The 142,626-nt window shown below is 46.3% G+C and overlaps 2 protein-coding genes and 1 long non-coding RNA gene across 7 annotated transcripts; 2 read left to right on the forward strand and 1 right to left on the reverse strand.

Moving 5' to 3' along the window:
* Positions 1-8,841: 8,841 nt before the first annotated feature.
* On the reverse strand, positions 8,842-18,668 carry LOC113919736. 3 transcript variants are annotated; one of them, XR_003519100.2, is made up of 9 exons: positions 18,531-18,668; positions 18,254-18,399; positions 16,963-17,089; positions 16,650-16,857; positions 12,899-12,984; positions 12,226-12,799; positions 10,204-10,273; positions 9,615-9,711; positions 8,842-9,289 (listed from the first exon to the last, which is right to left on the reverse strand). It is a non-coding gene; the product is annotated as an uncharacterized LOC113919736 (long non-coding RNA). The 3 variants fall into 3 exon arrangements; XR_003519099.2 differs by having other exon boundaries at positions 18,254-18,416; positions 18,470-18,606; XR_003519101.2 differs by lacking the exon at positions 18,254-18,399 and having other exon boundaries at positions 18,470-18,605.
* Positions 18,532-75,605, forward strand: SMARCAL1 (SWI/SNF related, matrix associated, actin dependent regulator of chromatin, subfamily a like 1). Of its 3 annotated transcripts, none has more exons than XM_027589365.2 (18): positions 18,533-18,799; positions 19,932-19,966; positions 20,360-21,246; positions 21,989-22,039; positions 25,831-26,064; positions 28,028-28,078; positions 32,621-32,807; positions 36,230-36,380; positions 37,993-38,151; positions 41,939-42,004; positions 50,229-50,369; positions 54,295-54,513; positions 60,421-60,491; positions 63,788-63,890; positions 68,085-68,267; positions 70,768-70,868; positions 71,814-71,910; positions 74,380-75,605. In XM_027589365.2, the coding sequence occupies exons 3-18, from the start codon at positions 20,418-20,420 to the stop codon at positions 74,617-74,619; spliced, it is 2,883 nt and encodes a 960-aa protein (XP_027445166.2). In that variant the 5' UTR covers positions 18,533-18,799; positions 19,932-19,966; positions 20,360-20,417; the 3' UTR covers positions 74,620-75,605. The 3 variants fall into 3 exon arrangements, with proteins under 3 accessions (XP_027445169.2, XP_027445166.2, XP_027445167.2); XM_027589366.2 differs by lacking the exon at positions 18,533-18,799 and adding an exon at positions 18,915-19,215; XM_027589368.2 differs by lacking the exon at positions 19,932-19,966 and having other exon boundaries at positions 18,532-18,799.
* Positions 75,606-84,121: 8,516 nt separating this feature from the next.
* RPL37A (ribosomal protein L37a) lies at positions 84,122-86,682 on the forward strand. Its single transcript, XM_027591183.1, has 4 exons — positions 84,122-84,194; positions 84,595-84,723; positions 85,172-85,254; positions 86,556-86,682. Exons 1-4 carry the CDS (start codon positions 84,192-84,194, stop codon positions 86,617-86,619), a joined length of 279 nt encoding a protein of 92 aa, XP_027446984.1. The 5' UTR covers positions 84,122-84,191; the 3' UTR covers positions 86,620-86,682.
* Positions 86,683-142,626: the final 55,944 nt, after the last annotated feature.

Here is a 142,626-nt window from a genome sequence, read left to right on the forward strand (position 1 = left end):
TCAGCAATACTGACATGTTGAACCAGATAGTTCTTTGTTATGAGGGCTGTGTCCTGTGCACTGTAGGGATGTAGCATCATCCCTATCCTCTACCTACTAGACGCCCACTACATGCCCAAAAGTGTCTTTGGATATTGTCTCTGTGAGACAACATCTTCCCTGGTTGAAAACCATTGGTCTAAGCTAACATGATAATTATATCCCACTTGTCAGTGGTTGGTTGAAAAACGGGCAAGTAGAATAATTCTGTCCCATAAGATATGAGAAGTCTTCTAGGAGATTCTGGGAATATTTCCTTTTTCTGAAGAAAAAGCTGGTGGAAGAGGTAGTTTTACTTCTTTTGCTGTGCATTGCAATGTCTGGATATGACACTTGGAATTCCAACAGCCATTGTGTGACCATGTGGGGGGCCATTCTGAGAGAAAAATTGATACTGCAAATAAAGGAGTAGACAAACTTGGCTCCTCAATGACATTATCAAGGCACTTAATTAAACAATCTGGATCTCGCCACATCTTTGGATTTCTTGTTGTGTAAGGGGAAGATTTTCCTCATTGATTAAGCTAACTTGAATCATATTTTCTGTTGTTTGCAGCTCAAATTATCCCAGCCAACAAAGCCAACATTCATATGGATGTATGTGACCCTGAGAGTTTCTAGATGTTCTCTTGTGATCACAAAGGGAGATCCTACCTAAGACATGAGAAAATACAGACGATGCAGAGCTGAGAGGAGAGAAGAAATGTATTTTAGTGACAATGGGGTTCAGACATGTGAGACAATACATTTTCCTTGCTTGGTTTAGTCCATTTGAGTTGGGTTTTCTGACCCTTACAATAAAAAAATGATCTAACTGATACAGATGGAAGAAGAACAGAGCCTCTAACATCAGAAAGTCACCTCAGAGTAAACAAGAGACATGGGTACTTAAGATATCAGTCCACCCAAATTAATCTGAACCTTTCGGCTATGTATATACCAGGAAGTAAAGTGGAATAAGGTACTTCCCAACCTCCTTAGCCCACCTTCCTAAGTCTAAAAAATACTCCTGCCCAAAATATTAATAAAATTAAGCAAAGTATGGCCCTCAAATATGGACAACTTCTCCCAATTTCAAATTCCACTGACTCATTCTAGATTTTGCCTAGATGCTCCGTGTAGCTATTTGATCAAATTGAGTGATGCTGGATCCATAAAAGGAAAGAGTTAAAAGTAAACTTAGATACATCCTGACTTTTTCACTTTTGCACAGGAGGAAACTGAGGGTCAGGGAGGGGAAATGATGACCAAGGTCACACAGTTCCCGAGTGGCAGAGCCAGGACCAGAAGCCACATGTCCTGACTCTTCCTACCCCTATTCATTCTCCCTCACTTCACCTACCAGATATTGGGTCTCATTTTCTGGAACAGTCCCTGCAGAGACTGGGGACCTGGCTGGGCTTTCCTGAAGTGCTAGAAGCCACTCTCCCAGCATCCAAATATTCTCAGTCAGCGGCACCTGTGAGAACACGTGCTCTAGTATCTGGAGCAGCTGTGTCAGCAGCCCTGGGAAGCCCTAGGACGGCCGGGATGCTCATCCTCAGCTGGGATAGAAGGCCCGTCTGGTGAAGCTGGTCCAACTGCCTGCCCTCCTTCAGGCTGAGCCAGAGCCAGATGGATGCTGGAAGGGGGGGAATAACTAGAGAGAGCAGAGTGGGAGAATGGGCCCTCCCAGTGGCAGGAGGCACAGCATCTTTTGTGCCACCAAAAATTCAATCCAAGTTTAAAGCTGACACAGGTGGAGTGGGCGGGCCTCTGTGATTTGATGGGTTCTCCGAGGTTCTGGCTGCCTAAAAATATCTCCTCTACCCACCTGCCTATGACACCCTCCCTTCTTATCGGGCCCGCAATTCCTGCCATTAGAGTCTCGAAGGTTGTAGATGACAAAGGATGGAGCATGTTTCCCAGCAGGTCGCCGTTAAAGCAGGTTTCCTGGGAGTGGAAGGGAGGTCCTTGTGTCTGCTCCTTTTAGCACAAAGAGCTAATACTGCCAGGAGCTCAGAGAAGACGAGACTGGCCTACTTTACAATTTTGGCTCTTACTGAGACACCAGTCACTCAATTCATTCATGCCATATGACCGGGGCTTTGAAGAAATTAGGCAGCAGGCTTTAACAAAAATAAGGTAAAGATGCTGACAAGCAAAGTATCATATTCTGCCTCTCCTTTGCATTCCTATTTAGGTTTCTTCCCCCATGGGAACCTGGGTCCAAGTTGGAGAACTTTCCCATGGGCCTGCGGCAGCCGGCTATCAGAATCCTTCCAGAGCTCGGCAGGGTGCTCCAGTTATTGCTGTTCTTGTTTTCCCCTAAATCCTTTCCCATTTTCTCTTGTCATCACATCCCTTGGGCCAATCCCAGAAGGAAATTTAAAATCCTGGCATGCTCCTGAGACACAGAGGGATGAAATGATGGAGGGCAGGGAGGCGCAGTGGGAGAGATTCATAACCCTGTTGATTGATTTTGTCCACTCCATTCCGACAGGTGTGAGCCTCTACTCTGCTCTATCAGAGGCTGGGGTGAGGGAAGAGAGATGGACATGGAGGGTCAGAGGGAACGGTTGCTGACAGAAAGGGCCTGGCAGGCAGCAGAGTGATTAATTGTCTTGGGCTTGGGGAACAGACAATGGCCAGAGGAGCGGAGGGTAGTGTTGACAGGGTTGGGAGTTGTGCAAAGAATTTATAAGCTCTGGTGTGAAGGGGAAGCTCTCTGAATACTTACAAAGATGCTTGGTGTAGGGCTAATGGGCTGGAATCAGGGTGGATACCTTGGGTTTGGTCAGATAATTCATGCATTCATTTGCAAGGTGCACATGGATAAGACTAGAGAACCCAGTTGAAGGAATGGATCAATGTCAGACCGTTCTGTGATTGTCTTATCTGGGCCAGACACACCCTGGTAGCAGGGGGTGGGGGAGATGGGGGTGGGTGGGGGATGGCTTGCCCTTGAGGTGGGGGATCCTCCCCGTTGTCAGTCATCCTGGCAAGACTTTAATCAGTTGTTTGCTCTAAGAATATAAGGAGGAGGGACTTCCATTGGGAAGAAAAAAAGCGTATCTGTTCTGCTCAGGGTACCCCTTCAGCTGGTGCCTCAAGGCCAAGAACGGCCCCAGGATATTCCTGGTGTGAGTACATGTTCAGGCATGTTCAGGCCCCACAAGGGGCCAAGCAAGGAAACAGATTTAAAGGATGAGCCCGATATGGGGCAAGGGTTTTTGACCATTCTCAGTTTTTACAATTTCCTTTCATTAATCCTGGACTTAGAGAAAGTTCTTAAGATACATAATGTGGTTTCAGTGATGCTGTTGAAGCTGAGGGAAGCAGCTAGCACCTGTCTGGGACCCAGCAGCGGAGCAGTGGCTGGAGAAGTAGAAACAGTGGCAGCCACAGGGCCCCTGTACCCAGTAGGAATGTCATGGAAGTCAGTGGCTGAAGCAGTGGCTCATGGACTTGTTCCTGAGCAATGGGTAAGGCAGGATTCTGGGAAGCCCTCAGAATGGTCTGAGAAGGCTAGGGTCTCAGCTCAGGCCACTGTAATTTGAGGCACTTTCTTTTGTAGTCTCAAACACATCCTGAGGGACCCGGCATTTTGTTAGGCTCTAGGGATATAGGGATGAATTGGACATGATCCCTCCCCTGAGGGCCCGTCCTGCCTAAGTGACTTTACCACATCCCTCCAGGTGTCTGGAAACAGAGGTCCCTGGGTAGGAAAAGGCACTCTGAATCCTGGGCACAGAGGGAGCGCACCACTCGATTCCCTTTGCATTGTCCACGTTGCCAGGCCCGTGGCTTGATTTTAGGAACCACCGGTTTGTAAGATCTGGAAAAAAGGTTGGGGAATATCTGATTCAACCCTCTGATTTTGCAGACTTAGGAACATCTATATGGTAGGATCCGGTGGGGAGGAGGATCTGATAGGATCTGGTGTCCAGATCTGTCCCTTAGCAAAGGGGCATTTTCTGTAAGTTGATATCAGAGCCTCACCCTGGAAATGAGGTTAGCCCTGTGGCCAAGTGTGCAGGTTCACACAGAAGGATTCAAATCCTAGTTGCAGCTCTGTGACCATAGGCACATTACTGAAACTATCGAAGGCTCATTTCCTCGTCTATAAAATGGGGACAATAACAGCAGCTACTCACAGGGTGAGTCCACCGGGGAGTAAATGAAAAAAAATCTGTGTCAAGAACTTAGCACTGTGTATGATACATTAAAAATGCTCCATGGATTTTAATTATTTAAGAAAAACTTTTTTCTCAAAATATGCTCGAGTTGGGATTGATTTGCCTTTTTTTTTGTGCCTCAAAGTACGTGTCAGCTATAAACCTTGCTACTTTTGATATCATCAGTCATTACCAATGGATGAAAATACCCTTGCTGAAGCTCTTGATTCTCATTTCCCTGCAACTCTAGTGCTTTTTCCTGCATCTCACAGCCTCTGTAACACTACTGCTGGTTAAGAGGTAATGTTCCAGTTACCTACTCTTGCGTAACAAACTACCCTACAATGCAGTGGCTTAAAACAGAAACTGTCTGTGTTCTATCTCATGGGTTTATGGGTCCAGAACTTGGGCAGGGCTTGGCTGGGTGGTTCTTTTGCTCCATTTAGTGTTGACAGAGGTTATGCAGTGATAATGAGTTTGCCCTGGTGCAAATGGCTAGAATTCTGGGCTCAGCTGGGATGGTCAAGTGCTTACACATAACCTCTCCAGCAAGGTGGCTTTTAAGGTAGTCAGACTTCTTACATGGAGACTGGGGATTTTATAAGCCAGTGCAACAAGGGTATAACCTTGCTTCAGAATTTCCAGGACATTAGTTCTACCATATTCTGTTGGTCAGTCAAGTCACTAAAGCCAGATTCAAGAGAAGAAGAGTTAGACTCCACTTCTCAGCGATAAGAGTAATGAAGGATTTGCAGCCATATTCAATCTACCAGAGGTAATGAGAGCATACAGATCAACACTGTTAATGTAAAAATAGAAACCACTGGGGGGGAAAAAATAAAAGGAAATATACATGATTGTCGGTTCCCCACCCCCACGACCATGGATAGGGAAATTCTAAGCATGAGGATTGAAAGAAACCAGTGACACAAATTTTGATAGAGTTCAACCTTTTGTATTTCAAAAGCATTATAAACAAGACCAAAAATAAAATGCAAGCCATTAAAAAAAAATTGCTACAACATAGAATAGGCTAATGTTTCTAAGGTAGAAAATTAATACAAATAAATAAGAATAAATAAAGTCAATAGAAAAGTAGGGAAAGTAAATGAACAGACAATTTCCCCAAACAAGAAATGCACATGATCAATAAATACATGGAAACACTTCAATCTCAGTCCAAAAAATAGAAATTAAAACCATTATAAGATATTTTATAATCTCGACTTTGGCTGACCAAAAATACTCATCTGGATACTGGCTAAGATGATGGGGAGACAGACATTCTCAACAAACTTCCTGGAAACCAACTTGATAAAATATATCAAAAGCTTTTAAAATGTCATATTCTTTGAACCACTAATTCTGTTTCCAGCAATTTATCCAAAGGAAATAATTGTCGGTGTGCACAAAGACTTAGAGACAAAGATATTCACTGCAGTATTGTACAGACTAAGAAAAATGGGAAGAAATCTAACAATAAGAGTTTGCTTAAATAAATTATGATATGTTTGTATAGTGTAATCCAATGCCACCACTGAAAACAAGGTAAAATATGCTACTGACACGAGGACATTTTCAAAATCCACTGTTAAAGGAAAAACATGCAGTATCATTCCATTTTTGCAAGATATATTTACATAGAAAACAACTTTGGTACCAGACAAATGTCATTGCTTCCGCTACAGCCACTTGAAGGTACAAATCTACTCTTTCAATATGACGGTCATGAGTTGAGCTGTGTTTCCTCAAAAATATTGAAATCCTAGCCTCCAGTATCTGTGAATGTGACCTTATTTGGAAATAGAACCTTTGTAGATGACCAAGTTAAGTTGAGGTCATTAAGGTAGATCCTAATCCAATATGACTGTGTCCTTACGGAAAGGGGAAAGTTGGGTACAAACATATACCCACAAGGGGAGCACCATGAGAGAATGAAGTGGAGATTGTGGTGATACAGCAGAAGCCAAGGAATGCCAAAGATCCCAGCAAACCATGAGACGTTAGGGAAGAGGCATGGTACACATCCTCCATCCAAGCCCCCAGAAGGAACCAACCCTACTGTCATCTTGATCTTGGACTTCGGGCCTGCAGAACTATGAGACTAGGAATTTCTGTTGATTACGCCCCTAGTGTAGTGGTACTTTGTTATGACTGCCTTCACAAACGAATACAGATTTATGACCTGGTTTACTGGATGAAGCTTCCTGGCCTAAGCTGGCGGTCTTCCTGGACTTGGAATTAGGACAATGAAAGATGGAGCCAGTGAGACTGAAAAATCATAGAAGCCCCAGAGCAGGCATGAGGACCACATGTGAACTAATGAGTGAGCAAAGAAGAGTGATCTTCTTTGAGACAGAAGACTGAAGCAGGTGGACCAATGAAGCAGAGATGCCCTGGGAGGGAGGTCGTCAGGCCCCTCGGAGACAGAGTGGGCAACTTTGGTGTCTGTTGGAGTTTAGTTCCCTTGAGGCCCAGGGACACTTTGTGCCCTGTAGATTTCTCTGGAGTCCATGGCCGCCTTTGATCAATAGTCCTATGTTGGGGCCAGCTGAAGTGGATTTCCACTGCTTACAACTCAAAGAGCATGGAAGACAACAGTCAGCATGGATCCATAATGTCAGAAATGTCAGCACTGGGTATTTCCAGATGATGGTTCTTATTTCATTCTGAAGGCTTATCATAGTTTCTGATTTTTCTATGAGGAACCCATATAATGTGTTTCATTTTTAAATTAACTAGATTAATTCATTTATTCATTCACTTAATATAGTTACTGAAAAGCTTCTAGACCCTAAGGATGCAATGAACAAACCCACAAAAATCCTTATCCTTATGGAGCTAAAGATAAGGAAGATGGAGAAGTAAAATATAAATGGTGATAAGGGTTATGGAAAAAATAACGCAGGGGAGAAGGAGGGCATTGCCAGATGAGGGAAAGACTTTTAATTTTAAATAGAGTGATCAGGGAAGGTTTCACTGAGAAGGTGAGTTTTTGAACCAAACCTTGAAAGAGGTGAGAGAAGAGGTCACGGCGTGTCTGCAAAGTGCCTGAGGCAGCCACCTGCCAGGAGGCTGCTCAGCACAGAGACCTCTTCAGACTGGCCTCCCACCTCCGCAACCCCAGGGAATGACCCAAGACAGACAAGGTGACAGCCTCAGTGTCTTCTGTGACCTGGCCTAAGAAGTCCCATTCCACACCCAGTATTTGCAATACAGTACTGGGGACACAGATCGGCCCTATTTAATAAGGGAGGAGACTCAAACAAGAATGTGAATACCAAGCAGCCCTTTTGGAGGCTGGCTACCACAGCTCTTCTCTTTAAATGATCATTTCAAACATATGCAAAGATAGACGATTTGCCAAGTTCAACCCAATACCCTTTACAGGGGTTATCTAAACATAACTAAATTGAAGAAGCTAGTAATTCTGCAAGTTGTAACTTCCGAGGGACCTAATCTACGGTAGTTGATCTTCAATCTGCTGATCTCCTCCTGATGGTCATTGTCCCCAGAATGAAAGAATCTTCAACAGACATCAACATTAGCTGACTTGAGCACAAAGAAGTGGAATTTGGGGGAAGGATATGACTTTTCACGAGGAGTCGCTTTTAATGTAATTCATCTCCCACACCCAAGACTCCCCATCTCTCAGTTCAAAATGCCAAGTTCCTGGGAAAGGGGATCTGATGGGCTTGAACTGGGTCAGGTGGGCCCCACCCTCACCTAGACCAATCACCTGTTGGGGTGGAGGGGTGGAGGCAAATGATACAAGGTCCACAACTGAGGGCTTAGCTTTGTGTTGTATGGAGGAAGTTCCCAGAGAAACGTGACACCCCAAGAAATTTCTATAAGGCTCATAGACATACTGTACACCAGTGGTCACTATTGAGATTTTAACCTGGGAATGGTTTGCTTTTTTGTATTATTGCATGCACATTTGTCTGTATTCTGACATGAAATTATTTCATTTTTCAATATTTCAATATTCAATTTCATATTTCATTATTCAATAATGAGTAATTATTTCATTATTATACTGAGCAAAATGAACAGCGATTCTTTCATATCATCCTAGTATCCAGTTCAAAATTTCTTGATTGTCTCAAGGTGTTCTTTTTACATTTAAAACGTCTCTGTCTTCGTTCCATTTTTTTTTACCTTTTATTTACCTTGATTCACATTTTGCATTTAATTAATTTGACTCACACTCTAATTTTTAGTCTAGCTCACTTGGAAGAGTGTGGCATGTTTGGGGCTGGCCCAGTGCTGGGTAGGGGTCTCACTCCTGGCACGGAGGGGACGGGTGTAGATAGGTGGGTGCAGCCTGAACTTTTGCAATCTGTGAGACAATCCTGCACATGCCGGACCCCATGCTCCACACCACTTCCCCATGTCCCACCAACACATTTATAGAGCTGGAAATTTATAATCATCTGATCTTCATTTTTTAAAAAGATTTTATTTATCTATTTGACAGAAAAAGAGTCAGCGAGAGAGGGAACACAAGCAGGGGGAGTGGGAGAGGGAGAAGCAGGCTTCCCGCGGAGCAGGGAGCCCGATGCGGGGCTCGATCCCAGGACCCTGGGACCATGACCTGAGCCGATTAACCCACTGAGCCACCCAGGTGCCCCTCATCTGAGCTTTTAAAATGTGATGTTTTACATGTGAACGGAAGGACTTTTTAAAATGGTTTTTCATATATGCTCGGTATACACTAAGAATGGGGCTGCTAGGCAAATTACAGAAGGATTGGACTTCCCTGTGCTCCGTGCTTTCCCAGGAGTTGTCCAGCGTTTTGCAAAGTCATATCACTGACGGCCATGCTGCTTGTGGCAACTGAGTCTCCAAACATGCCCACCTGCGTCAGCCTCCATTCATAGCTGTCCCACTGCGGTGATTTTACCTTTCGTGTCTGTTTCATCGTCTTCCGGGGCTGGCCTCTCTGTCAGTGTCTGTCAGCTCCTCGTTACGCCCAAACCAGACACAGAAGTGTCCAGCTTCATTCCCCTTAGGGTGACGTCCTGACATCCGGGTTTGGAAGGGGTCAGGACAAGAGGTGAGCATGCATTTCCCGAGCTCCCTGACGTCCCCTGAGGAGGGCAAGGAATGCCCCTGTGGGTCACACCAGAAGGAGCTTACGTGGGAAGAAACACTCTGTTGTCGCCCTCTTGCCCCCCCTGCCACCACCACAGCTGCCCCCCCATCATCACTGCCCACCTTCAGAACAAAACTCCTACCGCACTCGCTCTACAGTCAACTTACGCCTCCCTAGGCGCCTCCACCCTGCCGGTCATTGGGCCAGGCATCTCACGAGCATCGACACAGGCATTACTGTCCCCATTTTACGGGTGAGGAAACTGACCCGGTTTCCACAGTGCGGGAGAAGACCCCGAGAAATCCTCCAAGAACCCTCACCTGCTTTCAGGAAGGGCTGGGTGGTCCTTTCCAAATTCAGGCAGAGATGGGCCTTCTCTCTGTTCATTCCCGCTGTCTCTTCTTATGCCTGTGCAGGCTTGGAGGAAAAGAGGGGCTGGGAGGAGTTCTGGCCAGATGGCAGGGTAAAAAATGTCTGATTTAATAATCTGTTGCTCTCCTCTTAATTAAAAGGCTTTCCCCTAAATGACTTGCTGATCACCCGAGAGCATACAGAGCTTGGGTGAGGTCTGGGGGCCAGAGGAAATTTAGACCGAGGAGGACCTGGAGAAAGAGGTGCCAAATGGGCCGAAGAAACCCACCCTACACATGCGGGGGGGCCAGCTTCGGGGCCTCCCTGCCTCGTCAGGTCTCAAACATATTCCATCTAATCACAGAGCCGTGAGGAATGGATTCTTCTTTGGGGTCTGGACTGTCCTGGAAGCTGACTTAGCCATAGGGTTTTTGAATTTCTAGGGTCAAGAATTCTATCTAACACACACCTCGGCACTCAGGTTCCCCAAAGCCCTATCTGGCCTTGGGAGGTGGTGGGATGACCCACGGACCATATTGCGTACATAGTGTTACTTACGCCCTTGCTATCCAGGGGCAGCAGCAGGAGGAGTGTTGGGGGTGCCCATCGTTCCAGACACTGTCAAGATCTGCAGTTGCAATCAGATGACACTGTTTAATAAGCCCCCTATTTCATCTGTGCAATTATTCTGTACAAGTCCCAGTGACTAAAATCTGCTTTACAGCAATTATCATTCAGCAGCATGCTTTCAAAGCCTCATATGGAATTAGAACATGGTATTGATAAAGTGTTAGCTAAAGATTTAGACTTTGAGTTTGTTCATGAGGGATCGGATTAGTTAATATTGATACTAACTTCCCCGAACTTAAATTGTAGTGGAGAGACTGATATGTCAAATTAAATCAAAGCCCACTGGGCACCTGGGTGGCTCAGTTGGTTAAGCGACTGCCTTCGGCTCAGGTCATGATCCTGGAGTCCTGGGATCAAGTCCCGCATGGGGGGGGGGGGGTCCCTGCTCAGCGGGGAGTCTGCTTCTCCGACCCTCCCCCCTCTGACGCTCTCTCTCTCTCTCTCTCATTCTCTCTCTCAAATAAACAAATAAAATCTTTAAAAAAAAAAAAAAAGCCCACATAACACCCCCAACCAAGGGACTCCTGGCCCTCCCTTACTGCTTCAGATTTGTTCAAAGGACCCCCAAAGATTATGTCTGTCATTCCAGAAACTAGCCTGTCACACTGGGGCTCTTTTAAACATATTTCATTTAATTAACCACATTTTCCTCAGCATTTGTGATTTTGTCAGATTGGATCATCCTTGTAGCTAGCATCTTTTCCCCTTTATCTTTGGAGGTCAAACCCCTACTTATTCTTCGAAGGCCAGTTCAGATAGCACTGCACCTGCTTCGCCTTGTTGGTCCTGCCCTGGCTCTGTGGCCCCCAGATGCTCTGTATTTTAATTAGTAACAGTGGAATAATAACTTAGCTCCATTGATCATTTACTATGTTCCAGGCGATGGGCTACGGGCTTTACATTATCTCATTTAACAGGGACAGGAAGTCTCCAGGATAAGTACAGTGATTTCACAGAGGAGGAAATGGAACTACAAAGAAATTAACTCACTTCAAAGCAATGCAACAAGCAAATGCACACCCGGGTGTAGAGCCTGTTACCACTTATATAAAAGGAAGGAGGGATAAATATGTTTTTACTTAAATGTGCACAAAATATACTCAGAAAAATATGAAAGAAACTGCTGACATTGGTTGCTGGTTGGGAAGGGAATAGGGTGGTTAAGAGACAGGGATGGGGGCAGAGGCAGAGTCAAGTTTTGGAGGCACCGAAGTGCATACAATTTGGGGGGCAAGGGAAGATTTTAAAGAAAAAATAATGCAAGATCATGAATACAGAATTAGGTGCAGCCCTCAGAAGGGGCCTATGCTAACAAGGGTCCCTGAAGCCAAAGCTTCTATAGCTTCAGGTTAAATCTGCCTCCAGCCAGAAGAAAACATTCCCTGTATGGACTTTTGCATGTGTCTGGAGTTTGAATCCTGTGACTGTATTGCCTATCCAAAAAGTATATAGTTATTTTAATTAATATTTAAAAATGCCATCTCTCCAACTGACAGCGTGAAACGGGCCTTTTAAAAATTTTTCAAAAAGCAAATAACTGCTTCGTTTATTTCCAAGCAGAGAAGGATGTACTTGCAGCAAGCTGGAGGGGGCGCTGAGAAGGAGTTCTGGAGCTGTCTGTGGACTGCAAGCCAGGTAGCAGAAGACAGGGATTTACTTTAAGGGTTAGAAGTAGAAGCTTGTGCTGGAAGTCTAAAAGCCTTGAGTGTGTAACACACTTGCTGTACAAGTCGGGTTAAGGAGAGAGTCCCTGATCTTTCAGAAGCTGACAAGGGAAAAATAAAATAAAAACTAGAATAATATTGAACTGATGGCTGAGAGAGAACTGATTTCCCGAAAACCAGTGCTGGAGGACCAGCGTGAGTGGACTAGATGCTAATGCTCTTTCCCAAATGGATCTGATGGCCCCGTGGTTTTCTATTACTGCATCCAGGAGTAGGAGGTCCTTACCGTAAACTACCTAGAAAGCACTCATCTTCTTGACCACTCAATTAGGATAATTCACCTTCATGATGAATGGCACTGCTCCTTCTCTCTGATTTAGTCTGTGCGGGTCCCCATCGAGAGCAAATATAGATGGTTCTGTCTGCAGCAGAGAGCCAACCCTGCATCCTCACCACCCTGATGCCCAAACTTGCAGCACTGCACTTTCCATCCATGTGGAAGGAAAAGGGTAGCAAGCCCCTCAGGTCAACAGAACATAACATAGCTAGCAGTTCCTTCCATTTATCTTTCTCCTGTAGGCAGAACAAATCTGAACTCGCAGAGAATTTGGAGTGGATACACAGGAGAGTCTTCTGACTGTAAGAACTGAAATACTGGGATAAAGGAAGGCTTTCCCCCCAGTCCACAGGAACTCCATACTGTGGGTGGTTATTTAGATGCCTTCTTGTTTACTGTGGAGACAGGTTGCAGCCACCGAGGCCTCTCAAATTTTCCCCTGCTCTTGAACTTCCTCAACGGTCACATGACCTTTTATTTTGTGATGTTTTATTTGGGTCAGGAGTGGGTCTCCTTTCTTTTTCTATCGAAACAGAGGAGAATAGATATGACCATATAAGTAAAACAAACAAATGAGAGCGGGGGAAAGCTAGGGGAAAGGAGTATAAAGTGTTTTACTTACACTCTCTGAGAACTGAAAACCGGGAAGCAATTCAACACATACACCAAACTACTGAAAATAAGCTTTTCCTCCACGCTGTGGGCAGACTGGATACGCAGTGAGAGGAGCAGAAATAAAAAGAGAAGAATAAGAAGTAAATAAATATAACATAAAATGAAAAAGAAAGACATAGGAAGAGACAAACATACACCAGGAGAAGCAAGATATAAAAAGGGACCCAGACAGAGGGACTGGTGCCCAGAGGGACAGGTAACCATGACCGGGCTGACCAGCTTTCATGGACTCTTACTCGCCCCCTTGTGGCCATCAGGGATATTGCACCAAGCCAATGACAATCCAATCTTAAATTTCCACCTCCGTAGAAACAAATGGGGTGTCATCACAGGAGCATTTTCCCATGGGAATGGGAAATTGAGTAGAAACTGAGCAAAGTCTGGTGGCTATCCCCTCCTTGTAGGACCCATGGAGGAGCATAGTGAATGAGGAGTAGGAAGGAGCACATTTCAGCGGGTGCTTGCCTCAGTGTTACTTGTATCCTTGAAGAAGCTACTTAGCTCCTCTTTGCCCCCATTTTCCATGAATAATAATGAAAAAATGTAACTGTTCCAATTCCCACAAGGAAGCTGCAGAAAAAAACAACAGTCCCTAAGAGAGTTCCATGTATCACCCTGATTTTCTAAGCCAATTTCACGTCTGCCAGTGGGAGGTGAGCCATGGAGCCCTGAGTGTGGGTGAGTGTGTGCTAGCCTCAGACATTCAGGCTCCTCAAGGAGAGATGGTGCTGGAGTCTCCCTCCAGGCAGCTTTCCAAAATGAGCATCCAGCCAGGCCAGCCTCATCTCTCCCCTGGACCCCTGCCATGCCTTCCTCCAGGGCACGCTCCGCTTAGAGGCAGCAGCAATCTTCTCAAGACACACATCGGATCACACCATTGCAGCGTGAATCCTTCAGTGGCTTCCTACTGTTATCAGAACAAAATCAAAACTTCTCAGCCTGGCCTGCAGGACCCTGAAGTTATCTGTCCTGCTTGCTTCTCCAGCCGTCTACGCTCACACTGTCCTGCAGCCACACTGGCCTTCATTCTGCTCTGCAAACATACCCAGCTCTCTCTTGTCTGGGTGCAGTGGCACTGCCTTTGCCTCTGGTTCAGAGCCCTCCTTGCTCCAATATCTGCAGAGCTGTTCCTCTCCTCCTTCAGGTCTCAAGGTTAATGCCTGCCCCCCAACCCCCAGGAGGCCTTTTCGAACCACTTTGAAATGGTTCCCTCTTTAGTCTCTACTTACACCCTCTGTTTAGGTCCTTCAGGCCCTTATCATTTTATCTCTTTTCTTTCTTTCTTTCTTTTTCTTTCTTTTATTTTCTTTTCTCTTTCTCTCTCTCTCTTCTTTCTTCCTTCTTCTTTCTTTCTCTTTCTTTCTTTCTTTCTTTCTTTCTTTCTTTCTTTCTTTCTCTCTCTCTCTCTCTCTCTCTCTCTCTCTCCCTTCCTTCCTTCCTTCCTTCCTTCCTTTCTTCCTTCCTTCCTTCCTCCCTTCCTCCTTCCCTCCCTCCCTCCCTCCCCAAATAGACTGTAAACTTTATGGAGAAAGAGTGACATATTCTGGTTCTTATTTACTGTTGGCAACCCCAGTGCCTTTGCACTGTATGTGGCCCCTAGTATGTCCTTGAATTGTTGTTAAATTAATATATGAATGGATGGACAAAGTGGAATTTGGGATTTTGAAGGAACAGAAAAAGTGAAATTTTACAGGTCTAAGAAAACTGGATGAGGGTTTTGAGGGGGATGCTTTTGGCAAAGGATATACAAAGCCATCCTGGGCAGAAAATGTGCCAGATTTGAGAGAGAAGCTGGTGAAGTAATCACAGACACCAAGACCAGTTAGAGAAATTAAGATGCTTGGAGAATACTCACACCAAAATACGGAATGCACAGCCTAGAAATCATCCCGGAGTTTCTGTCTTTATCATAATTTAAAGTTTTGGGGGAGAGGAGAGCTAGGGAAAGGCAGACCCACGAGGGAGAAAAACTGAACTGTCAGACTCAGAGCAATTAAGTCCATCAGAACGTAACAACCGCTAAGGAAGGTGAATTTCTTGGCTTATAAACCTTCACATTGCTCCTCTGTGCTTTGGATATGTAAATGTCTTTGCCGACTGCCAGCACAGGAGGAGGGAACAGCCTCCTTATCCACCCAAAGTCTTGCATCTGCTCCAGAATCTTATCACAGCACTCTAGGTGTAATTAACTTGAGCGATGACATGCCCTTGAGGAGGCTGTCAAAAGCTCTCTCCCCCAAGAGCTGTCAAGCCCTCTCTGGGGGATCAGAAACAGAGGGAAGTGGGAAGCCCATCACCTATATCACTAGCATGTAAGCTCCAGGGAAAGGGACTTTAATCTGTTGTAGGTTCCCACACATACTATCAGGTAAGGGCAAGCATGCAACAGCTATGTAACTAGTGTCTAGAAAGAGCTCCACACTGGTACTGAGGTTCCCCTTTCTATCCTGGTCTCTGCCTGGTCTGTGACATCATGCAAGCTAACTTCTCTGGGTGCATTTTTACAACACACAAAGGCTGACCTGACCTCTATTTCCTCCCCTAGGAAACTCTATAGGCTCTGAAGTCCCTTCTAGCTTTAAAATTTGACATATCAATATATCTGTAAGTCATCTATGCATCAATGTATATTTGTTTGCAGCTCAGCGAAGCCTAACTGATAACACGAGTGGACTATTTTTATGGTTGTCAGATAAAATATAAGACACCCAGTTAAATCTGAATTTCAGATAAACAATAAATACTTTTTTAGTATAAGGAGTCCCATGCAATATTTGAGACAAATATTTAGGACCTTGGCTAAATCTGACAGTTTTAACTATTTGTCTTCTATCCTCCAGACTTTGTAAACTTTTGGAGACAGTAATAGATCTTACTCATCTTTGGAATCCCTTACAATTGTGTTTGCCAGATTTTTGGATTTCACAGATGAAACATGATTGGATTTTCTTTCAGGGGTAAACAGTTTTTTTATTTTGGTAAATAAAAGTATTTATAACCATCATCGCTTTACTAAAGAAAACCAGGTAAACATGAAAAACTCTGACACAAACTCTCAAATCATTTTATATAATTATGTACAATCATGTAATTATATTAATCATTAAAAAAAATTTTACCTTTACAAAATACTCATTACACTGTCCTTGTGTGTGCGTGTGCGTGTGCGCGTGTGCGCGTTTCTAAGGCAACCAGGCAACGCTTCCAAGCAGTGTGGCACTGCCCAGCTGCCCCGTGTTTGGGAGCTTCAGCGGTGTGGTGTTTGCTCAAAGGCCTGGCACAGCTTTTTGACTTTTTTGTTTTAGTTGCCCGGGAGGGTGAATTCAATTAGAGCTCAACTGCCTCATCTATCCTCTCTTCTCCCTCCATCCCTTGGCTCATGTGCTCTCCTCCAGGCTTTTAAAACCTTCTAAGGGGTGAATTTTCACTCTAAGTTGCCTCAAGAACCTCAGAAGTATAGGGAAAAACAAAAACAAAAACAAAAGCCTTGCCTATCTCAAGGCCTCAACAGATGATGCTGTTGGCAAAGCAGATGTGAATATTAAGTGGGACCTGATTATATTTCTTTCTGAAGACAATTTTTCTTTTTCTTTCTTTTTCTTTTTACTGAATTCTTATTTTAAGTTCCCCTTCCTAGAATTTTAGAAAGTTAGAGCTAGAAAGGTAATCGCAACTTCTAGTGCCAATGCCAGACCTACCGAATTGGGACTTTGAGGGGTAAGATCCATAAACTCTAGGATCCGAGTTCCATTGGTCCACATGCCCTCTTAGTAGGTATCAAAGGGCAATCTGTCGTTTTCCAGGAGAGGTGATGGAGCACCACAGAGTGAAGTCACTATTATATAAATAGGTGGCAGACACAGGTGAAGAGCACAGCACTCAACTTTCTTAGCAAATTAATGGACTCTGTTGGGGAACAGGAAGGGCAGGGAAAGGTGTTCATTAATTTCTGTTCATCTGTATAGTAGAAAGTTCATGCTGGGTGTAGAGAAATGAAAGACCAAGATTTACCTCGAGCAATAGCAACATCCATCTGGCATCTGTTCTGGGATTTCACGGTTCACTAAACAGTTCTCTTGTCTTGCTTTGATCCCCAGCACAACAAGATTTAGCAAGGTGGTGGTGTTTTCTACCTTAACTTTGCAGAGGAGAAAATGGAGACACAGTCACCGTGCTTACTTGGCCATAAAAGAGGTGGAGTGAGATTGGCCCACTTTCTAGTACTTAATGTCACTCAGGTGTGCTAAGACAGGCCAAAGTCTTTGTAGTTAAAAATTTACATGTTTCAGGGCACCTGGGTGGCTCAGTTGGTTGGGCATCTGTCTTTGGCTTGGGTCCTGATCTCAGGGTCCTGGGATCAAGCCCCACATCGGGCTCCCTGTTCGGAGGGGAGCCTGCTTCTCCCTCTCCCTCTGCAGCTCCCCCTGCTTGTGCTCTCTCTCTCTGTGAAATAAACAATTAAAATCTTAAAAAAAATTTACATGCTTCAAAAATGATTTTGTGTTTCAAAAGTCACACAAGTTCTATATAAGTATTATAAGAAAATCCAAATCATTCAGAAAAATATAGATTAAAAAGAAGAGTGAGTTTTGATGTTTCCTTTCCAGACCTTTTTCTATGAGGTTACACGCATTTATAGTTAAGCCTGCCTTCTTTCCTTCCCTCGTTCCTTCCTTTCCTTCCTTCCTTCCTTCCTTCCTTCCTTCCTTCCTTCCTTCCTTCCTTCCTTCCTTCCATCCATCCATCCATCCTTTTTAATGGCTCAATCTATACACATTGCTGTGCTTTGTTTTTCTCAACATTATGTCTTGGCCATTTTTCCAAATTCTTAAACAGAGATCTACCTTTGTTTTTAAGTGAACCATGTTTGAAAACTGAATAGCAACATTTGTGTACACTGATGATAAAGAAATATTATATCTAACACCAATATGTAATAACTGACTTGATGGTGTGAGGAAAGGGGTACTGATGCTCAGAAATGGGGTAAGCTGACTCTGATAATGTCAGTTTAGTAATTTTCCCTAAAGAGCAGGGACTTCAGAATCAGAATCACAAATAGCCTAACAAAGCCTTGAAAAAAGTTAGCAAAGAGCTGTCTTAGTTTTCCCATCTATAAAATGGGGATACGAATAACACATGTCCATAAAGTTATCGTGAGGATTAAAAAAGAAAATTTACATGAAATGGTCAGCACAACAACCAAGGAAGACAATGATGATGGGGCCAAACCTCCTGGTCCGGAAAGGTCAGGTCGGAGTTGGGACAGCGGGTGGGGCTTAAATTGCGAGGTAATCAATACCTAGAACTGATGCTCCAGGAGATATTTTTTATTAAGAGCTACGAAATCAATGTCTGGGTTGTCCCCTGGAGACCGTTGAGACCATGAGACTCCAGCTTTGGAAACCTCAACGTTCCGGGCTTTCGAGCTGTGGTGTTTGGCTAAACCTGTGTGGGAACAAAGACTACAATTCCCAGGCTGCATCACTCCAGCCCCGCCCCGCCCCGCCCCGCTCACGTTGTTGCGTATCGCCTAATTCTCGCCAGGCTCCCGGCCGGAACTACGAATCCCGGAAGACCTTGCAGCACTGGTCCGTCTCCCGGCTCATCACTCCCACTTTGTCAAGCGTATCTGTGGCCGCGTTGCCCTTTGGGAGGCGTAGTTCTGCGGTGACCAGGCCCCTCCCCTTCCAGGCCCAGGCGCGGCAGTAAGGCGGGCGAACTGACGGCGGTGGAATACTCGTTCCTGATCGCCCACCCGGAAGGGTAACCTGGCTGGGCAGGACTCTGGAGACGCTCTTGGGGTCGGGGTGGCCGCGAACGTGGCTCGAGTTCTACGCCTGTACGGGTGAGAAGGCGGACGAGACCAAATGCCAGCTTGAAAGAGGGAGTGGGCCAAGGGGACGGGTGAATCCAAGTGGAGATAATAGGGGTGGGAGTGGGGCGTGGCGTTTAGTGCCTGGCCGGCTGGAGGCGCCGGCGCGAATCCGGTGGAGCAGGGCTCCCGGCAAAGAGAGGCAGCGGGGAGTCTGGGTGGTGGGATGTCTTTAGGGTTTGGGGCTGATCAGTGAGACTTCATTCCCTGGCCTGTCCTCCCCTGGCTCGTGGAGGCGGCGGACCCGGCCGTGGGCCTGGAGAGTTTGGGGGCGTAGGGGAGCCCTGGTTGGAAAGTTAGGAGTGTGTTACCCAGGGAGCCTGAGGGCTTCAGCTCTGCTCCGGGAACAAAGCCTTTCCCAAATCCTTCCTAACTGGTGGTTGGAGGAGGTGAGAAGTCTCTGGGGATTACCATGGAAACCCTTATGTTTTGGAGCTCTGCCCAAAGGGAGTCTTCAGCAGCAAGGAAAGCTTTGAACCCTTTCCGTCTCAGCAGTGCTGCTGTAGTCATCCCCATTGTCATTGTTGTAAACATTACATGTCAGTGGGTTGGATGGAGGCTTAGTCTGAACCAAGCCAGAGAAATTGGGGTCCAGCTCCTTGGTTCTAGAATATTGTAAAAGATTGTATTGTTCATAGAGAAATGTCCTGAGTAAATTAATTGAAAAAAATCAGGATACAAAACAATGTATATAAAGATCCTTTTTTGTAATAAATACACGTATCTCCTAAATATGTGGCATGTAACTATGGATATGAGTAGAAAAAAAAAAAAAACTAAACTACATTAAACCACCAACAGTGCTTATTGATGGGTGGTGAGATTACAGATTAATTTTACTCTTTTATGTACATCTTTTTGTAGCATCTGAGTTTGTACAATGAGCATGCATTACTTTTTTTTTTTTTTTTTTGCTTATTTTTCCAAAAAGTCACAGTTGCTCCACGGTGGTGCATTTTGGAAGGCAGGCATTAGGGTTCACTGCTTTGTGGCTTGCACCTGGCCACCTGCAGTTTGGTTTGCCAGGAATGATAACAGGATTGAATTAAAGGGGTGAATTTAGCATGCAGTCTATGTGAAGCTAATGTTTCTTCCCTTCTTCCAGTTTGGCAGGAGTCTGTTAGCAAGTGTCACACCATGGTATGTGGCTGTTTTGATCTATGTCAGTTTAATCCGTTATTCTGGTTTGAAATGTCATCTTATTATCTGATAGATTGGGATGCACTGCATAACTTCCTTAGGATCTGCTAACTCACATTGGCTGGGGATGAGAGGGAGAATAATACTGCTGCTAACATACCTTTTTAGTTTTGGATTCCATCTCACCTTGCTCTTTGCTTTTTTGTCAGGGTCTTTGTTTTCGTATATGCTACCTACTATCCCTGTGTGTGTGTTTAATAATAAAAGAAACCTTTAACATATCCCTTGATTGTGCAAATTGTGCATTTCCTGGAGGAAAGCTTGTTAAAATCAAGGTAGGAGTATGAAAAATAAATATATTTAATGTTTATTTCAATATTTTTTCTTCCTCAGCTTCTGCCAAGTTTCTGATTAAAGATTGACATCCCTGCATAAGCATTTCCCTGTTAAAATGCCCTTGCGTCTTACAGAGGAGCAGAGGAAAAAAATTGAAGAGAACCGGCAAAAGGCTCTGGCCCGTAGAGCTGAGAAATTATTAGCAATACAGCATCAGAGCACAGGCTCTAGCTCCTCCATTATTGCCACCAACTCTTCCCAGTCCAAGCAGGGCCCTCCCCCAAACCTCCCCAGGGATCCTTCTAAGCCAGTGAACCATGATGTTGTTTTCATGCAACAGAATCTCAATAGTTCATCTAGTGATGACCAAAGACCTCATTCCCACAGTTTTCATCTAAGCACTCCAGAGCAGGCAAAGGGGATCTGGAAGAGGCAAGGAGATGTGCCCACAGCCTGCCGGGACCAGAGCCCATTAAGTCAAATGACTTTCACTGGCATCTCTCCTCTCTTGGCACAAAGTCCTCCAGAGGTCCCCAGCCAACAGCTGTTGGGTGGTACGTTAGGTCAGGGTCATCCTCAGGCTTCACACGAAATCAGATCCACACCCTTCGCTAACAGAACTCATGAGCCTTTGGCCAAAGCCAAGAGTCTCCAGAAGGCACCAGCTTCTTTCTTTGGACAGCCACCCAGGGATCCTGGAGTAGGGGCCAAGGCAGTGAGGCCCTCCACCTTGGGGCAGGACATTTCTGACACAAACTGTGGCTCAGGGAGCGTGGCACCTGGGACAGAAGGAAGATGCCCACAGAAATTGGGGGCCTCACTCCACAAAGCAGGAAGCTCCCAGAAGGGAACGTGCATAAGGAGTGGGGATCGTTTCCAGGTGAAGATCGGGTACAATGCAGAGCTCATTGCGGTTTTTAAGCATCTACCCAGCAGAAGTTACGGTAATGAGGCTTCGGTCTTGTTCTTCACGTGTTTTGTTTTGGTTTTTTTTTCTATTGTTAAAGTCTCTTTTAATCTAACAGTTTCTCATAAATATGGAGAGAGTGCATTGGCACATTCTGTCCGTCCAGTTGTTGAAATTTTCTGTTTTAGCTCATGTTTCCTTTTGTAATAGACGTTCCTTCCAACAGCGGCCAAACTTGGGGGCTGCCACGGGGCCAAATGGAGAATGGATGAATATTTACTGAGAGGCCAGTTCCCCTGCAGGGTGCTTTGTTTGTGTTGTAACACTAAAGCGTAACAACAGTTTTTTGAGCTAAGTAAATGTTATTTCCATTTTAAAGGCAATAGGACTGGCTCAGTAAGGTGAAGTAAGACACTCTTGTTGGTTCCTCTTGAAGGGCAGAGCCAGGATGTGCTAGCTCAGCATCAGCCCAGAGGGCCTGCTCCTTATTCTGTTTGCCTGACTGGTCCCATCTCTGTCCTCAGGCCTCTTAGGCGAGGCCATAACGTTCCAGGGCCTGATGAGTTCCACCATATGGAGTAAAAGCACTCTCCTCATTTGTATTTGCTGTTTGTCCCCCACAGGGATTTTGTACATCCATAGGGGCTCTCAGTCAACTGTTTTTCGAACTGAGCACTCATTCATTCATTAAACAAGCTTTTACTGAATGACTCAGTACGACTCAGAACGATAGTCATCACTCTTGTTATGGCAAAGCAAGTACTTCTGTTTCATTTCAGATCCTGCCACCAAGACGTGGAACTTCAGCATGACCGACTACAGTGCCCTAAGTAAGTAGGCATGGCATTGCCCTGCATGCAGGGAAGTCCTGGTATTGAGAAGCTCCTAGAGCAGCAGATGGGGTCTAGCTTATGGTTTAGATGGCATTTAGGGCGCTACCCCAGTGTCCTTCTCCCTTCTCACTCATGGCCAGCCTATTGAGGCAACTCCTTGGATGAAGGTCACTATATTAACAAAAGCTAGCACTTACTGGATCTGCTCTGCCGGGTTGTTCTAAGCCCCTTTATACAGGCATACCTCGGAAATATTGCGGGTTTAGTTCCAGACCCCGGCAACAAAGCAGATAGCACAATAAAGTGACTCGGATGATTTTTTTGGTTACCCAGTGCATATAAAAGTTATGTTTACAACTATGTTGGAGTCTTTTAAGTGTGCAATAGCATTATGCCTGAAAAAAGAATGTACAGGCCTTAATTTAGAAATACTTGATTGCTGAAACATTACAACCATCACCTGAGCTTTTGGCAAGTTGTAATCACTGATCACAGATCACCAAAACAAACGTAATAATAATGAAAGAGTTTGAAATATCGCAAGAATTAACAAAATGTGACACAGAGACAAGAAGTGAGCAAGTGCTTTTAGGCAAATGGCACCAATAGACTTGGTCCATGCAGGGTTGCCACAGACCTTCACCTTGTAAAAACAACTCCATATCTGCGAAGTGCAGTACAGTGAAGAGCAGTAAAATGAGGTATGCCTACAGACGCTAACTCTTCTACTTCTCACAACAACCGTTTTTACAGATGGGAAAACTGAGGCCCAGGGAGGATAAGTAACTAAAATTGGGTCGCACAGCCAATGAGTTGTACGCCTGGGATTCAGACTCAGACAGCCTGACTTCAGAGCCCATGTTCCCACGGGGCAGCTGGCTCCAGCCATGACAGGCAGCCGGGCTGCCCTGACAGGAACGGCTCAGCCGACAGCCCTGTCCTTACAGCTCTCCATGTGTTCAGTTCCCTTGAGGGTGCAGGGAAAAGGCGTTGCCCCATCAGGCTCCAGTGGACCCCATTAACCCAGTGTGGTCTGTTGTCAGAGCCCTCGAGGGCACCCCTCTGTCTTCTCAGATTTTGTTGACTCTTATATGAAGGTTTTCGTCACCTCTTGGTGCCCGGAGCCTCTACCTCTGCCAGCACATCAACCCTGGATGTTCTGGCCTTCCATTTTCCTCCTCTCTTCCCGAGGCCATTTCGAATGCTCTCTCTTTCCCCACCCAGTTCAAAAAGGGGAAAGGCGGCGGGCACTTGGGTGGCTCAGTTGGTTGAGCGACTGCCTTCGGCTCAGGTCATGATCCTGGAGTCCCGGGATCGAGTCCCGTATCGGGCTCCCTGCTCAGCGGGGAGTCTGCTTCTCCCTCTGACCCTCCTCCCTCTCATGCTCTCTGTCTCTCATTATCTCTCTCTCAAATAAATAAATAAAAAATCTTTAAAATAAAGGGGGAAAGGCGAAGATGCATGACGAGGAGGTCACTTTGCAGGTGTGGGGCCTGGGGTAGAATTCTCCGGAGTCACCAGCACAGTTTTGGGGGAGGGGGATGGGACAGCCCACTGCACAATCTTCCGTGTCTTTCCTTGGCGTCCACCTCTTTAAATGTATGGCATTGGGTGGTTCTTTGGTAGTTGCTGGTGACCTTTTGTGGGGGCTGGCGGGAGGGGGGGCGGCACTCACTTTTACTATTATTTTAATCTCTGTGTTAGGTGTTGGGAGGGGGAGAGCCCATACTCTGGATTAAGACTGCAGATTTCAACACCTGGGTTTCTCATATTTGCTCATTTTAAACTAGTGATTTCCACGACCATAGTTTTGTTTGTATTACCGTTTTCTTCCTCCCGCGCTCATAATGCATGGTGACTTGGGTAACTTCTGCTTTTGCAGAATGATTTTGGTTTTCTGTGTGGTATGGTTGCTTTTGGTAATGCCCCACATCTTTTTTAAAAACTGGTTATTGGGCACAAAATTCTCTATATAACTTTTGGATGAATTTTACTGATTATGAATTTTTTAAAGATTTTTTTTTTTTTAATTTATTTGACAGAGAGAGTGAGAGACACAGCGAGAGAGGGAACACAAGCGGGGGGAGTGGGAGAGGGAGAAGCAGGCTTCCCTCCGGGCAGGGAGCCCGATGCGGGGCTCGATCCCAGGACCCTGGGATCGTGACCTGAGCCGACGGCAGCCGCTTAACCGACTGAGCCACCCAGGTGCCCCCTGATTATGAATTATTTAGCTCATCTTTGGCCTTACCAGCATTTCATACACTTGACTTGCTGTTTACTGCGATGTCCCTTGAACACTTGTTCTTTTCCCCTCTGTGGCAGTACAGTTGACACACAGTGTTACATTTGTTGCAGGTGTACCACGTGGGGATGGGACGACACAATGTTAGGTTGTGCTCTTAATTTTCAGATAGTTTTTATGATGTGCCTTCCTAGTAGGTTACCCTTTTCATCAATGTAACGTGTAAAGACTGTCAGTCTGTCATTTTGCTTTAGGCATACCTGTGGATTTTGCCGTTTTAACCCTCCCACGCATACATTGTAGAACATTAGTTAACCACTGTTGGCATTTGGTTTTGCTCCTTCCAGCCTTTTTTCTGTGCATTAAAATACACACATTTTATCTACATAATATAATTTTTATCTTGCTTTTTTTACTTAGTGTTCCAGCAGAAGTATTTTTATTTTAATGGTGAATGTTAGCCACTAATTCTGAGCAATGACAATACAGGTATCCCTTATTGTACACTTTGAGCCCTAAGAAAATGATTTCATACTGTCGAACTTAATATTGGTTTTTGTATTTTTGTCTTTTCCAAAACTTCTCCCTAAAAAAAAAAATTAATGGCTGTATAACATTCCATGGTATAATTGTGTCATAAATGGCTTAAATCATCTCCTTTTTGTTTCACTTGTCTGCTCCCAGTTTGCCCAGGATTAAAGCTGTAGGAATACCTTTCTCCATAACTCTGTATTTTCGATTGTTAGTTTGGGCAGATTTCCTGGAAGTGGTATCATGATCACTGTTTAGGACTCTTGTTCTAGATTGCCAAATTGTTCTTCAAAAGGTTTATTCCCAGCTAGCAATGCAGACACCTGGTTGGTTTTTTTTTTTTTAATCTTACAAATTTGATGAGTAAAAATGGCTTTTAATTTCTCTGATTACTTGTGAAGTTGAACATTTTTCCAGAAGTTTGTTACATTCTGCCCCGCCCCCCAAGTTCATGATATCTCTGTCTTCTTACATTTTATGGTCTTAGTATTTTCTCAAGTGCCAGCTCTACTCCGATTTCTTGCAAAAATCTTTATTTGGTAGTTTTGCCTTTCAATTCCGTTTGGTTTTTTTTTTTTTTTGACAGTTTATAGTTTTATGTAGTCAAATCTGTTAATCTCTACAGTGCATCCATAACAGATAAAATCAGGCTCAAAACTGCATTTGTGGGCTGACGGTTCTGTCTCTTTCCCTGGCTCTCCAAGTAGGAGCAGCGGGGGCCTGGGGATCAGGTTAGGGGGGCGATTCCTGGGCTGTTGGCTTCAGTGGCTGACACAGCAGCAGCAATTATCCATTAAGTTCGCGCATCTTGGTGAGATCCCTCCTTCCCCTGTTCATTTCTGAGTTGCAGGTTTTGTAGCTTGAATGCTTAAGGAGCAGAAGTTACATTCAGTGAAGACCGGACTTCCCCATGCCCCAGTGAAAGCACACTTGCAAGCCGTCTGATCGAACCATGCTTCTTTCCTCCCTGTGTGGAAGTCAGCCACCTTACCACATCTCTCCTTTTCTTCCATAGTGAAAGCAGCCCAGAGCCTCCCCACGGTAACCCTGCAGCCTTTGGAAGGGGCGGAGGACAGCAGGGAGTCACCCTCCACTGCTGGCGTGGCCCAGACCTGCCTGCCTGCAGCTCCCTCCCTGGCCTTTGTCAAAGGGCAATGTGTGCTCATCTCCCGGGTCCGCTTCGAGGCAGACATTGGCTACTCCGAAGACCTGATTGCACTGTTCAAGCAGATGGAGTCCAGAAATTATGGCAAGTAATTGGCTCTTGCCTGATTCCTGGGATGCAGAGTGGTCTGTGATCTCCGAGCAGGGTTATTTTCCTCTCCGTTTGAATGTTCAGAAATGACTTGTGTCCTTAGGAGAGCTTGAAACACAGACATACGCCGTAAAAGTAAATGCCCTTGGGTAGACTGAGTCCGTGGTTGTCAGACAGGAGCACACATCCAAACTGCCTGGAGGACTTGTTAAAGCAGATTGCCAAGCCCCACTTCCAGAGCTATCCCTGATGCCTGGTGCCCACCCAGAGATGCTGATTTAATTCGTTGTAGGTGGCCAGAATTGGAAACCACTGGCCCAAGCAGAGCAGTTCTGCTTTACTTTTTGTGAGGCTCTTCAGAATCAGGCGCAGAAGTTGTATTAGAATTTGGAACTGCTGGGTTTCATTCTCAGCCTGGGCCATGTTGCTTTACAAAACCACGTGGCTTTTATGGATCCCTTTTCTTCTACCCTTGAAATGGTTTTAGTCTTTTCCTTAGGTAAGTAGGAAGCAGACCCGTAGCACCTCATGTTTCTGAAACCTTGTGCTCGGGCGATGTCATGGAGGTAGCCTCTCCAGAAATACTTGCTCCGTGAGCTTTCCTCGGGGTTTGGGGCTCCTTCAGGAGGAGGGTGATGCCGGCTATTACATTTGTATTCCTTGGATAGAGTTTTAACTCACAAGGGCAGCCTGCTGATAGGACTTAAGGGAGACTGGCCGGGCCTGGCCTGAGTCATGAGATGGGCCAGATGCATGAGAGCCAGCGTTCTTGGCCTCCTCTGCTCCCTTGGATTTTCAGCTTCAGTTGTGGGGTCACCCTTACAGGCCAGTGCACATGGCCTGTGTGCATTCCGCCAAGTGGGAGAATACCCCACCCCTGACGTGATCTGTCAGATTATACCTGGGCTCCTTTGCTTTTCCCCGGACACCGACTCACTGTGTTTATGCTGCTCATTCCCTCAACACCTGGCTTTCTCAGTGATGATGCAGAGAAGACTTAACGTCTGCTGTCCAGAAGGCATTTATCTAGCAGAAGCTGTCGTGATTTTCTCAGAAGTAGATCGATAGGGAAACTCTAAGAACTTAGCTGGTGTTGGGTACTGAGATGCTCGCCCTTCTTCGTCGGTATTGTATGTGGTGTGGGCTGCACCGTACTAATCAGCAGATGGTGTCATACTACTAACAACAATAATAATTTATAATTGCCAGCTTGCTTTTGAGCGCTCATTGTTTGCCAGACGCATGTTCATAAGCATTTTATTTTTTATTTATTTATTTGGGGGAGGACGAGGTGAGGGAGAGAGAGAATCTTAACTGACTGAGCCACCCAGGTGCCCCACTGTAAACATTTTGCGGCAGGGGCTGCAGTGTCCTAATTTTTCAGGTGTGGGCACTGAGGCACAGAGAAGTTACATAATTTGCCCAAGGTCACATAGGAAGTGCCAGAACCGGGATTTGAACGTAGGCTGTTTGACCACTGACCACATGCAGCTTGTTTCCCGTGTATGAAAGAGAGCTAATAACAGTGCCCGGCTCTTAGGAGTCGTGAGGAGCAGAGGAATGGCGCATGTGAGTCTCTTGGCACCATGCCTGGCTTCAAGTAAGTACTGATTAAATGTGAGCTACTATTGTTACCGCTGTCTTGGAAATGGAGGGCATTTCTGACCTTGCGGGGCATCCCTGGTCACGGATGCCCGTAGGTCCCCGTAGGACCCTTCGTCACCCCCTTAACGGCGTAGTATCATTGCTGTGTCTGCTTGTCCTTTCTCCCTGAATTCTGGGACAGCCTCGAGGGCAGGTACCCTCCGTTTCTGTATCCCCAGTGCCAGGCCCAGGCCTAGCCACAGTGTCCTAGCTTACTGGAGATTTCTGGAACCAGGGAATGAATGAGTAATGTAGTGACCCAGCAGGAGGGCGCAGGGTGTCACGCTTGCTTGTTTGTTTCTTGTCATTGCAGATGTCAAGACCAGGAAGTGGAACTTTCTCTTGGAAGAACACAGTAAACTAAGTGAGATGCCTACCTTGCTTGTTTTATATCATGCTAGTGTTAAGCTTTCATTGTCTGTCTTAAATTTAACATATTTTAAAGGAAGACGACTTCCCCACCGCCCCCGACTCCCCGCGTGTGGTAATTTTACGTGCTCGTGCACAGGACAAGTGAGGGCGAAGATGTTCCCAGGCAGCTGAGATGGTGGCTTTCCAGCCACCCAGCAGACGCAGGACGTCTTCCATCAGAGTATGGCGGTGCTTGTCAAATTCCTAAGGCCTGTGAGAGAAGTGTTAGATGGGGACTTTGGGCATCGGACGTGAACTAGGTCAGCTTAGCATAGATGGGAGCCACTGTAGATTCCCTCTAGGAACAGGCTCTCGGTTTACTTCTAGAACCAGATGATCAGTGAGAGTCAGAGGGTCTGAGTGGTTATGGGCTTCGTAATAGGCCTGGATGCACACTCATTTAATAAGCACTTTGGAGACTGACCAAGGGAAGGGATGTGTGTACGGGTGTAAGAATAGGAAGGAGAAGCCTGTTTGGGCTCACCATTCGTCTCTGTGCTCTGCATGGACAGGGCAGTAAATTCTAGTGTGCCTGAGAAAGGGGGACGTGGGCATGGCTCAGCCTGCCCTGGTACACCCGTCTGTCACCCATCTACCGAGCTGTCACACACCCGCAGTGGGTCTGCAGCTGGTACAACTTAGGTTCCTCCAGCTTGGCCCTCTGAGGATGCATTGGGCCTCGAAGCCAGTCTGGTCCCAGTCAGGCCAGGAGAGACAAGCTCCAGCCGAGGAGCTCCGAGTCGTTGCCCATCTTGCCGAGCAGGCCAGGGCTGTCAGCAAGAGGGAAGAGCTGGGTTTCTTCCCTCAGTCTCCTCCTTGTGTGACTTAGGAGGTGACATCGGGCAGGGGCTATCTAACATTTGGGTCCCCCGGTCCTTTCAGTGAAAGAAGGGGTCTTCAATCCGTATCTGCCCTACTGCCAGAAATTCAGTATAAGGGAAGTGCCTTTGATTCCTTGCAGAGAGACTTGCTGCAAACTCAACGTTAGGTTTGAATGTGATGAGGTCCTTATTTAGTATCAGCAAATGCCTGACGAGCCGAGACCCCGTGGTCACTGCTGTTGGGAACTTGTGATTCACAGCGAACTATTTGGCGAGAGCTGAATTATTGATGAGCAGTGGGAGTGTTTCCTTCTCGCCCCCTTGTTTTTCAACCACAGAAAGATACATAAAAATGTTAGCCATAAAGACTGACTTTTGTGGACCAACGTGTGAAAGCAGGATCTGGACAGAGTTAGCAGAGGAATGTAACAAAAAACCATGACTTGCGACTCATGTGACATTATATAATGGGTTCAAATCTTGTGTAGGCCATAGACTTTGAGATGTCTGAGGAAAACGACGGATTCTTCACCCAGAAAAAATGCACAGTAATGGCCACATGTAAAATTTTGCATTTGATATTAAGAACTCCATGGATCTGGAGTTAAGAATTCTAGAGTTAGGGATCAGATTGCTGTTTTAAGTGCTGGCTTGTCAATACATTGTCTTTATGGAGGAGAAGACGGAGTCTCCCCACTTCGTAGATAGTGAAAAGCTTGAACCCAGAGAAAGGAACCCGTTGTTTTCCCTTCCTGGAGCATTACAGGGTCACAATAAAGACCGTGATGGAGATCAGGCCACACAGGTGATCTTGACTTTGTAACGTGACCCATTTGGAAACGTAGAAGCCAGACTCATGAACAAGAAGCTGAGGAGACGAGGCTCTGCCCAGTGACCCAGCTTAGTCCTGATTCCACTGTTGACCGACTGTAAGCCCAGCGACCCTGCACCTCTCCCCACACCCCAGGTCTTGTTCCTCATGGGCGAAGCTAGCTTACTGACCCTGAGCTAGTGAACGTGTGCATACGAGACTCATTAAGAAATGACAATAAGACCACCCGAGTATATGAATGCTCACTGATGACGTGGTGACGATTATTTGCTCCAAAGAAGAGGGATCTGAGAGCTTCCCTCTCCCTCTTTTCTCAGTGACTTGAGGCCTTTTGCCCACAGTGAAATTGGCAAAAGGCCTTTTGTTTTCCCCGGGATGTCACAGTCCAGAAGGGTTCTGCATCCCCCTCACTGATCTTGTCTTGTCAGCTGCTATTTGAAAACATTAACATCTCTCTGCTGTGTGGCTCGCTAGCATTCTGCCAAAGAGCTATTTTACAGAAATGATTTCTAGATGACTCATGAAGCCAGACAGCACACTCCTGTCATCTTCCAGCCCCTGGAAAAGACATCTGCAAACTGGGGGGCTTTCTCAGAAACACAGCCACTTGGCTGAACTAGCAGCACAGGATTATGGAGGCAGTAGTTTGGTGGGGGACAGGGTGGAGGTTGCTTTTTCTTCTTGAACGGCTGGAGGAACATAATGCTTAGAAAGCACCACATTTCACACCAGCCGGATCATCGGGCCTTTTCTTAGCTTCCATCAGGTATTCGAGTGCTAGCGATCACCAGGATTAAAATGAAAATGGTTTCTGAAAGCACATGGGGTGCTCAGTCTCCTGAAGTGTGCAGAAATCATGTTCAGATTTAATTTGGAGGCATAAAATGTATTTCTCCATCAATATGGGAAGTCTCTTTTATATTATAGCTGCCAACCTTACCTAATTTCTTACTGTGGTGATTCTGTTCACACAAGGCATTTCCAGAAATAACTGGTATATACATTTAGCGAAAAATGGAAATGGATTTAAATATATTGAGAACACAAAGCGACTTAAGGTAGCAGTAGATGGCTCAGCCCTCCATATTCAGATCAGTATTTGCAATGGTAGCCAATTGATGGTGTGGCAATGAACTTGGAATGCCTTGTGAGGATATTAGGAAAACATACAACTGTATGGAATACAGATCCAATAACCTTAGAATTTCAAATAATATTGGGGAGAAATGAAATATACCCAGTTTTTTATTTGGGTCCTTCTACCAGGTTCCTGTAAACAGCCCCTTGGAAGGTTACAGTGACACCTGGGGTGTCCATGCAAGGTAAGGGATAAAGAGCAGTCGAAGATCTGCAAACAGTAGTACTCTTCAGTTAGGTTTTTCAAAGGACATCTCAAAAGCTACAACGCATAGGACAGTGGGCTGTGATTAATAGGTAGATGATAATTCTCCCACCAGGGATGTCTAGGCCTATCATCTTTAATTTTTAACTTGTCTTTCTCCTACCCCCAGAATTATCTGTTTTATTTGTATCTCTGGTTTATTCTTTTTCTGTTTCTCTACTAAATAAAGGGGCTTTTTTAACCCCCTTCTTAATTTTAAAGTCAGGTGAGGCTAAATTCCTTCAAAAAGCAAAAATCATTGAAATTAATTTGCTTTCATTTCATGTAGATCCCAAGTAATTTTTCCCACTTGAGGTAATGGGTCTGACTGGAAGGGGAGATTTCCCCATCCATTATATAAGGGGATCTGGAACCTGGAAGGCAAGTAAAGACCCCTAAAGACAAGCTTTAATTGAAGGAGTCAGAGCAGTGGTCATTCTTGGTAATAGTTTAGACTCTGAGCATAGCAGAAGTGGGTAAATTATTTTTGTAAAGGGCCAGATAATAGAGACTTTAGGCTTTGTGGGTTGTGTGGTCTCCCGTCTGCTCCATTCTGCTGTTGTGGCAAGCCCACAGCCATGGGTAGTCCATAAGCAAGTGGTCATGGCTGTGTTCCATCACATTTTCTTTACAAAAGCAGGCAGTAGGCCGGTTTAGCTTGCCAACACCTGCTTTCGAGGCTAGGTGGGGTGCTGTCCAGTCGCTTACAGACCAAGGGACTTGCCACCCACTTCACCGCTGACGTCACGCTCGGACTCCCCTCTTGCACGGGGAGATCAGTGTTCTCTTAGCGGAAGGCAACAAGGGTGCAGGACCACTTGTATTTTTATCACTTGGTGGCCTTAGCATGGACCCTGCCCTTTGTCATTGCTGTTGTAGTTTGTAAATAGCCCTCCAGTCCTCCTGATCTTCCTTGGAAACACCTAACCGCTGCTCTGAACAGAGCACAGCGCTTCCTTGCCTATCGGCAGCAGATAATGTCAAGTTCTCGACTTCTCGAACATCAAAACCCAAAGAAAAAGAGAATGAAAGCACAACAAGATTTATTCATTCTGCATCTTGCTTTTTTTATGAGTCTTTCGGGACTGGTTTTTAAGAATATGGGTCCTTATTTGAATGGGAATAGTAAGATAATTTTTTTTAAGTTACTTTGGGGTAAAAAAGAATCACAGAAACATCTGCAATTCTTCCCAGGGTCCGTGTAGTGTAGAAAATAAATTTGGCGTTCGTGATTGCCCTCTTATTTGCAGAAACCAGGAGTAGAGGGGGAGCGTTAGCTCTCTAGGTTTATGTACTTGCTCAAGATACGATTGTCAGCCCTTGTTTTCTCTCCAGTTACGTTTTTGAGAAGGTGGCACACAGCAGAATTCCAGTCACTGAGCTCTGTATTTCAAAGCCCCTTCACTGTCCTTAGCTCTCATGGGCATTTCCCTCCAAGTCATACACCTCTGTCCTTTCTAGTCCAGAGCGTGCGCTGCCTTCCGCAAGTTCAGCTGGATCCTCTGCCCAAGACACTCACCCTGGCATTCGCGTCACAGCTAGAGAAGACGTCTCCCTGTCTCACAGAACCCATCCCCGAGGCAGATCTTTCTGGAGTGGACCCCAAGCTTGTGTCCAATCTGCTGCCCTTCCAGAGAGCCGGAGTCAAGTAGGTTCTTGGGTCTTCCTCTCACCTGGGCTTCATGACTCATACAAACTGGGTTCAGATGCTCTCTTTTAAGAAAACTCATCTTTCATGGACGTCTACAAGCATCTAGGCATTACACAGCCAGGTGTGCTGTAAGCAAAGCCTGATTATAACCATTGCTTTCAAATTCCATGAGTTAATCAGGGCTCTGGATCGCAGGTGTGCAGAAACCCAGCTCAGACTGGTTCAAGAAAAGAGATTTCTCAGTGTAGGTAGTAGAAAACTAAGGTCTCCAAAGATCTCATCAGAACTCTCTGTCCCACCCTCAGTTTGCTTTGTTCTCAGCCAGGTGCTCCTCAGGTGTGGTGGCTAGAGCTCAGCAACCCAGCTTAAGCACCTCTTTCCTGGTGGGCCCGACACTGACGGGCATGAAATCAGGCCTGGTGGGCCTGAAATCTGGTGCCGATGCCAGGACCAGTCGCTGTGGCCTGGGGGCTGGGGAGTCTTACTGGTGAGACTGGATGACAGGCCCATCCCTGGAGCCAGCTGGTAGCTCCCCCTGTCCCCGAGTTACTGGGACTGAGAGTGGAAGGTGGTGGTTTTCCAAAAGAAAGTCAGGGTATTCTTATTACAGACAGAGAAGAAGATAAGCCCACATCATGACCTGTCCTGTTTTCCAGAGCTTCTTGGGAGAAGCGAAATGACAGGTTTGAACTTGCCTTCTAGTGAGAATACTAGGGGTCAGGGAGAGGAAAGAGATGGTAGGAGCTTCATCTGTCATTCAATGGTGTGGCTGGGGATATAGCCCTGGATAAGGGAAGAAAGTAAATCACCATGGACCTGGTGAATGAAGACAGCCTGCCCACAGGCAGCCTGCTCGTGAGGTTTTGGTAAAAGCTTGGCCACTGTCTTGGACAGGATTTTGTTCTTCGATTTGGGCACAGTCACCCTCCCTGCATTGCCGTGGTCCCAGCTCTGCTCACACCCTTTCCCTTGTTTTCTCTCCCAGCTCCATCTGTCTCAGATAACACTCTTTGCACAACTTCATCTTGCTTGAGAGGTTACCCACCCCCGCCCCCGGACAGCCTCTGTCTTCGGTGCCCAAGCTCCCCTGGGCTCCATTAGAGATCCTGGGCCCGTGTGATACGTGCTGCCTTGCCAGTCAGGCCGTCCTGTCGAATGGCTCTGTGTGGAGGCCCCCCAGGCCTGATGCGAGCCAGAACCAGAGCCTGGCCAGCAGCTTCCATCTTTTTCCCTGTGGTTCTGAAACCACTAATGGTACTTATAGCCTTTTTTCAAAACTGTATAGTTAAATCCAGGTTTTAACTTTCATTCTCTGAAGAGGATTTTGGTGTTGAGGCAAAAGGGCTGGCAGTTCCATGTTGGTTTTGTAAGACCTACAAGGAAAACACCCTTAAATTTATGGAGCAAAGTCTCTTAGATATATATCAGGTTTTCCAACATCTAAAAGGTTCCTTTTAACGGATGAGTGAGGTGAGACCCAGCATGACAGTCATCTGCCCAAAGTCACTCAGCTTCCAAGAGTGGAAATTGGAGCTGAAATCCACGTTTTGTGTTGATGAGCGCAGTACTTGTGTTCTATCAACTGCCCTGTCGAAAATGGCGTTCAGCTGTGTGCTTGTTTCTCTGTTAGGCAGGCATTTCCTTTGTTCTCATTTTTGGCCACTTTGTTCCTTAGTTGGGCTACTTCAAGGCAGGGGAAAAAGGAAAGACCACCACTTTCAAGGGTCTCTTCTGCTTTGAGAATGACCAGATGGACAAACCATAGGGACGTTGCAAATGGCCGAAGCAGAGGGTCCTTCATGGTGTGTTGCTTAGGTGCCCCCATCCGCCCTGGCCGTCAGTTTTGTAAACTAAAAAGTGAGGTAGAAAATGAATCTTTTTCACACCTGCCTCCCCCATCCATCTGTGTGGAGGGTTGATCCTGGAAATAGTCTAGAAGATTTAACTGGGGCAGATGTGCCGAGAAGAGGCTGGGCCTGTCGGAGAGGTGAGGTGGCACCGTGCCGGGCTCCCTTCCTTGCCATGGAAGGCATATGGTGGTCACGGCCCCGGGGTTGCAGAGGGGGTGCTGCCTCCCCTGGTGGGCCGCCGTGGCCGCTGAGGGGACAGAGCAGTGCTGTGACGTGATGTGTGTCGTCCACCGAGCCCGGGCGAGCCGGCTCCTACCACCCACAGACGCACTGCTCACTTTGCCGCCTTTGCTGAGTGCTAGCTTTCGAAGGGCAGGCAATTCAGAGCGGCCCCCCGCAGCCTGCAACTCCTGTCAGCCGTACCCCCTGCTGATCAGAAAGGGCTACACTCGCTGCGTTGGCTGTGTGAGAAGGGAAGAAAAAGAGCTCGTCAACAGGCTTATTCTCAGGCTTCCGAGCGAATGATCAGTTTTTCAGGAATTGAGATGAAAGAGGGCCAGTGTTTGGAGCAGGAGACCAGACATCTGGCACTTGGGATCCTTTTTGCTTTTCACTGATTCATTTGTGAGTCAAGCAAGTCCTTCTTAGCGTTCATCTTGATTATTTTTCTCTTTTTTGTGGAATAGTGGTTAGAAGAGAAACACTTGGCCAGCACGTATGTGGTGCCAGGCACTGCAGTCAGTACCCTAGACATTAGCTCTGTTAAACCCTGATGAGGGTCTCTGGGGCTGAGGCACGAGGAGGTGAGTTACTTGTGGGAAGGTACCCCGCTGCGAAGCGGTGGAACTGGGATGGCCTGTAGGCCAGTCGGGCTCCCGGAGAGTGGAAGAGCATGCCCTTCTTCACAAAATGTCAGCAGGAGTTGTAGCGCTGGAGGGCTGCGGGGTCCCAGCGGCTACTGGTGGAGGAGACGCTGCTGAGGCTGGTGCTCCCGGTAGACAGACACCCTGGCGCTGTCCTCCCTCGGCCTGTGCTCTTCTGCAGCGTCCTCTGTCTTTGCCGCTCCTTCCCTTTGCCCCTGTGCGTAAATGTCCTCTCTGACCTTGAGAAAGCCTGATGTTGATGCCACCATCTCTTCCTTCTTCCCTTCCCTTCTAGGCAGACTTCTCACGTGAGCAAGGCCGCCCCTCCTGGCCCCTATTTAGGGGCTGTTTCCCAGTCTCCCCCCCTCACTCCCCCAGGTCTCTCCTGCACTGGGCTGAGGGGGCTGCCTCTCTTGGAAGCTTCCTCCCTTGGCTTCCGTGACCCAGTTGTCTTCTAGAGCCTCTCTCTACCTTTTGACCACCATTCCACGTTGTCCCTATTTTGACTCTTTAGTACTATTATTGCTATCATGCTGTCCCATATTGGCTCCTGTCTTCCCTCTCTGGGGGAGCAGGGCCCATGCTGCGTACTGCGGTGGCCCACACTGAGTGGCCCATACTGAGTATTGCTTTACCTGGTGGCATGATGGTGGATTAACCCCTGACAGACCTGCCACGCCCCTGTCCTTCCCTCGTCTGCTTTCAGTTTTGCCATAGCGAAGAGAGGCCGCCTGCTGCTGGCTGATGACATGGGCCTGGGGAAGACCATCCAAGCCATCTGTATCGCGGCCTTTTACCGGAAGGAGTGGCCGCTCCTGGTGGTGGTCCCGTCATCTGTGCGCTTCACCTGGGAGCAGGTCAGTTCTCCCTGTGTTGTGATTTTTACCAGGAAGTGTCCTCATTGTTGAAGCAATCAAATAACAATTTGGGGACAGGGCCTGGGGAGCTTTAGAAGATCCTGTGTCAGCTGAAGGAGGAAGGGAGAGGAGGTGGTGGCCTTCGGAGGCCAGGCTCATGGTTTTCTGAACTAGAATCAGGTTATACCTTTAGGGAAGAAAGCCGAGGGGTTACGGGCTCAGACTTGCCGCTCTCTGGCAGCAGACACTTCCTGAGCACCTCCTGTGCCCCTGCTGCTCACCCCGCCCGCCTGTACCACACGGAAGTTTCAAAATGGCTACCTCCTCTATTTCCCTGAATCCCATAGCAGCTGTGTGTGAGTGGACGCAGTTGGTATTAACCCCGTTTACAGATGACAAAACTGAATCTCAGCGAGGTGAAGCAGCAGGCTCACTGGTAGTTGGAAGCATTGTTGGACCTCGAAGGGGCATCTCCTGAGTTGTAGGATCAGGGTTTGTGCACCCTGCAGAAGGTGGTGTGGGCAGGATGTTCACTGTCAGCCGGGTGCCATTATAGCTGAAGAACCTGACCTGGACATTGCCTTAGCGCTCGGCTGTGAGCTTTGTCTGCCATATATCCAGGGATCAGAGTGCTTCCGTGAAATGAATAAACACCCATAGGAGCAAACTTGCTGGAGAAAGGAGACCTAATTCATCGTCTGTAGCTTTTCCCAGCTCTCTGCTACTCATGGCAGCTGCTTCCTCACACGTTGGCTTCTTACTAAGCACCCCCGCCCCCCGCCATGAGCCACTTGTGGAGAAGAGGCAGCTCTGCCTGTCACTGGTCAGCCTGAGGCCCAGACATGCCCTTCCAACTGAACGTGCATCACAACAATACTTCATGTTTCCCCCCGTCCTTGTGACCTGAATTCCACCACTGCCTCTAGAAACGAATAATTCAACATATATTTATTTGCTGTGGTTAGGTTCCCACAGCACCCTCAAAAATTCCCCAAAGAAAAAGAATCAGGCGGTCACTTAGTTATGAGCAGGGCCAAAATTGGAGAAAGAACCAGCCATCGACATCACTGTAGTGTCAACTCAGGGACCCAGCCCCTGACCTGCAGGTACCTGGTGGCCTTCCGTTGGCTCCAGGCACTGGCTTGGGCTAGGGATGGCAAGATTTCTGGAGAGAGCAGGTGGTATTTTTGTCATTATCAGTGTCTTTGGTATATACTAGTATCTGCTAAAAATTCCTTTATAAAATTCCTCCTAAAAAGAGTCACATTCTTGCCCTGCAGAAACTTGCCATCTAGTTAGAGATTCGAGGCCTGAAATCTGCAGACACCGCAGTGCTTGCTAACAAGCACTTGCTTACGAAGGTGGGCAGTGTTGTGTCAGTGGAAAGAGAAGGAGCAGATGGGTAGGAAGGAGGGCAGTGAAGGCAATTGCTGTTTCATGGGCCCAAGGGCACCAGCAAATACAGGGGGGTATGGAGAGAAAGGCGCTGAGGCCGTTTTTCGGGGAGCATTAACATTGTCCACTGAGAGAGTGCCATTGATGGGTGGGCTGGGGTCTCAGTGGGCGGCTGCCGGCTGGATCCCCAGGTGTCCTTCTCTGCTGTCATCCCCAGGCCTTCCTTCGGTGGCTGCCGTCTCTGAGCCCGGACCGCATCAATGTCGTGGTGACCAGCAGGGACCGCCTGATGGCTGGCTTGGTCAACATTGTCAGTTTTGACCTCCTGAGCAAGTTAGAAAAACAGCTAAAAACACCCTTTAAAGTTGTTATCATCGTAAGTGCCTCGGCAGAGTCTTCAAGTACTTCACCTCTGGGGAAACTTTCTTCTTGAAAGCTCCGAGAACTTTCATGTCTCTGCTCTCCTGGAGCCTCCCTCTGTTTCTGGGAGAATAGAAATTACTGTCTTTAGTTTGTGGGAAACTGACATTTTACTCATCTCAAATTGCAGTTCTCAGCCCTGGCTACATGTTAGAATCTCCTGGGGAGTGCTTTGAAAAGTGTCATTTACTAGGCCTGAGCTGAGGGTTTGCAGCCCATCTCCCCAACGTGAGGTCATGGATGGAGGCTGGCTTGCGGGCCCTGGGCCCCCGGGGGGACAGCAAGGGCGTATGCCTTCATCTGATGGCCTCTCTTGTCCAAATGGCTCAGATCAAACAGTAAGGTTTTCCCAGCCAATGTAAAGGCCCCCCCCCCCCCCCGACCACGCAAGAAGAAGTATAGCTGACCCTGGAACAAGATGGGTTTGAACTGCATGGGTCCACTCATAGGCAAATGTTTTTCAACAGATACAGCAAAGTACGGTAAATGTGTTTTTTCTTCTTTTTGGTTTTCTTAATATTTTTTTCTCTAGCTTACTTTATGGGAAGAATACAGTAAATAACCATATACCATACAAAATACGTACTGAATGTACGTGTTATCAGTAAGCCTTCTGGATGAGTAGTTAAATTTTGGGAGAGTCAAAAGTACATGCTGACTTTTGACTGCAGGAGGCCGGGGGGGTAGCACCCCTAACCTCTGCGCTATTCAAGGGCTAGCTGTACCTTTCACCGGTTTTTGGTTTGTTTTTTTCTTAAGTAGGCTTTACTCAAGTTCTACTCCTAGATGGGACCATGCATCTTTCAATTAACTGGCTTTTCTTCTTTTCGTTCCTCAAGTCCTCCATAAGGAAAGTCTAGAGAGGCCCTGTGCCAACCATCTGGCAGAACTCAGTGTATTCATGTGGCTCACAAATAAAGATTAGGAAAAGGCATGCAGCTCCCACCCCCCAGTGCAGGTACCCACTAACAGGCATTCAGGGCCACAGAGCACAGTGGATGATTTTCAGCAGAAGTTTACCCTTGTTTCTCCTCTTGGCAAAGAAGGGGAAGCCAGTGCCTCCGGACTGATATGAAAGGTTCTTCTTTATTCAAACGTGTGAATTTTAAAAGCCCGTGGTGTTTTCCTTCTCTTAAAAATAGAATTCTCTGCTGACGGTGGCTTCCCAAATCCTGATGCTCAGAATGTATAGTGCATATCTTATCTAGGGGGAAGGAAAGGAATGAGTTTTTAGGGGGCCCAGAAAAGTCAACAAGATTGCAGTAGAGCCTGTGGGTTTCTCAGCACGGGTCTGGCTGTCAGGGGAGACTCGTTCATCCGTGTGTTCAGCCAACATTGAGCACCAGCACCACACCCTGCACAGTGCTACACACTGAAGGTGTGGAGGGAGGAAGGTCAGCCCCATTCTCCAAAATACCACAGTCCAGTAGGACAGACACACACACACACACACACAGATCATTAGAATACATTTTAGTGCCCAAGTATCGTACACACACACAGATCATTAGAATACATTTTAGTGCCCAAGTGTCGTGGGAGCTCAGAGAAGGGAAGAAGGCATAGTTCCTGGTCTCAGGGATCTATTATGATTTGGACGTGAGAACCATACTATATTCCTAGCTTAAGCAAACTTAAATGTTTATATGTTTTCACAGCTGTAAGGGTAATGAGTCTTTGGGGAAGTCATTTCTGGTTTGGCACAAATTCAGGTGTGGCTTTGAAAAAATGTTAGCATACACGTGAAATGCAAACATTAAAAGAAGTATCCCAGGATGATGGTGATGGTTCTTTAGTAAGTAGGAAGAATAATGCCTCCATTTCTTGGGTGTTCTCCTGTGTCAGGTACTTTACACATAATTGCCAATCTTCCCCGTGGCCCCTGACGCAGACATTATGTCCATTTCACCACTGATGGAACTGACAGTGAGAGCAATTTGCCCACAGGCATGAAGCCAGAAAGATGGGACATCATTGATCAAAGCTGGACTGCATCATGTGTCTCTGTTTCTGACTCAACACTTCAACCTGCCATATGATTTTTGACAAGCCACTTACCACCTGCTTCAGTTATTTAAGAGCCCTGTCTTCTGATTTCAGAGAATTGTTACAGGAAGGAATAAAGTGTTAGCTCTAAGATGTCACGCTTCTTAGAAGAGAATTCAGGTGTAAGCCATTCCTTGTGGTTAGTTATAATAGTGGAACATTTTAGCCCATTGGTTAAAAGGGTCCATTCCCTTCCCCATCCTCTGTACTTCCTGCTGTTTCTCACTATAGACCCCTTCCTTCTTGGCTGTCATATGGGCTCATCATCAGACAGGAGTACGAATGTCTCTAGGACAGGTTTCTAGGAACAGATGCTCGGACATTTGCGGTTCATCTTGCACTCCTCTCTGTTGCGCTTTTGAGGACCACTTTGGTTCATCATAGCTGAAACGGAACAGGATTTTTCTTACAGCTCACCTCTTGAGATAGAGTCGGGATCCCCTTGGTGTCCCTATCACAGGGTGGCCGATACCACTGAGTGCTTACTGAGTTCAGTGGCAGGACTGTTCTAAGGGCTTTATGTGTGTTAGTCCATTAATTAAAGTAACTTGGTAAGTTAGGTAGCGGTGTCTTACCCATCTTACCCATGGAGAAACTGGCACCATAGAGAGGTACATATGTACCTGTATGTATGCTGTGTATGCCCAGGTCCAAGGCACGTAATTTGTGTACCAAAATAGAAATTTCTTCTCCAAATGGTAAGAATATGTTAGTTACTCATTTGGCTTTAGAAAAATATGACAAGGGTGCCTGATTGGCTCAGTCGGTAGAGCATGTGACTCTTACCTCAGGATTGTGAGTTCGTGCCCCAGGTTGGGTGTAGAGATGACTTAAAAGTAAAATCTTTGGGGAATCTGGGTGACGCAGTTGGTTAAAGCACCTGACTCTTGGTTTTGGCTCAGGTCTGCTCCAAGGCTTGCAAGATTGCGCCCCATATCGGGCTCCACACTCAGCGTGGAGTCTGCTTGAGATTCTCTGTCTCTCTCCCTCTCCCTCTGCCCCCCTCCACTTGTGCACTCTCTCTTTCCCAAATAAATAAATTAATTAAAAAAATAAAATCTTTAAAAAAGAAAGAAAAGAGAATATGCCATATTCTAGTTTGCTCATGCATAGAATGTAGAGCTATATAATCAGACTCCATGTTGTAAACCTGACAGTGTCTTGAGGACGGGAATTGGGTCTTCTTCCCCTCCTCGAGTTTCCACGGTACTCTGTCACACTTCGTCAGTGACAGCACTTATAACGTTGTCTGCCCAGTTGTGGTGTGGCTGACATCCTTCCTGTCTGGTGAGCTCCAGGGGGCAGGAGCTGGGCACCATGCTGCACACCAGGGCAAGGCACACAGTGGACCCGCGCTGGCGTCATGCTGTGCAGACGTGAGGCACGTCGTACTAAGCAGCAAACCACCTCGCAGCAGGTTGTTCAGCGCCGCCTGGGAGGTGGGATGGCCAGAGAGTCACTAACCCCACTTCACAGTTGGCAAACTGTCCCGGAGAATTGAAGCGACTTGCCCAGAATAAAGTGGGAAAGCGGCAGCAGAACCTGGGTCCTTCCCTAGGCGCACAACTGTTTCCTTGAACAGAAACTAAGGGAGGCGTCCCCAATGTGACGCCGTGCCAGGGTCAAGCTTAACGTGGGCTCTGGCTCCATCCACTCAGGATTTGGCCTTGTTCACCTATGTGACCCTTTCTTTTCAGGATGAATCTCACTTCCTCAAGAACATTAAGACTGCCCGCTGTCGTGCAGCTATGCCCCTCCTCAAGGTGAGTCCTTCTGTGTCTTGCTCAGGCTGGCAGGGGGGCCAGGGAGAACAAGGGCTTCTGTCCAGGGCAAGGGGCTGCGGGCCATGGACGTGACTTAGCCTTGACTCCGGCCATCAGCGCCAGACTCATTTTTCTTCCTAACTTCCTGCTAAGGAACTGGCAGTCGGTGCAGTCGTTTCTTTCTCTCAAAGATGAAGGCCTCGAAGGTCGCAGGCTCGATGGGGACTGCACTGTAGGTCCTCCTTGGGCTCCCAGACAAGGCAGAGGGGGGCCACCAGCAGCATGCCCTCTGAACAGCTCAGGAGAAACTTCTAAGTCACTTTGGGGACAGAGCTGTCGTGGTGCTGAGAACCAAGGGAAGAGGAGTCATGCAGACTCGGAACCGGGCCATCGGGTATCAGCAAGAAGCCCTGCAAAGCTGAGGTGTGCCTCATAAGCCGACTCCCTTTCCCGAGGCCCCCCTAAGCCTGTGTGGTTATCGAGAGGATCAGCCATCCACAGCCCTCACTGTGGTGGTCTAAACTGAGCCCTGAGTGCTTCGGTGGGACGAGTCTGCAGGGCAGGCGTCGGTGTGGATCTAGCACAGCTTTACATCTGTATCTAAAAGTGTGCTATTCTGACATCCCACCCCAGACGGTGGGAAGGCCCCCAAACTTCCTTCCATCTTTTTGTGGTGAGCTTTTTCTTAATATTGGGGAACACTAGTACAATTAGGAAAGTTGCTTTTTCTCTTAGAACCAGATAGAAACCTCTCGCAGATGACTTTGGGAGACTCTACTTTGGTTTATGTACACTGAGCAAACTAAAGTCTGTGTTTATCTTGTGCTTCCTTAAAGCAGCCTTTGTGTTGTGCCAGCAGTCTCAACTGCAGTTTTCATTGCTTAAGTGAAGCTCGACGTTGTACATAAACTAGGGAAGACAAATACGCTAAATGTTGGTGAAGCTTATTAACATTGGGAAATTAACTTAATTTTTCCAACTCCCCGTAAAGCACAACTGTCTACTCGTTTCAAGTTTTGTTTTGTTTTCTTTTGTTTTAGGAATAACTAGTAACATGATACGTCTTCCAAAGCAGCATTACATCCTGTGCTCTAGACTCCTTTACTTAAAAACCCTGATTCTCTGCTCGCATTACCTATAAATATTTACGGACACACTTAAATGAAATGTTTTTCCCAAAGTGGTGACCCTTCTTTTGGGGGGAGACTTCAGTAGGTTTTCTTTTGAGAAATGTTACCAGATCTTCACACCGTGGTTCCAGTATTGCAGCCGCTCCTGGAATTAAATCTGTGCCCTGATTGCTTAGAAGCTGTGCAGTAGGTAGGTATCACTGCAGGTGCAGAAGGAAGCTCCTTTTTCTTTTTTAGATGATGTCATCTATTTGAGAGAGAGAGCAAGCAAGAGAGAGCATGAGCAGGGGGCAGAGGGAGAAGCAGAATCCCCGCTGAGCAGGGAGCCTGATACGGGGCTCGCTCCCAGGACCCTGGGATCATGGCCTGAGCCGAAGGCAGACGCTTAACCGACTGAGCCACCCAGGCGCCCCAGTAGGAAAGCTGAGCAACCATCTTGTTCATGCGGTCATCGCCTGGCCAGGCAAACTGGACTACATACTTGTTTCTGAAACATATGCTTCTGGGTCAGACCTTTTAAAGCAGCATTTACATCTTTAATGTTGTGGGTATATTTCAGATTGATGCATTTAGGACAAATCTTTTAGCTGTTAACTAGTATAGATTACTCTGCATTTGCTATAGAACTTGGATGAGTTAAACTTTAAGATAGGACCCATGAACGCAGCCTGCTGTTTATGGAAGTGTCTTGAAGCCCCTCTTGTTTGTAAGGTTGACTTCACAGGAATCCAGGCTGCTGATGGGATTGAATGGAAGTGCAGCTGAGGCATTATGTGCTGTTCTGCTAACCAGACCTTTCATCTCTCTGCTGTATTTTCATCTAGGTCAGAGTTTCTCAGTCTTGGCACTGTGGACACTTTGGGTTGGATCGTTCTTTCCTGTGCAGAGCTGTCCTGCGCACCGTAGGATGTTTATTGGCATCCCTGGCCTCTGTGCACTAATTGTCAGTAGTTCCCCCACTCCCCCACACACACACCAGTGGTGACAACCAAAATTGTCTCCAGATATTGCCAAACATGCCCTGGGAGAGACAGATCACTCCTCTCCATCTCTGTTGAGAATTACTGATCTAGATACTCTAAGAAAATGGATCTAAATATTTTGGGAACAAGAGGAGAATTCGGAGAAGTAAAATATGCCTTTATAGAGGCACAAAAGGGCCTAATTTAGTACCACTTGATTGTTCCTCTAACTTGTGCATCTCCTAGAACTGTATTCTCATAATTAATATTTCAAGACATGTTCAGCAAATGTGCACAATGAGGTAATTAGGTGATATCCTGCAGTCTGTGAGCTAGCCAGGCCGGATCATGTCCTGGAAATGTGGGTCTTGTAAATGGTGACAGCAGGTGCACGCAGGGCACACGTGGCTTAGGTTGTAGAAAATTGGAGTTGTAGTCCCCTGGGAAATGTGACATCTTTCTTCCCCCACAGCACTATTTGCTTGGGTTACCAAGCAAGGTAGTTCTATTTTTTTTTCTTTAAATTTTTTATTGTTATGTTAATCACCATACATTACATCATTAGTTTTTGATGTAGTGTTCCATGATTCATTGTTTGTGCATAACACCCAGTGGTCCATGCAGAACATGCCCTCTAATACCCATCACCAGGCTAACCCATCCCCCCACCCCCCGAACCCTCAGTTTGTTTTTCAGAGTCCATCGTCTCTCGTGGTTCGTCTCCCCCTCCAGTTTCCCCCTTCATTCTTCCCCTCCTGGTATCTTCTTCTTTTTTTTTTTTTCTTAACATATATTGCATTATTTGTTTCAGAGGTACAGATCTGTGATTCAGCTGTCTTGCACAATTCACAGCATTCGCCATAGCACATACCCTCCCCAGTAGTTCTATTTTTTATGTACACGTGTGTAAAAGTAGGCAAGACAGAAAGCTATGAAGAACAAAATTCCAATTACCTTAATTCCCTCCAACAGAGAAAAACCACCATTAACACGTCCGTTGTAGGGCAAGGTTATCATTTTTAATGGCTCTAGAGCCTTCTGTTGGATGGATGCATCCCATAATTTAGCCCTTAGTTGGACATTGTTTTGCTGTTATCAATAATTCTGCAAGTGAACGTCATCGATGTACTGGTAGCTTGCAAACTTTGACCTATTAGGACAAATTCCTATGCACAGAATTGCTGGGTCAAAATTTCACTTTTTGATAGATGCCTCTGAAGTCTAGTGTGGCCAGGCATAACCATCTTTACTCCCACTCAACCCAGATCACACAGTCTTCTCCATATGACTCCAACCTGAAAGTTGTCAGTCGCTTGCTTTTGTGCAGTGAGGTATGTGTTTGAGTTTTTCTTTGATTTATAGCCCTTTTTATTGTCAGACTAGTGTTCGATTATTTCTCTAGAGGTAAAAAGCCCTCAAAATCCCACCATCCTTTCCTACTAAATAGCTATTTCTCTTTTTGTGAGTGGAGTCCTTTTTACATCTCTAGTGACTGGTTAGATGAAACAAGAGTAGAGACCTAAAATGTATGAGGTTTTTCTTTTTTCCTTTCTCATTAAAGGAGTTTAAGTAGATGATATATTCAGAAGGGTGTACAGTGAAAAATAACTCTTTCTTCCTCTTCTGGGGCCCTCATCCCTTGATTTCTGTCTCCAAAGGCAGCCAGAGTTACCAGATTCTCACATTTACTTCTAAAACTTAGTCTGTTCCCAGCTAAGTCTGTGTGTGTGTTCCCTTCCTCCCTCCTTAGAGTGTTCCTCAACCGCTGTTTTGCTCCTGCCTTTTTTCTCTGAGTAGTGTATCTTGGGAATCATCCTACCCCATTTCAGATGACTGGGCCTCATTCTTACAGATAGTATTGTATTGTATAAATCTATCGTAATACATATCATCTGCTCCCTTTTGATGGATTTATAGCCAGGCTTTGGCCATTACATACAGTATTACGGTGACTGTCTTTTCATATGCTATACAAGAAGCAGGTGGTAGAAAACCCAGTCCCTCCTCGTCCGGAAGAGATGGCTCTTTGCCCCTCTCAGCCCAAAGGGAGAGTGGTATCATTTGGAAGGTCTGTTCTCCCAGTGTGATTCCTGCGGGAGGAGTCCCTTGTGGTCCTGCTGTTCTGGCAAATTTCCTCCACTTTATCACAGAATCAGGAAATTGTTGGAGTCTAACACTTAAGGTAAAATAGACTATTTTTTTCTAGAGGAAAATAACATACTTATTGTTTAATTTGAGCCTGTGTGTTATATTAATAACATCTATGCCCATGCATGCCTTGAAGGTCAAAACAATGTAACTTTAATTAGCTGTTATTATGCCATTCGATGTATTCTCATACATTTTGGTGTTTGTGAACCAGAACACGTGTAGACCCATCCTTCCTTCTTTTTTTTTTTAAAGATTTATTTATTTATTTATTTATTTGACAGAGAGAGACACAGCGAGAGAGGGAACACAAGCAGGGGGAATGGGAGAGGGAGAAGCAGTCTTCCTGCGGAGCAGGGAGCCCGATGTGGGGCTCGGTCCCAGGACCCTGGGATCATGACCTGAGCTGAAAGCGGACGCGTAACGACTGAGCCACCAGGCGCCCCCTTCCTTCTTCTGTTCTTCCCACAGAACTAGTAGTCACCTTTTACATGGCATCAGTATTTTATTAATACCAGGGCAGTGATGCTTGCTTAGCTCTGGTTCTCATGCAAATCAGTTTGGTGTTGGCAGGAGCTCTCAGACTTGTGACTGGAACTTTCTCTCTTTTGGGAAAAGGCTAGATCCTAGAAGGAACTGTTTTGTATGAGATATGCTGACCCAGCCAGAGACTCAGAAAGGCCATCTGACGTATCACTGGGTGGTAGGTGGCCCTCTGCTGATCCCTGGGGTGGCCTCTGGTCAACAGGGGTCATAATGATGCCGTTTGTCTTGGTTTGGTCTTGCATATCATGGAGAGCAGAGGGAAGAACAGAGCCTCGATCTTTTTCCCGATTCCGGTCACTGGGTTTCTCCTGAAGAGTGGGTTTCCCCTCTTGTTCTCAGGGTTTAGACTTAACCACAGGTGTTGACTCTTCTGTTGCTTCTTGGCTCATGACGGTGATCCTGCCTTTGTTCTTGATCTCTGTACTTTTGGTCACATGCCCTCAGACTGTGTTTGCCACTCTCCTTGTTTTTGAAGATTCTGTAATGACTTCTGAACTCATGACAGTGTAGCTCCGGTGTCCCTGCCTCGTGGGGCCAGTGTGTATCAGGACACTTGGGTGGCATGGGCGTGACCTTCTCTTTGATGTCACCAACTTTCTCAAGTAGTACTTCTAAATCACAGGGGACTCAGCCTATAGACTGAACTTTATTTAGAATACCGTTAGGAATAACATGGGACAAGAATGGGGCTCAGCTTTGGGGAGCATGACTTTTTCCCCAGTCCAGAGTCTTGGTGAAGTGTGTTATACCCAGTCAGAATTATTCGGTAAAGCAAGTTATTGGCTCAGTTGGAAAAAAGGAGGTAACAACAGAAAGTGATGAAGAATTCCCAGGCTGCTGCTTGTATGAACTTACAACAGTTTCGGCTCTTCCCTGCAACAGAGCCTTCTCTTGGCTCATATTTAAAAATCTATGTGTAGTTTATTTACTCTGAGTTGGATTCGATTCTCCTTGGCAAATTATATATACTAACTTGTCCTGCTAGCATCCTGTTCCCCAGGGCTGAACTGATGACCTTAATCCCTTAGGAAACTGAACCTGTCTTTGAAGGTCACCTGCCCCCAACAGTGTCTGCTCCTGTGAATCACGTCATTTCTCTCGGACATCACACAGAAATGATTTTTTTCCATTGCTCCATAATGGATTTCCTGGGGGCCGCTCTCTTTTGTTAGCCAGAGGAGCTGACTATAAACCGTTCTGTTTAGTGTTGATTTACGTAGTTTTATACATTTCTATTTTCCGAAATTGGAGGTTCTCCGAGGTGGAGGGTGACCCATAAATCATGGGCAGCTGGGCAGGTGGGCAGGATTAAAGGCCGTTTGGGTGACAGTGATGACAGTACCAGCATGTTGGGGCTGAGCAGGGAGCAGGCTAAATCATTCCAGAACAGAAAAGACGCTGTTCTGGTTTCTTTTCAAAGCTGGCCTTTTTCTTTTTCCATAATGCTGCCTCTGCTTTTTAAACACCCACAAACACCCATTTTCAATGGTCTCATCACCCCTGGTCCAGGCAGTGTATGGGAGAACGGGCTCAGAATTGACTCTGACCCTTATCCTGAGAATAAGGGAGACACTCCTCACTGTATTAGAGGACATGGAATGGCCAAAAATTCCTGGAGGTAAAATCCATTTCAGCCCTAGAAGGAAGCCTACCACGGAGCTCATTGTCTAGAAACACCTTATTAACCACTGTAACCTTGAGTTAACGAGGGAAGTATAATACCCACCTGAGAACCTGGGAGTTATTTTCCATCACCTGATCTGTGAGCTGTCTCCGCCCAGGCTCCATCCCCAGGCAGCAGCAGAACAGCGACGTGGGGAATCGGTTTGGGATGACACGCCGATTTTCTCTCATTGATAAGACTTCTCATTGTCCCCGTTTCATTGAAGTGGTCTTGAGCCAAGGCAAGCGATGCTACAGACGTCATTCAAGAAGCTCATTGTTATTTTAATGAGTCTGCATTAAACTGTGCAGGAAATTAGAAGCCTGGGTAATTGAACTGTAGAAAATTATAGCTGGAGAAATTCATACCTCTCCTGTCATAATGGAATTGGGTATTGGCAGTCATGGAGAGGGCAAAAGTGCATCTTGAGAGTTATATATATTGTATATGTATAAAGAGTCCTTTTTCTTCCCTCTGTTGCACCTTTATTTATTTATTTTTATGAGGCAGCATATCCATTTGAAAACCTAATTTCCTCCCCTAGGTGATTTACTGCATGCCATTGCCTTATACTTCCCTCGTTAACTCAAGGTTACAGTGGTTAACAAGGTGTTTCTAGACAATGAGCTCCCTGGTAAGGCTTCCTTCTAGGGCCGAAATGGATTTTACCTCCAGGAATTTTTGGCCATTCCATGTCCTCTAATACAGTGAAGAGTGTCTCCCTTATTCTTATCCTCTTTCCCATCTTAGTAAGAGGTGGGATATTTCTGTCTGATCTCCTCAGGTTCAGGTTGGGGTCAGGCTAGTGAGCAACCTGGAGTTCATCACTGGAATCGACCATTTATTTCTGTTCTACCTACTGCTGAGCAGGCTGCTGCAGACCTGGGCTGAGTTTAGGGTAAATGGATCTGGGTCCCACTTTTTAAAGTCCTTATTAACTGCAAAATGAGCTAAGTCAGGGAGCTCCTGGGGCTCAAAGCGTTGTGCAGCTGAGTTAGCGACAGCCTCTTTGTCCTCAGAAGAAAATCAGATAGAGGCTTGTGCACAGGCCACCCCTGACTTTTCCTCCTGGCAGTGAGAAAGGGCTGGTCCTCAGTGTCATTTTCTGACCAGAAGTTCAGCTCAGATGTCAGAGATCCCCTCTGGAAGCAGGTCAGACCTGTTGCTCTCTGTCCCCCACTTCCACTTCCTCTTCCAATGCTGGATTCGTTGAGTTTTTCCCATCTTCCCGGGGACACTGGTTAGCTGAATATTTCTCAGCATACAGCGAACATTTGTTGGTTGCTTACTTTGTGCCAGGCTCTGTGCTACAGAAGATAAAGGTGAACACAGCCCTGATCCCAAGACGCTCACAGTCTAGTGAGGGAGACAGAGAAGGTGGAATTCAGTATCATGTGCTGAGTCCTGATGTAGGGACTTATGACAAAGGCAGCCTAGGAGGTGGCATCCCGCTGCTTACGTGGGTCACACCATGAGGCTCTCGGAACGTGTGTGCTCCTCTACCTTTGCTTAGAGTTCCCAGGTATGGGCCACACCAGGATCTGGAGTGAGGCCAGCCTCTGGTGTCATTGGGATCTAGATCTCCCTGGGTCAAGAGGAGTAAACTGGCGAACTGCCAGCAGTCAGGGCGCCCAGGAAGGGAGAGGTGCTCTGGCTGCCTTTCAAGGCATTTTGCTCTTCCTGGGGCATCCAGCTCCAATCCCATTGGGGCATTTGGGATAGTCCCTAGGTCCTCCTCTGTGCGCTCTCAGCACCTTTGGCTGTTTGTCTTCTAGGTTGCAAAGAGGGTGATCCTGTTGTCCGGCACGCCAGCCATGTCCCGGCCCGCAGAGCTCTACACCCAGATCATCGGGGTCAGGCCAACTTTCTTCCCTCAGTTTCATGCTTTTGGACTTCGCTACTGTGATGCCAAGCGGGTATTTATTCTTTCCTCCCCTCCCCCTCCCCCCAACCCACCGCCCGATCCCTCTCCCCGATTTTGATACTTACCTTTTGTTCCTTCTCTTTGGCCATGGTATGATCAGAAGCACACTGGCCAGGGAACCAGACCCAGATTTTCATCCTGCTTTGCCCCTAACTCTGACCTTCAAGTGTCCTCAAGAAAAAGAACAGTCCCTCCTAGTTTTAATGCTTGTGATTCTAGGGTGGGGTTTCCCAATAAGGCGACCAGTGGCTGATGTGTAGGTGCCCGGAGCTCTGAGAAGGGCACGGAGGCAAGCTGGGGTGCGGCTGGGGCCCGTATCCTCTGCATGGAAGAAACAGCAGAGGCCTCGAAGCAGGAAGAGGGGGAGTGTGATCTGGAGCTGCCTCGGTGGGCTCTCATCAGCCAAAACGTCGACTCATTACAGTGAAGTGTGCCTGCTCAATAGGCCAGAAGCCTCTGACCTACAGATTATCTGTAGGTGCCAGCAGGGCAGGTGCCTCTGGGACTCGAGTCTGCGCAGCTTCAGTCTCCAAGGATGGCAGAGGGAGCTTGTAACTGCAAATGCCATTGCAATCAAAATCTTGATTTCTAAAACCTCGATTTCTTTTAACTGAAAAAAGTATTTATTTAATGACTTGGGGAAATAAAAGAGTAGGAAAAAAGTAGGATGCGAAATTTTCCCCATCATTCAGTCATTCATTCCTTCTCTCTTCCTCTCCCTTCCCCATCCCCTCCCTTTCTCCCCCCCCACCTGTCTTCCATTTATGATTGGAAGATAATGTACACCAAAATGGATTACTTTGGTAAGCCAGAAAATCAACATTTTTTTAAGTGTTTAAATGACATTATTCACCGATCCTCCATTCCTCCTGATGGGCCATTGAATCCATCAGTGTTCATCAATCGGATCCAGCCCGCTGAGCGTGGGACACTGTCCTCCTCAGTAGAGGAGGCTCCTCACCAGAGCCTCCAGGATTTCCTCTCTCTCCTTGTCTACGGCCATGCCTCCCTCCACGTCAGCAGCATGTTTGTGGCGGACTCAGCATGTTTCCTGAGCTAGGGGTGCCTCTCAGTGTCAGGCAGCCATAACCAGCTTGGCCAAAGCCTGTGCACGTTTCCAGTATTCTTCCCCAAAAATAACTCGAGAAAGGATGACATGGAGAATCAGCTCCTTGTTTGCTGAGGTGTTCGTTTTTTTCCTTACTCAGCTGAGCTGTCTTCTTCTGGGATTGAGCTGCTTTCTCTTCGGAAAGGGACTCCTCCTTCTTGGCCTCTAGTGCCTTCTGCACTCTCTCCAGACCCGCCAGTGGGATACAACTCATCTGTTTGCTGGGGTGCCAGGCTCTGGATTGGCCATGGGGGATGGAAGCATAGGTCCTGGTTGGCGACCTTGCAGATGCTCACGGGATATGGACGGGGCTGGCTGGCATCTTCTTCCTGTGCCCCTGGTAGCTCTCTCTGACCCAGGCTCTGGAACTTCCACAATCAGAAAACCAGAGGGAAGATTCGCTAATTTTTCTTTCTCACTTCCATTTTTGAAAGTGGCCAGGGCAGTGAATTGATCCTTCAGCGACAGATCTTCGTCTCGCAAGGTCAGACTTCTCAAACTCCCAAACGCTGTTCCCATGGGGGTCCACATGGCCCTGAATTAGAGAACGGCAGACTCTGGTCCCTCTCAAGTGTAGATCACTTCTCCTTTTCCCCAGTTGTTCTGCTGTAACTTCGTAAACCTCGATGCCACAACCCGCACTATGCCTGACTTCTTTCTTGTGGATGGCGCCCTGGCTGCAGAGGCTCCAACCCAACTCTAAGACCCCATTAGTTCAGACCTTCAGGGTTCCTGTTTTGTGATCAAATGACAAATATACTGCGCTGCTATTTGCATCGAAGATGCTGACACTTTGGAGAAATGGCTGTTTGCTTACCCATGACACATGCCATCTTGAGGAAAAAGCCTTGCTATGCAAGTTTGTGATGTAAATAAGATTGTCTGCCTTATTTTTTAAATACTTTTTTCGAAAAACTTTTCAAGTACTTTAAAAATATCCACTTAACATTCAAACAAAGTACTTATAATGTAAATTGTAGTGCTTTGCAAAGTTAATTGCAAACCATTTTTAGCTGCTTATTGAGGCAGGAAATTTCTGTTATTAAATGTATTTAAAGCTATACACTTCTTTAACAAAATCTGTAATGACTTTCCCCGTGGATCAATCCAGATTAGATTCTACCTGGTTGTCATGGTCCCTCAAAACTCTTCATGAGTGATTTGTACCTCTGTCCTATTTGTAAATGACTCACTTTCTGAAAAGGATCGTCTCTTCCTCGACTATCTGGGCTCACAGTATGGTGCTTAGCTAGTGATGGTAGGGGCTGAAGACAGAATTCGTTGCCTTAACCCCCAGACTGCCCCTTCCCATGTCCCCAGTCTCTGTCCACCATCTCCCCAGTCTTCATGCCATCCTTATTAAATTCATCCTTCCTCTCCTCACTGTGTCCCCTCCCCCACGAACAACCAAGAAAACGAACATAGACAGTGCCTTACCCCTTCCCCTCCTTCCACCTAGCCCAGTGCCTGCTACATGGTAAATTTTCAATAAAAGCTTGTTGGATTGTGAATATTCCAAATTTTAAATCTTTGGTATTACTGGGTTTTAACCTACAAGATTAAAAGCTGACATAGGAGCATGCTACCCAAATTAATTATGGTATCCACTCGTTCCCAGCATGATTTTTATTTAATACAGCCCGTAGGGCAGGGCTGCCTTTTTTTTTTTTTTTTTTTTTTTACTGTGGCCAACTTCTTGCATTGAGAAAAGCCACTGAAGAGACTGCCCCTTGCTGAGCTCATTTTTGACCCCATTGCATGAAGGCATTTGCTGAGAACTTCCAGGTGATTTCAGAGAATTTTTTTAAAGAAGAAGCAGTTTTTGATCATTTTACTTCTCCACCTTTGACCATCTCTTTCTATCCTCTATTTAGCAAAGGATACCCGCCATGTCTTCACAATTAGAGGCTAGGTTCACTGGCCCTCGGAAATGAACAAGCCTAGCTTCTGCCTACGGTGGTTTATGGTCCAGGGGAGGTTAAGACAGAAAGAGAAACAAGCAGCTGGAAACATAAGGCAGCAGACACCTTGGTTCCCTCATTTCTACGGGACTGGAGATGTCAGTTCTATTTCGAGTAAGATTGGCAGTGAAAGATACTGGTTTTCATTTTAACATCTTCTCTAGCTATGTCACCGGGAATAGATATTCTTGCTCATTGCCTCCCATGAGCTACTAAGTGAAGAAACCATTTTTATGAAGGACTGCCTGCGTACCCTAAAACCCACCTCTGGTCTCAGCCAGACTGGCAAAAGCCTGTGTTCTTGGTTCCTCCCTCCAATCCCCGCCAACAGCAGCAACACACTGTGTGCATGTCATTGCACTTGGTTGTGCTGGGATAGCCTGTACTAAGGAACAACAGCATCTTAAATCTCAATACATCTCATTAAATAAAGATATTACTGAAGAAACGTGATTTGTTTCATCGTGCAGTGGACTTTAGGATAAGCCCTGGGGAAGATGATTCTTTATTGAGAATACAGGAATAGTCTGACAAGCCAAACGTCTTATTTGTTTTCAATGTAATGGACACCAGACCTCTCAGCGTCTTGCATTTCCTGCTAGGAAGTTCAGTGTGTAGAACACCAAGGTAGATGTTTTTAGTTCGCTTTATTCCTGACTTTCTTTTTCTCTTTTCCTTCCTTGCTCCCACCTGTATTATATGAGGTTACATTCATCCTTTAGAGCCCCTTGAAGTTGTCTGAACAAAGCCACAGGAAGAGAAGGTCGTGAGCCAGTTGAGGTCGCAGCCCGGTTAACTTGGCCCTAGGAGAAGCTAACTGGCTGCGTGTCTTGGTTCTTCCTCCACAGCAGCCCTGGGGATGGGATTATTCGGGCTCCTCCAACCTCGGCGAGCTGAAGCTCCTGCTGGAGGAAGCGGTCATGCTGCGACGCCTCAAGTGTGACGTCCTGGCGCAGCTCCCGCCCAAGCAGCGCAAGATAGTAGCCCTTGTCCCTGGCCAGATCAGCACCAAGGCCAGAGCCGCCCTGGACGCCGCGGCCAAGGAAATGACCACCATGAACAAAACTGTGAGTCTGGGGCTTGAGATGGGGACTTGGAAGTCGATGTGTCTACAGCTGGTCCTTCCCGGGAGGGGGTCCACCAGGGTCACCCAGAGTTCTCGGAGCTTGCCGTTCCAGGACCTCTTCCCACGCCCCTGGGCAAGGACCGTGAGCCCATGTCCTCTCTCAACCTACCTAGTCTCCTTCCAAAATCTCTTCCTAGTTTGCGGTTTTGTACATGTGTAGATCACTGTTGACAGATGGTAGTAAAGATAAATGCCGTGGCAACAGCAGAATGGTGACGTACATTCAGAATCTCTCAGAATCGGAATTTCTGTTTAGTGTATTTTGAGAATGCCTTAAAGTCTAGTAACTGTTACTCAGTCTAGTAACAGTTAGAAGTTAGTTCTAGGTGTATTTGTTATATATGTTAACCCTCTTTTAGTCAAAATAATATAGAACAAAAGTAGGGTCTTCAAACCCTCTTAGCACTTAATACTTAATTCAGTCATTTATGGTTGGTAAGAAGTTGGCATCCCCATTTTATAGAAAGGGAAACTAAGGCCCACAGAGAATGTGATTTACTCAGTCTTACGGCTGCTCCAAGGCAGAGCTGAGGCTGTAACCAAGCCTGTTACCCCTGTATTTTAAGGTCTTAACACTATGGTGGTTTTATCTTTTCAAAACACTTTTATATCTGTCTTTAGTGTCACACTGTGCCAAGTGTGGTAAAGTAATTTACACCAGCTCCATTTCTGTCCTTCTGGGATAAAACCTTGCCGTTTTCATCGTCAAGAAAATAACAGTCATTGACATTTTTTTGACATTATCATAAAGCATTTTCTGGGCTTGTTTTTACCCTGTGTAAAGAAAGTTAGATCAAGATGAGATCCCAGCCTTGTGGGAGAGCACAAAATAAATAAGAATGACAAGAGCAGAATGCATAGGGTTTTTATGTTATTTTACCATGTTATGAGCAAGACCAATGGGTAACTTTTAAGAAACAAGAGTATAGGGTAAAAGATGCGCTGGTAAGTTGTCAAGCTGTATGTAATTTATGCTGTATTACATAAAATAATCTGGATAGTCTGGAGGAAGTGAGCAGGTGTAATCTCTTCACTGTGGGGTTTTCCAGCAAAATTCCCCAACACCGGTGTGGAGATACAGACCAGTGGTTCTCAAACTATATTTCATGGACCATGAGCAGAAGCAGGTATTCTGTTGCTAAAATCACTGATGGTGGTCTTTTTCTGATTTCTAGAGATAAAAATTCAATGAATGGAAATTCTTTTTTTTTTTTTTTTTTAGATTTATTTATTTTTCAGAGAGAGAGAGAGAGAGCGAAGGCTGTGGGGAGGGACAGAGGGAGCCAGAGAATGAGAATCCCAAACAGATGCTCTGCTGAGGGCAGAGCCCAACGTGGGACTCGATCTCATGACTCTGAGATCAGGACCTGAGCCGAAATCAGGGGTCATCCGCTCAACCAGCTGAGCCACCTAGCCACCCCTGAATGGAAATTCTTTTTCTCAGTTTTAAGCTTTTTCTTATAATTCTCTTAAATCTTTTATGTCTCCTAACTGTTGCCCATGAGTGACCTCTGCCATCAAGAAAACCAATGAACAAGTATAGCAAATACAATATTAATGGGAAAAATTCAGATGTGGGGTATTTTTAGGTGCAAAGATCTGAATGTTTATAAATATTCTACATTTTAGTTCCTTGTGTGTGTGGTGGAAGTAAGCCTATCGGTATTTTGTGGAATTCCCCAGAGAATCCCCTCACCGGTCCCTGGTACCCCTCCCAAACCAGGCAGAGACCAGCAATGTAGACAACAGAAAAAGCAGGCAGTGGGCATTAGAACTGAAGAGGAACAGCATATCGAGTGGCCAAGAGGCAGCTGTAAATTGTGCAATATGGCTCAAAAGAAGTATGGGAATTTTTAACTTAGTGCAACAAGGTTTGAAAGCATTTTTAAAATTTTTTGCCAATTAATATAGTTCCTCGCCTTAGGTTATGGGGCTCTTTCTAAAGATTATTTCAGATGCGACCTGGAGGTTTGACTTCTGAGTTTACAGGCAATAATGGGCGCTAGGGGCGCCTGGGTGGCTGATTGGTTAAGCGTCTGCCTTCGGCTCAGGTCATGATCCCAGGGTCCTGGGATCGAGCCCCGCATAGGGTTCCCTGCTCAGCGGGGAGCCTGCTTCTCCCTCTCTCTCTTCCGCTCCCCCTGCTTGTGGTCTCTCTCTCTTTCTTTGTCAAATAAATAAATAGAATCTTAAAAAAAAAAAAAAGAAAGAAATTTACTAGGCTAAACCATGGAAATCAGGAATGTTTGGTATTTTTATAACTTCCAGTAGCTGTGTAAATCCCCCGAATTCTTTGGGATATTTTGATATTTTCTTTCAAACCTAAAAAGGGGAGCCATGACGTGCCTTGTAGGCCTAGTGCTGGAAAAGTCCCTAAGGACAGTGTCAGTCGCTCTGAGCCCCTCCTGTTGGGTGACTGTTCTCTCTGCTTCTTCATCCCAGAGTCGTAACACTGTTGTGCAGATTATGAAAAACCTTGATTGCAGTGGAATTCGAGGATTCAGCAGAGAAAGAGCCTAGAGCTCTTCTCAGTCCAGTGCTTGGGACTTGCTGTTTTGTTGGCATCTTAGGAAAATTAGGAGCTTGTTCCTAAAAGAGAGAAATTGAGTTGGTACAGATGACCTGCAGGATGATGCTGAAGCCGGATACTAGATTCTTTCTGATAACAAGATAAATCCTTGATAAATTGGTTCCCTTTTGTGGTCTTTAATGTAAATTCATTTTTATGATGGAACGTCCAAGTAGAAAATGAATTTAGGAGCTTTGCCCTTGAGACTGCCAGAACCTTTCTTACTCCAAAGCCACTGATGTGGTGCATCTGTCAACTGTGGATCCGATCGGAGGCAACACCCTCCCTTAGCTCAGGAAGGGGAACCCGTGTCAGCCAGGGGTTGGACCAGCTGGCCCTTGACATCCCGTGCAATCCCTGACTGGCTGTGAAATCCTGAGTTGAAAAAGTTAAAATGGGGTTTAGTGGTTTTATGGTTTGGGGCAAGTAAGGAAGGCCTGTGAATCTATAGAAAGTTGCCCCTACCACTTTTAAGTTACTTAGTAGCCCCAAGTTTCCCGGTGGGTTTCCATCAAAGGGCTCCTGCCCTGTCAAGAAGCAATTCTTTGCTCCCTCACACCTTCCTATCTGAAGGAAGACTTTTTTTTTAAAAAAAAAAGCTTTAAATCACAGAAGCCAAGGTGAAGTGGCCCTATTATAAAACATAATGTACAATGAAAGCTCTTTCTTATTTTTGGCTGAAATAATAGCTGTCTCTTCACAGGCTAAGAAAAGCTGACTCTAATCCTCCTTTGTCTATAGTAATTTTTTGATCAGCAAGACCAGGAACAGAAAAATAGAACAAGTCTGCACAGACTTCCTGGTGACAGCATCAGTTCACCCTTCTGCCGTTTGACAATACATTCAAATTCCAACAGAAAAAATAAAATCAAAACCCCAGTGGATCGAAGAACAAAGAACGTAGGTTATTTAAAATTTCCTGGCCTGTGGCTGGCAAAAGAAGTGAGATCATTAATGCACTAGTATTGTGTCTACTCAGTTTGGGGGAGGTTTGGGTTTTTTGTTTTTTTTTTTTTAAGATAATACTATTGATCTCTCCTACATTAAAATAGCTGTCTATTGCATAAAATCTGAAAGATAAAGAAAAGGACTTGAAAGTAACATCAATCGAGTGGTTCTTATTACTGTACTATGAACAAGAGTCACCCATCTTTTTTATCATACAATTTTGGCATATATCATTTGGGTAGTTTTTCTATAAAATTATGTATATTTGGCTTTCAAATACGCATTATTTACACATACACTTATACATAGATATAGATATAATTTATGTATATAATAAGTAACATATTTTTTTAAAAGCAGACTTGGTACCCTATAAACATCTATCAGGTGGAGGAAAACAGGTTACAAAACTTCATCCTGAACACTTCTCTGTGTTGTTAAATGTTCTTTTAAAGCACAATACGTGTTTTCTCCCGTGGCCATATTAGAATTTTGCCAGGAATTGTGAGTTGACATTTGGGTTATTTCAGTTCCCTATTCTAAGTAACCAGACACCAAGAAAGCAGCTTCCATAGGAATTTATGAACGTGGACTATATGGTGAAGGTAGGCATGAAGGAGTGAGTCGCTGCAACATGGGGCTGGGTGCACTTGGAAGTCATTCCCGCCGGTACCCTGTGGGCTGACCCCACAACTGAGTGTGATGAAGGGATTTGCTCCCCACACCTCCTCAGTGCTTGGTGGTAAATCTCAGACAGGCGAGGTTTTTCAGAGTGCTTTCTGCCACTTGCCTATCTGTTTGTTCTGCCCTCCCCCTCTCTGCTTAGCCGGTGTGCAGGGAGCAAGCGTGGGTGAGAGGGAAGGACCTGACAGGAGCAGGGGTGGCCTCTGAAGGGCACGGCAGTCAATGTGAAGACGGGACGACTGGGGTGTGCTCTGCTTGAGGCATGCCCACTGCGGGTGAGGTCAGCACTTGGAAGCCTGGCTCTGTCCCTTTGCGGGGTATCCTACCAGGGACCGCATTATGTTAGAGGGCCTCGCCTGCTGCAAGGGACCCTTTGGGGGACATGAATGCACCTCAGGACGTCTGTGAGCTCCTTGTCCAGAAGGGAAAAGTGTGTGTCCAGAGCTTCATCAGAGTCTACATTGGATCTATAGCTGAGAAAGAGTTTAAGACACACTGTCACAGAGTCGTATCTCCAACAAGAGTTCTCAGAAAGTTTGTTCAGTTGTACCTCTGTCACAAGACAGGAGGGACGGTGGCCACCACTGCCACAAGAATGACATGGCCCCATTAACCCGTCAGTGGCCCCCGGGCTTCCTGTGGTTCCGGGTTATCTTCCTTCTTTCTCATCAAGTCCTCGAGGAAAGACACCGTTGGGAGGCAGTGAGCTGTTTGGACCAGGCAGCTTGTCCCACCACCTGTGGTGTCCGTTGTTTAAGGTACAGCCTGGCTTCAGGGCCATGGATGTTATTACTGTGGGCTCACTTCTTTGTTACATGAAGAAGATGTTGTGTCAGTCACTGGCCTCACAGGCCTCCAGGGGCGTCTGTAATCCACGCTTGCTAGTGGAAGGAGAGGGCCACCCTAGCAGTGATGGTAAGGGTGTCTGTCATCTCTGGGGAACCCAGAGTGATGATAAATGCTTTCTCATAATATTGTGAAACTGTCTGTGCACCTCCTGTGCTAGCATCCTTGATGAGTATTTATTTAGATGCCAACTATAAAGAAAACCAGGTTTCTTCTCCTGGGAGGTCAATGACCTTATGTGGGAGCCAGGCCAGAAGACAACGTGAATAATGGTTTTGAGATGATTCTACAAGATACTAGTTGGCGTCCACTGGAATTGATTCAGTAAGTCTTGGACAGAAGAAAGCTTTATCAGTTTGGTGCGGACACAACATGGCAGAAGAAAAAGGGGAGGCAAAAAGCAGCTTGGGCCAATGTCATGTGTAAGTCGTCAGCAGGCTATAGGAAGTGGTTCACATAGCTTAACAAGGGCTGCATTTCAGCTGATCACGTGAGCCTGTGTGGATGGTGGAGCGTGGCCGAGACGCCTTTCCTGAGGGCTCTCGTGTTCCTGGTCTCACCACTGGCTGTTCACAACAGTTCCTGGGATATGACAGAGTACCTGTAATGGCACATCTCCGATGACAAACTAGAATCTCTACGGTTCCCATGGCTTGACTAAATTGAGTGGATGAGTCAGGGTCTCCCAGCTCCGATAACTGGCATTAGGACCTGTAAAGCTCAGAGCGGTGATAATTATGTTAGCTCATCCCAGGGTTCGCAGAGTGGGAGACTTTCAACCCTAGACTTCTCTTTCCACAGAGACGGCAGCAGAAAGAAGCCCTCCTTCTCTTCTTCAACAGAACAGCTGAAGCTAAAATCCCATCTGTCATGTAAGTGGCCACCAAGTGTCTACTTCTCTCTCCCACTTCTCCCACTCCCTTCTCTCTCTCATCTTGAAAAAGAAATACCTATTACCTTAACCTCCCTGAATGGTTTTACTGCTCTGCAAGAAATGATCAGAGCCTAGAATTATAGCTGCCTTCAATACAGAGTTCAGGGCAGCGTAGCCTCATCACCCGCAGAGCATAAGCGGGCCTGTCACAGGAGCGCTGCCGGTCGAGTTTGGGGTCCTTGACAGCTCCTGTCTTAACCAAGCTGGAGCTGAGCTGCTGCCACTTACAAGGAGGGCGGGGTTGACCAAACACTAAAGTGAGCTTTTCCCCGTAGTAGGAAACTGTGGTCATTTGCCTGTAGACACAAGTGAGGGGTTTCATGGAAGACCAAGAAGGCTGCCTTATGGGGATTCTCTCGTGGCAACTGTCAAAGTTTGTTCAAAAGATATGGGCAAGGGGCCATTGTCACACTTAAGTTTTCCTTCCGCCTTCTATACTAAGGCTGAAGTCATAATTCCTATTCTTAAATGTATTCACTGACTTGAAAAATTGTCTGCCTTTCTTAAAGAAAGGAAAAACCCACTCATGTTCAAATATTCACTGTGGTAGAAACTTGAGGCAATTCTCATGACGTGCATTTGCCTGATTTTTTATTGTTTAACATTCATGTGAGACTCTGGCAGGATAATGGTCCAAGTGATTTAATTACAATGAAAATGAATTTAGCGTGGGTTGAGCGGTGCCAGCTTGGCTGTGGGGACCAAGATCTGTGGATAAATTGAGATACACGCAGCCTACCCCGCCCTCTCACTAAGCCTCCAGATCCCCCAGCCTCTCGGCCTCTCCCTCTGCACCCCTAAATGCAGCAAGAGAGTGCATTCACCACATGATTCAAATCTAAGATCCCCCCCTCCAAAAAGACTGCTGAATGTTGGCCAGCCCTCCTTCACCCTCGGGGCGCTGCCCTTTTCATTTATGAGACTGTTAGGAGACTAATGAACTCCAGCTGTGGTTTTACAACCTGGAAACTTCTCTCTCAGAAACTCATCAGAATTGCCCCCACCAACCCATTTCTCACGAGCTGCTGAGTAACAGATGGCAAGGCTGTGATCCTTTTCCCTCACTCTCTCCGCTCGTGACCTACAAAATTCAGGGCCTACTGAGTGCTGGGCCCAGAACCACCCATTTCTCTAAGAAATGTTAAATCTGGCCATTCTGCCGCCTCGTAAATAAACTTTGGTACTACCTTGTTTTAGTGTGTTTAGGCTGCTGTAACAAAAATACAGTAGATTGGGTGGCTTGAACAACAGGAATTTTTTTTCTCATGCTTCTAGAGGCTGAGAAGTCCAAGATCGAGGCAACAGAAGATGTAGTGTCTGGTGAGGGCCCTCTTCCTGGCTTGCAGATGGCTGTTTTCTCCCTGGGTCCTCCCGTGACAGAAGGGGGGGGGGGTCTCTGATAAGGACATTGATTTCATTCATGAGGGCTCTGCCTGTGTGACCTTATCCCTTCCCAAAGGTCTCATCTCACAATAACCTCACCTTGGGGGTTACTGTTTCAACAGGATTTGGTGGGCGGGGTGGGGGAGGGGGTGCAAACATTCCATCTATAACATGCCTTATACATACTTTTTCAAAATTCCGTGATAAATTACATAGTGCTTTCTAATTTCCAACCAGTTTTGACATCTGCTAACTCATTTCACACTTACAGCCTCGTTGTGAGATCAGTCAAGTTAAGTCAAACCGGCCCCATTTTTAAAATGCAGAGACGGAGTACATCTCATGTCTGTCTCTGGGCCTCAGAGTCACACAACTAGTGAGTGGAAATTAGATTATAAATCTTAAAACCCCAATTTCCGCTGCTATTTGTTTTTCTTCCCCTTTTTGCTGTTGTTTGTTTTCATTTTAATGGGCATCTTTTGATATAAAAGCCAAAGGTACTGTCGTAGGCACATATTTCCAGCCCGGTAACTTAGGGACTTGGGAAGGATAGAAATAAAAACCACATCTGAGGTGTAGAGGGGAGAGAGGAATGAGGAAAACTGGGACCTGTAGTTGTTAATGAGCTGTCCAACTTGATTTTACGGCCTGTGACTTTTTGATGCTGTAGCAATAAACTTTCTTGCTTATATCATGGCAAATTTTATGTCTTTCAAACTAATTAGATTCTATTAGTACCAACTCTTCACAAATTGAACTCAAATCCATTCCCTGGTTGGCCATAGTGTTGCTTGAAAATAATTCTTAGATGCTTAGAGGACAGGTCACCACCTGCCTGACAGGAAACCTTTGAGATTTGTCCTTCTCCAAGGAGGGCAGTGTCTGTTCTATGTCCAGAGACACACCCGCGTGTAAGGATGGCCTCAGGCCGAGTGAGTCCTTTTCGTCAAATGCAGTGAATATATCCTGGACGTACTGTTTGTGTCCAAGGAGGCTCACCTTCCCGTTGCCCATGTGGAACAGTGACGTGTCCTGGGATTGTGAACCCCCTGCAGGGCATTAATCCCAGGGAAGCCATAAGAGTCTGCTGACTGGGTCACCCCCACCCCTACCCCCAATAGCTCCCAGTGTAGCTGCCTTCCTTCGGGGTCACAGCTAAAGAGGGGGTAGAAAGTCAAGAAAAAACAGTGATGGAGGAGAGAAGTAAATCAAGGGGAGAAAAGAGCAAGCAAACAAGGTTCTTCACTCCATCTTCCTTTGCCTTAGAAAAAATTCCCTTACCACTGACTTAGCTGTTGGCCCTGTAACTTGCCGCCTGCTGTGTGAGGGATCTGGGGAACTTTCCCTGACCGTCTCTTCAGTACTATTAAGTTTCAATATCACACTTCCAGAAATTTGATTACTGTCAAGAATCCTGTAATCCCCTGCGTAGGCATTTTCAGATCTTAGAGGACATTTCAGTTTGTATTGAAAACACATTACAATGATAGTAGCAGCAAAAGTGAAAACTGTTAATTATCTTCTGTGATCCCAGATAGTAAGAAAGTTTCAGTAACATATCAGACACATAAAACGTAACAATACTTTATTTGTGTATGGAAGATGACTTACAAGCATAGAAGAACTCTTTCTGCACATGGCAGAAGGTGGCTTCCCCACAGCTTCCAATTTTGCTTCTTCTACTTAGGTGACCTGGCCTGAGGGGTAGGGCAAGAGGTCAGCTGTCAGAGAAAGGGAGGGAAAGGGCAGGGGAGGGCAGCTACCTCAAAGGTGTCTGCTAAAGATGCAGTGGAGTAATTTCAACTGGTTAAGTATATGTTGAATTTATTGTGCTCTCCTTGTCAAATGCAGTGAATATATCCTGGACCTCCTGGAAAGTGGAAGAGAGAAGTTTCTAGTATTCGCACACCATAAGGTAGTCCTGAGTGCAATTACAAGAGAGCTTGAGAAAAAGGTAAGCTCCCTTCAAAATTCAGCACAGGGTGCTGCTTTCGTGTGTTGGCTGCTGAGTGGTTCTGAGCAGGTTGAGGGCAGATCCGAACCAAAGAAGTGAGTTGGTGTTTCCAGAAACATTGCTGAAGACTTTCTGAAGAATCCTTCTTGCTTGTAGAACCACAGTGGGGTCAAAATACTTCCCAGCAGTGTCCTTTAACTTCCTCCCTGCTGCCTGCAGCTACCCCTGGAGCTTTGCTTTGAGAACAAGCATCCACTGTGAAGAGTGGATCTTTCATGACTCTGTGTAAATAACTACAAGATTGTCAAGGAAGGAGGTAGCAGAAGTTCTCTTGTGTGGAAACAAGTATTTCTATGAACACCCTCTTCCTTTTGTTCTTCCTTATTACCGTCAAAGTGGCTTTATTAACCGTCCATGGCAGTGTGCGGACTTCAGTAGGGCTTGTGGCCCTTACCACATTGAATGAAAAATACCCAGAAAGATTTCCAAGGACGTTCATTAAAACTAAACACATCAAATTAAGAAACAAAACTTGTGAAGTTCTAACATTTCACATGGAAATGCTGCCCAATCTTCACCAGCCTCTGCATGTAGAATTAGAGCAGCTAAACACATTGTATTTTCACCTCCCTTTTCATTTTTGGTTAAATTTAGGACCATAAATTGCTTTTTGACTTCCTTCATCTTTATTACATTTTATGTAATGTTTCTTTTCTTTTTTTTCTTTTCTTTTTTTTAAGAGAGTGTGTGTACTGTGTGCAGTAGGGGAGGGGCAGAGGGAGAGAGAGAATCTGAGCGCAGAGCCCAAGACGGGGCTCGATCCCATGACCTGGAGGTCATGACCCAAGCCAGAGTCAAGAACTGGCGGCTCAACCGGCTGAGCTACCCAGGTGCCCTTGGAACGTTTCAAACATGGGGAGGAGTACAGAGAAACATAAAGCAGCCACTTGTGTGTCCTCCACCCAGATTTAATAAATTGTTTTGCTATATTTATTTCAAAGTGTGTATTTTAAGTAATAACATACTTAGGCTCCTCAGCAGCCCTCTGATTCATTCTCTGTCCTCCTCCCTGGACGTAAGCACTGTCCCCAATCCTTCCCTCCATGTTGTCATGCTTTACTCCAAAGTATATATAGTCTCCTCTGTATGTATTTTTTAACATACATAAATGGCAGCATAGTGTGAGTATCCTGAAATTTGCCTTTTCGCTCAGTGTTATTTTTGAAATTTTTCCATGTAGTATTATAGCTGTAGCTCATTCACCATAAATGTGACTGTAGCACAGTTTATCCATTCTCCTGCTGAGGGACATGGAATTTTATTTACAGTTTTTGCTATTATATGACTACTTTCATATACATGTGTGTACATGCATGTGCATGTACGTGTGGGCATGTCCATGCATGATCTTGTATAACCATTGGATAGGCTCATCCTCAACTCTACTAGGTATTGTCAGATTTCTCCCCAAGGTGGTAATTCACATTTATAATCGCACCAACAGCATTTGGAAATTCCTGCTGTTCTGAGTGCTCACTAACACTTTGTATTATCAGACTTTTTACTTTTGCCACTCCAGTGAAATGAAATTTCGGCTCTTTCTTATGTTAATTTGCATTTCCCTCACTACCACTAACAGTTGTATCCTTTTATGTATTTATTGGTGATTTCCCCAGGCCCTCTTCTGTAAATATTCTGCCTGTTTTCCTGTTAGATGGTTTGTCTTTCTCTTACTGATTTGGAAATATTCTTTATCAGTTCTGGATATTTATCACATAACGTTTTTTTCTTTTCATTTTGTTGAAGTTTTATTGAGCAGCATGTTTAATTTTTACTTTAGTTGTTATAACTGAAATACATTTCAAGTTTATTAGTTTTTCCTATATGGTTTTTAATTTTTATGAATGATTTAAGAAATCTTTCCCTACTTAAGGTCATAAAGATTTTCTCCAGTGATTTTTTTTTTCCTGAGAATTTTAGAGGTGGTTCATTAATCCACCTGGGCTTGAATTTTGTATATGATGTGATGCCGGAAGCCAGCCAAAGGAATTAAAAGCTATGATCCCTGGATAGGAAAAATCAGAGCTGTCACCATATTCAAGCAACTCAAGACAGTTAATTGGAAAACTATCAGAATGCATAAGAGCTTAACAGGGTACCTAGATTCCAAATAAATATACTAAAATAAATTGCCTTTTTTATGTACCAGCTATAACTAATTAGTAAATACAATGGAAAAACGATCAAATTCGGAGCAACAAAAATGTATAAAGTATCTAATAGTCACCTCACCAAGAAGACTGTAGAAACCAATGAAGAACTGGAGAGACTTGGGCCATGCTTCAGTGTAAACACTGTAAAAATACTGGTCCTTCCCAGATGAATTCATAGGCTTGACTCAATCCAAATAAAAATTCCAATTGGTTATTTTAAGGGAACCTTATAGTATTATGCTAAAGGAGTCTCAAAAAATAAGCAGGAGAGATATCTAGGACAACTTTGAAAAAGAAGAACAGTGTTGATAGGCTTGTGCCTCCAGATATTAAAATCTGTTATAAAACTCAGCCGTGCCGGTCGGAGAACCGGTGGTCAGATGGGTGGAATAGAATGGATAGCCCCCTTCGGTATTAATAACTCCTTAGTTGAATGGCCCTTTAGTATAGAAAGACAATGTATAATCAAGGAGTCATCAAAAATTAGGCTTAATTTATTCAACAAATAAAGTTTGGGTAATTGACTAAGTAATTGGGTGGAATACTTAAATGAAACTCAGCTTCACTGTTTATTAAATTTCAGACAAATCAAAGCTCATTAAAACCATAAAGCATTAGAAGAAACTACAGATGAATGTATAGCTGATCACTGGGTAGGGAATGACTTTCTAAACATAAAAACAATGAGGGGCGCCTTGGTGGCTCAGACGGTTAAGTGTCTGCCTTCGGCTCAGGTCATGATCCCAGGGTCCTGGGATTGAGCCCCACGTGCGGTGTCTCTGCTGAGCAGGGAGCCTGCTTCTCCCTCTCCCTGTGCCTAATACTCCCCCTGCTTGTGCGCTCTCTCTTTCTCTCTCTCTCTCTCTGTCAAATAAGTAAAATCTTTAAGAAAAAATAGATTGATAATAGTCCTGATATTTGTATTTCCTTTGTAATGTTTGTCTTTATCATTAGAAAAAAAAAATGGATAAATGCCTCCTAAAAGAAAATAAAACTCAACTGGACATGCAAGGGGCATGTGGCCCAGCAGCCGACTCCTGGGCATTCCTCTCAGATTAGTGAAAACTTGTGTTTACATGGAAACTTATATACAGATGTTCATGGCAGCTTGATTTGTAGTAGCCCCAACTGGAGCCGGCCCACATATCCGTCCAGAGGTGAAGGGCCACATTGTGGTACGGCCACACCACAGAATACTACTCAGCAGTAAGAAAGGAAGGAGCTACCACCGCATGCAGCGCCCTGGTTAGATCTCCAGGGAATGATGCCGAGTGAAAAGAAGCCCGTCCCAAAAGGTTGCCCACCATATGACTCCATTGATACAACATTCCTGCAGTGAAAGGCACCTGGGAATGGGGCAGGGAGCCGGAGGGAGGTGGGTGTGGTTGTAAAAGGGCCATGGAAGGATCCTTGTGGTGTTAGAACTGTTCAGTGTCTCTTTTTTTCTTTGTTTTCTTTTTTTTTTAAGTAAGCTCTATGCCCACATGGGGCTTGAACTCACAACCCTGAGATCAGGAGTCTCATGTTCTACCCACTGAGCCAGCCAGGTGCCCCATAACTGTTCCGTGTCTTCACTGTGAACGCAGATACATGAAAAGCCACAGGAGTGATACCATTGTGTAGGATACACACATACGAATTTTAAGTAAAACAGGACATCTGAGTAAGATGAGTACATCGTATCAAAGTCAATATCCTGGTGATGATATGCTATAACAAAATATTACCCCTGGGAGAAAGTGGGCCAGATGTGCAAGAAATCCCTGTATATTTGCTTAAACTAAAGGGAACCTACAATTCTCTCAACACAAATGTCAATTTGAAATGAAAAGACAGGCAGCTCCGAAAGCAGTGTCAAGTGAAGACTCGATGCACTGGCGGGTCTAAGCCAGCATGGCAGCATGGCTGTGTCCTTGGGGCCACGGCCGCCGAGCCCCGGGCCCCCATGCAGCCCGCCTCGCCTCCCCCCTTGTCCCCGCAGCACGTGCCGCACATCCGCATTGACGGCTCCACCTCGTCGGCCGACCGAGAGGACCTGTGCCAGCAGTTCCATCTGTTCGAGAAGCACGCCGTGGCCGTGCTGTCCATCACCGCTGCCAACATGGGCCTCACCTTCTCCTCGGCTGACCTGGTGGTGTTTGCCGAGCTGTTCTGGAATCCAGGGGTAAGGAACACAGGAGACAGGAGTGAGGGTCAGTCTGGGCAGACAGGGTTGCCGGGAGCTGTCCCCAGCACCAATTTTTGTTTTTGTTTTTTAAATTTTATTTTATTATGTTAGTCACCATACATCATTAGTTTTTGATGTGGTGTTCCACGATTCATTGTTTGTGCATAACACCCAGTGCTCCACGCAGAACGTGCCCTCTTTAATACCCATCACCAGGCTAACCCATCCCCCACCCCCCTCCCCTCTACAACCCTCAGTTTGTTTCTCAGAGTCCATCGTCTCTCATGGTTCGTCTCCCCCTCCAGTTTCCCCCCCTTCATTCTTCCCCTCCTGCTATCTTCTTTTTTTTTTCTTAACATATATTGCATTATTTGTTTCAGAGGTACAGACCTGTGATTCAACAGTCTTGCACAATTCACGGCGCTCACCATAGCACATACCCTCCCCAATGTCTATCACCCAGCCACCCCATCCCTCCCACCCCCCACCACTCCAGCAACCCTCAGTTTGTTCCCTGAGATTAAGAATTCCTCCTATCAGTGAGGTCGTATGATAACATGTTTTTATCTGATTGACTTATTTCACTGCCTGACTTATTTCACTTGGCATAATCGCCTCGAGTCCCATCCATGTTGATGTAAAAGTTGGGTATTCATCCTTTCTGATGGCTGAGTAATATTCCATTGTATATATGGACCACATCTTCTTTATCCATTTGTCTGTTGAAGAGCATCTCAGCTCCTTTCCACAGTTTGGCTATTGCGGGCATTGTTGCTATGAACGTTGGGGTGCATATGGCCCTTCTTTTCACTACATCTGTGTCTTTGGGGTAAATACCCAGGAGTGCAATTGCTGGGTCATAGGGTAGCTCTATTTTTTTTTTTATTTTTTTTTTAGCAAAATCGGGATGACCATCAGCATTACTTTTATTGCAAATCAGTTAACAAAAAAAGATGAAAAAAAATACAGCATTTTCATCACCTACAGTTTTGCACGTAGATAACTTTTTTAAAAAGTTTCCTTTTTCTGTAAACTACACTCTTTTTACAAAACACAGTAAGAATCAGTATCTTAGGGCATGTCTGGTCATGCCCACTAGGGATGGCACAACACTGCCCCCTGCAAGGCCGGGGAGGAGGATAGCTCTATTTTTAATTTTTTGAGGAACCTCCACCCTGTTTTCCAAAGTGGCTGTACCAACTTGCATTCCCACCAACAGTGCCAGAGGGTTCCCCTTTCTCCACGACCTCTCCAACATTTGTTGTTTCTTGCCCTGTCAATTTTTGCCATTCTAACTGGTATAAAGTGGTATCTCATTGTGGCTGGTATCCAAGATCTATAAAGAACCTCTCAAACTCAACACCCAAAAAATAAATAAGTCAAAAAATGGGCAGAAGACATGAACAGACACTTCTCTGAAGAAGACATACAAATGGCTCACAGACACATGAAAAAATGTTCATCATCATTAGCCATCAGGGAAATTCAAATTAAAACCACATTGAGATACCACCTAGCACCCGTTTTGTCTTCTATCCATTTCTGTTAGGCCTTAAAAAACATGTTTGTACTTCCCCCGTGTCAGTCTTCAAAGAAGTGAAGGCTCGCACATCCGTCGGCTAGTTATTAGACCTCAGCAGTCTCCTAAGTAGGAAGATTATCGCCGCCATCTCACCGAGGGGAGTGCTGAAGTGTGGGAAGGCCAGGAGGAATCTCAGGAGTCCTCCCTCTGTGAGGAGATGGGGGCACAGATAGCTCAGGGGCCCAGCTGTGCCCGGAGGGGAGTGTGTGGCCCCAGCAGCCGTGGCCCAGGCCTCTGGCCTTCCAGTCTGTGCCCCTAGTATTGACCATCGCTGCGAGCTCTTTACCGATGTGGCCACAACAGGCTACCGTTGTGGGTGCCCCACTGGCCTCATCTTGTGAGCAGAGAGCTGTGACAGTAGATATGTATCATTGGGCACTGGTTCGTGATGGGTGGACTTCGAGGCTGAAGGCATAGATAATAGGAACAATGCTCTTGGGCTCTGTTATTTATTACAGGGCTTACCACCATATTAAAGAATCACCCGGCCCCTGATCATATATGGCCTCTCCCTCAGTGGCGATATGTTTATTTAGAAGCTCACAGTTTCTCTCCCGGTGAGAAGAATGGCGGCATGCCGGGCTTCCTTCGCCTGCCCTTAGCACAGCCTCCTAGCAGAGTCGGTGCTTGCTGTTTGTTCCTCCTGGCACCTAGTGCTGTGCCCACAACTGGCCGGCTGCAGAGTCTAGCTCCACCAGAACTTTGGTTTGGTTTGGTTTGGTTTGGTTCTCTCTTGTGTTAGATGGCAGCTCGCTTGAAGGTAGAGGCTGCAGAGCCTGCAGACTTGGGTCATGGAGTGAAGTCCTTTGAGGAGAGAGGGTGTGGTGGGCTCAGGGGCAGGGGGCTGCATGCTGTGGTGGACGGAGCCCCCCTCAGGCCTCGGCCTGCATACATCCTGATCCCCGGACCTCACAGGTGCTGCTCCAGGCTGAGGACCGGGTGCACCGAATTGGACAGTCGAGCTCCGTGAGCATCCACTACCTCGTGGCAAGAGGCACAGCTGACGACTACCTCTGGTATGGCTGGCCATGGGGTTTGAGTGAGGGTTGATGCCAGTGATGTAGTTCCTTCGCTCCCTAACCACTTCTGCTCTTGCTGATGTCTTCAGGGACCTATGCAGAAGACCCAGGTGTCATGCCCTCCCACTTCCACCATGAGCATGCTGGGCCTCCTTCACAGCATTCACTCACAGCTTGCTGGGTGCATGAGGACTAAGGGGATGTGGCCTGAGACAAGGGAGCGGGGAGCTGGTCGTGAGGAAGTGTAGGTGTAGGTTTGCTCATAAGACACTCTGTCCCGGCTGTGAAGGCACTGCTGAGACACAGTGATGTCCCCCTCTGCCCCTTTATGGCATGTATTGGTACAGTAAGGCCTCCGTACAGTACTGCTGCTGACCTTTGGGAGAAAGTGGGTTCACTGTAGGCCATGTATTGCTTCCTTAGCAGAGCTGGGGTAAAATGTTCAACCCTGGGTTCATGTCTGGTGAACATGAACAAAAAAAATCTCCAAATGCTCCTTCTCAATCCCATTTACCCTTTCCTGATACTAAGTTTCTTGATTATCTCAGTTTCCACTACTCGTCTCTGTTCCCAGCTTTATGACTAAGGGGTCTTACCTTTGACATGTGCGTCGGTTATCCCTCCTCCTGCATCTTTGGATTTGTGGGTTTGTTCACTGGGCAGCTCATCACAGCACCAGGTTCAGAATTTTGTCGTAATGAGACATTTATTTCCTCTATATCTTCCAGTAGAAAGGATTTTGAACCTGATTAACTCGAACCCTAAATTGGTTTGCAGCTGAGAGGAGGCAAATATTTGAGGTTGGGCGTTGGCGCCTTGAGAGCTGCAAAGAAGTGAAACAGCATACTTTAGCCACATAAAAACAAGGAGGGTGATCTCCTTTTAATCAGCTCAGTGGTTCTGCTCAGCTTGTATTCACCGCAGCTCATTTCTTCCCAACAGGCCCCTAATTCAAGAGAAGATTAAAGTTCTGGGTGAGGCCGGACTTTCTCAGACCAATTTTTCAGAAATGACAGAAGCTACTAATTACTTCTACAAGGTAACACCAGCAAATGTCTCCTTGCTACTGGGGTGGGGGTAGGCATTAAGTTGCTCAGCCCTTGGGTCCTGAGAGAGGTGTGGATCACTCCTGCAGATTTCACCCAGCCTCATGCAGAAATGTGGCTTTACCGTAGCTCATCTGGAAACCAAAGTGTCTTTTCCTTATGGAACTGCCCAGAATCAGAGTCTGAGTGAGGTCAGCAAAAATCTTTGAGTGACAAGAAGACTAGAAAGTCTGAGGGTTTGATCTTTCATTTACTTTGAGGTAGCAACTAAATGCTTCCTTCCAAATGTAATTATTGAGATAAATAAGACTCAGAAGTCATATTTTTATTTTTCTTTAAATTCTTATTTAAGTAACCTGTACACCCAATGTGGGGCTTGAACTCATGACCCCCAGATCAAAAGTTGCATGCTCCTCCAGCTGAGCCAGCACCCCCAGAAATCATATTTTTTAATGTAGAGTATAAATTATCCTCATAGATGTAAACAGTTAATAAGCTAATTTTGAAACAACCTTATTTTTAAGCTTTTCAAAGAACTCTAATTCAGTTGAATGGTAAATATTTTCACAGAGCCTTGGTTATTATATGCCCTCTGAAAAGAAGGAACCTTAATTTTAAAGGATTCTCAACCTTCTCAAACTCAACAATGAGTTCATTTAGAACTCATTTATTTATACTGCCTTTACGCTCACCCTGAATTAGTTAAGAATTTCTGCCTAAAGTATAAGATAATATAAATGCCGTTTATCAATACTTATTTTGATTAATAATTATCTCTATTTTTTTTATTAAAATGGGGCTGAAAATTTCATCAACTACTAGAAAAAGAAAATGTTGCCTCTAAGAGGAGATTAAAGCAAAAGCAGTTACGTCTCGCTAAGACGGCCTGCTTTCCCAGAGGTGAAGTGAAATACTGATCAGATCTTGGACCTTGCTTCCGTTAGTCAGGCATGCTCTGAGTTAGAGCATAGTATTGCCACGACCATAATCAAATGCAGGTTAACAGTTATTTTACCTGGAACAGGCTGCCTTTTGGGGCGGCATTCCTTAACCTTGCAGGTGTTCAGACAGAGGCTGATGAGGGTATTTCTAGAGGAGGATGTGTGGATCACGTGAGGCTGACCTTACTGACCCTTTAATATCACTACTCCTGGTTGAGAAGGCTGGGATCCTGAAAGGCCAGGGAATGTCGGGTGCAAACACATTAGGCAATCTGGAGTTCCCACATGACTGCTCCCATGGTCAGTTTTCAGGGGCCTCCCATCACCAATGCGGAGGGCTTCTGTTAAGGAGCAGTGAGGAAATAAGAGACCAGCTGGGTTGAGAACTGATCATAAAGGGGCTGAAAAGCCAGGGAAGCTACTTCAGTACTGATGAGGTAGACACAATTGGGGGAGCCCCAGGACATGATGAGAAAATCCTGTTAAAGAACAACGGGGTGCAGAAATCGGCCCAGCAGAGACCTGCCAGGGATTGAAACCAGGAGAAGCCTGTGGTGGAAAGCACAGGTGCACCACTGCAGATCTGTGCAGGTATGGAGTGCTGTGGCCTGGGTGAGAGTGTGCTGGTGGAACTTCGCGGGGGAAACAGCCCAGAGAGGCAAACTTACTGCCAGTCTGTGTGAGATAGGCAGTCAGGACGCCCTGGTGATCGCAAGCCAGGGAGACCGGAAGAATGTTGGTAGGCTTTTTGGAGAGAGTTGCTGGTTTGAGGATGTAGGGTTGAGAGGAGAGATGGCTTGGGTTTTTAAACAGCGTTAGTTTAACGGAACCAGATGTCAGTGGAGATGTTGAAAGCACACCGGGATTGAAAGACTCTCAGGGTTGGGAATTCACACTTGGGAGAGATCAGCAAAGGGGTGCTAGCGAGCCCATTGTGTGCTATGGTTGTAACTGCTGGGCATGATTTTAACACTGCGCCAGGGCTATCAATGCACAGAGGCAGCTGGTGGGCCTTTTGATCCTTCGCAGATTTGATAGTGAGAAACAAGTATGGGAATCTACTTCTCCGTATGTCAAGTATGGGTATGTTTGTATCAACCACTCCGAAAATTAGGTGTAAGCAGTGGCTGAGTACACGGGTTTGGCAGTTGAATTGCAACTTAACTAAGCCCTCGGTGGAGAAGGGCTTTGCAGGAAGTGAGAGCTTAGGAGCTATTTGAATACCAATTTGGAAAGCTAGAAGAAGACATTTCCAACATAAGTTATAGTTTGAGAGCATGTTCTTTATGGCTCTCACACCATTTCTAACTTCCCTTCCCCTTTTCCTTTACTCCACAAGCAGCAGAAAAGAAACAGTGTCAGGCAGTAAGGCGCCCTGGTCTACAGTGGCCGTCTTGCGGCACCTGACGCCGTAAAATGTGCAGCCCCCACCTCCGTGCCTCCTCCCCAGCCTCAGTGGCCCAAGGAGAGTCGGTGCTGGAGCCTGCCTTCTAACTTTTTTGTTTTCTCTCTCTGATAAAGGACCCAAAGCAGCAGAAGATCTATGACCTCTTCCAGAAGTCCTTTGAGGAGGATGGAAGTGACATGGAGCTCCTGGAGGCAGCGGAATCCTTTGACCCCGGAAGTGCTTCTGGCGCACCTGGAAGTGATTCCCAGGACCTGGAAGACACAGTGGACGAAATAACGTTGATGGGCAGCCCCGTGAAGAAAAGGAGATACGAATTTTTTGATAATTTTGACAGCTTTACCTTTCCCCTATAAGCGGGGCAAAAAAAAAAAGCATTTAAAAATCATGGAAATAAAATAAGCTGTTTTGTTTTTAAAGCTTGCGCTCCTCTTGACGTTACAGCAGTGCTGGCGTCTGTCTCTGGCCCAGCGAGTTAGCAGGCCTCCGCACAGCATTTCCTTTCTGGCCTTTCTGTGCGGGTCGCCTGGGGTCTTAACCTTAGCTTTTCTGGCTGAGAAATAGAGACAGCAGATTGTAGTAGTGATAATTCATGTTGTTTAAGTAACGAGGTGCTTCCTATGCAACCCCTGAAATCTGGGTTTTTAAAATGTATTGATTCAACAAGTATTTATAGAGCACCTGATATGTGCCAGGCAGTGTTCTAGGTGCTGGCAGTAATTCAACAAAAGCGAGAAAGCTGGTACCTTTGTAGAAGTTACATCACAGGAGAGATAATAGTTATATATCCTACGAAGAAAAGTAAAACTAAGGAGGTAAGGGTTTAGAGAAGGAGGTGATAAGCTTTTTCTGTCAATAGTCAGACAGTAAATATATTTGGCTTTATGGGCCAGGTTTTCTCTGTTGGAATGACTCAACTCTGCTGCTATAGGACAAAAACTACCCTGGGTAATCCAGAAACAAATGATTATGGCTCTTTTCCAATAAAACTCTGTTATGGACACTGAAATTTGAATTTATACAATTTTCATGGTCACGAATTTTTCTTTTGATTTTTTTTCAATCATTAAAAAATGTAAAAACTGTGCTTAGTCCACGGGCCATACAAAGCCCAAAGCAGGCAGTGGGCAGGATTTGGCCCACAAAGCATAATTTGCTAACTCCTAGTTTAGAGCTGCCCCATCCAACAGAAATATAACATAAGCCACAGATGGGAATTTAATTTTCTAAAAGAGTGTTTTAAAAAAATAAAGACGGATCAAATTAGTAATATTGTCTTTAACTCTATCTTCAAAATGTCAGCTCAACATACAATCACTATTAAAAACTTACTGAAACACTTTCTACTATTACATTCTTTTTTTCATGCTATATACCCAGTGTGTGTTTGATGGTAACAGCACCTCCCAGAGTGGACTAGCCAATGTCAAGTGCTTGTTTCAAGTGCACTTGTGGCTGGTGGCTCCTGTGTTGGCCAACACAGGTTTAGAGAGTGGTGAGGGGTGTGGGGTATCGTGTGGCAGGATTAGAGGTGATGTCACCGAAGAGAAAGTGGCCAGATGACGTGGAGCCCCTAGGTTGTGTAAAGAATCAGATTTAATTTTGAACATGAAGCCACTGACTGGTTTTGAACAGGGATATGAGGCAATCTGATTATATTTTTAAAAGATCCCTCCAAGGGTCCCTGGACGGCTCAGTTGGTTAAGCGGCTGACTCTTTTTTTTTTTTTTAAGATTTTATTTATTTATTTGAGAGAATGAGAGAGAGAGCCCATGAGAGGGGGGAGGGTCAGAGGGAGAAGAAGACTCCCTGCTGAGCAGGGAGCCCAATGCAGGACTCAATCCTGGAACTCCAGGATCATGACCTGAGCCGAAGGCAGTCACTTAACCAACTGAGCCACCCAGGCGCCCAAGCGGCTGACTCTTGATTTCGGCTCAGGTCATGATCTCAGGGTCGTGAGATCAAGCCTGTCGTCGGGCCCACACTGGGCATGGAGTCTGCTTGAGATTCTCCCTCTCCCTCTGCCCCTCCCACCACTCACACTCTCTCTCTAAAATTAAAAAAAAAAAAAATCTTTAAAGAATAAGTTAATTAAAAAATGAAAGATCCCTCCAATTTGTGTGTAGAAAATAGATCGGGAAGTATGGTCAGGGGAGCAGTTTCGAGAGGAGGCTAGTGAACTATTGCAGCTGACCACGGGGCGACGCTGAGGTGTGGCCCAGCTGAGCGGCAGTGTGAAGGAGGTAAGAAGTGCTTGGATTGGGTATGTTGTGATTGTAGAGCTGAACGAATTTGAGATGCATTGACCGAGAGGCATTTGAGAAGGACAAGTCAATAATTAGGCCTAGGATCTGGCCTGAGCAAAGCTGTAGTGCCCTTGACTCAGATTAAAGGGAAAAAAAAAAAAAGATGAGGAAGTGTGGGTAGTGTGGGCAAAACCAAGGTTTTGGTTATGGACTTGTTGAGTTTGAGACGGAGACACCCCACCCAACTCCCCCTTGAAGGAGGGAAGCTTCCTGCCTAGCTTCAGGGAGCTCACCTAGCATATAGCCTCCACCTGGCCACAACTTCCAGTTGGTCTCGGTCCATGGAAAGCCACTTTGTCCGAGGTTACACCCTTCCTGGAGCAGCCTGCGTCAGTGACTGAACAAGGGGGCCACAAAGGCCAGGCCACTTAGGCCTCATGTGGGACACCCCTGCCTGCCGGGCAGGTGGTATTCACTGCAGAGCTGCCCACTTCCCGCGGGGCCATCTGAGGCTCTAGTTCACCTCCCTCTGCCTGCCCTGCTTCCTTTCCTTCCTTCACAGACATTGATCTCTAATAAACACCTTGTACCACACACTCCGTGTGGTTCTGGGAAACCCAACCTGTGGCATGATCCAAGTGCTAGGTTATGTAGGCTGTAGGATTTGGGTCTCCGGCAGGAGAAGGTCACACCTAGAGCTGTGACTTCTGCCCTCACCAGATATAAATGGTATTTATAGTCATGGGGCTGGATGAGATTGAGCAGGTAAGGTGGCTTTGGGGAAAAAAAGCAGATCTAACTAACCCCAGAGCACGCCAACAGTTAGGGTTGGGAAGAGAAAAAGGAGACCAAACAGCAAAGAAAAAGAGGAAGAAAACCAAAATGGGTGTCCGGGAGGGGGATATTTAAAAAGTGTTTCAAAAAGGAAGGAGTTGGCTGCTTTAGTTGGTATTGTCGAAAGACAGTGGACCAGGTTAAGTAAAGTTTTAGAGTTAGTCCAATTATCTTGGCAGCAGTGCAAGATGTCTAAGTTGCTCCAGCACGACTGTGTGTGCATTTGTTTGTTAGACTTGGATGGTTTTCACTCTCGTACTGTTTACTAGGTGCCAGGCACCGGGCCAGACACTTCACATGTATTGACACGGTGAGCCCCACCTTAGAAGAAGGTAGTTCGATTTTCATTGTGTAGATGCAGAAACCGAGCCAAGACAGTCTTCAGCTAGGAAGTGGCAGAGCAGGACTTACAGCTAGGCCACCCCCTCTAGAGCCGCCCACTCTAGGGTAGGTGCACATGTCTTACACCTGCTGGTGTAAGGGGGTGTTTTGGCGGGTCTATGAGCAGCTGATTGCGCGGCTGCCTTCCCAAAGGGCTCAGCCTCCCTGCAGGCTCCCAGCTAACTGTTCTAACTAGAACAAGACCCTGGAATGCACCATTTTCTTGTGCCTTTCAGCCCCCTTTCCAGGGCTTCTAGACAGCTCCAACAGAGAGAGAGAGATCTTTGAGAGCCACCCAACCCCCTTCACTGCTGCTCAGGGGTGGTCAGACATACTGACATGTCAGTACAATCCGATCCAGACTGCAGGGCCATGTCCTGTGGGAGGCTTTGGCCTTGGGAAATAACTGGCTAACTTTCTGCCTTCCTTAGTCAAACCTGGCATTTAGTTACTGAGCTTCCTATTAATCACCGTACTGATCTACTGCTATGAGCTTCTCTGTAGGGTCAGAGCTCTTCAGGAAATCCAGCCCAAACACCTACATCTGAGGGGCATGAGTTGCTTCTCCTGTCTTTCTGCAAAGGACTGTGGAGATTAACAGCTGAGCCTGCATCCTGCCGGTGTATCCTACCATGTTGTGGTGCCAGATCTCCATAGATAATTAGGCCTTTGGTTTCCTCTGTCACCTCCTGAAATGAGAATGACCCAGTGTTACCAAAAAAAAAAAAAAAAAAAAAAAAATCCAGAGTCAAAGCCTGAGAGAGAACGCTTATCTGGGCTCTCCTCTAGGCCACTGGAAGTGGTCTTATACTATTTTTCCTCCAGCAATTTTGTTTTTAAATTTTGTCAGCTGTACCAGTTTGTTTATAATACTATGACTTGTTGGAAGCTTCCAGAGGACAAGTAATGGGTCTATCTAAAGTTTACTCTAATTTTGTCCCAAATGGCCACTTAAAATAAATATTTGTCTAAGAGTAATTAAGAGCAACGGCTGCTGTGTCATCAAATAAATTGTCCTTAGTTCCCTCAGGAGTGGTGCTCTGGAAAGCCAACTACATCACTTCATGGTTGCTGCCCTCGGAGTCCATAATCAATCTGCCACGGACACAGCCACCAGTGTAGTTCTGGAAAAGGATACAGTCGATCGTGCACAGGGTGGCCTGCTGAGTGATGGCCCAATGAGGATAGAATCTGTATGAAAAGAAATGCTAAAATCCTACCTCAACATTGCTCACGAGGTTTTTGCAGTGGTTTTTGCAGTCTTGGTGGCTCATTGATGGAAACAACCAGTCACTTCAGAAAAGTCTGTGGAATGAATTAAGGCCCAGGAAGCAGAAAGATTCTGGATCACAGTTAGATGCTGAGAGAGTTTCAGAAAGGAGCATTTCTTCCTCGCCTGCCCCAGAACCTAGCCACAGCCTCTGCTGTCTCTCCTGACATCTCACGGCTTGAGGAGCATTACGAAGCCCTCTTCTGTGAGTCTGTGGACGTCTCTGGAGACTCGCCTGTTGCTCACTCAAAGACTGGGTGCAGCTTTCTCAGGAGCCCTGCTCGAGTTTGGTAAAGTTCTTGAATGTCTCAGAGAATGAGACCATAGCATCTCATTCCTTACTTTTTTAAGAGCTCCTCCTTACTCTAGGAATGTGGTTAGTCTACAATGGGTATGCTTCAGAAATACAGTGAAATGTGCAGGTGATTTTGAGACATGTATATCCAGTGTTGCTTGGGAGAATCAGTGACCATTGTTAAATGAATAAATCTCTGCTTTATTCACCTGGGGGCCTGACACAAGGTGTCAGATCAATGCCTACCCTTGGGAGGGTTTGCCCTTGGTCCTTGCAACTTGGTGTGCACGTTTATTTTTTTTTTTTAAGATTTATTTATTTATTTGAGAGAGCGAGAGAGTACATGAGACGGGGGGAGGGCCAGAGGGAGAAGCAGGCCCCCTGCCAAGCAGGGAGCCCGACGCGGGACTCGACCCCGGAACTCCGGGATCATGACCCGAGCCGAAGGCAGTTGCTTAACCAACTGAGCCACCCAGGCGCCCTTGGTGTGCATGTTTAAAACTGCTATTCTTCTGGAGTCTTAGTAAATATGGCCTGTTGAGCCTCTGTCTGAAGCCTCCAGTTAAACCTCAGTTTCAGCCGCTCTAGAGAAAGACTCACCATCTCCGAGATGTCCTTGAGGTCCTCCAAAGCAAATTTTACTTGTACTACGAAGCCTGTATATTCTAAGTTATACCATCCCAAATGTACCTCTAGAATTTGTTGAGAGCCATCCAGCCATTTCTGTGTGATTCAGAAAAGACACTTGGATTTATTTATAGAGAGTAAATGGTTTGGGTTTAAGGAAGGATTTCTGCACTTTTTCCATCTTTACTTCACAGTCAGTCCAGACACATACCTGCCACCATCCACTGTGTTTTCTGGAAATGTCAGTTCTAATGAAAAAAATCTGGGCCTGTCTCATTCCACTTCCTATCCCTGCCATCAGTTGGCCCCTTACAGGGTTTTACGAAAGGCCCCGTATGCCCACCAGAGCTGTCTCTGCCTACCCTCACCGGGGTCATTATTCCCTGAATGACCCTGGTTAATTTCTGCCTTTAGGACTGGGATCAGGAAGACTCCTAGAGGGAGCAAGTGATCCTGTAAGCCTTGATCCATCTGTACTAGAATTAATCGTGTCTTTTCCTTCTTGGCTTCCCACAAACCTTTTTCTAGGTCAGAGGGAGACCTAAGAGGTGCCATCCCCTCACTGCTGGCTCTTGGGTGTTGCCTTGTCTATGCATTCTTATCTATTGGAATCTTAATACTTTTTTTTTTTAAGATTTTATTTATTTGAGAGAGAGAGAAAGAGCGCAAGAGCGTGAGCAGGGGAGAGGGGCAGAGGGAGAAGCCAACTCCCCGCTGAGCACGGAAACTCGAGCACAGAAAACCCAGGATCCTGAGCCTCAGAAGGCAGACGCTTAACCAACTGAGCCAACCCAGAACCTTGGTGCTTTCTGAAGCTCTTTGTAGGTGAAATTTAAACTGCAAAAGGTATGAAAAGAAGTCCAACCTTGTCTCCTGCCCTATCCTCTCACTTCTTACCACGTGCAGGATTACAAGGTTAAAAAAAAATGGCATGGAAACTTCAAGAGAATTTGTTGGAGTACTCTCTCATACCTGCGATTTTGGTTTTGTCTTTTCCTGCGAGGTCCCAGCTAAGGAAATGGGTTCCTAATCATAGCAGAAAACATCGAGAAGCCTGTGAGTCACAGTGTTTGGGATATTAGGACAGCCAACAGCTCTTTGGTTTTGCAACATCCTCTGTCTACATCCCCCTACCAACCCATTCATAGGACTTTTTGAGTGCCAGGCACTTTTCCTCTTTCTTATTAACTCCCCTTTTCTAGGGTGAAATATCATACATAAAAGAGTTCATAAGACAAATTTACAGCTTAACAAAACATTACAAAACACTCATGTAAACCATAATCCCAAGGTTGCGAATGTATGTTCTAGAAGTTTATTGTTTTGCTCTTAATGTTTAGATCTACAATCCAATTGCAGTTTATTTTTGTACATGGAGTGAGGTAAAGTCAAGGTTAATTTTTTCCATATGAATATGCAGTTTCTCAGCATCACTTATTGAAAAGACTCTTTTCACTATTATAAATTTGAGGTAAAAATTAACTAATCGGGGCGCCTGGGTGGCACAGTCGGTTAAGCGGTTAAGCGTCCAACTCTTGATTTTGGCTCAGGTTGTGGTCTCAGGGTTGTGGGTTGGAGCCCTGCATCAGGCTCTGTGCTCAGGGCAGAGTCCCTTGTCCTTATCGCTCTCCCTTTGCCCCTCCTCCCGCTCATACTTTCTCTCTCAAATAAATAAATAAAATCTTAAAAATAATAATAAAACAAAATAAATTAAAAATTAAAATGTATAAGTAAAAAATGAAAGCCCTGCCTTCTCATCCCTCCTATTCCTAGCCCTACTTCCTACAGGTAATAACTAATATAAACAATTTGGGATGGAGCCATTGGCAATTTATTCCCAACGCATATAAATATATAAATATACATAGAATTGTTTTTACAAAAATTGAATCAAACTCTTCATATTAGAAATGGCTCATTTCACATAATATATTTGGCTATTGTTTCATATTGATTGACCTTCTCTTTTAAGAGTTACCAAGTAACTCCCATCCTGATGGATGCATTACCTGGGTCAACGCCCTGTGAAATGTCCATTAAAACAAAAAGCAAACTGGAATGATGAATTTAAAGTAAATTTCTGGAGAGAAGAGAAGAAGGAATGAATCCACATACTGAATTCTTTTCAGATACCTGATTCTAGGAGTTTAAGACTTGGCCTTGTCAGGGCCCGCCTTCCCCTTGCTGAGTCTACTGCCCCTTGTGGAGGCTGGCCCACAGGGTTCTTAAAATTGTGTGCAGACTTCACTCTTGTTTGTGGCCACCAGGCACTTCAGTGAAGGGCAAGCAAGAGCTCTTTGGGCACAAAGTGAAGGAACAACATGGAGCCTAGGACTCCAGGATAAACCTTTTGGTCTCCAGCATGAGATAAATTGGGGATGATGTTTGCACCTCAGATTTCCTTCAAGAATAAAATGTTCCATATGCCCCAAAGAGAACTGGTTGGCTCAACAGCTAAAAGACCTCTCCTCTAGAGGCAACTTTTAACTTATTTTTTTTAAGGGCAAAGTGAATTTTGCTTGCTCCTGATGAGCAGGTGTGACTCAGCAAGAGGTTTTTACTAAGACTTTTATAGGTACATATTACAGTTCATCTCTACCCCTGATGGTCTTCTAACGGGGATGGAGATTTATTAGCCGACAGATAAGACAAATTGAGACTTTGTACACAGTTCTCTGAAGCCACTTAGAGCTGATTTCATGAGAGTGCTATTTGTACATCCTCAAGCTTGCTATTTAAAGAGAATTGTTCAGTTTTGAGAAAATTGCTCTGAGCATGAACAATTTCCTCCTATTATGGTGTGTCTCATTTTCAGCCATTCTACTGCATTCTTACTCACGCATTCTATCTTCTCTTGCTCTCTCTCAGACCCCCTGAAGGACAGAGAGGCAGGAGGCTACACAGGGGATGGGGGGGGGAGGTGGTAAATTTGCTAAATGATGATCTGAACTAGGCTCTTGAGCCAGCCCAGGAGGGCTCACCTCAGAGAGTGCAAGCTGGCCATGCTTATACCCTCACCCAGGGCAAGTGAACCCCACTCCTGCTCAACCTGCCGGTACAGACCAGAACAGGAGGACAGTTGGAGTGCTTGTTTCTCAACTCTTCTTCCATCAATCCCATTTGTTTGCACCAATAGGAATGTATTTTGCTTTAATTTATAGTTTTCTAGAAGCAGGGCGTAGTTTTGGTGGTGAAGTGTCCAGAAATCATCCCCAACATGCAGTGTATTTCTCTCCTGAGGGAGGAGAGACTTTCTCCCTCTGCCCCTTGCCGTTCTTCACCCTAAAGGGGCAGAGGGTACTTGGAGGCTGTGGTGGAACTGGGAAATTTTGAGCACATCCTATTCCCCCAGCCGGGAGATGGGTTTGCACAGTTGCACTGGTGTGTAAAACAAGGTACTTGCTGTGTGTGTCTCTAGGCATCATTCTTCTTGATGTAGTTTTTACTGAGAGGTTAATGTTTTCAATATGTAAAGGCAAGAATGTAATGTCAAGGAATACAATATATAATTTAATTGGCAAAAATGTGTATTTATTTAATTAGAACATAAAAATAATCTCCCCAAGTCACAGTATGAAGCATTTTTTAAAGAAGGGATGTAGTTATTATGTTTTAAAAGCTGTGCCTTTGTATATCACACTATTTCTTCTACTTTTGTTTATATTTGAAATTTTCTGAAATGTTTTTAAAATGTACTGTGGGGGTCAGGATCAACAGCTTCATCAATGGACATTTTTTGTTTGCGTTATTTATGTGTTGATTTTAATGCGTACTAGGAAAAATACCCACATAGCACATTCTCCCTGGATTCCTTAGATAGTTTTGGCTTAGGACGAAGCTTCATTTTGTTAAGTTTTTCAAAAGTGACTCAGCTTTAAAATAAATGGTAAAACAGTCAATAGCAGTATGGCAAAAACTGGAGATGGCAGCTTTCGAGTGACTAAATTTTGAGAAACACTTGTCTAATATTTCCTGCTGTTACCATTCATACAAGAAGCCAGTTAATTAAGTAACAAACTGACCTGCTTCCATCCCTAGCAATAAGGCTGTGATAAATAATTCTCTCTCTTTATAGCCTGCTTAAACAATAAAAATTTTAATACAGAAAACAAAAAAACCACATTCCCCAGAAGGCCCCGGGGGCGAAGAAACCTCCGGAGCATAGAGTTTAATTCCTAGCTGGGCCTCCCATGCGCCACTTCCGCCCGTTCGCCTAAAACTGCGCTTGCGCACTGAGTCTCTTCCTCTCTGGGCTCGGACCTAGTTTGCGGCGATATGGTGAGTGTTGCTGCCGGTGAGGCCTAGAGGTCTATCCGCCCGCATCTGATCTTCTCTTGATATCTTCGCCCTCACCCGGCGTCTGCTCGCCCGCCCTCCGCCCTGCCTCGCGCTGTCCTCGGCCTTCGTGCCGTGGCCGCCCCTTTCGGACGCAGACTGGGGCGGAGCGGCGGGGGCGCCTCGGTGGCGCCTGGCCCATCCCGGCCGGGTTAACAGGGTGCCCTCGGAGCCCGGGGACCGCTCTGGCCTCAGATTTTGCCAGGACGGAATGAGGGGGACCTAGGTCATTGGCAGGGACTGGGTGACTGGAGGAATGGTGTTTGGCGCGGGGAGTGGGGGCGGGGGGAAGACTCGGTTCCCCGGTCCTAATATCGCCGGTTTCTCTCTTTGCTCTTAACAGGCTAAACGCACCAAGAAGGTCGGAATCGTGGGTAAATACGGGACCCGTTATGGTGCCTCCCTCAGGAAAATGGTGAAGAAGATTGAAATAAGCCAGCACGCCAAGTACACTTGCTCCTTCTGTGGCAAAGTAAGATGGTCTCCGGGGCGGGGGCGGCGGGGGGGGGAGGCTTTCCTGCTAAGTGACCCCGCTCTTGAAGGAAGTTTGTGAATGGTGTGCTGGGTTGTTGATAACTGTGGATTTCGTAGAATGCTTTCCCTTTACACTTGGGAACTAAAGGGTCAAACATTTGACAAGGAGCCCCAGCCTAAGCCAAGCCTGCTTCGTGGGAAATGACTCTTGCCAGTTCTGTCTACTGGTGTTGCTGGAGAGTTTCGTGTAACGCTTGTATGTTGATGGTGTGCAGGAGTACTGTTTGGGAAGGGAGGGGGACGTGATCCCAGGACCCTGGGATCCCAACCTGAGCCACCCAGGTGCCCCAAAATACACCCATTTTCTAGTGTAATTTAGACCCCTGGATGATGGTGAGGTAAAAGGCTTTTATTGGTTTATAGGGAAAACTGATTGTCTTTTACAGACAAAGATGAAAAGACGAGCTGTGGGGATCTGGCATTGTGGCTCCTGCATGAAAACCGTCGCTGGTGGCGCTTGGACCTACAAGTGAGTCCCTTTTCTTTGGTATTTGGAAGAGTGTGGATCACATCAAAATTCCAGGTTTGACGCTGGACGGGCTAGTTTTAATTAACTCTTTTTACAAGACTGAGAAAACAGGAATGCTTTTGTTTTTTTCATGACTCATGGAGAGTTATGGTTTATGTTGTTATTCAAAGACTAGAGACAAAACTACTATAATAGAAAAGTCTGACATGACTTTAGAATTTCATAGAATTCTAAGGGTCATCAGTGTGAGCATAATGATACTGTACAGGCAGGTCCTTTAGTGGGACTGAATCTATACTGAACTTTGACTTGTACTGCAAGCTGTTTTTATAAAAATGAGGTCAGTTAGCTTGTTACTGTGGATGGAAACTTGAGGCCACCTGGACGACGACACCTTTGCCATTCTAAACAATACTGGCTGGACCTCGACAGCTTTGTGACCCTGACAAGTGCCGCGTGATGCTGCTGAGATAAATCTACCTGTGCTGGTTATTGATTGAGTGGACTTTTGAGTTAATCCATTTCTGGAAATTAAAGCCGCCCTTGAAGATCTCTAATTTTGGAATTCGTTGCTGACCTTAAAGGTTCATATGTGATTCAGTATCTAGATGTGTGCTGTCCAATACACTAGCCTCCCACGTATAAAATGATAAGGCTAGTGTGGTTGAAGAGTTGAAATTTTAATTTTAGCTGATTTAAAACTGCAGCAGTGTAAAATATTGGAAAGTGTTGAAATGATCATTTTTATGTATGTTTGGGTCTTGTGGGCGTTTATGAGGTCAAAAAGGCAAACGGAGCCTAGCATGCTCTTGGTTGTGATGATAAAATGAACTAGCATTCCTGTACCGACCATATGTAATGGTTATGGGTGTTCCAGGTAGAGTTGCAGAATCTTTTGGTATAACTTTTTGTAGTCATTTTAATAGCTGTCTTCCCAAGACATACTTGAGTCTGTTCTACCTATTTTGACACTTTTTTGGATAGCTCTCATTTATGATAACCATCTTACAATTTATTTCTTCTGACATTGTGTTCATTCCCTTTCAGTGAGTTTAGGTCAGCCTCCTGCAACCATTCATTCATCCCTGTTATTTTTTTTAATGCTGCTTGAGAGTTGCAGCATCAGTTGCATGAGATTGCCTATTTAATTCTGCAAAAGCCTGAAGACACAGCTCTTAATTGTTAAAAGTTGTCATCATTGTTAAGATTGTAATGTAAAAATGAGGCAGGATTTACTCATTTGCCATTTCACATGTTAGTGTAGCGAATTATATTGGAACCAACTTTGTTTTTCTTTCCAGCACCACTTCTGCTGTCACAGTAAAGTCTGCTATCAGAAGACTGAAGGAGTTGAAAGACCAGTAGAAGCTTCACCATTTGAAACATTACTAGCCTATAATAAATGGGTTAATTTATGTAACAAAATTACTTTCGCTTGTTGTTAAATTTATTAATTAGATCTTTCAATTTGTGTTGCATTAGTTTTGCTTTCTCAAAGGCCTTGGAAATTAAAGAGTCCTAATTTTTATTGGAAAAGCGTGCTGAGATTGGGTTTTCCTAATACAGCTTTTTTTTTCCTGTAGTCAAATGATAGATACAAGAATATAAGTCTTAGAGGTTGGATATGTGTCTTTGCTTTCTGTAGGTGTATCCTTGGCCAATTCAACTTTTTTGAGCTACATTAATTCAAATTGTGAGGACTTTTGTTTTTAGATCACGGTTAATTTTTTTGTTTCTAAAGGTAGGATGACATACACTGCCTTCTAACTTAATGGGTGTTTTGTCTCACCACACGTTTTATCAGCATCTTCAGGAAACAATATGAAACAATTAGAATTTTAGGACAGATTTTGCAGATGTCTACACCATTCTCCATTTTTCAGTTTGCAAAGAAGGATGGACAGGATTGAATTACACAAGTTGGTGTAGATGGTCAGTTACACTAATAAACGTGAAGATCCGTGGAGGAATTTGAGTTGTGTGAATAGTTAATGGTGATGATTAACCTTTTTTCACCTTTATTCAGTCCATCACTTAATTCTCTGCCAGTTTTCGTGGTTCTCCTTTTCTCAATCTTGTCTAAGCTACCATCTGTGGTAAGCAGTCTTCAGGAAGCTCCCTAACAGGTATGTCTGTCTATACTCCAAAGACAGTAATTCTTTGGGAATACAAATCTGATAGGATGAAAACATGGATTTCCTGTGCCCTTAGGATAGAGTAAAAACCTTTCTTCATGTGCTGCCCTTCTCTTTCATAACTCTCTGGCCCATTACTAGTTTTCTTAAGTTCTCTATAACATCTGTTCACAGATTTTTTTACCTTTACTTCCACATTGGCTCTGGCACAGACATTGCCTCAGGATAATGCTCTGTGTCAAGCCCTTATTAGTCTAAGCAGTAACTCTAGGTTTGTGTTTAATTGTTGCCCCCAACAGTTTTGTTCATTAACGTATCCCCAGTATCTAATATAATTCCTTGCACATAGTAGCCTTAAGTATTTGATGAGTAAATGTGTGGCTCTTATTTTTGTAGCAAAATGGTACGTAAACAATGTGATTTTTGTACTGTGAAACGTCAGTGAGTTCTGTGAGTCAGTAGGAATAAGACCAGGATTGACAAATCAGGATTTTCAGACTTCATGGAAATGTTTGACACAGGTTTTCCAAAACCCCAGATTTTGCGTTAGCACAGGGAGTTAAACATTAGGTACCTGGGGTTAACAGGTACCAACTCAGCCAAACTGCCTCCATAGTTACATGGTCCAGGTTACTTTAACTTGTGCTAAAGTTTCCAGAAAAATGCCTGGTAGTAAAATAGAGTATATGATGGGAGCTAGGGTTTACGAGAATCTTATTTGAAGGCCTTCTGTGTTACTTTGTTAGGAATTTGGATGTGATTGTGTAGGTAATAGAGAACCATTAGAATTTTGTAAGCAGTGATATAATATTTAACATATCTTGAGCGTGAGTAGTCTAAGCACTGAATATCATTTAATCCCAAACAGCTTTATGAAATGTAGATAATATCCCCATTTACACACATGAGAAAGCTGCATAACTTGTAAATGATGGAGCTGGGATTTGAACCTGTGTGTGTTGGCTGCAGGATTGATAATACTAGAAATTTTTTTACTTTTAGTGTGTTTTTTAAGATAAAGAATAGATGGGGAACATAGAGGCTAGTTAGAAGGGTGTTGAAATAGTAAATATTCTGTGGATAGAAAATAGTGACTTTCTCAAGGTTATGGTAGGCGGTGAGGGTAGGGCTTAAAATTAGGTTTCTGATTCCATAGTCCATGATTTTCCCACTTTGCTAAGCTGCCTTATGAGCTCAAGAGTATGTTTCTTCTCAATTTGCCTCTTCACAGATTAAAGATCCCCACCTTCATTTTACTCCTACGGTAGAAGCAACCCTGGCTTGTTTTCAGAGCCTTTGGTTTTTAAGCCATTTAACTGACTGCATCAGGATACAAAGGTGAATAAGGCAAGTGTTTCTCACTAGACAGGCTATCTCATTCTATTCTAAATATTTTTGTCTGTGCTGTGATAAATGCACAGGTTGCCCGAAAGCCCAAACACATCTAAATGCAAGTTTGTTTTGGGCTTGGAGCTGAGGGATGGGGACTACTTAGAGATAGGACTAGAGTTCAAGTCCTGCAACCAAGATCTGGGGCTGAGAAGGGGTTTTACAAGGGTCCAACTAAGAATGGAAATAATACATCTGCAGCAGCAGTTTTGAAATGTAGCCGCCAGAACCAGGCAGTCTATATGAAGTTAAACGTTTCCTTACACTTACTGTCCTCAGGAAAACCAAAAGCCATTTTGTTGTTGCTAGCACTTTGGGCGAAAATTGAACAACAGGGCAGGGAAATGGATTATGTGTTTTGGGATAAATTAGTCAAAATGAGTCAAGGGTCAAGTGTATGTGATGCCATGGTCAACCCTGTAGGCCAGAGCCTTTGAGAGTCAGGACAGTGAGTGGTATGGCTGACAGCAAAGACCCACAGGGATTTTTGTGGTTCAGCTAAAGAAGAAGGAGGTTAGAGGGTAGAGACCTCATTTGATCAGAATACATTGACCACTCCCTGAACTAGGGACAAGATATGATTGCAAATCTTAGCTCACTAGCGGGGTGAGATATGCTTCATTACCCTTACAAATTCCTGGTTTGGAAAACTATATGATAAAAGTGTTTTAAAGTAACATGTTGGGCGCCTGAGTGGCTCAGTCATTAAGTGTCTGCCTTCGGCTCAGGTCATGATCCCAGGGTCCTGGGATCGAGCCCCTCATCAGGCTCCTTGCTCAGCGGGAAGCCTGCTTCTCCCTCTCCCACTCCCCCTGCTTGTATTCCCTCTCATTTTGTCTCTGTCAAATAAAATCTTAAAAAAAAAAAAATCCTTATAAAGAACATAACAATGTGTACATGTGGGTGCCTTATGTATGTGGCAATTCCAGTCGATACGCTAATTTTCAGAGCTCAGCAAAATGTTTCTAAAATTTATTTGGAAACAAGTAGAAAGGATAAGCAGAAAGTGTAGCTTAGTGATTAAGAACATGGACTAGGGTCAGAGGTAGTTTAGATTTCTTACTAACTAATGAGTGACGTTGGACAAGTTTACCCCTTTTTTCCAAGTTAAGTTTCCTCATCTGTAAAATGGATGTAATAGTGTTTCTTTCGAGCAACAGATAGGTAATTTTGGTTCCAGAACACTCATTAATGGTAAGGTCCAGGAACCCAGGATACGTGGAATCCTGGATCATGGAGAGGGGAGGAGTACCAGAGGTACTGGTGCTGTTTGAGTAAGGGTGTTACGTCAGAGGAGACAGGAGGGAAACTGCCTGTGGTAGAAGAAGGAGTTGAGGAAGGAGGAAATAAAGTGACTTGGACCTCCGTTGAGGAAGGAGGAAAAGATGTCAGGTTCAGGCAGAAGAATTGCATAAGGCACGGTTTTTGGTCCAAAAGGAAAGGAGGCTAAAAGCAAGACCTTACTTGAAAATAGGAAGCCAATGTCACACTGTGTGTGTGCATGCACGCACGTGTGCCCATATGTGTATATGGCCACATGATGTGCCAGCAACGTGGAACCCTCTTAGGACTTCATTTTTGGAGGCTCTTGTGATACTCCTTTTAGGGGTAGGGTAAATTTTGCTCCTTTGTCTTCAGTCTGCTTGTGCTGTTCTGTCTGTGCAAACTTGTCACGTGGACCTGTACATCATGGGTCAGGTTGTAGCACATTTGTGCTGTTTCAAGCAGTAACTTTTCCAGGTGCTTTTACATAGGTATTTTAGTCTAATTGTAGATTATTTAATCCCTCTTCAGTTTACTCCAGGCTGTGGGGAAAAGAAGGTCAGGGTTGACTGCATTTTGCACAGGAACCATAAAAAGATTGCCCCAGGCACTACGGAAAAAGGGATGGACATCTGACAAGAGTAAATGGAACCAGTCAACTCTCTGCAGAGAATTTAAATCAAATGATAGAGGGGCAGAGTTAAACAAAGGTGGAGCACTAAGCTTCAGGAAGAGCTCATGGACTCCCTGCTGCCAGGATCACAGGGCTGCCCCAATTCCTAACTTGTTTCAGCTAGAGTTCTTTGGTTGTGTGCAGTCCAGACCGACTCAGGCTAATTAAAGTGGAAGAGATCTTACTGGAAGGTAATAGAGTGCTTCACAGGATAGAAGAAAAAGACCAAGTTTGTAAAGGGAAGAAAACCAGGGCATCTTTTCTAGTTATCACTGACAGATGCTGAGAGAGAGTCCTCTTAAGGAATCCCCAGTGGGGGCGTCAGATCTGTGTTTTGTCTTTTTGACACTGTTTAGGAGTGAAAAACCTGAAGAAATAATCTCATTGGCCTAATTGGGGTTACATACCCATCCCCGGGTACCTGCATAGACAGTCTCACCAAGACTACACACAACAGGAAAAATCTCCAAAAGGAAATCAGATTGACTATAATTTGAGGAGGGAAAGTGACTTCAATACTTGAATTATCAACTTGAATTGTCCTTTAGATTGTGTTCTCACTAAACCATCTAATTTAAAAGTAACATTGGAATTTTGTCTCTCACCACCTTGCAAATTGCAGCTCATGGAAGAACACTACAACACAGCCACAGTATATCCTGTAAGTTGTTCTCCAGTTGTTCCCGATGGAAACCTGAGGCCACTGGCCATGGCCAGACTAGGAGTGTATGGAGGTCAGATGACACATGATGTATTGAGTCTTCTGTGGGTTATGGAATGATGACTCCCATCCTGTGGTTTTTACCCCCTCCTCAGGATATAGAATGGGGATAGATCGGCTTAGGAACTTGTGAAGTACCTTCAGTTGTCCTTTGGCCAGTGGAGGGAGGACTGTTAGATTGGAAATGTCAAATGCTGCAAACCTGTAGAAATTGTACTCTTCTCTGCCCCTCAACACATACACCAACATAGTAGGACAGAAGGAATCTCTGGGAAATCACGGATTGATGGTACCACCAAATAACTGAAATTGTCACGAGCAATGGTCTCACAATAATAACCAATCTCAGTTATGATTTTTTTTTTTAAAGATTTTATTTATTTGAGTGAGAGAGCATGAGTGGGGTGAGGGGCAGAGGGAGAAGCAGACTCCCCTCTGAGCAGGGAGCCCGATCCTGGGCTCGCTCCCTGGACTCTGGGATCATGACCTGAGCCGAAGACACTTAAGTAGACACTTAGCTGGCTGAGCCACCCAGGTGCTCCTGTTATGATTCTGAATATAGTTCTATATTAGAGGAAGATAACATCTCGCCCTGACATACTGCTGTTAACTAGGTGATGTCTCCCCATCATCCCTGTTTGCAATATAATCAAAATTAGCTTAACTTTGCATTACAGGGATAGCAGTATATTTTTTAAAAAATCATTTTTTTTAAAGATTTTATTTATTTGAGAGAGTGAGACAGCCAGCGCACAAGTTGGGGGGGTGCAGAGGCAGAGGGAGAAGCAGGCTCCCCACTGAGCAGGGAGCCTGACACGGGGCTCCATCCCAGGACCCTGGGATCAGGACCCGAGCCGAAGGCAGCCGCTTAACCAACTGAGCCACCCCGGCGCCCCAGGACAGCAGTATACTTTAAGTGTTTTGCTTCAGGGCTGTCAGGTCACATATTCTCTGTCATTACACTAAGGACAAAATCACACTGAGAGGTCAGGATGTTTTGTGGCCCTTATATGCCTTAGTAGACATGCATATGGTAGTTTAGGTCATCCTTGGGGTGTCCTTTCTGAAGTGATAGACAAGTTTCATCACCTTAGACACCCCCAATTAAGAAAGGGCATAATGTTGGATCTGTTTGGATTTTGGAGGCAAAACAGCACATTTAGATGTCCTTCTCTGTCCCATTTACTGAGTAACCTGTAAGGCTATCAGTTTTGAGGGGAGACGAGAAATTAAGGACTTTGGAGCAGGTCCAAGTCAGTTTGTTATTTAGTTTACGACTTAATCAAATTCGAACGTACTGGCAGGGTTAATGGCAGACGAGCTGTTCTATGATGCTCCAAAAGAAGAATCAGTACACTAGAGGTTCTGGGTTAATGACTTCTGTTAACATCTATTATTCCATTTGAAAAGTACCTCTTGTTTGCTCCTGGACCCTGTAGGATGCCTGAACATAGGTCACAGATCTTTAGTGCAACTGAAACTACCCATTATAAACTTGATGTCACCTGATCTATAAAATGATACAATCAGATGCATGCAGCAGCATTCTATTCTAAGATGGAATTTTTGGATTTGCTAGATCATAGAGACTAAGTAGCAGAACAACTTGAACCACAACTTAAACCTGTTCCAGAGTCTTTTCTTTCTTTAGGCAATGGGCTTGGACAATGGCCAGCTAGACAGAGAGTTGGGGAGAACAAGAATCAAGGATTGGTGACAAGGATGTTAAAAGAAAAGATACGTGGATAGATTTCTTAGAACAAGTAGAGTTGATGATATTTGTATCCCATGTAAATGCCCACCAGGAAATATCCACTATAAAATATTATTCTCACTAGGCCAGATAAGTAAGATAACCCATTCTGTGGAGGTCTGTCATTTATTTTCCCCAGCCACTACCTTGGTGCTTGTTCATTAGGCACAGAAACAAAATCATGACAACAGAGATTGATCCAGTGTATGAGCTCAAAAAGCTGGACCTCCGCTTACCAAGGGTGACCTGGCTATTGCCTCGGCTGGAGTGGCATGTTGCAACGAGGGAAGCTAGTGCTGAGCCCTAATATGGCCCCATTCCTTAGGGGTACCATTTAGCCAAGTGATTACATTAGATACCTTCCATTATGCAGAAGTCAGCAGTTTGTCTTCTTAGGGATAGATATGTATTATGGGTGTGGATTTGTCTTTCTTGCCTGCGGTATGTTTGCCAGCATCACCATTATGGACTTGGCAGAATGCCTTATCCATCACTGTATCCCATACAGTATAGTCTCTTGACAGTGAAGGAAGTGAAGAAAGTACATCAACTGGCTCACACTTATGGAAATAATTTTTACCATGTGCCCCATTATCCAGAGAGAGCTTGCTTAATAGACTTAATGTTTGCCAAAGTCTTAGCTATAGAACCGTCTGGGAGTTAACTCATTATGAAGCTAGATACTGTCCTAAAGGACAAGGTAAAGGGTGCCTTTTTCCCCTAGTCAGGATGCATGGATCAAGAAATGAAGGGATGGGAGTGGGACTCACACCACTGAGAATTATGCCAGTTGACCCATTGAAGGCATTTTTTTTAAAAGATTTTATTTATTTATTTGAGAGAGAGAATGAAATAGAGCATGAGAGGGGGGAGGGTCCAAGGGAGAAGCAGACTCACTGCTGAGCAGGGACCCTGATGCGGGACTCGATCCCGGGACTCCAGGATCATGACCTGAGCCGAAGGCAGTCGCTTAACCAACTGAGCCACCCAGGGGCCCCCGTTGAAGGCATTTTTGCTTCCCTTGCTTGTGACCTTGAGTTTGGAGGTCTTAGTGCCTAAGGAAGTAATGTTTCTTCCAGGGAACACAACCTTAATTCTATTTAAATCGAAATCTTGAGACCGATCTCTGATCATTTTGGGCTCTTTATGCCACTGAACCAATAAACTAGAAAGGAGTTTCTCCTCTTGTATCACCCTTACCACCCAGCTCTGTGCTCCAGGAGATTCCCGGCTGTATATGGGCTGCAGCAATGGGTTCCCTTGTTCTCCGGCTTCTGGTTAGGTTCAGTAAATGGGAGGCACCAGCAGAAGACTTGGCAGATGAGAAGAAAGTGGAATCATATTTATTTCCCCTGCTCCTTGCAAAATTGCTTCAAATATAATGGCCTAAAGAGTACAGCTTGGGGCGCCTGGGTGGTTCAGTCGGTTAAGTGTCTGCCTTCAGCTCAGGTTGTGCTCCCAGGGTCCTGGGATCGGGTCCTGGGATTGAGCCCCGTGTCGGGCTCCCTGTTCAGTGGGGGTCTGCTTCTCCCTCTCCCTCTGCCCACCCCCCCCCCTGCTTGTGCTCTCTCTCTTTCTCTCTCAAATAAATAAATAAAATCTTAAAAAAAAGTACAGCTCGGTTAGGTGGCACTTTCCTCTCTACAGCTACTCTTTCTGAGATTTAGTACCCACTTTTCTCCCCTTACTCCTGCAGGCCTAAGGTGGTAATGGGCCCCCATTGTTACTGGTCCTGGAGGGCTTCATCCATTGATTTCTCTTAACCCTGACCACATTGTTGACCTTAGTTCCTTTATTCAGCTCCCCTCAGTTACCCCATTTGAGTGTCCCATCTGTTTTGTGCCGGGACCCTGACCAAATCGGATGTTTCACAATAACCTGTTTGGACATTTCTGGAGCTGAAATCATATTCTCCAAATTTGTTCCTTATCCTGTGTCGTCTATTATTCCTTCCCCTTACGTTCTGTAATAAGACACGTTCTTCTTGTTTCCCCAAGTCTCTTTTTTTGAGCAACTCACCTCCTCCGTTCCAGTTGGTTAGAGTGGAGTTACCAAGGACAGGATCCTTTCCTCTGGCCACAAAAGGGTGGTTGCGTGACACAAACCGGTATAACTGATCAAATTATTTCTTCTGGGAATTTACAGATTGTGCAGCATAACACACAGGTGCCTGGTTGGAATTGAGTCTTTTAGACGTATCCAAAGAAACAGACCATGAATTGCTACCTCTAAGATTTCCTGAGGTTGCCCTGGTTCTTGCCTTGGTATTAGCGCTAGCTTCCTTTGATTTGGTGAGATCCCACTGTGGAGTAAGACTCCAGCAGCCTACGCTCTGAGACAAGTGAACAAGAAATAAACAATCCCTCACGGGGATTGAAGATGAGTTCCAAATCATCTTAATGATTGGATTTTGTTAATTAGAATTACTAGTGCCCTAGCTGCCTACAAGAAGCAAATGTAAATCCTCTCTGGGAGAAGAAAAGATACCCTAAACTTCAAGTTATCACTATACTTTTTTGTACATGATGTCTGACACCTGAGTAAAAATAACCAAGGAGACAAGACCGTTTCATTTAAAAAAACCAAAAGAGACGTCTGTGCTCGGGAGAGCATGTAGCTCTTGATCTCAGTTGGGAGCTCAAGCCCCACGTTGGATGTAGAGATTACTAAAAAAAAAAAAAAGAAAAAATAAACCAAGAGAAACAGTAGAAAACTGAGAAAGATACACAGGGTATCCAAATAATGGAGTTGTTAGACACTGACTTAAAAATAACTGCTTAATAATAGACAAGGAAGTAAAAGACAAGACAGATTTTCATCACAAAACAAGTCTATTCCTGTACTGAAAGATTTAATAATTAAAAGTAGAACTCCCTGGATGGATTTAACAGCAAATGAGATGCAGGTTAAGAGATAATCAGTGACTAGAAAGATAAATCAAAAGAAAATATCCAGAAAGGAGCACAAAAAACAAAGGAAAGGAACAAGTATGTATAAGAGACATAGGAGATACAATGCAGAGTTCTAATACATGTGTAATTAGAGTCCCAGATGGAGAAAGAGGGGAGGGATGATAATGGCTGAGAATTTTCCAAAACCAATAAAAAAAATTAGTCACAGATTTAAGAATTCCTGTAAGCCTTAGGCAAAATAAATACAAAGAAAATAATATATAAGGATATCACAATATTATGAATGCCAAGAACAAAAGAAATATCTTAAGCTAGGAGAGAAAAAGCACTAAGGCAGTCAACTTTTTTTTTTTTTTTAAGAAATCTCTACACCCAACATAGGGCTTGAACCCACAACCCTGAGATCAAGAGTTGCACACTCCACCAACTCAGGCAGCCAGGTGCCCCTAAGGCAGTCGACTTCTTAACAATAGACTCTACAAGATAATTTATATCTTCAAAGTCCATCAAATTCTGTATCCAGCAACCATATCCTTAAAATATGAAGATAAAATACAATTTCAAACAAAAAACCCACAGAGCTTTTATTACTGCAGACCCCCGCATTGGACAGAAAGTAAAAAATCTAAGGAGGAGACTCGAAGATGCGGGAAGGAATGAAAGTGAACAAAAAGGAACACCACAAGTAATTACCAGTGACTTTAGACTGTATATATAATAATAATTAGGGGGTAATAGTATTAAAGTATAATGTTATTAAAGCCACAGCATGTATGTCAAGTAAGTGGGTAACTGGTGTTAAAACGTTATAAGGCTCTCGCATTGTTCAGGAAGGGTCAAACTACAAATCAAATGCATGTTGTAATCTCTGTTAATCATTAAAAGAATAGAAAATAATGTATAACTAACAGTACTGTGGAAACAAAATTAAAAATCATTCAGGGGATAGGGAAGAACTGGTAGGACAAATAGTGCACAGGAAGGCAGCAGATGAAGTGTATACATATATACAACATACATGTACATTGTGTGTACATTGTATATGTATCAGTAATAACATTACATACCAATAGACTAAATGCTCCACTTGAAAGATAAAGTTAGTCGAGTTGGATTACATACACAAAGTATCAAGATTAAGGAAAGACATCTAAGGAGTCAGAAAGCATAATACAAGGATACAGACACAAAAACTAAAGATACAGAAGGGTTTAAAGTAAAAGGACGAAAAAAGATATACCCTGCAAACACTAATCCATGAAATGAAAGCTATATATTAATATTTGACAAAGTGGACCTTAAGGCAGGAAAGCATTGTTAGGGACAAAGAGGGATATGTATACATGGTTCCCCCCTTACCCGTGGGGGATACTTTCTAAGACCCCCCAGTGGGTGCCTGAAACCGTGGATAGTACTGAATCCTATATAAACTTTCCCTACACATATGCACCTGTGATTCAGTTTAATTTCTAAATTATACACAGTAAGAGATTAACATCAATAATAAAATAGAACAATTATAACAATATACTGTAATGAAAATGAGATGAATGTGGTCACTGTTCTCACCCTTCTTGTGATGATGTGAGATGCTAAAATGTCTACATGATGAGAGGAAGTGAGGGGAAGGACGGAGGCATTGTGATGTTGCATTAGGCTACTTCTGACCTTCTGACCCTATGTCAGTAGGAGACTCATCTGCTTCCAGACCGCAGCTGACAGTAGGTAACTGGGAAGCCAAACTTCGGGTAAGGGGAGACTACTATATCATTACATGTATAGAAAAAAATGTGTGCATTTTTCAGCACTTCTGGGCCACTGAGGAAGATACAAAACACTACATAATTAGGTGATGATGCTCTGAATTTCTTGAGGAATAAATTGAAGAATTAATTGAGAACTTAGAGAAACACTGACTAGAGAAAATTAAGAACTGATAAATTCTACCAAGTCAATGCCAATTGACCAAGAAGACCCCTCAAGTTGGAATCAATAAAGCTAGAAAGCATATGAATTAGTTAATTTCTAAGTAATAGATATTTCTATGAAGCAAAAACTTAAAACAACAAATGTTTCAGCAGCTCTAAGTATAATTGATGCTAATCATTAAAAAAAATCTTTAAGTCTGAACTAGAGCCACCCACTTGGTCTGTGGTTTGTTCTCTGTTACTAAAATCCTGGCGCTCCACTTGTTTGGCATGAAACATTGATGTAGCCCTACATATGTCAACAGAGGGGGAAAACTAATCATTTGGCGTGTGTATCACTATATTCACATTTGTGTCTTGCCTGGAAAACAACCTTCCTAAGGTGTCAGGTATAGTTCTTTAGATCTTTTTGAAGGTTTATATAGTGCCCTTTGGCATTAGAACCCAAGGGATTTACATATATTCTTTGGGAACCTACTCTGTAAGTCAGAAAAGTACTCATCACCAGATCATATATATTCCCTCAAAGAAGCAGAGAAATTGGTCAGCTTGTGTTGGCTGCAAAGCATCAAATATAACGCTAGGGGGCGACGCAATGTAGAGAAGAAAGAACATACCCTGACAAGTAAGCAAAGGTTGGAAGATTCATCTTGAGGGCATATATAAAATGGTTCAGAGCTTGTGTAAAATTACAGTTTAGCAAGTACCAATTTATTTTTAAATTTCCAGGGTGCCATAATGTGACCAAGCCGACTAAGGTAAAAAAAAAAAAGAAAAGAGAGACAAAAAGTAGTTAATAATTATAGGTCTTTGGGGACAAACAATCCATTAATATATAATTAAGATGGACTTGGGTGTATTTTCTAGGATCTGCTAGTTTGAAGAGAAAATTTCAGTATTTTTATTTTGCTAATATTAAAAATTATTTTTTACTAGTTGTAAAAACAAAATTTCATTGGTAATGCGTCATTGAAATATATTTAATTGAATAAGATTTTATTCATCAAGCACTTCTCAATCTGGGGTGTGCGGGTCTCTAACTACATTTTCAGAGTCTTCAAGATTTTTTTTTCCTTTAAAAAATTTAGTACTTTTTAAAGGAAGAAAGTATTAAATACACTGTCACAAAACACTGGGCTTTGTAACTGAGTAACTAGAGCAATGAAGACATGAACCAATGGGGGAAGCTAAGTGAGAGCGCGGCCCCCCAAAAAAGTGGGTCAAAAGGTTACACTGATGCAGGGAGACACCCTAATGGTGCCACCACTGGGCAGAGCCAATGGGATACTCGGTAGGAGTATGACTTGGAAGGGAGCCAGTAGGAGAGGGACCTCCCCCTGGAGAGGGAGCTGTGTGTGTTTGTGTGTGTGCGCGCACATGTGCATGTGTGCGCACACACACAAGAAATGGTGTAATTTGCTAAGATGCAGAGGCCAGTATTATATAGGTGATGTGAGGATCTTCTCTCTCCTGATGTTCCTTTTCCCCAAGCACCTGTTTTGTTTTGTTTTTTAAGATTTTATTTATTTATTTGACACAGAGAGAGATCACAAGTGGGGGGGGGCAGGGCAGAGGGAGAGGGAGAAGCAGGCTCCCCGCTGAGCAGGGAGCCCTATGCGGGGCTCGATTCCAGGGCCCTGGGACCATGACCTGAGCCCGAAGGCAGATGCTTAACCAACTGAACCACCCACGCGCCCCTCCCAAGCACCTGTTTTTTGACTCATCAACTCAAGGCTGTTGTGCTCATAAATTTCCCTGCTTTAGTTTCTAAGTCATAGACTAACAGTGGTTTTATTCATTTATTCATTAACATTTAGGTTTTATTAGGAATACCTAATCATACACCTTGCTGTGAGCCTGGCTGTGTTCTAAGGGCTTGACCCATATAGCTCGGCTAATCCTCACAACAGCCCTGCACTGGGGAACTGTGGGACCGTATTTTACGAGGCTCTTCATGACATGACTCCTGATTTCCCTTCCAACCTTATGGATTGTGAGGTCCTGTTTCCTCTCTAAGCACCAGCCGTGCTGAACTTCTTCCAGTTACTTGAATACATTGTGCTTTAAGACCGTAGCTAGTGTTGACAGTGCTCTTTCTATGGCCGATTCTCCTTTCCTCCTGCCTTGTCTCCCTTCTCACACCAAACTCATGGGATCAATACGATTGTTTCTGCCATCTTACGGATGGGGAAAAAGAAGCTTAGGGAAGTTAAGTGTTATGTCTAAGGTCACACACTTCAGAGAGGGATGATAGTGTGGAAGAAGGATGAGCTTTGGACCAGAAGTTATGTTAGCCAACTTTCCCTCTGTTGTTCACTGGCTTGAACTTCAGAGAATGTTTATTTATTTATTTGTTTATTTATTTATTCAGATAAAGAGACAAGTTCTCTGAGAGTAGCATACTGTGAAGGATTTTGGTGATGAGAAGTCCAACCTAGGCATGAGACAAAGGCATACAATTTGGGGAAGTATAACAGAAAGGAGAGGAAAGAATGTTTTCGAGAGAGAATGTTAACGAACAGCACTGCAGTGATGAAGTTAGGGCACGTGCACATTCTGCGCCCCAGCCAGAGGCATCTGGGCATGTCCTATTTTCTATAGGATGGTAGGATGGTGAGTGTAGAGAACGGACAGCAGAGGGAGCCCTGATAGGTTTTGCTCCAGTCTGGTGGCAGAAGAATGAGAAAATGACATTGTCCCTGGTGCTATCCCACCGGGAGCTTATTTCTTCCCTTTCTAGTCTCCACTCAGTGCCCACCCAGCGTTTCCCAAGCGGAAGTGCACGTGAGGTGCTAGCAGGGCCTGGGGAGGGGCTACCTTTTCCCTCTTGGCTAGACGAGGAGACCAGGCCTCAGAGGGATTGAATCACTGCCCCCAGTTCAGTTCCACAACTGGTAAGTTGTTGAGGCAGGGTTCCAGGTCATAGGGCTCTGGGGCTCTAAAGTGAGCGTCCTCCTCCACAGTCATTCTGCCCTGCCCCTTGGTCCCTCATGGGCCTGTGTTCCCCTCTGAAAATGCCATCCTGGGTACAAATGGAGTTCAAGAGTCACTCTTAGAGTAGCAGAGTCAGTTCAGTTTAGCAGGGACATTTTCACAAACAATGTTTTAACTCAAAGGAGATGCCGCACACCCAGCAGGAGAGAAATGTGGGCTGGTGGCGACGGCAGTACCAAGAGTGTGGGTTTGGGAGCTTTAAAATCCCCCCATAATCTCTATTTGCTTTCTCTCTCTTCGGAACAACCGACATTATCTTAATCTTACATCCAAAGCTTTGCAAACACAGCTTCAAAGCCCTACCCTGGCTGCCCCCCTTCCAACCTTCCCCGACACTCCACTGTGGTAGCTTCTGCTGGCTGTCCTCAAGCCCTGCTCCTGGGAGCCATGGTGGGTTGTATACTTGGGTACCCCCAAAAGGAAAGAGGTCCAACTTCTCATCTTTAGTTGCAACAGAATAAAGACTCCTGTCTTCTCCCCTTCCTCTTCTGGGACCCCAGCATGCAGGTCGGCGTGGGACCAAGTCCTGACGTGGGTTGGGGGGGCTCGGCAAAGACTTGGTGACAGGCTGATTGATGGGTTTCCCGCCTCTGCTTGCCCTCCCGCCCACTCCTGCAGGCTCTGGCCCAGGTCCACTATCCGGCTGCCTGAGGGGTCTGCTTTTCTTTGTTGAGTCAGCACCAATGAGTCAGGGCCAAGATCAGCTGGGGGTACTGGGGAGAACTGCAGGACCCTGGGAAGGGAATACGAATTTAGTGGCCCAAAGGAAGGCATCACAAGGAGCATTTGAATGGAGGGCACTGGGGTTGTGGTCCGAGGAGTCCGAGCAGGGAGCTGACCTGTTGATGTCACTGACCATCAGCTGTCAGTGGGTTGCTTTCTCGTAGAAAAACACAGGTTACTCAAATCATAGTGCTTAGGGCCCTAAAAATTCCCCGTCTTGTCCCTCTTGCATTTTTACTCTTTTAGAGATGTCAAAATGGAACCAAATCTTCATGAACTCAGCTAATGGAAGATGAGGAGAAAGCAGAAGAGTGAAATTCTCAGATACACTCCAATGGCAATTCAGCCGTGTCTTTTTGCCAGGGCTGCTGAGGGTCAAAACAAAGTGGCTGATGACATTTGGTGGCATCCTTGCATACTTCCTCATCCATACATAGATTGCATACACTGGTAGTGGGGGCAGGAGGAGAGTTGGATGTGGCTAAGTAGAGGGACAGAAATTAGAGAGACATCAGCCTTCCAATAACACTTAGGGAGGAGGGGATGGAGGGGGAGAGGTAAACCAATGATGCTATTCTTGCTTATACAGGCATGACAGTTATGCCAATGTCCCCAGAACCACAGATATCATGGCAGCCTGGAATCATAGTGTTGGAGGTGAACTTAGAGGCTGTCTCCTCTAACTCCATCATTTTAAAGAGTAGGAGATGCAGATCCAGAGAAGGGAAGTGACCTGTCACAGTCATATAGCCGGACAACTAAGACAGAGCCCAAAACCTAATTCCGGGCTCTTTCCATGACAAGAACCCAGGATTGGATCTGCAATAGGCCTTGGTAGAGTTCAGCATTGCTTTGGACACAGATTTGTGGATGAGAAATTCATTACTGCCCAGGGGCTGAGAGACTCTAGAGGCCCTAGACATCTCTCTTCCTCTGAAGGAACTAGTCTTTATTCAGATCAGTTGAACTCTTGAAATTTTTTCATTCTCAAAAGCCAGGTCATCAGGAGAAAGGGCCATGGAGAGTAAAAAGTGTCTTTTCAAGAAAGTCTTTTTGTCTAACAGAAGAAAGGAGATGATGCAGGACTGTCTGGGCACAAGATATGGGAAGTCTGTGTGTGTTCTGCCAGTGCCATTCTATGAAAATAGTAGGGTTTCCATTTTTGGGAAAATTCTTCTTTTTTAAAGATTTTATTTATTTATTTATTTATTTATTTATTTATTTATTTATTTATTTATTTGACACAGAGAGAGAGAGAGAGAGAGAGAGAGAGAGAGAGGAAATGCAAGCCGGGGGAGTGGGAGAGGGAGAAGCAGGCTTCCTGCGATCAGGGAGCCCAATGTGGGGCTCATCCCAGGACCCTGGGATCATGACCTGAGGCGAAGACAGATGCTTAACCAACTGAGCCACCCAGGCGCCCTGATTTTTGGGAAAATTCTTACTTCTTGCACCCTTCCTAGGGGGCTGAGAAGTGCCTGTGAGGATTGGTAGGGTAGAATGAACAAAATTCCCTGGGACAAGAGGCTGCAAACCTGAGTCCAGAGCCACATGATGAAGCCACCTGACCCCACCCCAGCCTCCCCAAGAGAGACCCCCCACCCCGGCCACCACTTCTCTGGTGATTTTCATCTCTTTATAAAAATCTAGCAAGAGCAGAAAGACTTTCTGCTTTGGTGGCACACTTCTCCCACAGCAAGGCAGCAGCTTTGGACAGGAAGGTGTCTGGAATGGACCTTCTGCTCCTAGGGGGAGGCTCAGCCTCCTCTGTGGACAGGGGCACCCGCTCCGTTTTTCCAGTGCTTTCCTTGAAGATGTTCAGAGCACAGCACAAATGATTTTCCTAACCCTACAAGATTCGGGCAGTGGTGAAAATGGGTCTTGGTTTCAAAATCGAAGACCTAGGGGGCAGTTGTTACCATATAGCGATGTCAAAGACTCTTAGCAGGTCCAGATGGACAGGATCTTAGAAATGACCCCACAGATGTGGCACAGAGGTCAAGAGACGGGGCTGTCATGTTAGACCATTTGCATTACATCACTAATTATCCTTAGTATCCTTACTACCCTGGGCAGCTTCCTAACCTCTCCAGAGCTCTGTTCCCTTGCCTATAAATGAGGACAATGGTAATACCAATACCCACCTCTTAGGTTTGCTGTAAAGGATAAAATGAGATACTTTTCCTAAAGTGCTCAGCCTGACACAGGATAAGCATTCAATTAGCAATTTATATTGTTTTTTGTTATTTTTCCCCCTTACTTTACAGAAACTGAGGTCCACAGAGGCATATTTTAAGAAATAGATTTTCTTTTTTTTTTTTTTTTGAAGATTATTTATTTATTTATTTGACACAGAGAGAACGAGAGAGATAGAGACAGAGAGCAAGCACAAGCAGGGGGAACGGCAGGCAGGGGAGAAGCAGGCTCCCCGCTTAGCAAGGAGCCTGATGTGGGGCTCGATCCCAGGACCCTGGGATCATGACCTGAGCCGAAGACAGCAGCTTAACTGACTGAGCCACCCAGGTTTCCCAAGAAATAGATTTTCTTCTCTTAAAAATCGCAAAACCAGCTTAGTTGTGTGTGCACATTTTCATTGATTAAAAAAAGGGGAACATGTGGGCATCTGGACATTAGCCAGGCAAGGCCAGGTTATGTGGCAGTAACAACTCCCAAATTACAGGCCTTACGGCAGAAATGTTCATTTCCTGCTCATACCCTTTGTCCATTGTGGGTTGACTGGGGGCTCTGCTCCTATCATCATCCTTGTTCTGGACCTGGGCATTTGGAGCACGAGCCTACTCTTACGGCATCCATCTGGAAGTGACTCTGATCACTTCTGCCCAAATTTCTGTTTCTGGCCAATGCAAGCCACATGGCCATATGGCAGTTCAGCAATGTGGGTAAGCATGATCCTCTTACAGGAGGTAACCAGATATCGGTGGAGTAATACAATTTATGATGATCTGCTACATAAACAAATATAATCTTAGTGTGAGTGATCCTCTGACATGAGCCCATTGAAACACCTGCTCTAAGATGTCAAAATTGTTATGAAAAATGAAAAGACCCTTCACATATCATTAAAAGGAGCATCTATTGATGCCCACTCCTTGAAATAATTTCTCAAAACCCCCAAACCATGTTTTAACCCCCAAACCATGGCCAAGATAAAAATCTCCATTCCTTGGGATGCCTGGGTAGCTCAGTTGGTTAAGCGTCCAACTCTTGGCTTTGGCTCAGGTCATGATCTCAGGGTCGTGAGATCGAGCCCCGCGTGGGGCTCTGTGCTCAGGAGGGAGTCTGCTTGAGATTCTCTCTCTCCCTCTTCCTTTGTCCCTCCCCCTCCCTCTCTCTCTCTCTCTCTCTAAAATAAATAAATAAGACCTTTTTAAAAAAAAATCTCCATTCTTTGAAAACCAACCACACACAGTCATGTGGCTCATCCGAGAATGAGAGGGTGCTTGTAATAGGACATCACAGAGTCTCCCATCCTCTCCCATCCCAAAGTGTTTACCACCCACCCCATCCCACTGCATACCCCTTGTGGTTCATTCATTAACCACCACCGATTTAGTGCTGATCACTGGTCCAGACGGTAGAAACACAAAAGAGGGGGGACACAGCCCTTGTCCTTAGGGAAAGGGGCAAACTTCAGTCAGGGAAGACTAGCAGTAAAGTCAACAAATAGAATATAAGATAAGGGCTGGTATGGTCTGCAAGCTGTAGAACCACAAAGAGGGGTCACTTACTGTAGCCGGGGGTGTCAGAAAAACTCAATATGGGAAGGCTGATATTGCGCGAGTTTTATTCTTAAGCAGGGGCGGGGATATTGCAACAGGTTGAAGTTGTGCAATGATACTGGGGACAAAGTATTCTGTCCTTCAAGAAGCAATTGTTCAGCCTTACTGGTATTTCTCATTTATTAGCAAGTATCCTCTGAGTGTTGGGCACTCTGGGTACAGCGGGCAGTTAAGTGACACAAGCTGTACTCTTGGGGACTCAATGAACCTGAAGCTGGGGTTCTGAAGGAATGGGTCTTGGGTCACCCACAGGTGCAGACTAGGTGTAAAACCCAGAAACTGGCATTTTAAACAAATGTCTATGATATTTTTATCACACCCCAAATTTGAGGGCTACTGCTGAAAAGGCAGCCATAAAATTGATAAATATGGCAAGGACCCAGGGAAAACGGGACGAGTGTATTGAACTAAGAAATACATTGGAGTAAAAAATATTTGTGTTACCCGTGGGTCAGGGGCCAATGCCCTTTGAAGTCGGGTGCAAAGGTTAAAGACCTTGGCATTTCTTTGTCAAGACTGCTGTTGGCTTCAGCGAACTATTGGCTCTCCAAGGCAGCTCTCCTATGCCAATGTTTTGTTTTGTTTTTTAAGTTTGTGTTGCCTTTTTATCTCTCCCAATAAAACAATTTAGTGGCAGAATTTGATATTCATTTTGTGCATAACAGCCAATTAGGGGTGCAGGCGATTAGTGACTGAGGAATAATGACATCTCTCTGTTGGCTTGGAGTTCACAAAGACCTTAGATTGTCTCATTGGCTCTCACCCAATACTGTGGAGGCAGGTCTCTTGCTAGCCTCACTTTGCAGTTGAAGATCCTGAATTTGGAGAGGACAGACAATTTGCCTGAGGTCACATCAGGGAGCTGGTAAGCTAGCTGTGCCAAAAATTGATGGACTTCTTTGAGATTTTAGCCTTGGGGATTATTCTTTTGACCCTAAGGATCTGGGTGAAGAGTTTGCCTCATTTGCAGCCAGACCGCCTCTAACAGAGAGCTCGCTCCTTCAAGAAAGCCCCCTGCAGCCCTCCCTGATCATGTGGTACCCCTTCTTGAATCCTGGCATCCTCCCGCACTGCTAGATCAACAAGAATGAGGTGGTCCAGATGAGTGTGAGGGACAGAAAGCAGAAGAGAAGATCAAAGAAAATGTCAGAAAACGGAGACCTCCTCCTCGCACTTCCTGAATTCAGCACGCTGTCTGTAGCATGCTGGACCAACCTTTGCGAAACTATGAAGAAGTTTTCTATGGGCCTGCAGTCCCCCTCCCCTTCCCTCAGCTGTCTCCCTCACCCCTGTCAGTGGTCTCCTTTCTGTCCCAAAGAGACTGTGAACTTTCTCCAGATGGAAGAATTAGGGGGCTGATATGTGACTCTCCCTGGGGGCATATTTGTGCTTTGAGCTTCAGGCCAACAGTGGGAACTGCAAGACCGGAAGGAATAGATGATTAATGAGAGAGTCTCAGCTGGGAAGGAATGGTTGCCCTCGGTCATTATGGAGAATCCAAGAGAACTCTTTTCTGACCTCTGGTGAGAGGACCAGCCATAGAACCAAGGATCCTGGAGGGTCTCCTTCCCTCCTCGTTATGACCTTGACATACCAGCAAAAGCAGATGGCTTTGGCTTTAGAAAACTGGGCTAGAATTCCAACTCCACCAAATGCTTGCCGTGACCTTTGACGAGTCTCTGCCGCCCCTGTTATGCTCAACTCCCCCATGTGTTGAGTGAGGATGGAAAGGCCTGCCCTGCCCTCCTCATAGGGTGGCCACGAGACTCGAGGGAGAGGATGTAGAAAGGCAGTTCATGCCAGCTACATGGGGGAGAGGTAGCAAGTGAGAATGGAGATGGGGCCTCCCTGAGGACAGGCGCTTTATGAACGACCACTCTGAGTCCAGTGGAGGATTCTTCTCTCATCCTATGATGGGCATGAACGCAGATCACCAGCTAACCTGTGACAGCAACCAGAAGGCAGTTAAAAGGCAGTAGAGGGGACTGGTTCAGAGGGTGGGCTTCAGCCCCACTACCTGGCTCTCCCAGCTATGTGATGCTGGGGAGATATTCAACTTCTCTGGCCTCAGTTTCCCCATGTGTGTAATGGGGTAATTATGATCCCCATCTCAGTGAGTTGCTCAGAGATTTAAATGAGACAAGAGTGGAATGCTTAGCAAAATACGCGGCACGAGAGAGAAGCCGCAAGGGTTAGCTGGTAACATTATTGTTATATTTGACCAGAGGGTGAAGCTAAGACCAGGGCTTTCTGCTTGCTCACCCGGCCTGTGCCGGGCAGGTCCAGGAGACGTGGGCTAAGCATTGAGCAAGTGCAGGAATTAATTAAGTGGCTACTGGCTGCAGTCAATGAATAATGCATCGACACTTGTATGTACCAGGGACTGGTAAGTGCACCTCTGCTTGGGTGCTTCGGTCTCCTGTGTGCTCTCGGAGGAAGAGTGGCCACATGGCGGTCCCTGTCCGGCCACATCCTGTAAAACAGACAGAATCCCACCCTTGGTCTTGCCTTGCAGTCTTCCCTTGCGTCCCTAAAGGGAAAAAGAAGCTGTGGCTCTATGTCTGGGAGGCTTTTCCTCCTGGCCCTCTGGCTGCCGCCAGCCATGCCTCACCTTCATCTGCAAGTATACTGTAGCGCTGAACCCCCACTGCAAAGCTCTCCCCCTGCTCCAACCCCCAACCTCAAGTCGAGATGAAAATGAGGCTACAGGAGAGCTGGTTGCGCTGTTATTGAAAACAAAGGCCTGGCTGGCATCTGTTCTCTGTTTCTAGCTTACACTCTCAATTTCCTTCTACTCCTGCCTAGGTCAGCCCCTCAGGAGCACCACCCTTGCCCATTGGTTTCACTTACCAGTGAGTCTTTCCGGGAAACCTCGGAAGGGGGCTTTGTGCGGTCTTCGGTGATTTATGGAGTCAGTGGGAGGCGCTGAAAGAGGCACGTTATTTCAGGGATGGAAGGGTGGGGCTGGGTGGGGGGCTGGACCCCCTGGGCTCCCGTCACCTCCACCAATGAGCAGCATCTGTGTGGGGGAAAGCAGGCGGGAGACCACCTCTCTGTCTGACAGTGCTACTGCTTGGGGTAGTTGGAGTACAGGAGACCCGTGTTGTGGGGTGCATTGGTTTGGGTGGAGGAGAGTGTGGGTTCCTACCTCCTATGCCACTAGCTCGCAGTGTCTGGTGCTTTGCAGTAATTAGGAAACTTCTAAGTCTTGAAAAAAAAAGATAGCAAAAGGAAGATGCAAGACCAAAATTAATACATGTTCAATAAAAACTTCTCCTTATATCACCTTCATTAGCTATTCAATATAGCATTTACAGATTTCCTGTGAAAACCATTTTTAGTTGAGGTGTTCAGACTTTGCAGGAATCCCAGGGAACACAACTATTAAAATACCCTGGAATCATAAGCAACCATCAGTTTCGTAAGTTACTGGTAGTCAAACCACTTTAAAAGCAAAATTAGAAATATGCTTTAGAGATTGTGTGGACAAAGTTTCCTAAGTGTGCGTGCATTTGGACACAACGGATGTGATGGACAGCCTCCAAAAACACAGGGGCCCAGGGCCCCGGAGCTCTCAGGCCGTCCCTCCAACAAGCCTGGACAAGTCGCTTCCCTTCCCTCTTTCTGCTTGGTGAGGTCCCTCTGTTGGAAGCTCCCTCAGTGTCTTCTCCATCTATTTTTTTTAAAGATTTTATTTATTTATTTGACAGAGAGAGAGACAGGAGAGAGGGAACACAAGCAGGAGGAGTGGGAGAGGGAGAAGCAGGCTTCCCGCGGAGCAGGGAGCCCGATGCGGGGCTCAATCCCAGGACCCTGGGATCGTGACCTGAGCCGAAGGCAGACGCTTAACAACTGAGCCACCCAGGCGCCCCAGTGTCTTCTCCATCTAAAAATCTGTGAATAGTTCTGTTTTTTTCCTCTCTTATCAGTTTATTTTTCAGCCCATAAGATTTAAAGGGTGATGAATAAGCAATCAATCAATAGGAACCCAACTGGGGGACCACTGCCCAGAGGCAGCTGAATGAGGTTGGTGATGTTTTTCTACACTAATTATTTGCCTAGGACCTTTGTGACTTATCTTATTCACATAGCACTTCGCTATTATTCAAGTTAATAATTTTCTGTAAATCATCTCATTTTTTTTCAATTTATTTTTTGAATAAGTACAACATTCACATGATTCAAAAGTAAAGCACAGAAGACAGAATTCCTCCCCATGCCCTGCCCCCCCATCACCCCATTTCCACTCTCTTCTTGTTGCCCACAACCGGTCGGTTTCTCTCATAACCTTCCCAAGACTTTTTGTGCACATATGACAACATGCAAATATACTTACTCCCCCCCCACCATGTTTTTTTACACAAAAGTTTTGCAAGTTAAATAGATAAACACCTACTTGTTTTACTTCACTGTATTCTGTGGCGGTGTTTCCCCAGCAATACACAGAGAGCGTCCTCATTCCTGCTTTGTAACAGCTGCCTAGTATTTTCACTGTAGGCATCCTCCAGAATTTATTTAAACCAGACATCCTATTGATGAATCTTTGGCTTTATTCCAGTCCTTTGCTATTACAATAGTGTCCTCATGAATATATCTCTAACTAAAAAAATCTGTGAGTATCTTGCCGTTTTTTCTTCCGGGATCACTTTATTTTCCAGCCCACAAGATTTAACATACGTTGTTGGGGGTTTGTCCGGAAGTGTTATGGACTGGATGCTTGTGTCGGCCCAGAATTCAAAGGTAGGAGACAGGGCCTGGGAGGAGGTGACAAAGGTCAACTGAGATGGTACCCTGATCCCACAGAGCAAGTGCCCTTAAGAGAAGAGGAAGAGACATGCGAGGACATGGTGACGGGGCACTCATCTTTAAGTTTCTTCACTGTCAAGTTACTCTTTTCCCCCATTTGTGTGGCTGTGCTCTTTGGAAGGAAGTCACCACACACAGCCCATACTTACAGAGTGGGGGGTCATGATCCCCTCTTCTTGAGAGGGGATTATCTATATAAATCATTTGGAATTCTTCTTTAAGAGAGATTTTTCTCTTCTTACCCATTTATGTATTCATATATTTATATCACATATATTTATATCTGTGTGGATTCAGGGTGATTTTATACTTTGGGGTAGAAATCATTACTGCTCTACTTCATGGCTCAGATTTCTCCAGCTTTGTCCATTGGGAGCTCTTTTAGTTGGTTCCTGTGCCCCTTTGACATGCCCCTATTAATGCAGGTTTTAAAATTTTTTAGAAATATATTTTTAGTACTTCCTTATTTTTTGGCCTTATAAGATGTTCCAGGTTCATAATGTATATTCTTTTTTTTTTTTTTTTTTTTTTTTGCTGCAATCCTAGAATCAGCCAGTTTTCCAAGGAGCCCTGGTTCCTTGTGTTGGAGAATGATATTAGAAATCAAGATCTGGGTGTTAGGTATGCTTGTGGCCACTGGAGTGTCAAGTTGTAGTTTTAATTCACTGAAAGCATTTAGGACACCTATATTTTCGGTCTCTTCCTCAACCCCCGATAATGCCCATTAAAGTCAACTGGTTACCTCACTGTTGCCTCAAAAGGTCTTGGCCCCCCTGCCGCTTTTCCTTCCTCCTTTCCTCCCCTTCTGTCTTCATTTATTTATTTTTTTAAGATTTTATTTATTTATTTTTAAAAGATTTTATTTATTTTTGACAGAAAGGGAGAGTGTACAAGCAGGGGGAGCGGCAGGCAGAGGGAGAGGGAGAAGCAGGCTGCCTGCTCAGCAGGGAGCCCGATGCGGGTCTCGATCCCAGGACCCCGGGATCATGACCTGAGCTGAAGGCAGACGCTTAACCGTCTGAGCCACCCAGGCGCCCTTAAGATTTTATTTTTAAGTAATCTCTACACCCAACGTGTGGCTCAAGCTCACCAGCCCGAGATCAAGAATCGCACGCTCTGGGGGCGCCTGGGCGACTCAGATGGTTAAGCGTCTGCCTTCGGCTCAGGTCATGATCCCAGGGTCCTGGGATCGAGTCCCGCATCGGGCGCCCAAGGAGCCTGCTTCTCCCTCTGCCTGCCACCCCCCCTGCTTGTACTCTCCTTTTCTTTCGCTCTGGCAAATAAATAAATAAAATCTTTAAAAAAAAGAAAGAAAGAAAGAATTGCGCGCTCTGCTGACTGAGCCAGCCAGGAGGCCCTCTTTCTTCGTTTGATGTGGCCCACGCTCTTCCTAAATCCTTCCCATCCCTCGGGCATCAGTCCTCCCTCAGCCACCCGCCCCAGCTTCCTTGCCGACACGCCTGTCTTGTTTCCTGCTGCAGGAGGCTCGGAAAACTCAAATCCAACAGAAGCCCAAATCACTCTTGGAAAGCAAACTCCGCGAAACCCAAGCAGGATGGAATTAGGAGGGGAGGACGCCATCTAAGCAACATGCTCAGGCTCCATTCTTTTCTTAAACTTAGTTTTGTGGTTTGAACCCATATAGCTCAACTATCTGAGCTTTATTAGGGTTTCTCTGCCTTTGTCAGGTTCTGATACAGGCAGCAGGGTTGAGTTTTGCGAGTCCAGAGCCAGAGCTGAGCAGTGACTCGTGCACCTGGTGCAGCATTGGTACAGAAGTGGTGAAGGTGAGCGGTGCTCTGAGATTACTTCATCCAGCTTCTCTACCGTAGTTTTACAGATGGGGAAACTGAGACTCAGAGAGGAAAAAGGTCTCACCCAGGGCTATAGAGCTCGTTCAAAGGCAGAGCTTGGTCTTGAAGAATTTTTGATTGCTGGTCCAATGACCTTCCCGTAGTCGTATAAGGGCTCACTCAGTCAAGACTGTCAAGACTTTTCTTCTTGGGGCACCTGGGTGGCTCAGTCGGTTAAGCTTCTGACTCTTGATTTCGGCTCACGTCATGATCTCAGGGTCATGAGATACAGTCCCATGTCGGGCTCCGTGCTGGGTGTGGAGCCTGCTTAAGATTCTGTCTCCCTCTCCCTCTCCCCCTACCCCTGAAAAAAAGATTTTTCTTCTCTAAGACATTTGTCTTAACATCTGAATCCTGCATCCACTGAGGCACCCCCAGGTGTACTCTGGTGGAGGGGGGCAGCCCTGTTCTTTGAAGCTATACAGGTTTTGGAACCAGTAAGACCTGCACTGAAAGCCTAGCCTCACCTCTTATCAGCCACTTAATCTCAAGCAAACTCTCGGAGTCTCAGTTTCCTTATCAGGAAAATGGGTCTAACGATGCTTGGGCCACAGGAGCCTGTTTCAGCTTAAGTAAAAGCGTGGATACGAAAGCACCTGGAATGCGCCAAAGAGATAACTGGCGCTCAGCATTTGTCCAAGGAATCTGAATTTGCTGGATTGTTCTGTAGCTTCCCATCTGGTACATTCTCTACCCTGAAACAAATGTAAAGCTTCTCTGTTACTTTTACTTCCTCTATGCCCCATAGAACTGGACACACAGTGCTCAAAAATTCTTGCTGAATGAAGGAATGTCATAGCAAAATCTGCTCTTTGGAACTCACTCCCTGGGGGGAAATGGAAGAGCAAAGGGTGTTACAGAATTTCCTGGAGTGTTTATGCAATCTGAAGGGGAGGGCCTGCTTTCTGTAGGTGTGTGGGGCAGGTGGGAAAGAGGGCAGCCCAGCTACCCTCTCATTTTACAGATGAGGAGATTGAGGTTCGGGGCAGGAGGGAATTGCCTGAGGCCCCGCGGGGAGGGCTCTGCCGTTGGACATCTGTCGGCTGGCTAGGCGGGAAGCCTGATAAATCATCGTGGGGCACAGGGCCTTTGTGCTTTCATGTGTTCTGGCCTGCCTGTCCCTGCTTGGGGCCCGGGCATGTTCATAGCTGAACAAGATGTGGCAGGAAACCATGAATCAAGGGGAGGGGGGTGAAGGCATTAATGACGTCGAGCTGACTTCTGGGTCTAAATCCCTTTCCCTCTCCTTCAAGCTTGCTCTGACCTGTCCCTGCTTGGCGGGGTCTGGAGGCTGCCCTCAGCTCTGCCTTGTGAATCGCACCCTGAGCCAGGTGATGGCTGTGAGAACCTACGGCTGGCTCAGCATGCACAGGGGAAGTGAGAATCCGAGACCAAGCTGGATTGTTGCAGAGATGGGTGCCTTGCTGGAGCATGACTCTTATGGAAGGGAAATTTCCTTTGCAAGAAGTTTATCTGTAAGAGGCAGCATGGCATTGAGCAGGGGTCGGCAAACTTTTTCTGTAAAGAGCCAGGTAGTAAATATTTTAGGCTTTAAGGGCCACACAATCCCTCCTGCAAATTTTCCAACTCTTCCATTACAGTACAAACGCAGCCAGACCATACACACATGAACAGATGTAGCTGCGTTCCAATAAAGCTTTATTTATAGACACTGAAATTTGAATTTCGTATCTTTGCATGTCACAAAATATTAGTTTCCCTTTGACGTTTTCCCCCCAACTATTTAATAGTGTAAAAACCCTTCTTAGCTTGACGACCATTACAGAAACAGGCACCAGGGCAAACGGTGAGTTTTCAGAGTCCTGGCATGGAGAGTGTGGACTTGGGAGTCCGACAGCCTGAGTTCCCAGCTCAGCGGCACACTTGACATCTGACCTTTGCCAGGTGACAGGCTATCTGAGCCTCAATGTCCTTATCTGTAAATAGGGATAAGAGTGTCTACCTCATAGGGTTTTCGTAAGCATCGAAGGAGATTGCAAGTGTCAAGGACCTGACAAGCACAATGTGAAGCCTTTGATAGATGGAGGTGGTTAGTGCCACTTTCATCATCCATGAGAGAACTCATAATGGAGCTGATAGTGTTCCCCGCTCTCCATTCCTACTCTGAACCTCGGAGGCCTGTTTGGAAAGGCAGTCACCACAGGCCTTTTACAAAAGCTGTAACCCTCTGCCCCTGGCAGAAATGCCATTTGTGTCCAGTTTACTTCAACTGAACAGGTGCTCACCAGGTGCCTACTTTGTGCAGGGCTTGGGGTGCAGCAGATGTGGAAAGATGAACTTGGCCCAGTTCCCGCCGACAAGATAGGTATCTCCTTCAGAGGGGAGATAAGATAGATGCAAACCCAAATAACCAGAAATCAAAACAGCATGCGGAAGAAGACCTCCCAGGGAAGCCATCATGCCTCCCATTTATTGAGTGCCAGGCGCTGTGCTAAATTCGTAATGTACATATGTTAATCTCATTTGTGTAGCCCTACAAGGAGAGGGTGAGGGTGAACCTCATCTAGTAAGTGGGAAAATGGCGACGGGGAAACCATCAAGGTACTTGTATGGAGATTCATAGCCAGGCCTGGCTGGTGTGGGAGCCGGGGCTTTATCCACTGGAGCCCAGACAGCTGTGTTGGATCAGAGGGAAGCTGGAAGGGTTTCTCCAAGTGTTGATGGGGGAGCAAGGATGGGGGTGGGGGAGGGTTTAGGCAGAGGGAACACTGAGCAAATGTCTGTTGGCGGGAACGTGGAATGCTCTAGGCATGTTTGGGGAACAGCAAGTGTCCTGTGGGACCTGAGGAGAGTGCGTTCTGTACCAGGATCCTGTTCCCTGAGGGATCTCTCTGTGCCTTCAAGCGGGGTGGGGGCGGGGCAAGGCCGGGTGACTGCCCTGGGCTCAGGGAAATAGGAACTTCCGTGGGACAAAGGAAGACCTTCTCATGGTAAAGCATCTGCCGTGCAATGTATTCACTTCTTCACACTTGCTTTTTCAGCCGTCATTCCTCTCTCCGCCTCCAGACATGACTTTCCTGGAGTGAAGAAGAGGCCACAGGGTAGAGGGACTCTAGAGCTGGCCTGGACGCAGGTATCTCCGCGGACAGCACGTGACCCTGGGCTGATCACATCCCTGCTCTTGTCTCAATTCCCTCAAACGTGAAATTAGGGGTTGGGTGATCTCTAGGTCCTTTCCAGTTCTAACTTTCCAAATAAGGGCAGACTATCCCTGCGTCAGTAAGGGAGGAGGCCTTGGCGGTGTAGGTGGGGCTTCGGGGGGCAACAGGGGATGCCTGACAGCAGCTGCTTCCTGGGCAGTGTGGAGAGTGGTGGGGTGGGGTACCTCCCAGCCTTCAGGTTGTCTGTATGCTGCTTACTTAACCTACCCCTCCTGAGTTCATGTCACTCCTTCTGCACTTCTGGGGATTTCCATGTCCGTGTCCTTCATCCATCCTTCCACCAGTACAGCAACTTTTTAATTAGTTCATTTATTCACACCCAGCCTCTGGAGCCAGAGTTGGAATCCCAGATCTGCCAGCCCCCAGACCATGGGCGCGTTACAAAACCTCCCTGTGCCTTAATGTCCTCCTCTGTGAGGATAATCGTGGAATTTGCCCTATGGGGTGGTGAAGGATTCAATTAGTCATCCATATGAAGCACTGAAAATCATCCTGGCATGCTTTACATGTGCACGATCATCCTTATTATTATTTTAACTAAGCTCTACGCCCAACATGGGGCTTGAACTCACAACCCTAAGATTGAGAGTTGCGCGCTCCACGGACGGAGCCTGCCAGGCACCCCTAGTCTTAGTATTATTATTTAAAGCATCTCTTGAGTGGATACCATGTGCCAGGCACTGTGTTAGGAGCTTTTCCTCTGTGACGTGTTCACCTACAGCCCCACAAGGGAGGCATTACTGAGCCTGCTTTCCCGAGGAAGGAACTAAGGTCTGAAGAGTACGTGACTTGCCCGAGATGGGCTTCTGCCCCCCAGGGCTGTGGAGGACACGTCAGCGGAGCCAAGAAGGAGCCGGCGGGGAAGGGCGGGCAGGTCACCTCCTGCCCCTGTCACTGAACACCCATCTCAGGGTGCCTCCCCGCTGCACCACGTGGTTCTTGCTCAGACCCAGACTCCTGCTGCTGTCTTGTCTTGAACTGCATAACCTGTCAACACACAAGAATCATTTGCAGTGACTGGGGCGGGGAGGGGGGAGATCTGATTTAGGAGCGGGGGCAGGGGGTGGGTGGGAGAGAAGCTCCGGGAGACCGGTTCATGTTGGAGTTGCCTCTCAGCCAGAGCAAACGGGAAACGTCCTGCCTCGGACGGAGCGGGGGATGTTAATACTTAGGTAAGTGAAGACACACATGTTTCAGCTCCTATCCCAGGCATATCGGACCCATCAGGCTGCGCCGCAGTGCAATTTCCTCTCCGGTCTTCTTTTTTTGGCCCAATGCTGGGCAGATGGTGCGCTCCGCTTACTGGAACCAAGTGTGGAAATGATAAAATAGAAACACGAGACATTTGGATATCGCTGGAGCTGAAACTTGACACTATAGGTCTGATCGAAAATCCAGCAGGCCTCTCTCCTGACCCTTTATCCTTGCTCCCCCTTCCCCACAGCAGGTGCCTGCCAGGGGTGGGGAACACCCCCCTACTCCCAGCTCTCTCCAAATCCCGCTGTTATTAGCTCTGGCTCCATTAGCCCTACTCTTCAAAGGAGATGCCCGATCAGGTAACCCCCTCATGCAAATCCCCTGACTCCCACATGTGTGCATACGAACACACACCCCACTCCCGTGCCGCCCAGGGCTCCCCTCCCAGCCTATTGTCCACCGAAACTTGTTGAGTTTCTCTCTCACACTTTTCATGGGAAAAAGCACCTTTCTTTGTCCTTTGGGGTCCATCTCCTTCCTCCTTCACAAAAGCCCAGCTCACAGAGCACTTCCTCCAGAGTGTCTCAGATCCCCGTCTTTGGCTAGCCTTCTCTTTGTTCTAGTAGTCTAAACCTATTTCAAAGTCTGCTCTCCACACAGAAATCCAACTTTCTTAAAGTTTCAGGATGCCTTCCCTCTGTCCCCCCCATCTCCAGGCCCCACTGTTCTGCAACCTGGAGCCCTCACTCCTCTGTACTTCTGGTGATTTCCATGTCGATTGCAGATTCTACAGTGACTTGGGTCTCCACAGCGCCTACATCAGGGGCTGACTGGAACTCTCAAAACCCTTTTTCCCATCCAATCTCTGACTAGACCAATTTTGATTACCCAAAGCTTCAGACTGTATTTTTGTCTTTTCCTTTAAATATTTTTTTAAAAGGAATTTCTACCCCCAATGTGGGGCTTGAACCCACAACCCTGAGATCAAGAGTCACACACTCCACCCAGGTGCCCCACTGCTTTTCCTTTAATGATGAACTTGCTTTGAGGAATCCAGGAGCTTAGATACAGTGACGCCTGACCTAGTTACTGACCCATCCTAAAGATGTCTCTCATGAGGTCCATCCTCCGGGCTCCAGTGCATTTCATATGAGAACGGGAACTCGTTTTGGGCACCCGTTTTTCTTCTCAATCCAGGTAGAAATATTGATCTGACCCCTTGACCCTGAGTCTCTCAGAAGTTTGCTGTAAAAAGGCCTCGAGAGTGGAAAGATTATGATGGCTTCACTTTGTTTTAGGTTTCGTGTTTTAATCTCTTTAAACCCCCGTTTTTGATCCTATTGACTTCAAGCCCTCATCTTGGGAAGGAAGAAACCATCAACTGTGCTGCTCTATACAGCTCCAAACCGTCTGGGGCTTGTCACTCTCAGAGCTGGGGAGGCTGAAGGGTCCTCAGGTTCCCCACAGCCAAGGACAAGGCAAAGGTCGTGAGCTCCTCTGTGTGGGCACCACATGCCTGTCCCAGACTTGCTTCTCCTAGCTTCTCTGAGGCACTCCTGGGCCCTGCTCTGGGTCGTCATAACAGTACCATAGTCCCAGGGGCTTAAGCAACAGAAATCACTGGCTCTCAGTTCTAGAGGCTGGAAGCCCAAGATCAAAGTGTTGGCTTCTTTTGAAGACTCTTTCCTGGGCTTCTCCCTAAGTCTTCATATGGTCCTCCCTCTGCACCTGTCTGCATCCAATTTTTCTCTTATTAGGACCCAGGAATGTTGGATTAGGCCCACCCTAATGACCTCATTGTAACTTAATTACCTTTTTACAGAATCTGTCTCCAAATATGGTCCGCATTCCGAGGTACCAGGGGTTAGAACTTCAGCTTAAGAATCTGGGGTGACATAATTCAGCCCCTAACACTTTCCACTTTTAAATATCCACTGCCTGGTTTTAGGGCCTCTTGGACCTTCATTTAGGTTCCTGAAAAGACATCTCCTCCTCTGTAAAATGGGATCAGTAAGGATACTGATATCTTAAAGTTCTTGTGAAGATTAGGTGCCTAGGAGGCTTATCGGAGGCTGGCATACAGTAGGTGCTTAGTAATTCTGGAACCATTTAAATAAATAACGGTGATGACGATGCCAATAACGCCACTGTTATTAGTGGATGTCTTGGTTGTAACAGATTTCCTTTTTTATTGCACCTGACAATCATTTTGTTTGGGTCACTGTCATTTTGCTCATTTCTTTTTTCTTTCTTCTTCTTTTTTTTTAAGATTTATTTATTTGTTTTAGAGAGAGAGAGAGAGAGCACGCGCACGCGCGCACTCAAGTGGGGGAGGGGCACAGAGAGAGAGAGAGAGAGAGAGAGAAGCAGACTCCCCGCTGAACACTGAACCCTACCTGGGGCTCAATCTCATGACCCTGAGATCCCAACCTGAGCCAAACTAAGAGTCAGATGCTTAACCGACTGAGCCACCCAGGGCCCCCCATTTTCCTCATTTCTTTCCAAAAAAGACTGCCCTGTGGCTGCCCAGCTCCCCAAAATTCAGGTTCAAGGCACTCCTACTTTGAGGACATTGAAGTGTTCTAGCAGGAGGAACCACCAGGCCTGCCCCAGGTCTCCCATCTCCTCCTGGTAACCAGGAGACCCTGGGGCTCCCTTCATCACTCACTCCAGCATCTGCTTTTGACCTTGGCACCTTCCCCTGAGCTGTGCCAGGTGCCTGGGGGACTGCCAGCTCTCCCGGCCTGCCAAGCTGATTCTCTTCCATCACTCCAGGGACCTGGGAAGCCCCACCTCCCCTCCAGCAGTCCAGCGAGATCGACCACAGGAAAGGTGCTCCCGTGGGAGCGCTCGGCCCCACCACCCTCCCCTCCACACGCCAGGCTTGGCGCGCACTCAAAGCCCCTACTCAGAAAGACTTTCTGCTCAAGACTTTCTGTTTATGTGCATCCAGGTGTCCGTCTCTGTCCGCATTTTTTATAGCCTTAAACTGTAGGGCTGGGTCTCATTCCATTCTCTGTCCGATGTATTACATGTGCATCAACACGCCCGGTAGAGGGGCGGGGTCTCCGCAGTTTACAAAGGGGTTGCGCATGAGCACTTCATTCCTCTCGCCACCCTGCTTCTTGCTCCTGTGCTTTTGTATCTGCTGGTTCCCCTTTGCCTGGAAACGTGTCCTCTGCCTCGTACCCTGGTGGAGGCCTGTCTTAAGTCAGGCCTGGGCCAAGGCTTTGGAGAGGCACTGCTGACCTTCCCCAGTTGAGCTGATGCCCCCTCCTTGGTGGCCCCACTGGATCGCTGGTGGCATCTTGGCCATACTTGCCATTCTGTACCCTGATGGGCTGTTTGTGCAGCCTCCCTGGCTGGACAGGCGGCTCCTCGAGGGCAGGCACGACAATTCATTTAACTCTGCATCCCCAGTGCCCAGCACAGTGCCTGGCTGCAGATGAATGGAGCCTGTGAGGAGGGTTCTGGGCCCTGGCCGTGCTGGGCAGGGCCTTTCATGGCATTTTCCATTTGGCCTCACCTCTTCCTTTGTCCTGTTTTTAGCCTAATTCCTTTCAAGGAGCTGGCATGGGACTCTGAGCTCATTTTCATGATTGCTTTAAATATTTGGGGCTGTTGGCATGCCAACACGAGGACCCACGCTAAGGAGGGAGAGGAATTCTCTAGCTCTCTGGGTCCTGCCCAAACACAAGGAATGTGCCAGAGACAGGGGAGGTTCTAAGAAAATGCCAGATCGGGTCGGACTAAACTGCTTTTCTACCTGGCTGGGGGAGCCAGGAATTTTGGCAGCAGACAAAAAGTGAGAGGACACAGAGATCTGGGGGGGTGGGGGGTAGGGGAGGGATGGCATTCTGGGAAACCCAGGAAGAGCCCCAGATGGCACTGAAGGAAGGGGTGGTAGCAGCACCCCTCTGGAGATGTAGTGTCCATGCCCCGAAACGGTGAGGAGCCCCCTGGAGCAAATGCCAGGACACCCGGACTGTCCCAGGAGCCAGTTTTGAAAATCAGATAGATAGGAGGAGGCTCTGAAAGTCTTGTCATGGAAGAACTTGGGAGTCACAAAAAGAAGCTCATGTGCATTGCATAAGGAGGGGCCTCGGAGGGCAACCCCATCACCTTATAGATCAGGACATGGAAGCTCAGAAAGGGATGGGAGGACCACGAGCACACAGTTCATGGTGGAAGCGCTGGGAATGGGACTCAGCTCTCCTTCTTCTCTTTCCAAGACTCCCAGCTGCTCAAGGGCTGGAGAGGAGCTTGAATTAGGTTCTTCAAGTTTTCCCCAATAACTGTTACACATAGCATAGAAAGCCTCACTTCTGCCTGGTAAGCTCTTGTTACCTGCCATGCATCGTGCTAAGTGGGTCCGCTGTTTGATCAGAGCAGCCTGACAGACATTCATAGCTCTACTTTAAAGATGGGGAAACTAGGTTTAGAGGCTAAAGGATTTGCCTAGATTAACCAGCTACTGAGCATTAAAGTCCAGGTTCTAACCCAGAGACTGCCTGATTCTGGAGGTTGTGGTTTTAACAGCTACTCTCTAAAACCTTGCCTGCCCAACCTTGACAGATCTCAAGAGACTGGGTCAAAGGAGAGATAGCTTGGAACTTCTAGATGAAAATACAACATCACAGCCCTCCTGACAGTGAGACTTGAGGCAGATAGGTGTGGGCATCCGAAGGAGTCTTTCCTAAAGACTCCCCAGTCCAGATGGAATATTATGCAGCCATAAAAAAGGGGACAAGACCTTGCCATTTGCGACAACATGGACGGACCTAGAGGGTATTATGCTAAGTGAAATAAGTCAGACAGAAAAGACAAATAACGTATGAGTTCACTTGCAGGTGGAATTTAAAAAACAAAACAAATGAATAAACAAACAGATGAAGAGCAGCATCAGACCTATAATAGAGAGGACAGACTGATGGTTGCCAGAGGGAAGGGAGCGGGGGATGGGCAAAATGGGTGCAGGGGAGTGGGAGATCCAGGCTTCCAGTTATGGAATGAGTAAGTCATGGGAATCCAAAGTACAGCCTAGGGAATATAGTCAATGGTATTATAAGAGTGTTGTGTGGTGCCAGATGGCAGCTGTTGAATCACTCTGTTGTACCCCTAAAACTAATGTAACACCATGTGTCAACTATACTCAAATAAAAATGTTCTTAAAAAAGAAAGAAAACTAAAACAAAGATTCCTTAGTCCAAAAGAGCCCTGTCACCAGGGGTAGAGATGGACAGAGGATCATCCAAGAGCAAGAGTGGGCAATGAGACGAGGGAGCCCAACAGAGCGGCTGCGCGATGGAGACAGAGATTCCTGACTCACTTCCCGAGCTGGTTGCTGACTTTAGAGTTCTCTTACCTCAGAGCGTGGATTCGTCAAAGAGGACAACAGCCCTTTGGAATTCACACACTTCACATTTAGAGAGCAACTTCAAGCTCACGAAGTGCTCTCTCTCACACAGATTCTCTCTCATTGGATCCTCAGAAAGCAGGGTAACTAGTCCCACTTTAAAGACGAGCACACTGACCCAGAGAAGTTCAGTGACTTGCTTAGCATCACCACCTAGCTAACAGCAGGGTGCAGACCAGAACCTGGGTCTTTTGAACCCTATGTGGATATCCTTTATTTTGATAGCACTTCCAGTGGACAAAGGAGCCAGTAGAGATGCTGCTGGAAGCTGCACTGTTGTCTCGGGGGATGACGACCCCACTCCCAGCTCTACTCTCGCCCTGATCAGGCTACAGAAAACCCTCTTTCCTTTGCTATTAGTTGCTTTAAGGAAGGCCACGTGACACAATTCTAGCTCATGAGGCAGGAATGGGGGTCTGCTGGGCAGCCTATGGGAAAACTTCTCTTGCTCTAGAGAACCACAGAAGGGACAGCCTCTCTAGGCCTCTGGTTGCTCTTATGCCTTGTAACATGATGGCTGGGACTGCTGCAGCTGACTTGCTGCCTGGAAGAAGCCAGCACGTGCAAGAGGAATGAACAAAGAGACAAGAGAGTCTGGGTCCCTGATGACATCATTCAATCAACACTGAGGCTCATTGGCCTTGGGCTGCACATCCCAGACATCAGACTTTGGACATGGCACACTGGAGAAAATCAGAGTCCGGAAACTTTGTGTCTCCTCCTTAAGAGTTCACATAATCTCCCCAGAAGGGTCCCTAGCAGACTGCCCTCATGGCTTTTTGACAAGTGCCCTGGGAATGCCACAATCTTCTTATTAGTTGGGGTAAAAATAGCAAGCCCTCCATAATACAACTTTTATTATGTACCAGGCACTCTCCTAAGTGCTGTATCATAATGCTGTAGAAGAGATACTATTAATATTCTCATTTTACACAGGAAGAAATGGAAATAAAGAGTTTAGATAATTTACCCAGGGACCACATAGCTAGGAAATAGCAGAGCTAAGTTTGTGAACTCAGGCTGCAGCACCTGTGTCGTTAATTACTACTTACTCAAGTTAAGAATGAGGTCGGCCTCCCTGGGGCACATGGCTGTGTGAAGGAGAGGTGGGGATTTGAACAAAATTTAAGTTCTGTTAGGAAAGAGGGAGAGACAAATAGATGTTGGTTAGCAAGAGTGTTTGCTACCGTTGACCCCGCTGGGTACTCTCCCTGCAGATTTCCTTTGACGCGAGCCAGCAGATATCCTTGTGGTTGAAACCAGTTTGAGTGTTTCTCAAACCATTACCTGTAGCACAACTGTCCTAACAAACGAGTTACTGTTGCAGGCTAGATTGGAAAGGACTTCAGGGAAGAGAATGATTTGAGGATGGGTAGGATTTAAAGCAAATGGACATTCCAGGCAAAGAGAATTGCAGAAGAAAATGTGCAGAGGACACAGCTGGAGATGTAGAGTAGGGTCAGGTCTTTGAAGTCCTTGAACGCCAAGTGGAGGAGTGTGGGCTTTATTCAGGCAGCGAGGACTGCAGAGGATCCTTGAGCAGGGGCGTGGCTGGGCGTCCAGAGAGATCCGTTCTAAGGTTGAGCAAAGGAAGGACTGTGCAGAAGGAGGGAGCTGATTGACAAGAGGACCTGCCTTATAATAAAAGTTTGAATGAGGGAGAAAGTGTTGGAAATGGCAAGGGAGAGACACTCTAGGAGCTACTAAGAAAAAATGATGGACTGGTCTGATGACTGCTTAAGATGTTTGAGGAGGAGGAATCCAAGGTATCTTTGGAGTTTCAAGCTTTGGTGACAGGAAGAAGGAAACCAAGAGCTTGCCTGGTAGAGGTGGACGAGAGAGAACAGGCTATGGCGGATTTGGCGTCGGGCTTGAAGCTTTGAGACGATGGACACCCACATGGGGATGTGGGATTGGGACATTAATGAGGAGTGAGAACCCAAGATGTGTCAATTAGCAAGCTGAGGGCATGGATGGAGGCATGAGACCTCCAACAAAGAGCACGTGGAGAGTGGATTGGGAGCCTCGGAGGCCCGGACCTGAGGAAAACCCCCAGCACTGCCTGGTCCCGGGGAAGTGCGTACAACAACAGACATGGAGGCAGATCAGAGGCCTTGAAAGAGGACCCAGCAAGCCTGGGGACAGAACCAGGGACTAGAGGGCTCCAGGAAAGAGGGGTCAGTAGTGCTCAATCCTACAGCTACAGAGAAGTCCGGGTTGGTGAGAGGCAAACATCTTGGGTATTTTAAAAGAAGAGATTTGGGGGCACCTGAGTGGCTCAGATGGTTAAGCGTCTGCCTTTGGCTCAGGTCATGATCCCAGGGTCCTGGGATCAAGTCCTGCATCAGGCTCCCTGCTTCTTGGGAGCCTGCTTCTCCCTCTGCTTCTCTCTCTCTCTCTCTGTCTCTCATGAATACATAAATAAAATCTTTAAGAAAAAAAAAGAAAGAAGAGATTTGGAAGACAACCCAATATCTTTACCAGCTGCTGGTGGGGATAAAAACTGGTAGAATCCTTCAGAAGGCCCACTGGGCAAGATGTTTCCGAGGCCTTAAAAATGCATAAAATTGCTGATCCAGAAATTCTTCCTCAAGGAATATAAACTCAAGGGCATAACAATTAAAGCTTGAGTACTTTCTCAACCCATGACACGGTGTCAAGGATGGCATTGTTTTCAGACTTTATATTTAATAACTAATTTAATAATCAGGACAACCCTTAAGGTAAGTCGTATTCATACTTTTCACGGGCAAATTGAATATTTTACGAACAAAGAAAAGGAGGCCAAGAGAGGTTATGTCATTTGAGCTAAGGGATCAAGATCTGGGGAGAACAGCTGCAAGTCCCTTGATCTTAACCACCAGGCCATCCTGCTCCTTGAAAAGATTAGGAATGAACACAGCATTGCACCCCTGAGGGTGTTCATCTTAGCGTTATAATAACAGGAAACAATCTAAATGCTTAACAGCTGGAGGTTGGCTAAATAAAGTCTGATTTCCAAACGAGAGCATGATGCTATATAGATGTTAAAAATCATATTATAAAAGAACACTCAGTGACATGGGAAAAAGGTTGATGATATATTTTTAAGTGAGAAAAGCTGTTTTCAAAATCGTATGATCTCAAATATGAAGAAAGGAAGATGTTTGTTATTACTCACATGTGTGTACACTGGCAGGCAGATCTGGCTTCTGTACTGGACGGCCTGTGCCCCCACCAGGTGCCCTCCTTCACCCCACCCCGCCTGGCCTGAGAGCCAGGCCCCATGCCCCAGTCACTTTGCGGTGGTCATCCTCATGCTTCTGGACTAAAGCGTTGTGTATTTTAAACAAAGATAAGAGGGATGCGTGGCAGAGTTCAATGCCCCCAAATGTCATTGTTTCCCCTCAGGTCACTCTTGGAATACTTTCTCGATGAGGCTCCCAGGGAGTGTTGACCATTGGAAATGGTTGGGTGGAGCTCATTGGAAGAATATTGCAGATATATGGGACCTCTTCTGAAGAGGTATAGAGGAGAGGATGTGTTCCTCCAACGTAGGGGATGCTGGAAAGTACCTGTAAGTGGGGTGTCCTGATCCTTAGACTGGGGAAGGTAGGCCAGTCCCCTACCCCTGGAGTCACCAGCTTTATGTTGCAGGCAACTGAGCTCCAAGATGATTCAGAGGCCCTACTCAGAGTCCTCTTGGCTTGCTGTCCTATGCTTCACCCCAGCTCCACAGCCATGCTTAGGCAAAGCCCAGAACTGACGACTTAGAAAAATATTTAATTGAGATTCCTCCTACAGTGCTTATTTCTGTCTCAATAAGGCCTTGGCATGCCATGGGTAGCTAAATATATTGGCTGTTTCTTCTCCAATGCCAGCCTAGTTTTTTAAATATTCCCAAGTACATCTGCCCAGTTTTCTCTTAGAGAGAATTTACAGCATTAGCCCTCTGTAACCCAGAAGAGGAGGAAAAAAAACATGGAGGAGGTTAACTTACTTAGAGAAGAGAAACCAGGGGATTTATGTCTGTGCAGGATAAGTATTCATTCATTCGTTCCTCATTCATTCATTCATTCATTAGCCATCTATTGAGCTTCTCCTGAGTTACTGGCACTGTGCTTAATGTGGAGACTGAACAGATTTATGGAATTAGACCTGGTTCCTGCCCTCAAGGTGTTCATAGTCTAGATCAACGAATGATACAGAGTGTTAATGATAGAGGATGAACGAAACAGCTGAAGGGAGGGTCTACGGTGCCTCAGAGCCTCAGAGTGAGGGTACACAGAGGGCGTTTCCTAAATAGCACCTCTACCTGTCCCAGCAGTACTTAGGAGTTGGAAAGGGGAAGAGCTCAGCAAAAATATAAGGATACAGAGGATTTATGTGCATGTCACATTAGTTTGGGGTCAACAGCATGGGCACTTTTCTCAGTAGAATTCCTCTGTTGGGCTTGGTATTTGATTCTAAAGAAGTCTTGAGTACAATTAATTTTTCCTCTCTAAACTTTGGTTTCTTTATCTATAAAATATATTATTGCAGGCAGATGTTTTATAAACATTTTTAGAAGCACAGGATCCCTTTTGTAAACAACAGCATATATGGAACCCTGTATATAAGATGGGTAACATCAGAACTGCTGTGGTTGAGGCAGGGGGAGGGGACCCAAAACTAATCCTGATCTACCCCTGTTCCAGCATCAAAATACCTTATCGGGACTCCAGAGTTCCCTAGACTGCAGTCCAAACACACAGGTTAAGATGATGTTTCAGGTTTTTCTGGCTCTAAGCCAGTCCTCCATGCTCTCGCTTCGCCTCAGTTTGGGCATGGGGCTGGTCACCTCCTGGAGGAGTCTGCACCTGCTACCTGGGAGCTCTGATGGAGGCTGGTGGGAAGTGGTCTTGGAGCGCTTGGGATCACCAAGTTCTGGGAGTGGTCAAGTCACGGTTCCTTTGGTGAAGGAAGTAAGCTATCATCTGAAAGCAGGAAGGGCGTTGGCAGCCGGAAAGATAAGCGCAGTCTGGGAGCATGTTTTATAGATGGCGCTGGCCCCATTTACTCGTCTAGGGCTTCTGGAAGATGATCTAGGAGTGGAGGGTCCTTTCGACATGTCAAGGTCTTTAGCATCTAAAGTAGGCTTTATTCTCTGTGATATCAATAACGCAAGGTAGAGAATGGTTTCCCCCATATTACAGATGAGGAGGAGGTTAGTGTCGTTGTCTTCTCCATGAAAGAACGTTGAGACTCACTTTGGAGGGTGTGGGTTATACTTCACATCTCAGACTCCTGAGAAGTGCTTTCTGTTCTCTAACGTGTTCATTTCATCGATGTGCATTACTTCCCCTGCATTTACCTGTTTCCTTCTAGTTCAGAAAAGCCTGAAGTTTGATTTTTTTGTTCTTCTTGACATTGCATAGAAAGCAATGGAAGTATTAGGGGGTCTTGAATGAATGACCTGTAAGAGTTGTGGCAGATTTCCATCTCTGTTAACGAAACACTGCTTTGGTGATCTTGGCAGGAGTCTGGAGTGTGGACATGAGAATTTTAGGGTGAGGGTGATTTCCGTCCTGGGGAGCCTGTAATTCCTCAGATCTTATTAACAGAGGGGCCGAATACCAGACGTTCCTTTGGGTCTGCGTGCCCATGCTCTCAGCCGTTCCTAGCAGCCTTTCTCCACTGGTCTGGAACCTTTTAGGGCATTCCAAGCCCCCGCCCCGCTCCCCTCCCCCCCCCCCCGCCCCGCCCCGGGGCTGGCCTGCAGTCAAGCATCTTCACACTCTGCTGCTTCCATCTGGAACTCTCTTCCTCGATTCCTGATGCTGGCTGCCTCCAGGCCTGCTCGCTGTTCCGGTGCCCAGAATCCCACACAGCAATGCTAGCCGAGTCCTGGTAAACTGCAGCAGCAGATAAGGGTGGGCTTCTCCGGAGGCAGAAGGCATGGGCAAGAGGATGCCTCCCAGGGACCTCTGACCACTCATCAAAGGGTATCTTACAAAAAGAGAAATGACAGATTCCCAGCTTTGAGGAGGAATCTGGAATACACAAAATTGATGAAGGATATCATCAAGAGCACATCTCCAAGTTACCTTCGGTTTCTAAGATTCTCTATAGCATTTGACTCTCTGTAAGACATGAGACTTGCCCTGATGTGGAGTCACATCCTCTCCAGAAACTCTTATTTTTCTGCTGCAAAAAGGTGAGGGAGTCTGAGCCCTTTTAGGGGCCCACTAGCTGACTATTTCAGGGACTCAACTAAGACTTGGGAAACACAGGTGTGAAACATGCTCCAGCTTCCTCTGGACACTTGCATAACGTCCTGCGTCCAGGCAGACCCAGTTAGGAATTCCGTTGAGGTTTTAGGAAACAAGATGCTGGAATAAAGCGAGAGGAGGGGGTAGAGTGAAGAGATGCTGGAAGGAAGCAGGCCCTCCCGCAGTGTGCACTCCCTGGGGACCCGCTCGCCTGCCTCACAGCAAACCCGCCCCACACTGGTGGTCCACTTGTCCAGGAACCTCTCCATCTCTGGCATCAGCAGCAAACTTCCCTTGCTATCCTGACTCAAACCAGGGCTCATCTGAGAGTCCTCTCCCCTGTGTCTCCCACATCCGGGCCCCTGGGGAAGCTCACCCTTCCCTCCCTTGTACGTGGTTCTCCACTCGCTCCTTCTGCGGGGCCTCGTGTCTGGGGAGGGAGGAGGCCTGTAGCATGCCATTCCATAAAACTCTGATCTCATGATAGCAGACTCTGCAATTAAGCTCCTTTCTGATGAACTCATGCCCACCTGCCTCTGCCTGGCTTCTCAGTGTCTCCACACCGCGCCCTGCCCCTTCCTGCAGGGGCATCTTATGTGGCTCCTCTTTGGGGCTTCTCCTCCCTGGTCATTCTCGTCCCGTCTTCCTGCCCTCTTCTTCCTTCCACAGCTGGGCCTGAGCTGCCAGACTCAGTTCTGCTGCCGACTGCCGATCCTTTGAGGATCGGGAGGCAGTCCCGATCGGGCCATCCGCTTTATGACCTGACATTTTACCTGTTGATTATCTCCAGTCTCCCACCAGTTTGGCAGTTTATTATACATTACTAAGTGCTGTCTTCTCAACAAGGTTGTAATCTTGATGGTAAGGATGTGGCGATCCCTGTTTGAATGATCTCTCTGCTGTACCCAAAGCGAGGATGTGGGAATGAGGGAAATTAACATTTAGCAAAGGCTTTAAGACATTATCTCACTGAATCCTTTCAACCCTAAGAGCTGGATATTTTTTTTGTCTGTGTTCTGTACATGAAACCAAAGCTCAAAGTATTTTTACATCTACAGCTGGTGAGTGGCTGAGTCAGGATGTGAAACCAGGGTTGCTCGATAACAAAGCATTTTTCACTACTCCCTGTCTTGATTTTAAGGTGGGGCAGAGAGCATTCATCAATGCACTGAATCAGAAAAACAGTTGGACACATGAAGCTGATGTGCGATTATAAGCATTGCCAGCGTCGAACATTCTACATGTGTTTCTTCTATTCCCAACCTGAAAACTTGAGCCCCTGATCAGTCTACTCCGGTGCTTATTTTTTTCAAAGACGCTAAGAGCACGTTTTATGATTGATGTCTTTCAAAGTGTCCTCTTTATTTTTCTGGAAGCATAGTTCTTCTAAAATTTTTGCTTGGCAAGAAATGGCCTGGGGATGTGTGATGTGGCCTCTGAACTGAACAACCAGGGATGGGGGCTCTGATGGCTGCTAGCTGTCTCTCTCAAGGCTAGTGTCCCAGCAGAAGGTGCTCCCGTACTTGCATGGGGTTAGATTATCATCAGAAGAACAGGGCTGTGAAGCATTCTTAAGATGGAGCTCAGATAATGACATACACCTTGGCCACATTCCTGGATGTCAGAAACTGCCCCCTGAGCCCCAAAGAAAAGTATTCCATTGAATTATTTGGATTGTGAAGAAAAGAGAGAAGGAGAGAGCTAGAGATGGGAGGGGGTGCGGGGGGAGACGGAGAGAGGGAGAGAGAAGGAGGGGGAGAAACAGGGAGAAAGAGAGGGGGGAGAGAGAGAGTGTGAGCACTCAAACACCGATGAGGACAATGATGAAAACAAGCAAAGGAAGAACAGGTGGGGTGGAGGAAGGCTGGAAGGAAGCTTGGTGAAAGGTTTTCCCTATGGAGGGAATAGGAAAACCTGTCTTGAATCTTTAGAATTGGAAGGGAAAGCCATTTTTGTATTAAGTGGCAGCCCACCTCAAATCCTTTTCCACATCCCAACAGGATGAAGACAAGGCCTGGTGCTTTGGGATTTTGGCCGAGTTAAAGCAACCTGGCTTCAGCCTGGGCTTTCTGCTCGTGATGCTGGAACTTTCTGACTAGGTAGGTCAAGGCCTGGGCTCTGCCTGACCGTCCTCTGAGCTTCCCTGGGGGGACGAGAAAGGGTGTGGTTGACTAATCCCACCCCAGGTACTCTGTGGTTCCCTGACCTTGATCCTCAAGCACCTTCACTACAGAAAACAAAGGTTTCCGGAGCATTACCACGGAATGGGCACAGAGCTCTCGGCACTTCTAAGCCTGGCAGCGGGCTCTCAGCTTCGCGGACGCTGCCCCCGTGACGCTCTTCATTTGCCTTCTCAGTCCTCCTTTGGTTCAAAAAGAGGGGATTCGAAGGCTCAGGAACCTGGAGGAGGGGAGGGTTCGGGCCCGTCGAGGAGTCCTATTTCTCTCTGTTCTGGCCTCTGGGTACCTCAGGGCTACACAAACCACCACCCTTCTGGAGCCGGGGGGAGAAGGCAGAGGCGAGGGATCAGCGCTTAGGTAGGAGCGAGTCTCTGCTGTCTGCATTGGTCAAGGCTGATCGCAAAGGGCAGGCGTTTGCCATGGTTTGTCCAATGCCCAGACCACGGGTCAAGGAGTCCCATTCAGTCACTGCTTAGATGAAAGTGCCTCCGTTCTTGAAAAGGAAAAAGCCTGTTTCATAGAAGGCGACATGCCATAGTGGAGACAGAAGGGGCTGTGGAATCATAGGGTCCTGGGTTCAAATCCCAATTTCACCGCTAACGACGATGTGGTCTGGTGACTTCTGTGAGTGTCTGGAGGATGGTTCGAGGTCTCCCCAGGTTCATCTGCTACTCCCCCTCCCTATCCCTATGCCACTGTGCTTTGTCTAGTCAGTGTGCCACCCTGTGGGACTGCCCTTCTCACGGGACTGTGACTCCCTAAGCCACTGAGCGAGAACCTCATGGATGGGGCGCAGCCCCTCAGACTCAGAGCAGGACACCGAGGCTCAGGGCAGGAAGGAGGCTGGCCTGGAAAAACGGGGCCCAGCACCCAGTTCTCCTGATCCCAAGCCCAGTGGCCCATCCACCAGCCCATCTCTTAGGGCACATCTGCTTGTTCCCTGCTACCTCTGGAGCTTCCAATGTGATGAGGAGCTCATCTTTGATGAGACCATGTTTCTAGCCTAGAACCCCCCTCCCCGCTCCCCCACCAGGGCTTCTACATATTTCCTCTAAGAAGCCAGCAGCTGAGAGATTTGCAGAGCCAGGTTTACCTGGCCCCCATTCCCCCGATCAGCAGCCAACTCAGCCCCACCCCAAGGGAGGCTGCTCCAAAGTCCCTAGTGCCACCGTCTGTAAAGGCGGGGTTCGTGCTTTCTATGACCCGACCTGACACCCGATTACAGTGACCTTTTGCATAAATCCCCACTGGGTGGAAAGGATGATGTGTGAAGCTGTGGCGTGTTTACAGGAGGCTCCTGGTGCCTCTCCTCTCTCACCCACAGTAGCCCGCTTGCCCCTCGCCCAGGGGACAAGCACCGCCCCGGATGGGGTTTGGCCTTCTCGCTTGTCACTGAGTATCGGGACCACAGGGGCCTGGGAAGATGGGGCACCTGAGTGCAAGGGTCTGGCTGGGGGCCGGGAGGGTTAGAGTTCTCCCACGGCCGTCCAGCACACTCCGCTGGGTCACCCCACACTGCTGTGCAAGTCAGAACCTGCCTTGGGGCCCCCAGAGGAAGGAGCGAGGGAAGCCTGACATTCTGCGTGGGGCTGACTTGCCCGGGCCTGCCCTGCGGGCCGCGGGGACCCCATGCCCTCCGCCCTTCCCCACCCGCACGCAGAGCCCGCCCCCCCCAATAGCTCTGGTGGGGGATCATTTAACAAATATTTATTGACTACCAGGTACGTGAAAAACCAGGCAAGCCAAGCCCTGCCCCTGTGAAGCTGGTGATCTCAGGGAGGAGACAACATCAGGTCAGGGGGGGACAGAAGAGCAGAGAAGGGCTGGAGCAGGCCGGACAGGCTGCTTGCGACACCCAGATCTGGGAAGACCTCTCAGAGGAGGTGATGTCTGGGGAGACTCTGGAATGGAGCAAAGGAGCCACAAGCAGAGCTGGTGGCAGCAAGACCCAAGGGGAGTAGGAGGCATGGAGTGTCACCGTCCCCAGGAGGGAGAAGGGGAGGGGTGTGGGGCGGTGGGAGGGCCATGGTCAGAGGCTGGACTGGCGCCAGGATAGGGAGGGGGAGTAGGAAATGAACCTGGAGAGACCTCGAAGGGCTCCTGCTCTCCCTGCACAGGTCGAGAGCCTAACAGCAGGAAGACTGACTGTGAGTAAGGCATCTGTCCTACTGCGCTTTCTCATCCCCTGCATTATTCGCTTGGAGAGAAGTGGCCTGATTCTCTGCTCTCTGGCTTCTAGCATATTCTGAGGAGTCACAGCACATTCCCTTTGCTCACACAGGCCCGGAGGACCATCAGGGACAGGAGGTGGATCGGCATTGTTAGGGCAGCGGGGACAGAAGGAGAGCCCAGAGGCTGGAGGGATTCATTCTGAGGGTCCCGGGGAGGTGGGCGAAAGAGAGATACTGGGCGTTCTTTTCCCAGGCCGGAACGGGTGGCTTCTTGATGGATGTGGTGTGATGTGGCTCATTCTACAAACTTTTCATCCCACCCATCCTTCGTGAGTGCCATGATGCTGCAAACAGCTTGGCCTGAAGGCACCCCCGCCCCAAGAAGAGATCTTGTCTGTGCCCCTCTGTGGCGGTTCGAAAACATGGCCTCCAAATTCTTCGATCCAGCCTCCCCTTGACAGGTCTCCCCATCCCTTAAATCTGGCCCTGTGACGATTTGACAAATGAACAGAGTACACGAGGTACTGTGCCAATATCTGGCCCCGGCCTTCAGATGCTGGCAGCTTCCACTTCCTGTCTCTTGGGATGCTTGCTCTTGGAAGCTAGCCACCATGCCGCGAAGAAGCCAAAGCTGCCCGTGGGGAGGAGGAGCCCATGTGGAGAGGAACCGACGCTCCCAGACCTCGGCCCTGGCTGAGCGCCCGGCGCCAACATGCCAGCCGTGTGAGCGAGCCATCCTGGGGCCCCCAGTCCAGATGCCCAGCTGACAGCATGTGGGGCAGAGGCACGCTGTCCCCAGCACGCCCTGCCCACACTGCAGGTGTGCCATCACCACAGATTCGCCGTGCTCTTGGGAGCCACTAAGTCATGAGCTGTCTGCTACTGGACAAGAGGGGACTTGGCCTGGCGGGTGCTGGGGACTGAGAGCCCTTACGTCCTCCCAGGCCTATAAGTTACTTATATTTTTCTCTCTTTCTTTCTTTTTAAATAGGATTTTATTTATTTATTTGACAGAGAGAGAGAGAGAGAGCACAAACAGGGCGAGAGGCAGAGGAACAGGGAGAAGCAGGCTCCCCACAGAGCAGGGAGCCTGACAAGGGGCTCGATCCTAGGACCCTGGGATCATGACCCGAGTTGAAGGCAGATGCTTAACGACTGAGCCACCCAGGTGCCCCTACTTATAGTTTTCTTAAAACAGCACCACCCTGCCATCCCACAGACTCTAATTTCTCTGGCAAAGACTCTCAGCTCATCTCTCTGAATGAAGATGATGATTAGTAGGAATTGAATTCCCAGAAGTCCATTCCCCTCCCTCCAGCAGATACTTTCTTCCCAACCTCAGGCTCCTGCACTGCCCCCAGGGGACTTCCCCTCAGGCCTTGGTGAAATCTCAAGGTGTGCACAGGTGAATGTATGCGTGGATGTGTGTGTACACACGGACATGCATGTGTGCACACATGTATGAACACGTGTGTGCATGCATGTGCGAGGTGTATGTTGCAAACACCGGAGGTGGGTAGCAGGTAGCAGAGGAGCTGGTCATTTTGATCATTGCTGTTCTTGGTGAGGTCACTAGAAACCAGCCATTTTTCTTTTAAAATATATTTTTTAAAGATTTTATTTATTTATTCATGAGAGACAGAGAGAGAGAGAGGCAGAGGGAGAAGCAGGCTCCCAAGGAGCAGGGAGCCCGATGCGGGACTCGATCCCAGGACCCTGGGATCATGACCTGAGCCGAAGGCAGACGCTTAACCATCTGAGCCACCCAGGCGCCCTCTTTTAAAATATTTAAAAAATAAAACCAAACTTTTCTGGTTATACCATTTTGCATTTTTCAAATTTTCTACAATGGACATGGATTACTTTTGTAATGAAGAAAACAAAACTCACTTCTAATTCCAATGCTCAGAACTGAGCAGAATTCCCCCGTTCTGGTGAATTTCCTTCCCGCCTTTCCTCTGCACACAAACATCTGTGGGGTATTTGAGATGGCACTGTCAATGCGGTTCCACGTCTGGGTTTTTCACTGTACTTAATATTTTAAGACTCTCTCTCTAAATAGTTTCTTAAACCTAGTTTTTCACTGTATTTAATATTTTAAGACTCTCTCTCTAAATAGTTTCTTAAACCTAATTTTTTAATGGCCTGATAGTATTCTAGCATGAATAAGCATTGATTTATTGAATTATTTGTTTAATCTGTTCAGCATTGTTTATTTGACATTCTGGTTGTGATATATTATATATTATTATAGTGTTTATATTATTATAATATAATACAATATTATATTATATATATGTAATATGTATTGTATATTATTGTATCACAACCTGTGTCAGTGTGGTATATACTATATAAATATGTTATACATAATTTTTATATATTATATATATAATATCACAACCAGAATGTCAAATAAATATGTGTGCCAAATATATGTGTGTGTGTATTTCATGTCCTTTTACCTTTAATCTTCATAGAAGTGGAAGTTTCAGGTGAAACACTGAACATTGGGGGGCTCCTAATATGAACGAAGTACAAAATGACAGAGATCCCGCCTTCTGAAATGTCTGCTTGGCTTCAGGAACCATCTCCTGACTGGGCATCTCTCACTGTTTTGGCCCCGGGGACAGGGGGGGACCAGAGACGGGGAACCCAAGGGAAGAAAAGACCAGGTGAAGACACCTGAGAAATTCTGTAGCGGGCAGGAAAAACTCCTGGACTAATTTTATGCACACTTGGATGGCTTGGGAGATGGTTTTTGTTTCCTTGTCCGACTTCCCATGATGGAGGAAGAGAAGGGTGCTGACAATAGTCCCAGGGGGGCATGCCTTCTCTCCGCTACGTCATCTGACCCCTCTAAGGCCCCGAGTTACTGTGATTCCTATCTTATAGACGAGGAAGCTGGGCTCAGAGAGGTTAGACAAGCCGCCTGGAGTCACACAGCTGGTTAAGGGGAAGAACCGAGATGCGAACCAGGGCTGCCCAGCTCCAGAGCCAGTGGGATGAGCTGCCGTTTACATTTCCACAGCAACGCAGGAGAAGGGGCATGGGCTTCGGCCCCCCCTTCCCCTCCTTCTCTCCCGGTCCCACTTCGCTCTTTTTCCCTTTGAATGGGAGGGCCCGAGGTGACGACCAGGAGCCCTTTCTCCCCGACAGAAGACACGGTACACCATCCGCAGCAAGGCATGGAGGCTCTTTCCCTGCGAAATGTCTGCCTGTTGGTGAAAAGCCTCCTACCTTGGACCCTGACTGGGTGACCTCTGGAAGACCGTGCTGGGCAGAGGATTTGGTGGGTTGCTGGGGAGCCCTCTGTGGCTGTTCTGACCTGCATTCTTCCAGCACATGTTGTCTAGGAGCATAAGCCCCAAGCGTGTGCAATGAGGGGAGGGAGGGCTCTGCTAGCAGGGAAGCCGAGGGGAGTCCGGCAGATTGAGGAGTATTAATAATGTGGCCGCTGGCTACCGGGCTGGCCCTCTGAGTCTGTCGCAGGGGAGGGGCCCAGGGAAGCAGTAGAGGGCAGAGGGATGTGGGAGGCGCCTGAACCCTGTGTTTAAACCTCAGCACGCAGCAGGAGGACAGCCCCTTAATCAGAGCTTTGGTCCAAACCCTCACTCTCCTAGCCACTAAATTGCATCTCTTACCCCTTCAGATTTCCTCTGCAGGACCTGTCCTCTGGGGAGCCACCCAGATGGACCCCATGTGGCTCTGTTTAGATGCTTCATTCCATTTGGGGAGCTTCAGCTGGAGGTGACATTCAAACGTTAAAAACAGTGAGAATGAGGGGCGCCTGGGTGGCTCAGTTGGTTAATCCTCAGACTCTTGATTTCGGCTCAGGTCATGACCTCAGGGTCCTGAGATGGAGCCATGGTGGGCTCCGTGCTCAGCGTGGAGTCTGCTTGAGATTCTCTTTCTCCCTCTGCCCCTCGTCCCCTCCCCACTCTCTCTCTCTCTCTCTCTCTCTCTCTCTCTCGCAGGCTCTCTCTAAAATAAATAAATAAATCTTAAAAAAAAAAACAACAGCCAGTAAGAATGAATTTAGTCCTAGACCATTTGTAACAGCCAACTCTGAAGGCGGGAGCAAGCTACCAGAGGGCCTCTGCGGGGGCAAGTGTTAACTGTTTAGTTGCTGGACTAGGGGAGGTGTAATGGTGTCAGCGGAGAGACTGGGGTGGCCAGGGGCTTGGTGTAGTGGCTATTTACCAGGTGGTACAGATGTTTCAATATTTTAAGAACTTGTTGGCTGTATCTGTGTGTACAGGTATGGCTGGGTTCTGCCTAGATGGGGAAAAAATGGAGCCCTGCCCTTGGCTTCTTAGGATTATTGCAAATGAGTCTTTCCTGACCCCTCAGGAGACACACCACAGGTCCCCCTTCCTCTAGATCTCCACACGGAGTCCAGCATTGGTTTCTTGCTCCGTGTTCCTGCAGCTACCTCGTTCCAGCTCATCAGAGATGAGCTTCACCTGGCCAGAAGCCCATTCCCAGGTCCACACAGGAGGGGTCCTCCATGTTCAGTCTCTTCGATGGCAAATGCACTCCCTGATGGCTCCCTCACGGCAGACACCCCATCAAAGGTTTGGTTCGTGGGCTGAATTTGAGGATTTAAGTGAAGACTTGCTGTTCTCAAGGGCAGGTGGCCAAGCAGCAGTCTCTCTCCCCAGCAACTTGGACTATTCCTCTTTTCTCAGGGACAAAACAACTGGCCTGAGAGTCCAGATGCTGGGCTGCTAGTCCTGGCTCTACCACTACATGGCCTTGGGTGAGAATTTCCCTTCCCTGGGCCTAAGTTTCCTCCTCTACAAAACGAATCTGGAAAAGCTGATCTCTCAAGCCCATTCAGTTTCCAGAGTGATTTTATTCCATGGTTCCTTTTCATTGCCACAGGGGTGGAGCATTCATTATGGGTGACAAAGTAGATTGGAGGACCAGATGGTCTGGGCTCAAATGCTGGTTTAGCCACTCTATGACTATTAACCTTGGAATAATGGTAGGACAGTAGTGTGGGTTAAATAATGCTGATAAAGCGTTTAGAACACTTGATCCTTAGTGAACCCTTGATAAACATCGTCTATTTTTGCTGCCTCTGGTTGACTGTAGGTTTCCCATTAACTGATACCCATAGCTGCCATGTTCGGATTCTTAGTTGAGTAACTGTGCAAGCCGGTTACCACAGGCTCTCTGTCCTCTATCAGTAGCAACAGAGCTAGCATCTGTTGAGATTTTACTCTGAGCAAGACTCTCTACCAGACACTTAACAGACATTTTCTCATTTCATCCTCATAACAATGACAAGAGGTAAGGATCACAGAGGTAAGGATCACACCCCCTCCTTTTACGCCTAAGGAAATGGAGGCCCCAAAAGATGAAAGCTACACCGCTAATAAGTGGTGGATCATGGATTCAAGCCCAGGTCTGTGGGGCCTCAAGCCCACACCAGTGTGAATGGAAGGAATTCTTCTGGAAAGACAATTTTCGTATCAGTCCAGTCTCTTCGTGGGGCAGAAGGCTGACACCTGCATGGAGAGAAGGAAGCCATCCTGTGGGCGGAGGGCCGAGCATTTCCATTTCCCCTGACGCCTGCTCCTTTTTCCTTCAAACCAGGCCTGAAGATCCAAACCTCAAAAAAAGATGAAAGAACCTTGTTGATGCAGTCCTCCACCCTGGGAAGAAGAAGATAAAAAAAGGGAGAAAGGAAGAAAAGGAAGAAAAGAACAGAGGGAGGGAGAAGGAACAATCCTTGAGAAATATTTTCTGTTAATAAATTCCATTTTGCCTTGAAAATGTTTGCCAACTATCTAAGCAGGAAAAATTTTTCACATACCAGGGCAAACCGTCGCCGAAACGCCTCTCCAGTTGGCCTGCCCACAGCCCCTGTTTCCATAACCTCCCAGGAGGCAGCCTGTCATGGACCTCTGTGGTCCTCCTCTGGGAAGACCTGCCTTTTCCATGAAGAAGATCCAGGGAGATTCAGGCATACTCTCCTCTGAGCCTGGGGGAGAGGCGGCCTAGTAGCCTGTAGCTCTTCCCGTGTCCCCAGCTCTCCTCTCCTCTCCCTCTGCTCTTCGCTCCTCCCTCTCCTCCACTTCCCTCCTTCCCCAGCCCCGCCCTCTGCCTGACTGAACCCGAGTGCAGAAGACTTCCTGCCCCACCGCTCTGCTGCGGCCCTTCCAGGGTCACCCACCTCTCTCCAGTCAGGAGCAAGTCTGTCCTAGCCCGTCTGCTCTTTGTCCTTCTCCTTCCTCCTCTCAAGCCTGGTTGGTTTTACTGGGTTAGGAAGGGAAGCAGCTCTCAAATCCTTGCTGCGGTCTTCCCACACTTCTCACACTCTGTCTTCAGGCATTCATACACTCAAAAAACACTGAGGGCCTACGGGTAGTTTCCACTCTTGGAACGTGCATCAGGCCTCGATACTGGGTTTGGAGAAAATTCTAGCTAGTGCCAAGGACTTGTTAACTTTGTTTTATTGAATTTGCCTAGGGGTAAGACCTCTTAATACTCCCATGGGTATATTTGTGCCCAAACATACCATTCAGGGACTCCTGAAGCCATCTGGGAAATATCTGGATGAAAAGGAAAGGCATCTATCAGCATCATTCTGTCAAGCTGGAGAACAAATGTGGATCTAGTTAAAACTGAAATAAGGCCAGAGGGTTGATTATCCTTTCCCCTGACCGACCATCTTTCTAACTCTGGCTCAACTTTTCCCTTCCTGGAATAGAGAGAGATTGGCTTCCACGATATTGTTCTCACTCAGGCCAAGTGGACGATTGGCACCTAATACAGCTCCTTATCTCAGAAGGAAGCACGTTCACTCTCCTATGGCCTGACTTGGGGGTTGAGTTACTCTCATTTTCCCCTCTGGTGTACTTTGGAGACTTTTTAGAGGGCCCGATCTTTCTTATTCTGTTAGGTCATAGAATCGGGGCCTTTGGGGGAGCACAGCTCCCATGGAGTCACCGTGCCCAAGGCCTAGCCCCTATTCAACCCTTCTTCTCTCCCTCCTTTTCACAGCTGTCCTGGACACTATGGTCTAGGCATGGTGCTGGACGCCAAGGATGCCAGGATAAATAAGTCAGACAGCTTCTTGCCTTGCTGGAACATACTGTCTGGTGGAAGAGACAGATTTGAGACATCAGTGTGGGTTAGTCACTGTGGTCGAGCACGTGTAGCAAGAGCCAACTTTAATCTTTTAGATGTCATGTTTCATCCCCTGCAGGTAAAAGCTTCATTTTAGCATGTACTCTTAGACCCTGCAATTCCACTTCTAGAATTTATTCTTATTTACATGTGAAATGGCACCTGTGTGTGATTATTCGTTCCAGGAATGTTTTTGATGGCAAATGACAAAAAAAAAAAAAACCCCGAAGTCCATCAAGACGTTATTGATTAAATACATGATGGCATATCCATATAATGGAATTCTATCCAGCTGTAAAGACCCCCAAAATGAGGAAGTTCTTTTTGTATAGACGTGAAATAATCTCCAAGACACATTATTAGGAAAAAACAGCAAGGTAACTAGCAGGGAGTTTGGTATGTTGTTCTTTTTGTAAAGATAAGGAAAAAGGAGTGTGTGTGTGTGTGTGTGTGTGTGTGTGTGTGTGTGTGTGTGCACTTGGTTGTTTATGTACAGAATACGTCTGGAAGCCTACGAGGGAAGGATAAGAGTTGAAAGGCTGTTCACTGTAACCCATCTTGTCCCTTCTAGCTTTTAAACCAGCAGATAGAGCACTTTTTCAAATATTTTCTTTTCTTTTTTTATTTTTTAAAGATTTTATTTATTTGATGGAGAGAGACACACAGAGAGAGGGAACACAAGCAGGGGGAGTGGGAGAGGGAGAAGCAGGCTTCCCACAGAACAGGGAGCCCGATGCGGGACTTGATCCCAGGACCCTGGGATCATGACCTGAGCCGAAGGCAGACACTTAATGACTGAGCCACCCAGGTGCCCCTCAAATATTTTAATTTCACTTTAGAAAAGAACAACAGCAGGGACATGGACACACTCGTGAACCAAAGTGTGGATGCCCTTTTGAAGGCAGGCAGCAGTTAGGCAGTTTTATCTGTTACTGGCACGGGGGGATGTCGGTTTAATATTGCCAGATCTTCCAATTTTTCAAAGTAAGTTGGAAAAAATAATATGCCTAAGGGATATTCTGATTTCAAATCGTTGGCTCAAAGTTTTAAAAAATCAGGCTAAATCAGGCAGTTGTGTCCAGTGGAAGCCCATCACTGTGGGATCCTGTGGGAGGGACTCCAGGGTCCCTCAGGAAGCTACTACTGTCTTTGTTTGGGAGAGAGGTCATGGGGCCACCTAGGTCAGGGGCCGCAGGAGCAAAGACAGATGGAGTGGAGTCTTGGGGGAGGAAGGGGAGTGGAGAAACAGCAGGATCCGGTGACCCTTAGATGTGGGGAATGAGGGAGAAAGAGAAATGAAAGAAGACTGAATTGTCAAGCTCGAGTGATCTGTCAGGTTGGGAAGGATTCATAGCCAAAATGGAATGAGAATGTCTCTGAAATCAGGGGGACCTGGGATCTCACCCCTTCTCTACCATTTGAGGTCCTATTTGGGTTTTCTTATGGTTAAATGTAGATAGTAGTATCTAACTCACAAGGTTGGTGCTAAATAAAAGAGTGGGGACCTTTCGGTCACTGCCCTTAAATTGTCTATAGTGCTCAAAATGTTGGTTGTTTCGGAGATTTGCTCTTTTGGGTCACTATCATTCATTCTCTCTAGTCCCCGTTTAGCAAAGCCCATTTTCCTTCCAGGCCACGTGGTCCCGGCGGAGCCGAATGCACCCCCAAGAGGGAGTAGCAGGAAGCTCAGGTCTGGCCAGTGGGTGAATCACATCTTCCTGGCGTGGGGAGTAGGCTCAGGGGTAGTCATCCGCCCCAATCCAGGCCAATTAGAGCCCGCGAAGCCAGTCCGGCGCTTGAACTGGAGCCAGAGCGGGGGCCGGCCGGGAGCGTGGACTGCTGTGAATGCCCTGCCACCGCAGGGGAGAGCAAGTTCGGAGGGAGCCACCCACAGTCAGCCAAGCTGGGAGATGCGGGGCGAGGAACCAAGGCCCCGGGGAGAGAATTAGTGTCGCTACATCGTGCCTCAGCTCCATGCTCAAGGTTTCCATTTACACCTGAGCCGGCCCACTCCCTTGTCTTAAATATAGACATTTGAACAAACAAACAGGCGTCAGTGTCCACGGACAGACCACGGGGAACCGCCAAGCCGGCCACTTGCTGTGTGGCGTCCTTGCGTCCTGGGACTCACCGGTTAACTTGATCCCTTGGAGACTTTGTCGGGGGTGGGAGGTACCGGGATTGGTAACTGCTGACAGTTCACCCTTCCTGCCGGTCACAGCCCCGTAACCGTAACCGTGTCACAGAGGCTTCTAGATCAGTGAGAACGTAGACCTAGAGTCAGGGGTGAGTCCGAGGTGAGACACCAGGGACAGAGTGCAGAGACAGAGCCAGAGTGAGGGTGTGGGGCAGGGGGGAGCGCTGAAGCGCGTGTGGGCTGAGCGTCTGCAGGAAGATTCTGTCTGCCAGGAGTGTTGACGGAGAATTGGGGTTCATTCCCTTCACACAGGGTCTCTCCTTGCCAGGCTTCACTGGGATTGCAAGGCTAAGGGGCCAAGTCTGCAAGTTACATGGTCAGGTTTAGAGGGGGAAGCAGTTGGGAGCCTACTGGCATCTCAGCCCAGCTTCCCTGCCTTAAAGGACCAACAGTTAGGAACTTTTCTTCTGGATCCTTTTGGTCACTGCCAGACGACAGCACTTCCGAATGGTTCCCACAGCAGAGCTTCTAAATGATCTGCCCTGGTCTGCTTTCACGCCCTCCCAGTAAGTCACCTGGATAGCAGTCCGCGTGTCGCAGCGGGATGCAGTGGGGTGGGAAGGAATGAGTGGTTGTTCCATGCCTCAGACATCCTTTTGGCAAAGAAGGAAATTCTATCTGCCTCCAGAAGAATGGGAGAAAAGTGACTGCCAGATTGGCAGGGTTGCAGGCCTTAAGGCTCCGTGGAGTAATTTGAACCTCTGCTCTGGCC

This window comes from Zalophus californianus, chromosome 3 (assembly GCF_009762305.2).
Source record: "Zalophus californianus isolate mZalCal1 chromosome 3, mZalCal1.pri.v2, whole genome shotgun sequence".
Lineage (NCBI taxonomy): Eukaryota > Metazoa > Chordata > Mammalia > Carnivora > Otariidae > Zalophus > Zalophus californianus.

What these genes read in the sequence shown, in the direction of transcription:
- SMARCAL1 (XM_027589368.2), top strand. Translation starts at nt 20,418, where the DNA reads ATGCCCTTGCGTCTTACAGAGGAGCAGAGGAAAAAAATTGAAGAGAAC. An exon ending in GGAAGAACACAGTAAACTAA is followed by an intron (nt 28,079 to 32,620) that starts GTGAGATGCCTA and finishes TGTCCTTTCTAG; the next exon opens with TCCAGAGCGTGCGCTGCCTT. An exon ending in CCTTTAAAGTTGTTATCATC is followed by an intron (nt 38,152 to 41,938) that starts GTAAGTGCCTCG and finishes CTTTCTTTTCAG; the next exon opens with GATGAATCTCACTTCCTCAA.
- RPL37A (XM_027591183.1), top strand. An exon ending in CTTGCTCCTTCTGTGGCAAA is followed by an intron (nt 84,724 to 85,171) that starts GTAAGATGGTCT and finishes TGTCTTTTACAG; the next exon opens with ACAAAGATGAAAAGACGAGC. An exon ending in GGTGGCGCTTGGACCTACAA is followed by an intron (nt 85,255 to 86,555) that starts GTGAGTCCCTTT and finishes TTTTCTTTCCAG; the next exon opens with CACCACTTCTGCTGTCACAG.